Genomic DNA, 143,150 nt, shown 5'->3' on the forward strand with positions numbered 1-143,150 from the left:
GCGTGCTTTCAGAGCCAGGCCCCAGATCACCCGAATGATAGGCAAAGAATTTGAGCTGCTCTCATCACTCCCTGGCTGTTACTGCTTAGGGAACGGCACATCCTATTAAAGGGCTGACAACCGGTGCTGGCGTAAATATTGATTTTCTGAAATTGTTAGCGCGCCGAGCCTCTTCTCGAGTCAAATTTTATGCAGCTTTTCATCAAGCGAGGTGCTCGGGGCTCCCCTCCGTAAGCAGGTACCACCAAAAAATAATCCCAGTGCTTCGTGTTGCAGCTTACTGAGAACCAGAGGCAGCAGACGAATCGAGCTGCAGTGGCCTTTAAACCATCCCAGAGCCTCAGATACAGCAACTACACCTAAACTGTGTGAGGAAGATCTGACGTGTATGCAATAAGAAAGGCGCATGCATATGTAAAGCTGTATGCAAATTGCTGCCTTTTCTTCCTTGCTAGACATTTGAATTTTAATCCCGTATTGTAAAACGTTTCCTTTTAAATGGAGCCTTTCGGCTTTGGGGATAAAATGGCAAAGGTAAGAAGAAAAGTAGCTCTTAGTGGGGAAAAAAAAAAAAATGAAACACTGCAAAGTCAAATTAGGTATTAATGATCTCTTCTCATCAAACCTGACAATGTATTTGTTCTAAACATCTTGGCACAACTTCTTTTGAAGTGTAGGCCATACACAAATGGCAGTCTGCGAAACCCTGCCCAGTCAGGCAGTCCTGATTCATTGTTTCCAGCTGCTAAACAATCTCAAGTAATTTCATTATCTTAATTCTTTCACTTAAAAGTGTTGCTATAGCTTCAGAGTAATTGCCAGTGGAAATAGAAATCATTCTTTCATTACAAATGAAGCCAAGCCTTTTTACTTTGATTCTTACTGCTCAGATCAGGTAGAAGTTTGCTGTGTTTTTAGTTGCCATAACAGTGAAATATTTGTGATGAGGAAACTATTTTAGTGCACCTCATGGTCTACCAAGTCTAGGTGCTTATTTCCACGTTAGCCAAGACCTCTACCACCTAAGGTACAGCCCTAATAAAACCACTTCTTCTGCAGGTACCTGAAAGAAATGTATTTTCTGCAGCCACTGAACTGTGAGCTTCTGGATATTAGTCCAAATACTACATATTGACTGAATTTTTGCTGGAATAAAGCTCATAGGCTCTAAAACTCAGAGGTTATTAAAATGCCTTTAAAGAACCATAGAGGGCAAAAAACAAGGGCAAGCTAGAGCTGAATGATTTCTTTTGTATTACCTGTTGATAAATATTCTATTCTTTTCCCTAAGAAACCACAGGGAGTTTTGTGAGAACACAAAACCTGGCCAGGCAGCAGAGGTATAATTTTCTCCAGCAAACCTTTTCTGTGCAGGGACATCCCTTGCAGCATGCAGCAGCCACCAGCCCATGCCACCAGTGTCACCGGGAGCCCACCAATCCCTCCCAAAGCCCCAGCACAAGTGCTGGCACAGGCAAGGAGCAGGTATACCTTAAGAAACAGGCCTTGAGAAGCGCTTTCATGGAACAGCCCGAAGCAACAGACACACTTAAATGACAGTCCCATTTCAGGAGTGCCTCAGGGAGGCAAAGGCCATGCTTTGAAACAGCCCTAGCCAGGCCTTTTCAGCTCCCCAGCATGACTTTCACTGGTAACTTGGCATCATCTCCTCCTTTGAAGTCTGAAATGGTGCAAAACTGTCTGATTTGTACCCACTTTTGGTGATCTGTTTGAAATACCCTCTCACAGTACCAATGATGCTGTGTGTAGGTTAAGCTCTTATCCCAGGATACACTGGCAGGGTTATGGGGAGAAATTAGTGTCTTTGAGACTCAGAATATGCTTGTTGGTACTGTACCTAGACCGGCCCCAATATCATTGTATCCTATATAAAGACTCAGTTCAAAATACAAAGGATAGAAACTGTTTCTGAAAGTTAATATTTCTACAGTGATGTAAAATCCATAGGGACCACAAGCAAACTTCAATCCATTTCTCTCAAAATGGAGAAGTATTTCTTAGCCGTTGGCTTCTCTAACAGTTCAAAGCCTCTCCCCATACACGTTACTAATAATATTTTCACTCCACACTTGTACACATCTACGAGTGCAGTACATAGAGTGCTGGAGTCTGGTTACTGTGATGAGCCCATGGCAGGAAATCTATACCAACAGAGCAGTTAAGCCCATTGTTAGCGGGGTATTTCAGGCAAAGAGCATGCACACGCTCTTCTCACATGTACTGACCATGAAGGCTCCAGAGATCAGAAAGGAGATGATTATTGGTGCTAGATGGAGAGATGTCTGCACGGGCATCACACCTAGATGCAAACCCACAAACCAAGCCTCGCATGGGTACTTCTAAGCTCCCTCCCTTTGACATTAGTTATGACATAAAAGTTTTGTGCTGGTTAAGCATTTTGACCTGAGATTGACTTTTCCCCTCTTTTTTACTCAGATAACTTCATTTATCTGTTTATATAAAATCATTTATAATTATATTAGGACCCAACACGTTGCATGTCCTGAGTGAAAACAGCTGCCCGAGTCACCTCCATTTTACAGATTTGTGTGAGCATTGACAAAAAGAAAAATCCCTGAGTGGTGCAATTTATCAAAAGAAGCCCTGGTGCAAGTGCAATTACAGCAGAAAAACTAATTGCTCCTGATACAGCTTTCCTCGTTTCTGGAAGATTTCAGGATGTAAATGTAAAAGGCACCTTTGTGAGCATAGCTACCTCACACCATGTTTTGCCACATGGGTACAGCCCTGTGTGCCCCCACACAGGTAAAGCACTGCTAACCCCAGGCACGTCCTGTCCCGGGGGTCTGTAGGGCTTCCTGCGATCCCTCTGGGGTACAGTTTGTCTTGATTGGTACTGATATTTAAACAGAAATAAAGGCCAACAAGCAAACAAGCCCCAACCCTATTGTTGTTTGTGCCTACGGAGCCATGTGAATGACCCCAACCCGATCCCTCCCTTCCCGTCCTGCTCAGACCCAGCTTCTGCTTCCTCTCTGCGTGAGAAAGAGTGCTCCAGCACGGACAACACCCTGTCCTGCCAGGGATGGTCCCAGCAGCAAGGATGTTTCCTCACGTCTCTTCTTCCCAAGACCATGAGAAGGGGAATATGCTCCGCTAGAAGTAGTACTCAGGAGTCGACTTGAACCAGCAACCTGCAAACCAATGGAAAATGAGTGACCAGAGCCCATAGTCAGCAGACGTATGTGTTTCTCTGAATTAAGTCTACCTGTGACCTCGTCTGTTTGCTGAAAAGTGAGCCCAAGGTGATTAAATTCTTTATTAAGGCTTGGCAGTCAAACACCCCAGCTCGGTGAAGGCGTTTTGCACTCCAGCAACGCTCTTAGCGTGACAACAGCTCTACAGACTCTTCAGAGTTTTTTCCCTCTAACAGCAAAACACCCTCCTACGACCTGAGCAAACAATGCCAGTGAAAGCACAGCTCTGCTGGTATTTCTAACCACAGGCGTCTGCTAACAGCCACGGGAGGGAGGATTGCATCCTCCCACCCAACTCACAGCAACAAAAGCAGACGCTCATCTTCCAGAGAGCACGGCTCTCAGGTAGGCACTTCCCTAAAGCCTCCCTTGGCTCCCATGGGACTGATTCAGCTGGAAAACATCTGCAGAGGAATGAATCCTGCCCTTGCTTTGTCTCTGCAAGCGCAGCACATCTGTGCTTCTTGCTGCAGCTTCTCCTGCCGCCAGGTAACCAACCTCTGGCGTTTCCCGTTGTTCACACCTTTGGTGCTGTCTTCGTGCCAAACCCTGCCCCTCGGCTCTTCCCGCTGCAAGACTTCAAGCAGAGGATGAGAAAGGACTGGGAGTTTTTACCACGCTTGGCAAGCCCAAATCACGCACATCAGCTGGGGACCAACACCTTGCACGGGCTGAGGCACATGGAGACCAACACAGCCCCCTGCACAAAATAACCACGGTGGCGGACGAGTGGCACTGCTCTGATTCTGCTCCTTTGGTGACAAGCCGCATCCCAGCACTAGGATTCACTAGTTTGCAATGTTTGCAAAGATTTTTGTCCAAAAAGGTCATTTTTACCCTATCACTTTCCTGGAATCCATCGGGCTTGAAATGTAGTTTCCTTCAGTATAGCACAAGCTATGTTTGTTTATCATCCCCTTTTTCAATTAAAAAAAAAAGAAAAAGGAGAGAGAGAGAAGAAAGTCCAGGCAGTTCAAAGAGTTATTTTTTTTCAAGAGGACAGAAGTTCCATCACAATCTTTTTCTGTTCTCAGGGTGTTTTCGGTCTTCTTCTCATACAAACTGCCTGGCATCTAATAAGATGTGAGCACCTGCCGGGAGCTTTCCTTCATTCAGCATTAGTTTCTCTCTTCTTCTCCAACGCTTATTTTCACACTGCTGATAGAAATAAATTTCCCTCCACTGGACAGCAGACTAAAAAGCTATTAGGGACACAGGCACGTTCATGGAAACCTTCAGTCGATAAGAACCAATCTATTTCTCCCCACCACCTCCACTCCTTCCCGGCTGGTGTCCGGGATGGAGTGGAGGTGGTGGGGAGAAATAGAGGTCACAAAGTTTCTTACTGAGTTTTATTTGGAAAACAAGGTAGAGACAGTGAAAGGCTTGCTAAATATATATATATATATATACATATATATACATAAATAAAATAAGTTCCATGTTGAATTTATGGAAAAAATTGGGGGTTGGACCCGATGATCTCCTGAGGTCCCTTCCAACCCCTACAAATCTGTGAAAATAGGAATGGCACAGCCATGAAAAGGTAGGAAATGTGCTTTGAAGTTCTTCAGTACAAATCTCAAAGATTGAATGAATAACCATTTCCTGACATACATTTGACCTTTATACAAGCACAGGATTTCAACATCCCGATTGTCTGTAGCTGAAGTTTTCCCAGTGGATTTTCCAGCTTGCTTAGACCTATACCAACATGTAGCTACATAAATGTAATTTATACATAAATGTCTAACCTACATCTACACGAAGTTTTAGTTGACGTTGTTCATGATTGACATCCACCACCAAGAATGGATTAAATAACTTTTGGAAAGTAACAATTACATTTTTCATTTTTTATGCACTGCACCTATACTGAACTGCAAATGAAGCCAAGTGCAGAAGAAGGAAAAAATGTGTTATTTAAGAAACTTCCTTTAAAACAAATTATTTTATCTCAATCCAGACATTTACAATAGCAGGAAGCAGGATGATAGCATGTTTACAACTATATAATAGCTCCAAAACCACTAAAGCATCCTCCCACTGTATTAATAAGGGTGAAAAATAAGATCAGTCTAAAGCCTCTTGACTGATTCCACTTAAGACAAAAGATTTGGACACCTATAGTGCATGTTATTTAAAAAATTGGTTTAAGCAGCAAATATTTTATTGAACATTCCTACTTTGCTGATAAATCAATGCTCAAAATTTGGTTGGAAGGACAAACAGGTCAATTCCCATATCGTGAAAGCTCAGAAGTGGATTTTGAGGGAGATTTTCCAGCCTTAGTTTTGGGTGATACTCCCTTTTTTCCTCCTCCGTAATTTTTCTCACAGCCAGCTTCAACACCACAGGTAATAGGATACATCCTGTCCTGTACTCTCTCCCGCATAAAAGTCCCCGTACAAAGATCCCAATCACATAAAAATTTCAAAATCGCTTTAAGAACAACAATTTAAGTGCAAATGGCATGATACAGACTGGTATTAGCAACACTTGAGCTAGCTCAAAATGAACTGGCAAAGCTCAGTGGTGCAGTCCAGCATCATGCAGTGTCCCAGTTCATGTCCCCAAACTGGTAGTGATCAGCCCCACTTATGGTACTTACATGAATTCTGGATTCAAGGTTGGCTTGGAGCAGCCCAAGAGGGATGGTTGACTTTCAAGGATCAACACCTCCAAGTTTGAGAATGGACCATTCTCACTTGAAAAGTCAAGTAATGGTGACAGGAAGTCTACACGGAAAAACAAGGAGCTCCTGACAGAACCCAAACATTAAAAACAAACAAAAAAAAAGGGTACAAGAGATGGGATCAGGTCACCCAGGAGGAATATGAAGACACTGCCCAAACGTGCAGGAGTGGGGCTAGGAAAGCCAAACCCCACCTGGAGATGAATCTGACAAGGCACATGAAGGCCAACAAGAGCTTCTGTAGATACAACAGCAAAAGGGAGACCGGAGCAAACGTAGGTCTGTTGCTGAATGGGACAGGGGCCCTGGTGACAAAGGGCATGAAGAAAGCTGAGGTACGCCCAGCGAATGGCATCTCAGGGAAATGCTGGGGTGCTCCCAGGTGGGACCCGAGGGAACGGCATGGAGCTGGGACAGGGGAGGGTCAGGCTGGGGGTTAGGGAAAGGGTCTGCACCCAGAGGGTGCTCGGGCACTGGGACAGGCTCCCCAGGGCAGTGGTCACAGCACCGAGCCACCAGGAATTGTAGGCTCCCAAGATGGAACAGTGAAGCCAGGAGCAATAAGGATTTACCCTCGGTGAAGGAGGATCAGGTTATGGAACATTTAAACAAACTGGATGTATGTAAGTTCACAGGACCTGATGGGATGCATCCATGAATGCTGAGGGAACTTGTTGGTGACGTTAAAGGCCACTGATGATCCTTGAAAGATCACAGTGATCAGGCAAGGTTCCTGAAGACTGGAAGAAAGCAAACATGGCTCCTATAATAAAGAACGTCATGAAAGAGGATGCAGGAGCTACAGGCTGGGCAACCTCACCTACATTTCCAGGAAAGCGATGAGGGAAGTTATCCTGGAGGCCACTTCCGAACATTAGCAAGACAAGAAGACAACTGTGAGTAGTCGGTGTAGTTTTACAAAGGAGAAACCATGCCTGACCAACCTGGCTGCCTTCTGCAATGAAATGCTTAGTAGATAAAGGGAAAGAAGTGGATTCTGTTTATATTGACTTTCTCTAGGCTTCCATCACTGTGATGTTGTACAGATTAGACAAACGGACAGTAAGATGGATTGAAAACGGGCTGAAAAACCCAGCCCAGAGGTTTGTGATCGGTGGCATGAAGTCCAACCAGAGGCCAGTCATGAGTGGTATACCCGAGGAACTACATACAGTACTGTTTCGTGTGATGATAGTGGCCTGGATGACAGGACAGAATGCACCACCAGCAAGTTTGCAGATGACAAAAACTCAGAGGAGTGGTTGATAGACCTCATCGGTGTGCTGCCACGCAGGGGAACCTTGACAGGCTACAGAAATGAGCTAAGAGGAAAGCCATTAAGTTCAGCAAGGGAAACGCAAAGTCCTGCCCCTGGGGATGAACATTCACCAGCACAGGCTGGGGGACACCCAGCTGCTGGAAAGCAGCTTTGCAGAAAAGGACCTGGGGGGTCAACAAATTGAGACAGAATTCTTAGTAAGGTCCAGAGTCAGGATGAGAGACAACAGGCACAAACTGAAATACAACAAATAGCATTTAAACATAGTGAAGTTCTTCACTGGGAGTGTGGTTGAGCCTTGGCACAGGTTGCCCAGAGAGGTTGTAGAGTCTCCAACCTTGGAGATATTAAAAACCCACCTAGACACAGCTCCAGGTTGACTGTGCTCTGGGCAGGAGGCTGGACTAGCTGATCTCCACAGGCTCCTTTCAACATCAGCGATTGAGCAATGTTTTGAAAGCATGTACAAACTTCATAGTGTAAGGTTGTCCTTTCCCTACATATTTGTTCAGGCTGGAATAGTGGTGGACTGGCTGCTTCTAGTAATGCACAAGTCAAGAGCTTAACACACTCGTGTACTGAACACTCCTGGCTCTCAGCTGGGTCAACCTGACTCACGGCACACTCAGCTGTGGAAGAAAATCCAAGACGAGCGGAAGAAAATACAAAACTTTTAGACAAACAGGTTTATAAGATTTATTTTCCATTGCACATACATGGATTATATACAAGTTAGTAACATAAGTTACTGCTTAATTTTCTAAAAGATTGTTACAGCAAACACTTGCCATTTTAAAACATCAAGTCAGAAATCAATCTAAAAAGGTAAATATGACAATATTTTAAAAACAAAACAAATTGCACTTAGTTAGGGAGTCAAATACAGATTTGTCTATATGCTGTAACAAACTATATAGCAGGTAATATTACAGTTAGAAGTAGCTCTTGCAGTCCATTTGTACATTAATAATTCTTTTCAATTTTACTTAATTAAAAACTGGTGGATAATTCAAAGACTTTATCTTCTTCCTAGTATTCAAGATTCCTCACATGAAATGCACTAGCAACTAAGACTTTATACAATTGCTATTCAAATATAAGAACACCACCACACCTCAAAATAAGGAAAAAAACTAAAACGTATTGATTTTACATGTATCATGAGATGAGAAGTATGGAAGGTGTTCAGCAATAAAGCCCTGTCCACTACTTACATAAAAGAAGATTTAAAAAAATAATCACTGCACACAATACAAAGGGTGGGGTCATACGGTAGTTGAAGTCTCCTCTAACAGTAATATTTCTCCTTACTGTTCACAGATGAGTGTTTCCATAGCAAACCTGTTCTCAAAGTGTCGAATCTTTCGGCAATTAACAGCTTCACGCTTCTGAATTCCTGTTTGTAAACAGACAGGAGAGTGATGGATATAAGAGGCGTAATAGCTTTATAACCACTATAATAAGGTGTCACTGAAGATCAGAACTCTCTCCCCCTAACCCCTCCTCTAAGCTAAAAGCAACCTACCAAAACCCCTCTAGTGGTTCGTTTTAACCCAGATCAGTTTGCAGTCTACCTCAGTGAGTCTATGAAAGTGCTGCGTGGACAGGAAAAAGGGAACAGCAAAGCAACAAGCTGCTATAGGCAGAAAAGAGCTGAATAACCTCTTTCTAAGACAGTAGCTTTTTAAACAACACCTAAGAAACAAAGAAAGATTGAGTTTAACCAACTATTAGTCCAACCAATGCTCACTGCCAACCTATGCCCATCATTTATTACCACAAGAGCAACATACTGAATTCGTGCTGCTAAGACCTTTCCATTTCTAAACATTGTTCTATTTTGTTTTCTATATCATATACATATACATATATACATATATATATATATATATATATATATATATATATATATATATTTTTTTTTTTTACCAAAGCAATCAGGTCCAAAAATATGCCTAAAACAACTGAATTTCTTTGGTGGCCACTTGTACACCACATATCATTTTTTAGAAAGTTTGAGTAAAAAGTGAGTGAAAATTTTAAGACAATATTTGACAGTTCGTCGAAACTCTTCCAAATAACATTTTTTTTCATACGTTTTCCATGAACGAGTACCAAGAACTACAAGTTTCCTGTGAAGACAACTCTTTGGCATTTCACTGATGCAAATAGGAAGATTTATAAGGTTTATAAGGGACGTTAGTGAAAAGAACCTGCCATTCTGTGCTTGGACTACAAGGCTATGGCTCTCTCATATGAAAGGGTTTTTTTTTGCTTTTGGGGGTGGACTAAGAAAACAAGACTAAAGAAAAGCATCAATGAAAGCTTGAAGCACAGAAAACATACCCATGCATACACATAATTTTTAGGAGTTCCTAGCCCAGTGGGACCTTGAGCACTTCTACACAATAAAACCCCGTATTTCCATACCTACATGGAAAATATCAGACATACTTAAGCCCACAGAGCCAGTTACTGCAATAAGCAGCTCTTGCTTTAATAGGAGTCATTCCTTTCACTACAATCAAGCCTATTTATCGAACTCGAGTGGCAATGAACTTTCCCCCGCCACAAAGGAACACTTACCTTTCATGGCTTCTTTGCGCTGTAGTTTGTAGGTTTCCTTGCCGCGGCAGAGGCGGTAGATAAAGAATCCCAGCTGGTCCACGTTCTCGATGCGATCGGTAACAATCATCTGCTCATGAATCAGGTAGGACTGAGGCAAATACGTCCCAGCCTGTTGAACACAAGTACAGCAGCTGTGTCAAAAGGCATCCCCTCACAGTCTAAGTACACAAAGGACCACTTTGCATTGTGTTCTTTAACGCGGCTGTAATGTATTTTCTTTGAATTTTTTTTCAGAATATGTATGGAATTTTATTACAAATATGCAAACATGATTGCACTGCACTATACATAATGACTACATTCAAACCTTCCACCAATACAGACACCTTCCTCTCTCCTGTTACAGAAACGTCACTCTTCAGCAGAGTTTTCTTCCAGGAGCATCCATTATCATGGATCAAACTCCACAGTTCTCCCACAAAGTTTTTACTTAATCAACCCCAGGCTGACAGACCTCAGTGGGAACTTTTCCCAGGTAAGAGCTGTAGAAGCATGTTCTGCATCAGCGTGTTCCTGCTGATGAAATCCACCAGGTGCAGCACACCCCGGCTGCAGTCCACGGGATTTGGGAGTCCTTGAACGTTTTCACAGCACGGATCGCAGCTTAGAAGCTCAATGCAAGAAGAGATTGTCTGGGCCTGCAAGCTATTATCGGGGGGTCCCACGACTGTTTACAAAGAAAAGTATTAGAAAGTCTCTGTGATGGATGAGGTGCTTTTAGGGCAATAAATTGAAAAAGGGAAAAGCCGAGACAACACACAAAGGCTTCCCGAGCCTTTTCTAGTCTCTTCAATGTTGTTTTGCCACAGCTGAAATGACAGAAGAATCAGGCTTCATTATCCACAGCTGAAGATGCACAGATGCATCAACTGAATTCCTAATATTGCTACTGGTAAATAATAATCAACTTTTCTGAAATGTTACTTCATTTAAGAAATCCTTTCAGTGTGATTCTTATTATGTCAGTAGAAAAGGTGTTGCTTGCTTTCTAGACATAAAATGGTTAGTTATTATGGAAAGAAACCCAGCTTCTCTGGCAAAAGAGCACTATCCTTTTTATCATCAATAAACAACTTGGGATTTCCATTACTAAACACGGCCATCCTTCCAGTCCAAGCGAGACATTGAGAAGATTAAATGCTATTCTTTTCAGTAAAGAAAGGGAAGTCCATATAAAATTCACTTGAAATTACAAAAAATTTCTTCAGCATGTGCTATGAAACAAGCAGATTTTCTTCTTCAAATAAACGCTGGGGAGATTTCACGCTCCCAAATTGTCTGACTTGTTATTATTTGGTGAAAAGCTTGGTAAGCAAATCACTGCAAATCATCTTAATCCCCGCTCTCTAGAATTTCGAGAGAGAGCCCCAGGGGAGTCTCAGAGCATTGCAGCAGCTCAGACCACCCTTGGGGCTGCAGGAGGAACTCAGTGGCTGGGCTGCAGGCATCATCCTCACCCAGCTTCTACAGGAGCAACTGCCTAAGGGTGGGATCCACCACAGCCACAAATGTCATCATTTTTGAGGTGCTTTCTGCATCATAGGTGGTTAGAATTGGCCAGTTGGCTCTACAGTGGTCACTGAACAAGTATACCTGGGTTTCAGCCTTGCTCCCCAAGGAAAGGAGGCCTTTCACTCAAGCAGACTGTATCAATAAACAGAAATGTCATTCTTCAAGCTAAAATTATGACTTCTGAAAAGGCAAAACAGCCCAGAGCACCTCCATCTTCCAAAAATGCCCTTGGCATGTATTCAGACCTCATTTTAATGAGGCAACTACTTTGATTTCATAGTTGTTTTTTTTTTTTTTTTCCTGTGTGCAATAATGTGAATGCAGGACAGCGAACAGAATTTTACTTACTTTGTACATCTGCAGAGTAGTTTCCCAGATTTCAGTTACAAAACGTTTAGCCTGATTTTCTGAGACATCAAGTGCCCACAGCTTTTTGTTAGTACAATGAGAATTAAACAGATGTCTGATAAAATTAGGGCACTCACTGCTGGGGACAATGATCAGAGCAGTTTGCTTTTGCACAGATTTTCAATTAAATGCATGATGCCTGGTTATCCTGTTACTAGTAAACCAAGCGTATTTGATTTAGTACCAATGGCAAACTAGGAAAGTAACAGATTTTAACAGTGGAATTTGTGTGGACTTAAACAAACAAACAAAGAAAAGAAACAGAACGGTATACACAGAGTATACCAAAAAAACAGTTTACACAAAAAATAAATAATAATATTTTTTTAAAAAAAACAAACAAACAAGGTGACTGAGTTTTACGGACACAACTTCATCCTTATGCACAGGATAACGAATGTGTGGTTAACTAACCCATCTCAAAACAGGCATCAAAAAAGCAGCAGAGACTTGCTTGTGAAGCCATTTTATTTGTATGTAATTAATTTATATACCCAAACCACTCAGAAACAGCTAAAATGGTTCATGGGGTCCAAATTCCAAAGCCATGTTTGAAAGATGTCAGCCCAAAGATGATATTGACAATTCCAGATTTATAAAAGCTCAGTAAATACAATTTAAAACACCCTCTGCTTATCTTAGAGAAAAGTTAGCTTATCAGCCCTCTTCCCCTCCCTGAGTATTCTGGCTATCGTATGAAGAAAACAAAAGGCTGAAAACCACTGTAAACACTATTTAAATCTTCATTGAAAGCACACATATGTATGTGGAAAAAAAAAAAAAAAAAAAGTTAAGATCATTCATAACAGCTTAGTAAGAGACCCCATTAGATGATCTACTTTGGCCTCTTCAATTTCACAGGCCATTACGTTTCACCCAGTTACTACTACTGAGAGAACAGCGAGTCCCTGTGGTGGCAAGAAGCCAGCCAGCACCACAGGCCAGGCAGTGCTGTTCAATTATCAGACCCCACTGGGAAGCGATTAGGAGCTCCCATAACATCGCTCTGAAATCTCCTGTTCAGCCGCTCAGTGATTGTGGTGTCTTGGCCCGTTCCAGGGTCCTCGTTTTTAAGGATGCAAAAATCTTGTTGTGAGGGTCTGGTGCTCGTTTCCTCTTCCTGAGTATGCAGAGCCAGGAATTTGGCTATATGAAAAAGCTTTTTATTTCAAGGGGCTTTCCTAATTGTATATGCCCCAAATCCTTATCAGTCTTACAAATATCTCCCTGGAAATACACAGATCCACTGAAAATACTTTGAATGTTGCCCACACTGAAGGATTTCCCAGTGCATCTAATCTAAGTGTCTCAGCTGAACAGGCTTAATTCAGGACAAGCTTTATGGAAAGCCTAGTCGTAATGGGTTTTAAATTAATTTGTAGATTCCTCTCAAGGGGTACGCATACTCCCCATTTGCTCAATGCTGTCAACCAAATCTGTAGCATCCAAGAACAAAATCAGATTTGTTTGTCTTCCTCTGAAGGTTATAACCTAGAAGGTTACAGCCTTTTTTCTCTCTTTGCAGAGATCTCCAGCAATCAGTTAGCTTTCTAACTCATTCATCCCGTGTGAATGTCAGTCCTGGCCAAAAAAATAAGGCAAAACATTTCCTTTTCCCATTTTAAGAACAAATCACTTAGTATTTAACCGTACCTTGATGTTGATGAGCAACTCCAAGAAATTCTTTGGTGGCATAACAACTGAGGTGTTCAGAGGAATCACATAGCACTTATCCAGGCTCAGGTCAAGATAGGCAGTGAGTCTCTGGCAAGGAAATATTTATTTTAATCAAAATAAGCAGAACACTAGAAAAATCACATAAAGATGTTGCTGAACTGCTATCTCCTCATGTTTTTCTTCAAGTTACTGTTTTGTTCTCTATCAAATCTGTCCAATAAAGTCCAATTTGAGGTCAATACAGAAATAAAAAGCATTTTTGCTAACAGTTTAAATCCATTACAGGGATTTGTGCAAGGCAGCAGGCAATAAGTAGCTCAAATGCACTATAGTAATGGAATTACAAAGGTGCATCTGAACTGTGAGGGGTCACGTGCAGTATTCATTTATTCCTATTGCCTGCTTTTTATAGTAGCAGAGTCTTGCTCAAACCTCCACATTATTTTTTTTATTTTGCTATAGTGTGAAAAGGTGCTGGTAAGAACGAACTATAGGAAAAAAAAAAGACCATGTTATAAAGAATGCAACAAATAAAAAACCCTTTATTTACCAGAATACTACTGAGGTGAAGTGCTCATTTTTATTCATACCTGAATTATTATCTTTATAGCACCTGAACCGTAATATTTGTCATTATTTGATAATTAAGAGAGAGAGAGAAAAAAAAAGCCCCAGGAATAACCCTGATGAATCCTATGGTTCTGTTCACTGAGCTGTGCTTTACTGCATCTGTTCTTGCTTAAGAAAACATTATCTCAAGCTGCTGAAAGCTCTAAGGCTGCGGACATATGTAAAATACTGAGCACCACGAGACCAGTAGTCAAAATAGTACCAGGACAGCAATTGTCAGTGCAACTAATCTCATTACACAGGAGGATGTGCTCTGCCCATGGCAGATGCTCCTTGCACTGACCTTTAGAGCAAAGCATTCAAGATGCATAGTTAATTTTAACCCATTAAATAAAAAAGTAAGTTTCTAATGTTACATTGTTCCCATTCACTTCTTACAGACTGCATTTTCCTAGTTTTCCCCGTTTAGAGGTTTGCTCTAACTCTTAACAGAAGCTCACTAAATATATTCAGGAATATTTTTAAATGACATAGCTTAAGCAAGCTCTGTTTTTCTCCAAGTCTGGTTATGAATATTTGATAGATGGCACTCTTTTTGCTTGAAAAACTTAAAACTCTTAAGTGCACAAAAAAAATAGGACACTTCCCTATTCTTCTTTTTCAGCCCTGCTTAAAAAAAGCAATTCAGTGAAGCCTTCAAATGTTCACAGAAATTTAGCTTCCTGAAAGCCAGCTACAGAACATTTCATTGCTATCCCTTCCCATCAAGCTGACACAGAAAAGGACTTCTAATTGTTTTACAGCTCTGTCATTACCACCAAGAGCTGTAAGCCCATCAGCTGTCTTACCAAAAATTTATTACTGAGATTCCCACTAAAGCTGTTTCTACAAAAAAGGAAGAAGCAGCTCTGAGTGCTTCAACAGCCTGATTTGGTGCCTTTAAGAAACACAGTAGCCTGTGGTGCACAAGCAAAATTTAGCTTCTGCTAGGCTTCTTATGATATCTGGAAAATGAGGTCCCTTCCACAGGCATAGGCAGCCGGTCGTTTTCTTTCCTCTCTCCTGCTGTTTTGGGGTTTTTGAGCTCTGCTATGATGGCACCTCCGTGGGTGCTTGACCATACCCAGTGACTTCAGCCGCAATCAGCCCCTGCAAGTTGAAGTCAAAGCTAAGAAAGCCCTCTCCAAACTCCCCTCATCACCACAGCAGCTGGTCAAATTCTGGTTTGGTGGAGTTAGCACGGTGAGAAGTGTATTTTCTTTACTTTCTCATACTGAGGAAAGGAAATGGCTTGAAGATTTTTCCCGTTCTAAAAACAGAAGTGTATTTGCAAGTGGTGCTTTACATACTACCTCATGACGGTTGTATAATGCTGTACTTTGTATGCTCGGTTAATAATTGCTTCCAGCCTGCTGATGATCAAAACGTTTCTGCTGCCTCCTCCACCCTCTGCTTTCCCCCACCAAAATAATTAGGGAGTACATTTATCAGGATGACTGAGGGGGAGCGTTTTTCATGTTTCAAATGCATTCTGCTTCTCTTCAGAAGTATTTCTTACCCGATGGAAGTCATGGACGATATCAGCAGGATCACTATCAGCAAACTCAGGGACTGGCACGCTGATAAACTCCACATCTTCCTCCTCCAGGATCTGGATGTTTTGCTCAATCGTGTGGTAGCGGGCGCTCTGAGCCTCTGCCCCAGGCTCGGGTAAACTTAAGCCATCTTCAATGTACTTTATTCCACAGAAATACACACCGCCCTGCTAAAAATAGTAAACAACCCGGCAACAACAACATCAGCAGCCTTGTTAGAAGTTTAATATTCTCAAAGCGCTACGGAGAAGAAAAACTTGTCAGGCTAGATGAAATATTTTTCCTTTAATTTGATTCACACACGTAGACCAAAGTAGGAGACAGTAGCTATCTGCAACAGGACTGTGGGTAAAGCCTTCATCCTACTGAACCCAGTGGGAGTCCTTCCCTTCTTGACTTCAAGGCAAACAGGATCCCAAAAGCAGGTTCTTAACATCTAGTCTGCTTTGTACCCAGGATCTGTGGCATTATTTTTAGCAAGAGTACAAAATTCTTAAGCCTATGTGCATGCATGTTATTAATTTATGATTTAACTGCAGTTAAGAACCACAATTTAAAACACTGAACCTGGGCATCCAAATGAGATTTAGAAAGCAAATCTAACTCTGAATTTGGTCCTGCTTTGAGAAGGGGGTTGGACCAGGCGACTTCCAGAGATTCCTTCAACCTAAATCACTCTGTGATTCTATGAAGCTGTTTAGTTTTACAGGGCTTGAGAAGTTCTTAAAGTCAGCTGCTAAAATAAATTATTTTTTTGTTGTGAACGGTTTTCAAAGGCAAAAAGGTAACTGAAATAAAGAGAACCAGTTCACATCCTTCTGTCACAGCACACGCAGTAGGTCTCACCTAAGTAGAGCGTAAAATAAACTTGTAAGTTAGAGGAAGTCAAGTAACAGATTTATAGGCCAGATACTTTTTGAAATATATACCTTATTGCTCAGCATATGCACATGCCAGCAATTCAGAATTTTACATTAAAAAAACACATCTTCAGTGCAATGTTAGCTCAATTCCTGAATGTGTCCTTCAACCCAGATCTCTCTCATGACCGAGTACCACAGGTTTGAGTTAAATGGCACTTGCAATTTCAGCTTGCTGGCACATGAAAGGTAAAGAGAGTGCTAAGCCCTGATGAAACAGGAGTGAGTAACACAGCCAGCCTTCAGCGGCTCTGAGCCTGCCAATCCACCGATGTACTAAGCTGTTTGTAGCACTCCTGCTCCCTTGTACATCAGGTTAACTGGGTAGCCAAAGCGACTATAAAGGGCAATTTCAACTGGAACTTCCCAGGTTTAATCATTTTGCTTTCTACAAAGCAAAAAGGAGGGGAAAATCCTAACAATGGGGACAAGAATAAAGAATTTCTACCTCGCAATTGTGCTCGCTCACCAGTGGGCTAGAGGGATTCAAATTCTGCTGATGCTCTCACCTTTCCTGCCCTTGCGAATTTTGCAACTCAGCACAGCTTCTGCAGGAGGGAGGGTGCTCACGCCACTTGGGCAACAGCCCAGCGTGACCCAGTGACAATTCCCCCAGAAGAAAACAATATTTAACTCTCCTCTCCCATGTTCCAGGTAAACGCTCCGCTTCCCTGGCACCACTGCCTTCCCCGGGCTCCTAATGCAGCGATGCCGATAGTTAAAATATGTTTTGTCAGAGGCCTTGTCTTGTCAGGGTGGATTAGACTTGACAGAGCATGCTTAACCACACTGACTGTACTTCTCCAAAGTCCCCTGCGGGGCCTGTTTTTTGTATCCCCACGGAGGCTAGGAAGGAGGAGAGTCACTGCACTGCTCTGGTGAGCGGTCCCTTCCTTTGGATGAGCATATGTCTAGGACTCGTGGGTCAAACAAGGAGGATTTCAAGGAGTTAAGCCACCTTCAGTGCTTGGCAAGTGCTGAACGTGAGAAATAGTGGGTGAAAATCTGGGACACCGCTGGGGTTCTTATATTCAAGTCCTATATTTAGGTATAATTCGTTCTTTGTGAGGTTTTCAAAACTGTTATTCCTCTTCATTTGCCAACTTGGTCCTGCCCTCCTCTGCTGACAGAACAGGCCGTGCACTTTGCCTGTAGAAAGGCCGAAGCTTTCCAAAGATAAAAAAGAGAGCAGCAAGGCTATTTGGTTTAGACAGACGCTCCTCTTTCGAACACACGGAAAGTGGTGGAAAACACACAACGCTCTGGTAACAAAATGTACTCGGCTTACCTGGAATGCGAAGTATTTGTACAGATAGGCACCGCCCAGGATCACACCAGCCAGCATGAAGGCCAGCCCGAAGCACATGCACCAGCACCAGGCCCTCCTCTGCGCAACAGGCACGACGACATCCTCCGGCTCCTGCCACACAGACCAGAGAGAGGCCTTCAACACGGTGCTCCCAAGACACCTACCACACAGATAGCTTGCGCCCAGCGAGCACGAACACTGCAGCCATCAGAAAAGGCCCCGAGCACTTTATCACAATAGTCTGGGAATGGTTTTCCTCTGGTTTTGTGGTTTTTGAAGCATTTAAAGCAGAGCTGTTTCAGCTGAGGTCTAGGGAAACTCATACCGACAGTCGCTTTTTTAACACCATTGCCATGGACTAAATCAGCAGAGATAAGGAAAAATAAAAATAAAATCTCTCAAGACACTCAGTAACACCCCGTGAGCCATTTTAGGGACTGCAGACAGAAGTATCTGTTCTCAGGCAACCTCCGTGCACCAACAGCATGGCGAGGAAAGGTCAGATTTTTTTAGCTTGGTATATGCAATTTAAGTGAACCTGCAGAACCAACAAAAGATCAAAGGCAGTAAGAAGAGCAAAATATATCCTTCCTTACGCTGGTACATCAAGAAATAGACCTCACCACCTCTCTGCTGGCAAAACAGGAAGAATGGGAATGACAAAATGATGGTTTACGAAGTCCTGCTTAAGGAGGCTTTGTGCCTAGGACGGCGTTGGCCACACATTGCTTTCTGCTGTGCGTGTTGCACTGAAGGAAGGAGGGAACAGGCAGGATGTTTCCCCTTTGGGGCACTCGTTTGCATAACCATGCAGCCCCCACAGGCATCCGAAGCAATAAGCTGCTGCTTGCAAAATCTTTCCTCTATCAGCTGCATCACAATGCTCTTTCCTCCCCCGAGAGCTTGCATAACTCTCATCAAAAACGAACCCAAACCAAAAACAAAAAACCCCAAAACAACAACCAAGAAAAACAGCACGGTATTGCCCTAATATGATTCGAGTCACCTTCTTCCAAGCCATGATAATCCTGGGAAAATATGAGAATTCAACTAAATACAAAGCAATTCATCATCCCTTTGCAGCCAAAGGAACAACAGGGTGGTAGCACGATGACCAATGACCAGGGTGAAACCACTACAAGCAACCAACCAAAAAAACCCCAACCAGGACCGAGGAAAAGCAGGAGGGGAGTGCTTGAAAAGGGACTGATGGCTGTGATAGTCTGTGAATCTGCTGGCTCACCTGGCATTGGTTTTCTTCACTAGTTGCTAATTAAGACGATTTCCCACTCAAAAAAAGAAGTTGTAGGTGTAACCCCCCCCCAGGCTGCCATGGTCCAGTTGGGAAGGAATTCCTCTCATCTGGCCACAGCCATCAAAGCAAGGCTGACACCAAAGAAAGGCGGCCCTCCCTGCACAAACAAGGTGGGGAGAAGCAGGCACTTCCCCGGAGTGCCTCATCCCAACCATCTCCGAGCGGGATCAAAACCTTCTGGAGGTGCTTCTTTCTTTTCACTGATGACAGGGAGAGATGCCCGCTCAACGAACTAGGCACCCAATTCACTGCCAGCTAAAATTAGGCGATGTGAAACCCACCTTTGCAGCACGCTGCAATTATCTTCCCTACAGAGGTGGCGACGCAGCTCCTCTGCCAGGCAACAGTTGCCAAAACCCGATTCGGAAATATTTAGAGTCCCAGCTCCGAAGATACTCCCCAGGTTACGCTTTCTGTTACCTCGCGAAGCACCGCAGTAAATCAGATGGAGAAATCTCCATCTCTGGAGGTTTTCAAGACCCAACCTGGCCGATCTTGCTTTGGCAACCACCCTGTTTCTAAAGGGCTGCTGGCCCACAGGACCTCCAGAGCCCTTCCACAACCACGTGCCCGTGATTCATTACGAGGCGAAGCCAGAGCGGCTACAAAACAGTTGCCACGGCCTGAAAAAAAAAAAAAAGAAAAGCCAAGTAACAACTTTAAGAAGTTTTCACTTTACTAATTAGTTGAGGAATTCGGTAGAAAGCATTACAGGATTAGCAGCTGCGTGGTTTTTAACCTGGCTGCTTGTGGAGACTGAGAATAGACCGTAATACCCACGGTAAGCTAATTAACTTTCAGGTCAGGTTGGGATTCACTGCGGATTCTTCTACACATCATCTCAATTATAAATCTAAACCAAGGTAAAACAAGGATTTTTATTTTTACGATGCCCCGTGTCATTAGGTAACCATTTCCCTGGGTATTTCAATGCACAGAGGACACCCGATTGAAACTTTTTTTTAATAGCTGTCATTTAAACTGTTTTAAGTGAACATGTGAAAAATGGATAGGAAACTGGCTCTGGGACACAATGCCAAAATATTCCCTTGTGAAGAATATAAAGAGCACCTTTATTCTTTCCCGCTGGTATTATTTCCTCACTTATTCTTACTATTATTGTACCTCCAAGCAGAATTATCCATTTGTGGAACAACAACTGCCTCTTCCCTTCTTCCATCACGTTGTAAGCTCAGAAAGATTTACTAAATACACATCTGGCAAATGGTGCGGAAGGGATACAGTGCATGAACACCTCCTTGGAAATGCAGATGTGTCAAATTAAGTTTGCATAGGCCACAAAAATAATGAGAAAAAGGAAAGCAACTTTTACTCTTCTACCAAGCCAGAAGGAACCTGAAGGACAAGTTTATGAGAATTCCACCCTAAATAATTTTGCTTTGATATACAAGATGACAGATGTGTACAATAGGTGTAACAGAACTCTTTAATCCTCTACCAGAAGCTAAATTTTATCATTATTATTTTTTCAGGCATCCGTACTGGTAGGGCATTAACATCCTTTGTGTTTGCAGTTGCCCACTGCAGTGATTTGCCCACTGCCTGCCAAAAGCAGCGAGCCAAAATGAGAGCAAGATTTCAAGCCCGGTTTAACCTCTTGTTTAGACAGCGTACGAAGGTATTGCATCTCCGTACAGCGGAACCACAAGCATTAGGTAAGAGTGAAAGCAGCTGCTGTTGTTGAAGAAGAACAGAGAATTGATTTCCTCTTCTGAATTTGACAACCAAGTAAACCACCAAGCAGTTTCAAACCATCCTATGCTAAAATATTCTAAATAACCAGCTGAAGCTAAATTATACTCGTATTAGTAGCTGTCCCGTGGCTAAGCTGGCTAAGCTTTTGTACCGTTGCCATGACAGCTTAGTTTGGGCTGAACTGACCCAAAAGAACAACCCATCCGACGCTGTATCAATCTGACCCTTTGCACCGTGAGAGATGAAAGCGCGGCGGATGCCCACCCACCTTCCGGGCAGCTCAAAAAAGGAAAGAAAACACATGAACTGAAAGCAGATCCCCAGCAGCAGGGACAGTGCTGAATTAGCACCTCTCCCCACAGAGCTGGGGCTGCACTTTGATCCCTGGGAGCACCGCAGGACAAGAGGAGCCTGCAGCCTCGCTGGCTGCTTTTTCTCCAGGTCAGCTTTCCGCTGCCAGAGGTATCTGACAAAAGCCAGCTCCGTGTATTTGAGGTAAAGATTGACCTCTACCAAACACGCCTCTGCACTTTTGTTCTGGTCCTCTTCTCTCCTGCCTCGTCGCTGCCTTTTGCACTTCCAGTGTCGTGTTGAATCCTCAACCTGAAGAGGATGCCGCAGAAGTAATCTTCTCTGATGCAAAAAACGCCTTCGGAGGAACTGGATGCAAGCCCAATGCTGGCTTTTTTCCCTTGACGAGCTGATTGTTCTAATTGGAAAACATTTGATTAGCCTATTTCCCATGGACAAGACATGAAACAGAAGCATCTTCTGCCACTCGTACACTACACCCTGCAAAGTTAAAATTAAATTAATCAGCTCAGGACTTCCCAATCGGAATAGCTCCGAGCCCTGCAGGAACATTTTCTTGTAGATATAAAAGAGATAATTTAATACTTCTCATTTTCTCTGAGATTTAAAGGCGTTGGCAGGATTCCCTTTGCTCTGTAACTCTTCTTCTCACACCAAAGCCTGCTGCTTTCAGTAAGGAGGCCCTCATCAAGTGACCACGGCCGCTAATAATGTGCCGCTGCGTTGTGTCTTCTTACTGGAACTATAAAACACCAGCGAGTGGACAGATGATATCACAAACTCCTTATCAAAGCGCCTCTCGATTAAAGAGAAATCTTCACAAGAACACAGTTACAAAAATTAGCATCAACCATTCTAGAGTGGATTAAAAGAAGAAAAGTTAATAACCCTTAAACTCGCTAACGTTAGTAATTATTAAGGGGATATGGACACACATTCTCTTCTTTTCCCTTCAATTTTAATACTTCTTTTCTTTAAGTAAAATACTGAATTTCAGAGGGACCAAATTCATGTCTGAGATATCACCACAAATTTCTGCTAAGGAACTCCAATACCGAGACAGAAAATGTGTATAATTAGACTTGGTAATTACTTGGATTTTTCCCTTGTGGCTTTTTGTACACAGTCGAATATAATTGCTTTAAAATGATAAAAGTTAAGCAGTCTAAAAATTTACAAGTCTTGCGTCTAGCTCACATTAAAACGGGTAAGAAGATTATCAGACATTGTTCCTTTGCGTAAATTAAGGGTACGTCAATTTTATGATTTCAAAACTTCACAGAAATCACCTCAATATGAATGTACCTAAACCAGAAACGAAGGATGTGCTTGGATATGCTGTGGGGAGTCCTGAATATTGTGTGACCACTGTCTACCTATGCAAAAGATAATGGTCAAAGCCTAAACATAGATAAGGTAGGGAGAAAGAGAAAAAAGAAAACACCAATTTGGGGGGAAAAACCTTTCAAGTCCACCCCGGGCTCTGATCTGCAGAGAAAGCAGATGCAGATTATTGCTGAGTATTACAAATCTTACTAAAAATGGCTGGAGCATGATACACAGTCTGTAATTATGCATCTGAGAATAACATCTAATCCATACGCACACAAACACACACACATATATATACACTTTAAATTTGTGTGGGTAGAAGTGGCTGGAAACTCTTCAGAGATGTTTTCTTCAGAGGTCCTGAGCGTGCCAGCTAGCCAGATGGGCAGGAGGCAGTGGGGCAGACAGAGCAAATATTGACCAAGTGCAGCTTTTAATAGTGGAATGAAATAGAGGTGACACTAATGATAACTCCCTCCAAGTGTCTGTTAATGAAGGAAGCTAAAAAATCTTGGGGATAAAATACTGACCTAATGGCTACAGAGAAGGGATTCTGCTGCTCGAGCTTGCCTGCTCTGACTTGCAGCTCTGATGCCAGTAGAAAAGCCTCCCAAAAGACAGTCGATATAAAGTGAACTTAATTTAGAAAGAACTCTGCATTCCTCCCCTGGTATTCCTGCCTGAAGACTGCTCCAAGCCTGGTATTCTATTTATTACTTGTTGCAGATGGGAAATTAAGGCAGGCTTTTGCGAGGCTCCTCACTTAGCTGGCAGATGCTGCCAAACTGGAAGGCCATCAATACTCATCTGCCTCTCAAGCAGCAACTTTATGCTTCCTAATAAAATTAGATCGAAATTTTTAGTACAATGATCTTTTAGCTTGCGATTGGAACAGGCTCCACGTACAATGGATGCTTCAGAGATCTCGGCTGATCACAAGGAGTGACGTATCCTTTCGACGCGGATGACGAAGCCCAAAAACAAGCTACAGTGCAGTTAGTATCCGAGCACTGCAACCCTTCTGCAGCAGGGCCGCCAGTTCCTCCTCTGGCAAGATGGATGAGGACTTGTCCATCTGGCCAAAGGCTCTCTGCCTAAAGAGCTGCAAGAAAACCAGACCCTAATTCCTCTGCTGCTCACTGCCACCACGTAGCTTGGATAACCACGCAGATTAATCAAGTAGAATTATCTATCAGGCAGCTAGTGCTGTTAACCTTTACCTCTAGTCCCAATATCTGTGCATTTTCTATAAAATGTGCATCAGGAAATCCAGCAGAGTCAAGGAAATACATTCCCAGAGCTTTCACAAGTCCAAAGTCAAAGTTACTTTTTCTGTTAGTCAAACGCTCTTTCACCAAGTGATGGGAGTGTTTCCTTATAAAATGAGGTGTCTCTCAAGTGAATCATCATTTCCTGGTTCAAACATCATAACTCTTATGGAACAAACACTAATAATAAGCAGCCAACTCTTAAAAAGCTAAGGAAGAATTAGGATTTCATTACTAATGGATAAGAAACACATTGCATGTACCTGGTGAAACAAAGGTGAAGGTGGAACAGCAACAAGACGTTAAACAGGTGAGTGAAGGGAAATAAAACCAGAGAGGAAGATGGTAGAGCACGGAGAGGTCGATGTCTCTGCAGGAAGTCAAGAGAAATTACAACTGCAAAGTGAATGCAAAGGCCATGAATCAGCAGTTCACCCGCAGCGACGTGATAGAGGGACAATTACAAGCGTGTGTGTTGGAAGAGTGATCCTGCAACTCTTACCTGATGTGAGTAATCCTCGTTTTCCTAAGTGTCGCCTTCGACTTCTGAGATTAGAGATTACAGGACTTGATAGCAGCCAACAATTAAAGAGAACGGGGAAAGAGATGCAGAGGAAGAAACATGTAACTAGACTTCTGCTTTGATTAAATCCGTGGGCAGCGCTGTTACGTGTGGTTATTGTTATTGTTAGCTTTGGTCTTACATTGACTAAAAAGTGGGGGAAGGAAAAAAAAAAAGGCAACGCCCAAACCACTTTTTTTTTTTTTAATTGCTTGTGTGAGGAGGCAAAGACTTTCTCCAGGTGACTCTTGTGTACAGCGTTTTGCTATAACTTCATCCCAGGCTGTCTACAGCGATTGCACATGCACTCTATTTCACTGTTGTCTTCAAACCATGTTCCCCAGATTGTTCCTTTTGTTATGTTCACTTTTAAGACACCCCAATTTCCTTCTCTCACCACCAAATCTAGTGTTTTCAAGTCTTCCTGCAACTTCTTATCCCAGGTCTGTGCCTCCTACTGCTCTGCAAGATAAACCATTCACAGTGCTGACACGCTTGGGAAGACAGGCTAGGCTGCTTCCTTCATTTTGGGGCTTTATGTCCTCTTCTGGCCTCTTCCCCAACCCCTTGCTCCTCACCTGAAACCTCACAAAAGCACTGTGGTTCTGATACCTGCATCGCTCAGCATGTTCACTGCCTTTCAGTGTCCGCATGCTGGATTCACAATTCTGAATTCCTGTGCCACCGACAGCCAGGGAGCTGCAATCACCACAATACACAACTTCTTCCAAGCTTGGCCAGTAGAGAGGTGCTAGAAGCCAGGTATTTTTGGTGATACACACGGTAATGAGCTTACATTCTCATAAACAGGAACGAAGAACATTTGCTCTGCATTCCCTACCTATTTTTCCTCGAGCATTTTAAGAGCAGAGCAGTGTTCTGGTGTAAGCTTGCAAGGCAGACCGAAACGCACACAAGTAAGCTCGCAGAGCTATCTGGAAAGAGGTGCCTGAGGGCTGTTTATTTTGTGAAACCCCAGACCTAGGAGGTTACACGGCACATTCTTCAGCATACCTTTTGCTTTCAGAGGAGAGAAACGCTACGCCCTGTAAGGATACAGCATGCCAAACGTGGCATTTCTATAAACTGTCCGATGCTGAAAAATGTTTTGTTTCTGCACACTGCCAGAAGGAACTCGTTTCCCCACCCACATTCCTTGACTTAATTGACTCGCGTTCTACCCAACTTATAAAAACGACACAAAATAAATCTATAATTTTAAGTGAAATATTTGTCTCAACTTTATCCTGAATTAGCATCGCTGCTCGAAAACAGGAACCCAGAAGGCTCCTATTCCATTTAAAATAGATCAATACTAAATTATCTTTTTGACCTTGGCTGTTCCAGTTCCCGTCTCTTCCTTATCCTGCTCTCTTCTTATCTCTGCACATTTCTCTGCTTTTTCTCCTCTGACTGAATCTCAGACGCCAGTACGGGATGTGGATTTAACCTAGATTTCTCTCAAGACTATTTTCCCAAACGGTGATGGCTCTTTCACCCAAGAGATCTCATTAGCATGCACATATGCACCACTGAGCCTCGCAATTTAATAACTCTATTCCCAGTTCAGCCACAGATGGTATGTCAGCTCAAGCAAGCCACAGCATCGTGTCTCGGTTTCTCTCCAAAGCAGACTTTAGGGTTACAGAGCGGCTTGGGCTGGAAGAGGCCACAAGGAGTTCTCCAGGCCAACCCCTTGCTCAAGAGATGCTCACATTGACCAGGTTGCTCAGGACCCTTGTCCAGTCAGGTCGTGAAAACCTGGAAGAAACTATTGTAGGAGTCTAATGGGCTTTGCTGCAATTAAACTACCCTAAACTACCTGGCTGTGTCCCAAAATCTGCTGTCTAGCAAGGTAAAGCCACCACACCTCGCCAGGCACAGAGAGAGAAGTTCTTGCAGTCACTAACCTTGGAGAAAGCAACCCGCTGCCAGCCGTGGCAGCCTCAAAGCCACACTCCACATCCTGCTCTGCAAAGGGGACTGTGCTTCAACACGTGCAGCTGCGTGGGTTTCCAGGTAGACTGTACCTTTTATGGTAAATTAATAAGAAATCTTGATGATTAAGCAGCCAGGTGACTAAATCTGTGCACAGGGCATGCAGGGAGCAAGCCACCCCAGAAATCACTGCTTCCTCCAGTTATGAGCTCCCCAATGCATTTGTATTTCAGTTATTCCACTGTCTCTTTCTACCCTTATAAAAGAGGAAAGGGTGAGTTTGCTGAATCTTAAGAGAAAAAGAGCCACAAATTACCTACAAATTTATATTCAAGGAGCTCTAGTCCTCAAACACTTGGGTTTTATTTTTATGTATATATAAATATTACATGCTTTGTATACATTATAATGCATAATTTATTAAAAATACGTATTTGTATTCACAGACATTGTTTGAAAGGGCAACCAAAGCATCAGCTTAGTTTTTCCAAGACCCCTGTAATAACTGGTGAGCAAATACTACTTTGCCTGTTTGCTCACGGTGAGATCTGTCCGGCTGCTGTCACGCAGGAGCTGAGCCTTGCTCGGGGATGCAGCACGGATGGCTCAGACAGGAGCTGGAGGCTCTGCGCCCGCTGTGGTCCAAACCCCAGGCCATGTGATGTCTGCTGCCAAACCATTTCTGATTTTATTGCGGGCTCAATTTTATTAATTCTCTCCTTCCTTTAGTTTACCACATCTGGAAAATTAGGACAGATATCTGAGTTTTTATAAATTAGCATGCTTTTCATCTGCAGATTCAAAGTAATTTCCACCGAGGATGAAAAGCAGGACATAAATAGTACGAAAATGAATGTTGTATTATTCATATAGACCAGGAGACTAAAAGCGGATAATGCTAACCTTTGTCAGTCACTGCATAAATGGGAGGGGGAGAAAAAAAAAAAAAAAGAACCTATGCAACAGCAAACAGAACACACCACTACTTATCCCAGCAGTAGCTCTTCGGTTTGAAATAAGTCATGTCTTTAGAAGCACGGAATAAAGGACATTTTAAATGAGCAAGACTTAAAAAAAAAAATGTGAGATTTGCTTTCAAAGAGATTTCCTGAGAGTCAGACAGAACTATTTTCCTGCATGTAAGTTGTTAGGAGTCTGTAGCTAGTGGCTACTGAGCATAAAATGTGTAAAATGCTGACAAACACCCACTGCTGAAGAATTAAATGAAAACATTACTGGAGCTAAGTATATTTATCATTCTTATAACGCCCCAAATACACAAATGACCATTGGCGAACATCAAGATTTAAAAAACTGCTGGTAGAATTAAAAAAGAGGAAAACATCAGGCAAAAAGAAAAAATGATTTATTTGAGTCTATAAAAAAAAAAAAAAAAACAAGCATTAGACTAAATTTGCAGCCATAAACATTTCATTAGCATACTTAACAGGAAAAATACAAGCACACATTTTGAAATTAAACTTTTATTGAGATAGATGTTCATATGCTGGAGTAAACATTTGTTCAAATAGGAGTCTAAACCATTTGGACACCTCCCTTGAAAATATTTGATGATCCCAAGAAGGCTTTCACTGGAATGTTTGCTTTTACGGTAAAGTGCAGTTTCTCATCTTGATCCAAATCTTCAAGAACAAACAAAGTTCCTAAACCTGAGCATTTCCCACTAAATCAGAGCTTTTGGTTCCAATTGCCTGTTTAAGCAGCATTTTATACTGCTCTGCAACGTTAATGTTCAAGCTGCTTTCTTGAATCTTATCATAGAGGAGATGACTACGTCACAGCAAGACATGAGTGAACGGAAGAAAAGTATTTATGGCATCAACTACAACCATTACAGTTCAGGATAGTTTTTCTAGATGTTGTGCTACACAAAGCTCCACCTGTAAGTACAGAGTTGATCACACGACGTTATACACAAAAGAAGTTCTCCAAATAAATCTGTAAGGCAGGGTGCCTTAGCCAGGTATGTATGGATGAGTTTGTTAATCTGAAGGCAGAAACTGTACAGAACCCTGTAAAATGTTCTTGTTGTCTCCATATGTATGGATGCCAGCTCTCATTCAGACAACCAAAACCATCAATGACACAAACTCACCATGGAGCTATCACAAAGGTCTGGCAGAAAACATCCCGTTTCAAAAATTAAATACTGTTCTTTTGGGAATCGGCTGCGTTTCCAAACTAAGGCTTTGTATTTGTGCTTCATGTCGGGAAGTGACGAGAGAAAAGGAAGTGAGATACGGACCACTGGCAGAGCTTCTCCATCCCAGAGGTTCATCTCCACAACTCGAGGACAGGGAGAGAACAGGCTCTCCAACACCACTTTTTGACTTCCTAACCCCAAATCCCTAACTGAGCTTTGAAAGTGGGCGAGATTTTCAGAGGCCTTTTGAGGAAAAGAACAAATTTTAAAGATCTTGTGGTTTGTTTGTTTGCTTGAGTATTGTTCTCTCAGTTGCTGGCAAGGTCTACAAAACAGCTTTAGGAGCTGACCATCTCAAGACCACAGGGATGTTATCCCAAGAAGCTGGACTACTTCACAGACCCCCCACGTAAGAGGATGCAGGGGACAGCAGCAGCCACAAGGCTTCTTTTCTTAGGAAGAGCTCCTTGTGAACAATCCCTGCCACAAGTTTTGTTTATGCAAATTCAATTTCCTTGAATTTACGCCCGCAGTTACCCATGAAGCCAGATTGGGATCAGAATCCTGGGTACCCTTGTGCCTGGGTTTGCTTCTGAGGTCTGATGCTTTCTCATTAAAACCCTACCAAAGTCAGGGAGGAGAAATAAGGGGGGGAAAAGAAGTCAGTTTGCCAGATTTTTTTTTCTTTTTGGCCTCTTTAAAATAATCGTCTCTTAATTCATACTGTTCTGAGGGACAGCTGAAGCTGTTGGTTTAATGACCTAGTTGCATCAGGGAAAATACAGGAAAACAGAAAAGCCTTACAGGAAATTTGGCTGGAGAAAGGCTGTGAAAGGAATCAGAAAGCCCCTCCAACAAAACAGAAACCAAGACCACCAAACATCCATCTGCAGACGTGTCACAAATTGGGAAAAAACGTTTTCCTAACAGCAAAACAATAAGCAAACCAGGGAGTATATACTAATACGTACCATATATGTTCTATAGGATGTGTACTTCTATATATACGCACAAAGGTGTTAGCTTTGTAGTTGCAATAATGTTTATCAGAATCATATGAAACTGCTTATGTAAAATCCAAGGGCTTTTCTACGTGGAAAAATAGTGCTCATTAGTTGCTCAACATTATTTCCCAGGTGGGCCCTCCAATTCTGCGTTAAAAGTTCCCATTTTTGTGCACTTTAGAAAAGATTAAGCTGAACAGGAAGAGAAAAAAAAAAAAAAAAAAAAAAAGATTGAGTGAGGAGAAATAATGTTCTCATAAGGAACAAATGCAGAAAAGCTGCTACTTTGGAAGTTCTTAACATTTACACCTTCACAATCAAATCCCTCTGCAGATACAGCTATCCAAAGGTCAGCTGTGATGCGTATGTGGGAATCCACAGCTTCTGAGCACGAAGCTGTATTTAGCAAAGATGCTCCAAGCTGAGCACCCAGGAAAAAAATTCAGGTTGTCACCTACCTCCAGTGCAAGGGAGCAACTGCCCACGGGCTGCTGAGGGCCCCAAGGGCTTTGGGGAGGACCTGAGCTACTGAACACGCTCTGCAAAGATGTCTGAAGACTTCAGCAGCGCTCCAAACAAACCATCCCTGGCTCTCTATTGTAAGGAAAACATGAAAATGACATACATTGTTTGGCTGTTGGGAAACCGGGTCATAGAATAACCTATTGTATTGACAAAGAGCGAAGTGGAAAATTAAACACGGCCTGGGAACCTTGGCGAAGAGCACCCTGAATGTTGGCCAGGAGTTATAGCATGGAAGTACCATTCCCAAATTAGCAGCGGAGTTGTAACCGGTGCCTACAGTGAGCATGGAGCCCCCTTCACAACACACAACTCCTGGTTTTTAGGCTCCTTTGAAGAATATTTCAATGCATGAGACTGTTGCCTTCTGCAAAAGCTTTTTTTTTTTTTTTTTTTAAGCTGTTCCCCAGACACATCCCCTACTCTGCTTGCATCTTCCTCTCCCGACTTCCCCAGTGACATTTCCTATCAGCATGTGCATCGGAAGTTATCGGGCAGATTTTGGAAAGGTCAGAGTCTTTCTGTGCCACATCATCAATACAGTTTGGCCGCAAACCCCTGTTAACAAGCCCTAGGAAGATTATCTGCTGCAGGGTAATCCTGCAGTGGCAGAGTTTCAGTCTTCATGATACTGCACTGGGAAAAGCATCAGGACGAGACTCAAAAAATTAGCCTAAAAGCTTATTCCATGAATCCTTCTTTTCCAGGCATTTCGAACTATTTGTCCTCATTCATGAGTATCAGCTGGGTTACTAAGACCTCTTGCTCAAATCTGGAAGTTCTTAATAACAAAATTCCGAATGTGCAGTTCTGCTGATCCTCTCCCACTCTTAAGTTTTTTCCATTTACTGCAGACCAGAAAGCCTCCCAGAACCTTTTTCATAACAAAACCTTTGTAAAATGTTAATTTGGGCATTTTTCATGTTCATTCTCACGATCCAGACCCATCCATCACCCTGCAGAAACTGGGTGTCTACAGACAGAGGGGAAACCAAACGTCCCACACGGCATTTTGGAGATGTGACCTTGTTTCAATCTACCAGCACTCCCTCTTCTATATAGATCCTCAGATCACCTTCAAACCTCCCTTGGAGCTACGCATCTTCCAGCAATGAAGTAAGCGATACGAATAACACATCCATCAGATGTGGTTTATTTTTCCCTTTCCTCTGAAGAACTGCATAGGCAGTAGAAGTGCCTTGAAGAGGGGAGAAAAGCAAAAATAGTTTCTAGTCTATTTATGTTAGAGAAGGCAAAGTTCAAAGAGCCTATCTTGCACTTACACTGAAGTTCTCAAGCTTTGCAGTGGCCCTCAGTTCTTCTTTTTGTCCAAGATATGAGGATGAATTTCCAAAATTGAAGACCCAAATACCTCTACAGCTACATAACAATTTGTTTCAATACTTTTAAACCGTCATGGATTGCACAGCCTTTTCTATTAAAACTACAGATACTGTACTCAGATTTGCTTTTATTCATATTCTTAACCACACAAACACACACAAAAAAAGCTTATTCAAGAGGATTCTGCATACCGGTAGGTACAGCCTGCAGTTCTGCTAAAAAAAAAAAAAAAAAAAAAAAGAGATGGAAATATGTCAAGGAGAATGTCAAAGGCTTGATGTCCCTCCAGAGCATTGATTTGCTTTTGGAATTTTCATCTGCAGAAAGCATCCGTTCCTCGCATGCTATTTTAGGGCTGCTTTAAGCCTTGAACAGGCATGTTCATCCCCTGATAACAGTGCAAGACTCCAAAGAACTCACAAGTAGCTACTGTGAAACCGGACCGCCTTTTGACCCGGTTAATAAATGTTTGCAATTGTCATTGCTAGGCAAGGAAAGCAGTAATGATACCTGCGCAAAGTTAAGGGAGATCCCCTATCTCTTCCTCAGCTGAAACAATTTACAGCTCTGCGTTAAGGAAATTGTAGTCATATAACATGCTTCCGTCAGTATCTGGACAGGGTCAGGAGCATTTGCTCCCCAGCGTACAATTAGCCAGCTGTATTTTGTTTGTTTAGCAGTTGGAACAACAAACCCAAATTGGTAGGCGATCTGGAAACAAAATCATCCAGGGCAGAGCTGAATTCCAAGGTAATACGAAAAAAAAACCCTTCATTTTCAGAAACTTGTCATCTTTGCCTTGCTTACATACCACTCAGGATCGAACTGGCTGCCAAACACAGAGTCTGGAAGGGACTCCACAGCTCAGGCTGGACTTGGGAAACCGATTACCTTCTACAGGATGGCTCTCCTGCTGCAGGCACACAGATCACCTAACAGATTTCCCATAATTGCAGGGAATTTGAGTGATTACATTGTCTCTTTAGTTGCGGCACACCGCTGCTCACTCTTCTAAGGACTTAAATGTTTTAGTCCGAGTTTTATAAATGCAGCATGAGTTTTATAAATGCAGTATGTTTAGTAGAAGTGTGGGATTTAACCATTTTTTGTACCCAGGAAGATGTCACCACATAAGATATCTTGTGATGTCCCTTTTGGCTTTGAAATGACACGGATTCCGCAGGCAAAGAAAGCAGCCCTATAAAATCATGGCAAGCCCTACACAGGGGCATATCATCATGCTAAAACACAAACACACACAGAAAAAAACCTACAGACAGTGTCTTCCCAGGCAGAATTTCATTGCAAAGATTTAGGGACTTAACAAACGCTCCTTCTTTTTGCAGATCCAACCCAGTATCTGGGAGGCCCGATGCAGGAACAGCTTCTGAAAACAAACCCAGACAGCGAGGCACGCTGTTTACATGCGGCTAGCCATTTTTTCAAGTTTTCACTCTCTTTTCAAAGAGCTGAGAGCACATCACAGCACTGCTCATTAAAAACTACCTTTGATTATGGGGAGCAGCGAGAACCACAAGCAGAGACCTTTGCCTTCCCTGCAGTTTCTGCACTTCAAAAAACTTGAGCAGCGCTCGCAGCTCCGCTCTTTGTTGCTGCTTGGCGATGCAGGGGGGGAAGGCGACGGCGTTTCCAGAGTTTGGGGGCTGGTTTTTTGGGGGAAGGCGACGGCGTTTCCAGAGTTTGGGCGCTGGTTTTTGGGGCAGGGGGAGGCAGCTCTTTGTTCCTGTGCTGAAACCAGCCCCAGGCTGACCCTCTGGAGCAGGTCGCCTGCAGGATTTGGCCCTGCCACCAAAGGGGGATAAGGTGAGCACCAGCAAAGAGGCAGCTTAGGGGGATTTTGGGGACCCTGAAGCCCACAGAAGGGCTCCCCAGCCCGTTTTGGGGACACGGCTCAAGCGGGATAGGGGGCTCGGAGACAGGGGGGCTTCACACACAGCCAGACGGGACACCACAAAAAGGAGGCGAAAAGCCTTTTAAAAGCCAGCTTGGCCGCGAGCCAAGCGATGACGGGCTTAGAAGGAAATAAACAAGAAAAGAAAAAGAAAAAAAGAACACCACCAACCACCCCAAAGTAAGGAGAAGCGGGGCTTTAAAAGCTCGCTCTCCTGTCAGCCATTTTAGAAGCGTGAGCTGAGGGGAGAGGGAGGGGGGGCGCGGAGCACACACCCGTGCAGCTCCCTCCCTCCCGGCCCGTCCGCGTTTTATGGCTGCAGGAAAAATGCTGAAAAAAGCCTCAAATCCTTCCCAAATGCTGGTGGTGGTGGTGTCCTCCGCAGGGCAGCACCTCGCCCGCAAAGTGACCGAGCAGGGCGGGGGGGGAGAGGAGAGCTGAAGGTGCCTGCGGAGCCGAGCCCCCGGCTTTGGCGGTGCCCCGCCGGGCTCACCTTGGCAGGGTCCGGCGGCAGGATCAGCACCTGGCTGTTCTCCTCCTCCTTCTTGGCCGCCTCCTTCTGCGCCAACGCCGAGTTGAACGACACCTTCACCATGGCGGCGGGGAGAGCTGGGCTGAGCTGAGCTGAGCTGGGCTGAGCTGAGGGAGGGAGGGAGGGCGAGCGCGGGGGGCGGCGGAGCTGCGAGGGAGGGCTGCCTCCTGCCTTGGCGGCCCCCCGACCCTCGCTGCCTCCTCGCCGAGACTGCTGCCCCCTTCCCCAGTCCCCTTGGCAGGCGGCACCGCAGGAGGAGGAGGAGGAGGAGAAGGCGGGACGAGGAGGGGCCGGAGCCTGCTAGGGAGGGTGGGGAGAGGGCGGCTGCCGGCGCGGTATGGGGCAGGGTCGGTGCCCTGAGTCGCGGCGGCCTGGTCTACCCAAGCCCCCGGCCGCTGCTTTGAATTGCATCCTTTGAAATGCATCTTTATTTTTAAAGGGGTAGCGATAGGGGAAAAAAGGTGAAAACCACCCTTGTTGCATCTCTCAGGAGCGGCGAGCTGCCTGGAAAAGCACAGAGGAAAAGCACAAAAGTGAACATCTGTGGTGGGTGTAAGATGTCAAGGGAGGATCACACAGCCCCGGGCAGGGTGGTGTGCAGGAGAGCTGTGCAAGGCACGCAGTCATGTTGTGAATATTGCTATCATCCGAGGAGGATTTTATTTTAGTGACTCACCTGGGCAGAGAGTAATGTTTCTGTCACTCTCAGGGAGGTACCTGGCAAGCGAAATGCAACCCTTGTGCACAGCGGGCACCTCACTGCTGACTTCAGCAAAATCTGGCCTTTCTAGGACGGGAGATGGCACCAGGACTGAATTGTCCTTATGCTGTCTGCCTGGTCATCTGCGTCCTTTCAAATTTTTCACTTAAAATGGCTGATGGAAAATCTGGCTTCACCTGGCTCATTCTATTATCCTAAAGTATCTTCACCCAAAGGTCTATGGATAATTTAAGGAACATGTTTGCACTCGGGGCTGCAAATTGCCTCAGGTTTTCCAAGAATTCAGTCTAACTATGTTAAAATTCAACAGAGATTAACCGAATCCTTTGCAGATATTTCACAGAAGTGTAAAAAGTCATAGCTGCACAAAAAGAACAGAATACAGAGCTTTCCCTGGGCCCTTTCCAAAAATGTTTGGTGTGATCCTGGGGATTTACCCAGCTTTAGTAGTAACTTTCCTAAAAAGTATTTGAGCATTCTACGTGGAAATCATAAAATACTGTAATAAGGCTATCATAAACTACAGTATGCCAGGTCACTACTATGATTTTTCTTTTGGTAAATTGGACTTTATTGTCCCACTCCCACATTCAGAAGTGCATTGGCAACACCACTGGTCCCATTTCATTGGGAATTCTTGCAGGCATGATGTGTATTCAGGACAATATTTAGCATGCATTCTGAGTTTTGCTTTGCTTTGTTCTTAATGACGTCTTCAGATATTCCTCACAAGAAGATGAGTATGCAAAAGACAGTTGAGGGCAAAGGCATGACATTTTATTACCTTTGTCAAAGTATATCTAATACCCTGGGCAGCATACGCTCTTATCTTTTGGGATCAAACACTCTCTGTCTGCTTCTTGAATCATGCTTACAGATGGTGGCTTACCACAGGTAGATAAGAGCACCCTTATGGTGTAGCCACTCCTGACCTTTTGATTAGTAAGAATTTAGGATATTTGGGGACCTTTCTATTAGAGAACAGAGTAAGAATAAAGCAACACGAAAACCTGTCTGCTTACTTTCAGGCTATGCTGTGCTCCTACGTGCTTGCTTTCAGGCTGTGGTTTCACATGCAGCTGAGTTGATTGGACGGCTCCGTTCCTCTGAAATGAAATCTTACCCCATCTTCCTCCTCTTGCCCTTCATGTTCCCCCACACAATACCCTTTACGCCCACCTCCTTCCACCACTAATCTGCCAGTGTCTGTGCTGCACATATGTATGACCCATGCACCAGCCAATTCAACTCTCCAATCCAGCAGAAAACTATCTGAGTTTTTCTGGGTTATTTTTCTGCTGAGTTGGTGAGTTATGTCAGTTCAGAGAGATATGTGGACCAGCAGCAGAGTAAACACTGGGACTGTGAGGCCAAGAACAGCAAGGGAGAGGGATTTGGGGATGGACGCCTCGGCACTTTTGCAGAGGTAAAAGTATTAGTGACAGAAGTATGAGAAATTAGAGCTTTTATCTGAGATAAAAGTGTTATGTCAGCCTATTGAGTCTCTCAAAACCACAGCCTTGTTTTTTTCTCAGGCAAGTATGTGCATCTCAATTTATATGCAGACGACTTTCTCCTTCTCCCCCACATTGCTGCCCCTTCTCTCTCACCGACAAGGCTTTAGTTCTTCAGTCCCCTGCCCCATCATTTATCAGATCTCAGGAACCCCCTGTGGGGCAGATGACCTACACTGTTTAGATCTGTGTGCTTGTGTCCTTGGGCAGAGGTTTTCCATTGTTTCAGCTGTCACTACAAAGAGGGCATTTAATTGATCCCCTGTTTACCCCCAGTGGAAAGTGGCTATTACCTCCATCAGGGCTGGGAGTTGCTTTCTCTTTCAGATACCTCTCTTAAAAAGCCATGATGCTCCAAGCCTTACTTCTGCTTGCCCATCTACAATTCAAAATCAGCCTACGTGCCATCTCTCATACTAAGATCCTAAGTTTTTAATTCCTGTATTAGATAATCTGTGGATCAAAACACGTAAAACTGTGGGCCTTTTGAATAACTATATTCCAACAAAGGACACTGTTTTGAGATGAGGAAAATGTAGTTGTTTCTAAGGTTTGTTTTAAAAATATTCTGATTGTAACAACGTGGAAGGTTCCATATGGTGTCATGGTATTTTTTGTTTCTTCCACTCCTTGTTTCTCAATATCTGCATTACATTTTGATATGGTTATGTCTTATTTCTCTTTTCCCTCAACTGCTCTTCCCAGTTTTATGTCTCTCTCTATCTACCTCTGTCTAGCTATATATATAATTCTTATTTATATAATAAAAAAGGGATATATAATAAATGAGGGTGGGGGAAAGGCAGACAACCAAAAGTTGTTTCTATGACAGACATGTCTTCAGCTTGCTTTCTTAGTCAGAAGTTGAAATCCATCTACACTTTTTCAAGGCTTTTTTGCTGTCTGGCCCATCCTTCCTTCCACCTCCCATTCTTTTCACAGCCCCCTCAGCCCCAACTGAGAGTCTCATCTGCCAGCTTCGTACCCAAATGCCCCCTCAAAACCTTCCTGTTCATCCTTCCCTTTTGCAGGAGCCCTGAATTCATTCAACAAGGACTTGTCCTAGGAACAGACTTTAGCTTAGATACACAAGTCTACTACACAGGTGAGAACTTGCATATTTCACTGACAAAACCCTCTACTGAAAAAGTCACTTTTATCAGCAAAATATATATGTGTATTTTGCTGTTACTTTATGCATTGATCTGGCCAATTTTTTTCCAAGTTCTTTGTTTTGGCTAGATGGGAGCATATAGCCACGGCAGCATTTTTTTTAGCTTTGTCCTTCATTAAATCTGCTACCATCTGCAAATCTACCTTCCTTATAACAACTCAAAAGGATAACATAAAACCAGTGTAAATGCCTGATGGCTAAAGCAGAAGGGAAAAAGTGGTATTATTTGTATATATAGGATAAGATAGGAAAGAAAACATATCCAGATGAATTTAAGCCTGTTTGTCAACCCTTATATTCTTTTTTTTTTTTTTTTAATATCCCAGTGCACACTAACATCAGCAAACCAAATGGCATATAAATCTTTGCCATTCTTTAGGTCGCAGATAGTTGGGAATGGAAACTGTTGGTGTTCTCAAATATTTTGGGAGCCCAACCTCTACAGCAGACTCCCCGGTTTTTCTTAGCCTCCAGACAGTATTGTAATCTACATCTTAAAAATAACACGATTTTCACAATCTGTCTAAAATGCAGCCGCAACTACGACGCATGAAATAAGCTTGACAAATCTATTGCAACTCGTCTTGTGCCTTCCGGCACCTCAGTCATCCCTGCTGTGAATAAAGCCAATTAGAGTGCGTAAGTGGCAGCGCAGCACTGAATTATGCCCTAATCCAGCAAGCTGCTTTGCATGGCCAGCTTCTGCACCCACGTGGAACCCCAGGGCCCACCGAGACACGGCGGCTCGCCTGGCTGGGTCTGTAGTTTGTCTGGAGGAAAATCTCCATATGCAACATGCAGCATTTTACCTGCATGTACAGTACTCTTAATTCCAAAGAATCATTTGCAACGTAAGCCAGATCCTCCCTCACTTGAAGTCAAGGGAAGGACTCATGATTTTCTCTTAAAGCTGGTCCCATCCTCAGGTTCAATACAAATGCTCTGACTTCAATCCTACCTGGGTGTCATCTGTTAAGTGCTAGACTGCACAAAGGCAACCTTTATATTAATTTATCTACATTTTATTTGCTCATTAAGCATCGATGATTTGGCCAGTATTACAGAAGACTCAAATTAAAGACTATTGCTGCCTCAGGGATTTTATAATCTAAATCAAGTAAAGAAAAAAAAATTAGGAAGCTAAGGACACAGAATAACTTGAAGTCTCACTCACTTTTCCCTTAAACTCTTCTTTTTCTCTCATTTCTCGTCACAGAGATAAAACTTGGGTGCAAGCCCTTGTCCTCTAGTATCCTGGTAGCTGCTATCCCCTCCTTCCCATCCCCACAAATGCCATTTTGTACATTAAACATATGCTGCAAACATATTTTGATTTTTAGGATTTATTGAGCTGCTCCTTTTTGCTTTGTCTATTAGCACCTAAGACTGCCTAAACGGTCAGGTGCAGATATTTAATTTAGCACAGGACACCTGCATTGGGAGGTTAAAAGATGAATTCAGCTTGCTCCATTACAAGATATCCTAACATAAAGTGTCATAGTCTCCAATTTCTGTTTGGGCCTCAGGACTTTTTTGTACCTGTCGTTTGTCTCCCTTTCTGCTGCATCAAGCACAAGCTTCCTCGCTTGGCCTTCCAGGCTGGTGCCTGGCCCTGTCCGTATTAGCTGTTAGATCTTGTGGCCAGTCCTACAGACTATTGCTGGTGCAAACTTTGTTTGGTCCTGCGTCATGGAAGGAATTGTCCTGTCCATCAGAAGCTGTGATGTTGCTGAATACACATGTCCACAGCCCAACCAGGAATCACATCTGGGGCAGGTGGATCTCCACAGAGTTGTAAAGTTTCCTTTATCTCATGCTTTCCAGCCAGATCACCAGGATCTTGATCGTTTGCACTTAATGCTCTACCTTCTCTCTTCCTCAGGGTGAATAGTGTCTGTGCAGAGAAGACAAAGCCAAGCCAGAAGCACTGCACCTACTGGATGGACCCACGCTGTGACACCCCACTGTGACTGGTTCTCTCCAGTCCTGTGGCTAAGAATACAGCCTCCCACACACTGACATGCAGGTAAACTAAGCAACTAAGCTGAGAGATCTGCTGATGTGAAATGATAGCTCTCTCACTTCACTAGTCCAATTCTCATATACTAAATTTGTCAACTTTTCCAACTTTTCCACTAGCCAAGGTCTCTCTCTCTCTCTCTCTCTTTTTTTTTTTTTTTTTCCTCTGAAGCTTTTGTTGCTTCTGTCGATTTTCAGAGTTTTTCGAAGCTTACCAGCATTTGGCAAAAAGGTAAGGAACTGACCTTTCCAGCCTGATGCTGTAAGATTAATTCTACCCAGCAACTGTTGGTTTTTCGGATAAACTTCTGCAAAGCTGCATGAGTTACACAATAGAAAGCGTGAAATGCTCTATCCTGTTTAAACAGGTTTCAATGGGGTTGGCATGCAACCCTGCTCACCGAACAGCAAGTTTTGCATCTTGTACTGTAGGGTTAATGTCCCTGCTAGCCCTTCTGCCACACCTAAGGCACACTTTCTTCCTAAACAGCAGGAGTCAGAGGCTGCACCCCAACATGCCTGTTTGAAGCATCACCCATTACCTTCAGGTGAAGTTTCAGGTTGCACGGAATTTCGGACAGCTGCATGTGTCTGCCACAGCAGCACCCCCATTGCTTATGGTGAGTCAGCCATTGTGTGGTCATAAGTAAACTGTATCAAAGAGAAAAATGCTGTATTTTTAATTTTTATTTATTTATTTTCTCCATTACTGCCCTTGCTTAGTGGAAGAGCCCTGAGCCGTTCAGCCACACGATTCCCTAGATTTGCCTCCAGGGAAGCAGCCAGCGCTGGCTGGTGGGGGAGGAAGGGGAAGGAGCAGTGAAAGGGCTCCTTGTAGGCAGCAGCCCACAGCCACTTTGCTTCAGATGTAACACGAAACCTCACTCTCAATGTCACAGCCACGGACATTGTCAGCCGGGGTAATGAAGATGGCTGGGAGGGGGTGGGGGGTGTTAAAATGGCCCAAATGCTGAGATCTGTGTTCATCAGTTCTCTTTCTCCTTTATTTTCCTAACACACAGGGCATCCTGGAAAGACAGAAGGAGCAGCAACATAAATTTAGAGGGGCTGAGAAACAAAATTGGTAACAGAGGGTGGGATCCATCACTTGTACCATAGCAGGATCCAGAGGTATCCCTACTTGTGCGTTTGAGACAAAATACATTTTTAAGATGCTTGGACATTTAATGACATTTCTACTCAATTTACAGACTCACAGAATAGCTCACTCTGTCTTTTGTTTTCTTTAAAACATCCATAAATTCGATAAGATCACCTGGCTTAATAAAAACAAGGAAAGATTTTCCCAGGAATGCTGCATCATGAGGGAGGTTTCTTTTGTGATACGGTAATTCTAGGAAAGCAGAGCAGTAGGTGAGGGGTCCTTGCCTCTGACTTCTTGGCATCATATAGCACAAATTTTCTGGTATTGCTTACAATCTCAAAAAAAAAAAAAAAAAAAAAAAAAAGACAAAAGAAAAAAAGAGAAGTTGAAGCCATGGGTTGTAATGGCAGCAAAATTTGGAGTTGGCTGCAGCATACTGCTTGTTAAATGCTGTTGTCCCTGGGCCAAAGCGGGTTAGGTATCTGGCAATAATTTATACCTGTTTTAAAACTTCCTTCAAGAAAATTTACTAAATGACTGCCTTCTCAAATCCTAAATGGATTTGTGGAAAAATGTTTACTCCCCAGAAAGCCTCATTTCTTGGCTTATTATAGACAAAAATCAATAACATGCAGTCTCTCAACAAGGTTTTTCTCTTCAGGATTATTTAAAGCTATAGAGCTAACAAACAGTTTCCTTTATATTTCTGAGGTTGGTTAGTGGGGTAGTGCTATGATTATGAGGATGAAACCCTGAAGAAGCCGAAAGTAACTTTAGAAATATTTCCTAGTTTCTCAGGAAATCCCTGTGGTCGGTTGTTACGAAATTCTCTGCATCCAACATAATGCAGCATTGGCTGGACCAGCACGGGGTAAAACAACCTGTGGCATGGTGACTACCTACTTGCTATTTGTTCAGGATGGTGCAGACACTGCAACGGGGAAATAAATTATACAAGAAAAAATAAATATAACGGTAATTTCGAAGGAAACGCCAAGATTTAGAGAGAAAACAGTAGTCTTAGTGTAGGAAAGATCCTCAGCTCTCTCCTCTGGGAAAGTTTAGACAAAAAAATAATAATAATCTGTCTTCCTGCCTGTGACTTCATTCTCCAGTTACTGAAGTAAAAAGCAATATTCCCATTGACTGAAGCTGTGCAATTATGTGTCTTGACTGCCTTCGAGATAAATCATCAATCTTCACTCTGCTAAAATAGGAACTTACAATCCCCTTTCAAGATTATTAACATTTATATACCAAGAAATACCTGGCCTTTTTTCTGGAAGCACCAGGGAAGACTACAAAGGTTTTGGACAAAATGTATCACGCAAATGATTTGACAAGAAGCCATCATCAGTCAAAGGCACGGGTCAATGATTTTACATATGTACCTCGCCAGCAGCTAGTTTTCCTTCGGTCTTAATAATTCATAGCACAAAATAAATTAGATTCCTAAATAATACTGCCCCTTCTAAATGGAAACAATTTTAAAAATAGGTTAAAACGTTAAACTTTATGAACAATGGATTGCTAGGTATGGATTTTACATGGAAACATAATATTTAACTGGTAAAGCTGAGGCCTCTTGTATATTGGTGAATGTCTGTAGCGGCATGCAGCTTGTCACAGAAGCAAGATCCTAATATGAAAATAGTGGATCATTTCCGTTGCCTTTTCTCGAGTAAGACTGCCATTTGCTTTCAATAAAAGATTGTCTGAGTGAAGACAATAGAAGCAGGTCCCGTATTTGAGAAGCAAGAACAAACACAAGCAAATAGGAACCAGGAATGAAGGAGAAGGAGCCAAAAACAAATAAACCGGAGAAAAAAGAGCAAGAGAAATAGGCGGTTTAATGAGACCGGGAGTGTGGAGATTAAGTCAATTTTCATGCTAGTTTTAAAGCCAAATTATAAAGAAAGCAACAACTCTTATATAAAAAAAAATAATGGGTAGACATGTTTTGGCACAGCATGCTTTCCTCAGTACACATGGGGGCTATCAACTTGTTTTGTTTTGTTTTAGAAGGCCTAAAGAGATGCTCTTAAGTGTGAAAGCATCTTGGAATAAATCACATTATAATTTTTGCTAAACTGTGTTTTCTCCTCTGTTTTGTGTTACGAGCTGAGTTTGTGAGCCCTGCACGCAGCCTCATGATGCCTCTGGCTTCTCTGAAGCAGTAACTTCTGAATACAGTTTCTGGAGTTGCAGGGAATGTTCGTGGCGTGAGTGGGCAGAACTTTGTTGATTTGGGTAAACATTTAATAATGCAGAAGGATGTAGAAAAGGGTGCAGAGCCTTTTCCATTTGTTTATCAGAGCTGCAGTCTGAGGTACTTTTGTAACTGTATACTGAATCAAAAATCCATTAAGGATACGTATTAACACCTTCCAAGATAACAGTGCTCATTCATCCTCTCCCCCAGTCCTTTCAATAGAGCTGAACACATCCACGCTGCATAATTCCTCTCCTAGACAGAAAGAAAACATAACAGTGGGAGGGGAATGGGTGCGAACTCAGCCCTGAGGTAAGGAGGGAAGGAGATGGGGAGAGCCTGAACCAGAAAGAAAAACAGAGCACAAAATCCTTAGCACAGAATGAAGTCCTTAGCATAGGGCAAGTAGGGTAAACTGAGCCACGAAGAGGAAAAATTAGAGGAAGACAAATTCCTTGCAGGAGGTGGAAGGGTAATGGCAAGGGAGAATGGTTTGTACAGAGAGCTGTTGGCATGAGGAAAGAATTAAGATCCTAGCAGAAAAATTGGGGTATGCTGGTGTGTGTGCGTCTGTGGATGATGGGAGGTGGAGGGTCATGGTGCCTGCTTAAAACAGGGAGCAGGTGAAGAGGATGCTGAGCTACCAGGAAGGTCATAAAATAATGACTGTAATGTCTGAAGTTTGAAAGATGGGGCTGAGGGATATGGGGAACCCTGAAACTGAAATGGAAGCTGTCACACTGAGAGCTTTTTTTGTGTGCAATATGAAAGATGGCTTTAAAAATAACAAATCCTACAGATTGGTAGGGTGAAGTTGAAGACAAAAAGGGCTTCAAGTTAAGCTGGGTATTTGCAGGAAGCAGCTCCTCTGAGATCCCTTTGCTTTGTCATCAATTCTGCCCCACTGCCTCCAGGTGACGAGGGACCGCTAGAGCCCTCTGTGGTAATCAAAGGGCTCTTCAGTCTCCGTGTAGGAACAGCTTTCAGGCAGACCCTTGTGGACCATGGTTAACCCTGACCACTTCCACAGCCACCACAAACACGAATTTGCCTCCTGGCTGCCCATTTCCTGTGGGGAGTGACGTGTTACTTTGGGAACGCACGCTCTGAAACAACCCCATTTTTTTTTCCCTTTCTGGCTGAGATCAAAGCTGGATGGGGCGAGGGAAATGGACCTTTACAGAAGTGCAGTGTTTTGCCTGTCTTGTGACGAGGCGTGCACACAGCTCTGAGCCTGTGCAGCCTCAGTCCACAAAGCAGGATGTGTCAGTGAATTCCCTCCAACTGCTTTTATTGTATCCTTTCCTATCCAAATTCCTGCTCGGTACCCATTAGCTCGATGCTGAGTGGCTCTGCGGTAAATGAAGCATTTTGCATTTCCAACTTGGGAAGTGGCAGAAAATACACAGGTTTTCTACTCAGAAAAACATTAACCTTGCAAAGGAAGGAAGGACATTCTGAGCAATCCTTTCAAAATGTCTTCGGGCAGAGAGCTGCACCCATTTTTGTCCCTTCGCATTTCTCCCCTGAGAGCTGGAAGCCAGCCTTGACCCATGGGGACCCCTTTTAGCCCCTAACTATTAAATCTGGCTGGCCTCTTCCCTCTCAGTTTCCTTGGAATGCCACACTGGCAATCACAAGTTTATTGCCCATTTAGTGCGAATAAAGGCAAAAACCAGTTGTCGTGGCCATGCTCACGAACCAAAGGCGATGTGTTAAGTGCAGAAGAAATGACAAAAGTCCACATGGCACATACAGAGTGCACAAACTTTTTGACTGTCCCCGACGGATCACCTTGAAGCAATTTCCTCATGTAAATTAGCTTCCCTTGAAATATCCCGCAGAAAACAGCAGCCTGCTGCGGGGAAACTGGAATACATAGCAGAGATGAAGAGTAGTTATTGAAAATAAAACTGAAAGGAACTGACCTGTAGGTGAATATTAGGGACAGGAAAGATGCGGTTGTTGAAAGAGGTTATAAATGAACTGTCTGTAGGAAGGAAATTTGTTGGTCTCTTTTTTTTTTTTTTTTTTTCAGTAGTGCAAGTGGGTTTATAAAAAGCAGAGTTTAAACTGCTCGGAGTGTTATTTTACAATTGCAATGTGAATATGTAATATCATAGTATCCAGAATGGTTCTGTAGTAGCAGACAGACAGAAATGAGGGAAAAAATGACCCTGGGGTAAGAAAAATAAATGTGAATCATAAAAAAGTACCCTCAATGTGTTTGCCAGAAAGTCCCATTAGCTGGGCCCTAAAGCTAAGGGATCTTTTTTGCCCTACATATCCATTATCTTTAGTAACAGGCAATATGTGCATTACTATGGGCTTCATGGTGTGTTCTCCTCTGTTCTTCCCCTTTTCCATCCTCCCCACCACTGTGGTCCTTCACCTGTCCAGATGGAGACCTGCTGGTGCACGGTGCGGGTCCTTCTTTCCCCATACACCTGAATTTCCTTGCAAAGGAAACTAGGATGCTGGAAGGAGAAATATGGGACATTGGAACCCAGTGAGACACAATGTGCATTTTGGGAACTCAAAACTCCCCTGTCCCCCAGTATTGGAAGCACCCAGAGGGTACAGCTGATAACAGCTTTCGATAATTAAGGATTAAACTGTGTTTCTTACTGCCCTCCTCTGTAAAACAGGAATACTACTTTGCAGCAAAGCAGGGGATTCTGACAACATCAGCTCTTTTTGTGATCAGGCGAGTGCACTGAGAGAATGATTATTTCTCCAGAAGCATTTGATTTGTGAGCTGCTTCAAAATCATCAACAAAAGGCTGTGTTCATATAGATAATCCAGACACCTAAATGTTAAATGGCTGCTGTTACAATTAAAAGTGCAAAGGAAGCCAATGGGAAATTGGTAGGTGAATGGTTGAGACTTCTGTTACCTAAAACATGTAATTTGTTATAACAAAACAAAACACGGTGAACTGAATCAAGACCATCTGCCCACGGTAATCATAAGTATATATTCATAGCATTGCATCTTTTGAGTAATAACCATAGATAAACAATTTGAAAGAAAGATAATGCCATCAAATTACAGGTTTTTGTGTGAGCAGAAAAAGTCTCAGTCAGGAGTGGGCCTCCAGATACTTTGATGATATAAAAAATAGCAATAAGGAAAGGGAATGAAAAGGCATTGAGGACTAAACAGCAGGTTTTGACATGTTTAAAACTGTTGACTAATATACGTCTATGACTAAGAAAAGGAATATATTCACATCTCAATTACTCAAGTTTTGCCCTTTTTAAGCACTATTTTATTATTTTTACTCTTCTGCCACAGGCTTTTATTAAAAGCAGAACAAACAATGATCAAAATATGCACTGGAATGTTTTCCTTTATGGAAAAAAAAAAAAAAAAAAGCATCTTTCTCAAATGACAGTGTTTGAATTTTTATGTAAAATGCATTCTGAGCTAATCCTCTCTTACACAGGCTTGTTCCTGCACTGAGATGACAGGCTTTTAAATCTGCCAAAGCCGAGTTCAGGCCTTTCTTCCCAGATCTGCAGTGCTCCTGCAATACTTGCCGACGTCATTGCTACCTAGGGGAGCATAAGGAGGCTACCTTGGTTTATGGGTGAGCTGTGGGGACGGGAGATGCTGACAGCTGGGCCTTAAAAGCGAAGGAGGAACTGATGCTAAAACCATCTTTAAATGAACAAAACGGATAAGCAAGAATTGCAGATAATTAGTCAGACTTTAAAGGAGTTTCTTTATGTACTGTAAACCTCACAAGTTCACATGAGCTGTATCCATGTTAGCAACTGCAAGATATTAAGGCTGTGCCTATACTAGCAAATTAAATATGGTCATGATCCCACTGAGGCCCCCTGTGCTGGAACAACCCATACCCATTCTCTTGCACTCTTTTCTCTCCCAAAACAGGGTAGTTGCTTCCCATCTGCTCGTTGCAATTGGTCCCTGACTGATTTCCACACAGCATCCAGGAACTGTATGGGAAAAGGTTGCACGCCTAGGTCAAGCATCACAAGATCCTTCTGGCAGGATCCCATGTCAGGGATCTTTCTTCCAGTTTAATAGCCTGGATGCTCAAATTCCAGTTCCAAAGGACATTCACTGCTTACTTCAGCAGCATAGGGAGCACGGTGCATTCGTCTAGTAACATGAATAAATGTGTTGAAGCCGACAGAATAACTCATAATAATGAAATTACAATGCTATTACATTCTATTATATATGTAAAACTACAGCGTGATTAATTATTACAACATCCGTCTCTGCATTCTCATATGTATTTGCTCTGCGAAGCCACAGACCTCTGAACACTCGAGAAGATCTGGCGAATATTTATATGCGTAGAGTTGCTTGCATACTTAAGGGATTGACATACTGCTGCCAAGACAGAGACAGTAAAAGCCACCAGCAGCGCACATAAAAACACGTACTTTATTTCTTCTGGCAACTGAAATGTATATTAGATTTCTGTTAGCACTTGTCCTGATGAGAAAGTCAGTACTACACTCAGTTTTGGGAAGGTGAGGCCCTCACCACAAGATAAGAGATTGTTTTGTTGCAAGTAGCTAGAAGACCACCCAAAGTTCAAAACTAGCACAGTTTTACTGTGTTTTTCCCCAAAAAAAGCCTTTTAATTCACCCACTGGAATAGTATCTTTTATCATTTTAGTGATAGACATACAGTCCATCCATCACATACCTGCTAACACCTAACCAATGTGTGGTTAAGTAAAAGACACAGAAAACTATGGGAAATAAAATATTCCCTTTTCAAATCCAAATGGTAAGTTTCTCTTAATACATATGCTCTTAAAATTAATCCCTCTGTCCATAGGTATCAGCCCTCTCCTCCTGGTCACGTAGGATCAGGTTCTGTATCACAGAACTGTAGAAAAGGAAGCAAAGCAAGAGAGCAGGCAAGAGCGGGAGACAAAATTAGTATTTAATTTTTACTCTCATAAGTAAATAACCATTTCCATATGGCACACAGCAAATGAAACCTGTTTTCCGACTCATTTTCATCTCATGGTGAGATCCTCTGGTGGTGCCAACTCTGACTGAAGCTTCTTAGGAGGTTAGGGCATGTAATATTGCTTTCCTGTGTAGACTCTTTCATGACTAACATGGCTTGGCTTGATGCTATAAAATTCCTTCTGTGTAAGGCTGTAGCCTTTCCCTGTGCTATATGCAAGTGTCTGTTTTCATGAAGTGCATAGGGACCTAGTAGCTTTGAAGCCACTAGCCCTAAGAGAAACTGGGATGAAAATGGGCAGGAGATATTTGCAAAGCAAAGCCAGACAGACACAAGCGCACACATCCACCCAGCGCACGACTGCGTCACCGTAATTACCATCAAAGCTAAAAATAAATAAACACAAAAGTATGATTTCACTGCACAACGTCCTCCTTAACTGTAAACGTTCAGCCGGGCTGGAAACCGAGTTAACCACATTTTAATGATAAGCACATCTGAAGTCTCCTGCTGCAGGCCTCAGGCAGGCGCGTTCTCAGAGAGCAGGCTGTGCACCAGGCACTGCAGGCAGCCACAGCAAGTCGCCCTCCAGCCTGCGTGCACCACCCTGTGCACAGCTAGGTCCTGAAACGGGGTGCAGAGGCCATGCACGCTGTGGCACAGCTGTAGAGGAGCAAAAAATATGGAGCCACCACCCCGCATGAAAACACAGAAGCTCTGTTGTGCCACCAGTGACCTAGAGCTGCTTCCTGCACCCTCAGCAAGAGACCCGGGATGCCTCCTCCTCAGAAATCCCTCTTTACGTTACTGAAATGCATGCACTTCCCAACTTCTGGCACAAAGCATCCTCTTTGCAGACCTTGACAGCCAAGAAACACATAAGTCGAGTGACTTTGTGAGGAATAAACTGGAGCCTGGAGCTCCTGTGGCTTCGCTATGTGCTCAACAGTAGCTCCGCAGCAGATGCTGTTGGTAGGAGCCCAGCGAATATACTGCTCAGAGGAGCTTTCGCTGAGGGAAACGGACTTCAGTGTGAAGGGAGTTGGCACGCTCATGTTGTGCGTGTGTGGGAGAGGAGGAAAGGCTCCCCCGCCTCCACCACAGCTTCTACAGCACCACAGCGGGTCTCAAGGGCCCTGAGGGGGTCCTGTCATGGGTTTCAAGGGCCCTGAGGGGATCCTGCTGTGGGTCTCAAGGGCGTTGAGGGGATCCTGTCATGGATCTCAAGGGTCCTGGCAGGATCCTCTTGTGGGTCTCAAGGGTCATGAGAGGATCCTGTTGTGAGTTTCAAGGGCTCTGAGGGGATCCTGTTGTGGGTCACAAGGGCCCTGCTGGGATCCTGTCATAACTTTCAAGGGCCCTGAGGGGATCCTGCTGTGGGTCTCAAGGGCCCTAAGGGGATCCTGCTGTGGGTCTCAAGGGCCCTGAGGGGATCCTGTCATGAGTTTCAAGGGCTCTGAGGGGATCCTGTCCCAGGTTCAGAGGCAGGGAGGGTTGTTTTTCTGTCTGAGGAATGTGGATGGCTTTGTAGATTGCAGTTGCTCCGAGTGTGCTGCTCCTCAGGGGCAAAAGAGCTCTCCTTTCTTCCTGACTGTCGGCCAAGTGAAATCACTTTTGTTTGGGGAACAGGGAAGGGCCGGACCCGTGACCTGTGAAACTGATCCGTGAATCTCAGGGCTTATAAATGCCAGCAGAGACAGGCTGGGCCTGTTGTGAGAGCCACTTGTAAAAACTGCGACCTGACAGCGAGCAAAATGTCAGCTCCTCTTAACAAAGGGATCGCTAGGAATCGCTGCTGAAGGAGAGGAAGTCCTGAAGCAGGCATTCTGTCATTGAAGTGACATTCTTTCCTCCTGAAAGCAGGCCCCGGCACAGCATTTCCTCCCATTGTTGCCTAGCATCTGGATTACTGCAGCTCCCTCCAGGGGGCTGGCGTTACAGATTCTCCAAAAGCTTCGAGCACGTAATTAGATTGCTCCCTTAGCAAGCAGAAATTTCCCAGAGGGGAAGCACATTGCGCCGCTGGCCTACACCATGCCCAAGCTGCCAGCAAGAGCCGGGAACAAAGCTGGTGCTTCAGACCACGAGGACCTTGCAAATCCCTTTGGCCCACAGTCTGTAGCAGAAAAGTTTGGCGGGGCTCTGCCGCAGCAGTTGCGTGCCTTCGGATATTGTGCTTCGGATAGAGAAGTCCAAGAGGATTTGGGCTGCAGTTTGGCAGCAAGAGGAGCCAACCCAGCAGCTCACCATCGCCAACGGGCTCTGATCCTGCTTGCTGATGGACCTCCTGCCCCTTTCATGGATTTGGCCCAGTGTGGTGCTCATCTGACCAAGCCAAGGGATCGAGCAAGCCACCTGAGCTCCTAAGGGCAGCAAACCACTCACTTTTCCACTGGCTTTTCTTTTCTTTTCTGATGGGGTTAGAAGACAAACTGGCCACTCACTAACTAAATGCCGGATGGTGCAGGGGAAGCATTAACGACATGTGGCTGTGGGGGAGGAAGTGCAGAGGGAAAAAAGATGAACAGCCCCCTGCCAGCAGCAGCAAGCTGTTAAATTGTGTTCAGCATCACATGAAACCCCACCCTTGGGCCTCATTCATTGCCAAGTCTTTTTTCTGTTTTTTTTTTTTTTTTTTTTTTTTTTTTTTTGGTATCACAAAACCCTGCAGTGGATGATATCTCATCTATTTTGGGAATTGGTGCGCAGTTCAGCCAGATTTATTTTACAGGAGGTATGGATGATGGCAACCCACTGGGCAGATCACAGCCCAAACTGTACCTTAGGGTACGATTCCAACACAGCATAAGCTGCTCTAAATTTGGGCTGCTGCTGCCTGATTCCCCTCCCTCCTCACACACATTTCTTCCTTCCCTGCACATTTTGGCCTCGTGTCTTGCATGACACTGGTGCCAGAACAACCAGAAGATGAACCAAGCTCAGGGAGCTGATCTAGCTAGAAATCTCACTTGTCAGAAAGTGCTTTGTTTCCTCAGGAGTCTGTTTTCTGGATTGGACCGCTGCACAAGTCCATCTCATGCACGGGAAGGGGCAAGAACATTTAGCTGATGGCATAAACAAGGAGAAAAGCTACTTTGCCTTTTTAACTAACTTCTCTGTGATTTTATTTTATTTTTACTATTTGTGTTAGACATGTTTTTAAGCTTAGGCACCAGAACAAAAAGGGAAGACTCACAGCGGGACTCGGGCTGCGTGCATTATCTGTAGGCAGGTACCCAAGGACTGTGATTCATGGGCTTGATTTAGGCATCTCTCTCCTCTTCCAGGAACAGGGAGACTTAGGCAGTGGTGCATCTTTTTCCTAGCAACAAAACCTCTGAATAAGGGAGAGCAGCATCTGCTGAAACCAGCCAGCATGAAATGAGAAGGCAAAGACGAGAGCCGAGATTCTTCCTCTTCCCAGAATTAGACTTTATGGGAGACTGGAACATATTTTGATGCCTTCTTCCATTCATTCGCTTCTAGATTTAGGTAACTAGCTCTTGCCCTGGGGAACAAATGTGGCCTCCAAGGAGAAAGTGGCTTTTTTATCTATTATATAAATATGTAGTGGCTTGTTATCCACACAAAAAATACAATTTTAAAAATTGGGGGTTCTATCTGGGTCCTCCCCAGAGGGATACTGTTCAAACCTGAAGCTCCCTTCTTCTCAAAGCTCCTTGTTCAGGAGCTAAGAGGCCATGCAGCACGAGCCTTCCCTCCTGCAGCAGCGCCCACTGGGCAAAAAAGCACGGAAGAATCAGCCAGCCAACAAGACCCCGAGCAACAACAGGAGCCTCAACTTTGGATCTTAATTATAGAGGTGCTCCCCTGCGAGATGGAGGTCTCAGGCGCCAGGCCTTGATTCCAGCATAGATTGCATTTTTTATTCAGGGCCTCCTTAAAGGAAAACACATACGCAAATCCTGGGGCAAGGCTATAGGGAAGGTATTAATTCTCCTTGCTCACTAATTCCTTTGATTTTTCAAAAACACGAGGCATTTGCACGGTTGCTAATAACACTCTGGAAATGCCCCACAGCTCCGAGCAGGATCCAGAATGAACACTTTGTTATCCTAGGAAAAATAGATGTGTATTTTCACTGTAGTCATAACAAAGGAGGCTTCAAGCGTTCCTCCACATGCCAGTTGGGTTGTTTTTCTTATCAGAGATATTCATCTCCCTGCAGCCTGTAACATCTTTCTGTGTTCATATGTGATGCATTCTGACAGCTTCTTTACAGTTAAAATTTGGTATTTCAAGAAATCCGCTCACAGCCTGGCTTTGAATATAGCACGTGAAGTTCCTCGAGCTTCCGCATCACTTTCCATTTTATTTTCAGCAAACTCTGGTTAGCATATTCCTGCAGAAGTGTGAAACTTCAAATTGGAAAGGACTTGTTTCAATTCTCCTTCTGTCAATAGAAGTTTGTCATCTCTCCAGAAGATAGAAGCAATCGGGTTTGATGGAGGGCCAGATTCCCTTGCCACATACTGTTACTTTTGGAAAATCAGTGCCTGTCAGGTGTTTGGAAGTGAGCACGTGATGTTGTTATTCCACCAGGACGTAGGATGGCCAGAGGTCAGTCTGAAACTGGGGGCACTGCATGGCTCCTGCAGCAAACACACCTCTGATATTCAGATGTTGAAACAAACCACAGCTTTTTGTTTTGATAAAAACAAGCCTTGAGGTAATCAGGCATGTGGCATTAACAGCAAATACTTGGTTGAGGACTGCAACAAACAGACACTAAAATCATGTGAAAAAGCAAAACAAAAGTCTCTCTGCAAAAATTTTTAAGATAAGGGCAGAATTTTCAATGCCCAAAGCCCATTTCTAACTGCTTATGTCAGAATATGCTTTCTGTATCATGTCCTTGCATAAATAATCTTATAAACCTGAATCGAATCCTTCTCTTAATTACAATACTCTGTAGTGTTAGGTTACCACGTATAAAGACGCTTTTCCCTCTTTCAAATTCTGCATTTCTTGACAAAACCAAAGGCAAGTGCAAATTCACAAGACAGGAGTTTGATGTGGATCCCCAGTGAGCAAGGGTCACCTTTGCAAGGCATCTGATAGATGAAGAGAGAGAAGGAGAAATCCCACGCTGTGGATGTGCGACTGGGATGGGATAGCATTTTCACAGAGACATAAGCAAGGTTGTTTACGAAATACCTATTTTTTGTGAAAAAATAAAATTTTAAAATGGTATTCTAAGATTGGTAGTTTGAATTAACAGAAAAGGGGACTCTAAGTCTCTAAAACAACAGTGGGCACGTGGCTATATCTGCAGCGTAGAGCTAGAAGACTCCACAGTACGTTTCTCGCTTACCTTTTCTTTGCTTGAGGGTCTGGAGGAATGTCTCGTGCTTGTCTTTTGGCCTGAGTTTATTTCCCATGAAACCAGGGAGTGGAGAAGTGGGTGAGGCAAGAGGAGAAGTTGGTGCACACCCAAAAGACCTGTGTCTAGACTTGGGACCACGGTGGAAGCGCTTCTGGGTTCTGCAGTTTAAGACGTACCCCGTGAGATTCCTTGACTTAAAGCTGCATGTAATAAAACATTTTAGTCGGTGCTGGCAGGGAGAGTACGGTATATTGCTACCTACAGAAAGGCTTCAATCTGCCAGATGCTGTGCGTTCAGGCTACAGGCTACCAAAGAGCTTAAATACCTAATTAATGATGAGCAAGGAGTCCAAAGCCTGAAGCTAAACACAGGGACAGGTAGGCTACTGAGCTGAGGGCAGAGTGCTCGGCACTTCATCAGGTCAACTCTTGGCAAAATTGAGCCCTTGTTTCTTCAAGTATCACAACACTTCATTTGTCTTCGAGGCCTGAATTTGGAAGGGAAGGTGGCCGTTGAATTTGGGAGTGAAGGTGGCTGTTATCCCAAGGGGTATGACTCAGGCACTGAGCAACCAGAACGAGATCAGAGAGGAGGGAGAATCAGCAGCACAAGGGGTTCTGTGGGGGAAGAGGCAGACGACTGAGCAAGACGTCTGTCTGGGGTGAGCTTCGTGGCACGCTGCCTGCCAATGCGTGTAACTCGCTGCTACGCCGTCCTTTTCGTTGCCAAGCTGACTGCCAGATAATCTCAGGGTGATGAAATGCAATTTGCGAAGCACCTGGGGACGGGAATTATGTGGGAGCCCAGCCCAGCCACCTTCCCTCCTATTGCAAGGAATATATTCCTAGGGGGGGCAGCAGGGAAGGTGAGGGAGGAGGAAAGGAATTTTGTGAGGTTAAGAGAAACAGCAACACGTGAGTTGTTCTCCTCTCATGACACTCTCCAGGGCCTGGAAAAATGCAACAGATGGTGCCAGTTGCTTTTCATGTCTTCTATTCCGCAGTGAATTTTGCATATATGCTTTATGTGCCCGAGTTCACGCCTGCAAAGCGGCTCTTAATGAAGCACTTCCCAGCACTGGCATTGCCATATAATGAAATTCTGACAAGCAGCTTGCGTCTGAACAAGCCCCTGTGCCCTTACGAGGCACGGGAGACAATTCCTGGCACAAGGAGCTTAGATTAAACAGGCAAAAGAAAACACCCCCCCAAAACAAACAAACAAACAAAACACAAAACAAAAAAACAATAACAAGGCTTCAAAATGTCCTGGATGTCAGTGCTACAATTATTTTAATTACACATAAACTCTTGGCAGATTATTTTCATTGACTGCCACCTACCTAGCACGGGGTGACACGATACAACTGCGTGGCTTTTAATGACCTCACGTCGAAAGTGTGCTGTAGTTTGAGCTGAAAAGGAGCCATGACACGAGGAAACGTGAACTGCAGTTAGGATTTACCTGCTGGGGAGAGGTTTGGTGTGAATTTGAGGTGCACTCTCTGCGTCTGCATTGGGAATGCTGCTGTTTTTGTGAGCAGGTGAGGTGAATCTGTAAAGCCACTAAGGAAGAATGACTTCAGCGTGCTGTCTGCATTTCTGGATGCTCAGCACTACGGAAATAACTCCTCACGCGGCCCCACCAACAACGCATCCACAGACATGATAAACCTGCCAGCATTTAAAAGAAGAGCGGGCTTGCTTTCTGAACGCTACGTTGTGGTCCAGATACATGCCAGAGTCCTGAAGTAGAGGGCCCTGTGGCTGTCTTCACGCAGTGACTGTAACAGCCTTTCCCAGGGTTAGGAGCTTCGCGCTCTCCCCTCGCCTCACGTGGCACCAGCACTGTCAGCAGTCAGGCAGATTTCAGGATCTCCCCTGGGATCCTGCTCGGTTGCTCAGTCCAAGTCACCCCGTAATTGCTTTTGGAATAGTTTGTCGTGCTGTTTCCTCAGCTGCCAATAAAAGCTTGCCTCACTTCTCCCAAGACTCATCTTTCACGAGGAATTTTACCTCTTCCCAGCTCCAACTGCTAGGAGGAAAACCACTTTTTTTTTTTTTTCCCCCCCTTTATTTCTGCTCTTGTAGCTTTCTAAATAAATCTTAATTTTATCCTCAGCCAAGAACTCGGTGCTCACAGCTAATTTAAACCAGATCCCGCTGTTTCTGGCTGCTGCTCTGCTCTTTCTGCACCTCCTGGGCTGGAGCTGGTGTCAGCTGCAGGTATTTAAAAGCCGTCTGGAAGTTGTGTTCCTGTGAACCAGGTGAAACTTCGAGCAGCACCTTGGAGATCAGCAGACAAACTCAGGCAGTTAAAAGACAGGTGACCTAGTCTGAATGGGAAGAGGTGACAGCTTCGATCTTTAGCAGGCAATGGGGCACAAGAAAGGGATGAGGGAGGTGTGGGAAGAGTTCATCAGAAGCAAATTACCACTCCTGTCAGCCTCATTGGAATTCGCCACGTGGGAGAGCGGGGACTCTGCTGTCATCACTGCCCTTGGATTTATTTATTTTTTTTAAGGGAAGTAAACAACTGTAAATTTCAGCCTAGAGAAGCTTGTGTAAGTGTCCCAGTAGTGTTTGGTAAACATGTTAAGGCAGGAGCCACAAGGAAAGTCAGATTTTTTTTTTTTTCCAAATAAACAAGTTTAACTTAATGAAAACTCGACATTCATATGTGTTGGGGGGTTATCCCAGGAGGCTCATTATCCCTAATTAGATTATTTATGAAGTAGCTGTGTTAACTTCAGCTTGGTGAGGGAGAAGCTCTCATATTTAATTGCCCCCAAATTTCTTTTTTTTTTTTTTTTTTTTTTTCCTGGGAACGCTTGGCAGGACTGTGAACATCTCTAGTGGCCAAGCTGTCAAGCAAGCTTTCCCTTTTCAAATGACATTTTCTCTCCCCCCGCGCTATCCAGGGCCAGTTCTGATTCTCTCTCCCGCTCGACACCTCCTCCTTCCCGGGCAGTAGTGGCCCCAGGAAGCCCTCCGGCACACCGAAAGCCGCGACTGCTTTCTGCCTGGGTGCCTTCCTGTCCTGAGGGCTCCGTGCCGAGATTTCCACCAGCAGAAATCAGTGTAACTCGGGTTTAATATAGCACAAAGCAGGGCTAATTTTGTTCGGGAACAGTCTGGAACGGCGTACCAAACGCTGGTTTTGGCCATATGTATGAGTGTTTCACACTCCTTCCACAAAAAAATAAGCTTTGGCTCATAACGCCATCTATTTATACCTCATTTTTAGCCTATTTTTGAATTACACTGGCTAAGCAAAAGCACTTTTTTTTTTTTTTTTCCCCTCTTATCTCACCAGTCTAAAATCGCTATCCAACCCCAAAGAGAGCAGGGAAGTAAAGATTTCTTTTTAAATAGCAGTAAGAAAGGGATGGTTTATCAGAGGCATTTAAAAATATTAATGATGTAAACAGCTTGACAAATAAGGGATGAACATTCTCTTTTCCACAGGCCAAAGTACAGCGGTGGCATCCTCCCAAACAGCGCTCAGGATGTTTAATTTCTATTTTAGTTTACATTTCACAGAAAGGATTGTATTTTTACGTTATCTAGGGGAAGTGGATTTGTGAGTATTTGTTCTGTCCTTGCTCTCGCTTGCCCTGCTGCGTTTATATCTGTGTTGTTTTATTACACGTGGTCAGACACCTGAGAGCCTTCAGGAGTTGCGCATCTCATGGAGGCAGCAGCTTCCATTAGTATTTCAAGGTGTGGCACACCACACGCCAACTGAGCACTTGGTGTTTGGTGTCTGGAGTATGTAAACAAGATGACAAACGGAGAGCACTGGAGCCTGGAAAATGCGCAGGCTGAAACACACACCTGAGTTGGGCTCTGCACAGCTCGACTTCTGAGGTACGGTGATCCTCCAGTCCGTGAATAATGAGGGGTTAAATCCCGGCAGTATCCTGCAACCAGAAGAATCAGAGGCGTGAATTTCACTTAACTAGGAACAAGGGAAGCATCCCTCTTGCCCTGGCTACCCTGAAGCCAATTGCTTCAACGAGCTTGAGCTCGTCAGACAGACAAGTCCACGAGAACAGTGAAGCTCTTCCACTGAACTCCTTCCCACCCGATTCGCTCTGCACTCTGTCATGTAAAGAGGAACGAGACAAAATGCATGGCTGGAGACAGATGGGGAAGGCTGCACTTTTCAGCACTGACCCGCAGTCATACTGAAATAGCCGAAACATCAAACCGCACTCTGATGGCGTGGTTTCACCAGCTGAGGCTGGGTGACCTGCCATTTTCACGGACAACACCCTCTTCCTCCCACCCCTTCTGCTCCTGGCTGCGTGCCCACGAGCAGCTTTCACTCCCTCACCCAGCAGGAAACAAACCCAACGACGACAACAGCAAAATTCATTTTTTGGGGGGCTTGTAATGGAGTCCAAGGGGCTCGTGGAAGCATATGACAAGCACCAAGGAGGATCCTAAGGGAGACTGAAAATCTGCGGCTGGAGAGGAGCCAGCAGCATCTCTGCTTCTCAGGGCTGGTGAACCATCAGATCAGCTCAGCTGCTCATGGGTCTGTACCTGTAGAAATCAGTTTGCTCTGCAGATCGTCATTAAAGGTCCATTCTGGAAGAAGACTCAAGTTAAGCAGATAAAAAAGCACTATTTTTGCTGGTGCTAACTGCTTCTTAATCATATATTCAATATACCGTTGAAAAGACCGTCTGAAATCACAGAGCTCTGAAATGTCCAATAAACTCGCTGTGCATGGAAAGATGCATTCGTGGCCACACAACATAAAATCTTCTCAGACGACTGAAGAAAATGAGGGAACAATGCTTAGTTATTCAGGAAAGGCATACGCTTTAAAGGAGCAGGGCTGGCTCAAAACCAACACAATTATGAAAAAAAGTTTACTCAGGGGAAAGAAGGCCAAAAGCACTGAAGAACTGAGGAAACAGAGGAACCAGCACGGGGGAAACAGAGGCTCTCTTGTTTTGGATGGCTGTTTCAGAAGCCTATTCAGCAAATCATCCACTTCAACCAGCGGGCCCACGGGGCAAATTTGGGGTTCAAGCCCATTTCACCCAGCCTTCCCCTTTGTCCTGAAGGACACAGCCTGAATGCCTTTCTGTGTCTCAGCACAGGGAGGCATTCCCTGATGCCTCTGCTCTCAGCCTGTCCTCCCACGTAGAGGCAGGAGCTCCAGTTCAGCCTTTGCCTGGGAACCTGCGTTTCACAGCCACTGCTGCATCCACAGGGCAAGGACTGGGGAAGGAAAGGGACACCAGAAAACTGCCAGACGTCCGTGCTGCCTCGAGGAGGTCAGCGGTCTGGGGAGAAGGATCTGCTCCAGTGAAAGCCTGGTGGCATGGGTGGGCAGGAGAAGAGCTGCTGTCAAAAGAAGTCAAAAACCCAAAGCAACAGGTTCCTGGGCACCAGGACGGAGAGGGAAAATCAGCTTGCAGGAGCCTCCTTGGCCTGTCAAGTTCTGGCATCCAATTAATGCTGCCAGCTTTAGCTCTAGGGAAACTATTCTTAAGGCCCTGAAATGTATTAGAGCTCCTTCAGGTCTAAATCATTCAGGTGCCAAAGTGAATGTGAGAAAGGAAATGATTTAGCAGAAGGATTGCTTTATTTTCTGGAGCTGCTATTTCCTTCTGTTTCTGCACCCGTACAGACGCTCTAACAAATCAGTGAAGTGGATGCACAACCAGACAGCACCACTGATTATATCCTTCCGTGAACAAAATCATTGAAATACTGGGAAAAAAAAAAAAAAAAAAGAAAAAAGAAAAATTTATTTAAAGAGTGGAACTATTTGGTGAGATTTTATCTATGTAGTTTAAGGAGAATTCCCAAACTATCTGCAATCAGGACTCTGAGGGTTGTTGTACATTGTAAATGAATTTTAAATAACTCTTGTTGGCAGAGTTATCTTCTTCTCAGGGTTGCCAAATCTCATTACTTTATCACGAATCTCATAATGCCGAATCGTTTATTCAAACCGCAATTTGAAGAACCGTTGATTAATGAGTTTCTTGCCTTTCATTTTTTTTTTCTTAATAAGTGTAAATTTCTCAGGGACATACTTATTACAGAAGGTAAAAAAGGATATTCAGAGTAAATACCAGAACAGCCAGAGATGTTATCGTTCGCCTAGTGCTTTCTCTCATCAAGGGAGAAGGGAATCTCTGTTTGCTGGCGGGTTTTGCAGCTGCCTGCTGGCAACAGAAGAATGTGGAGCCTGGGGACTCCGTGCTCTTCTGTGGAAGTGCTTACCCCTGCTACAAACCCTGGCCCCGGGCTCGTTTTCACTCCCTCAGCTGCCCTCAACCTCCCGTCTCCATGTCTTCCCATTACCAAAAGTTTCACAAACGTCAAAAATTCCACTGGCTTCACTTGCGACCCCACCCAGAGCTAGCGGCCTGTTGACAGCACCAGCCCCGATGCAGCAACATTGAAAGACACAAATGCCAAACAGTATTTTTTAATTAAAGCTCAGCTGCCGGCAGGACCGAGGGCAGGATTTGCATGTTCGCTGCCCCACTGTCCGATGACAGCACGTAGGCTTGGGTAATGGAGGCGGAGGTGCCGTTAGCCTCCCTGGGGAGGTCGTGTCTCCTCTAGGTTGTGCTTATGGGACAGAAGGCCTAGGTACGAGGTGCTCTTGGCTCTGTTCTACGTAAAGCTTGGGGTGTTGTTACATGTGCAGTGTCAGGGACTTAACTGTTCCCTTTGCATAGAGCACCTAAGGGATCTTCAGACATCAAGCCCCTCAGACACTGAGGCAAAAACGCTAAGCCGCAAGCCCTTCCTTCGCCGTTCGCTTTCTAAACCTTTAGAGCACATCTAAATCTCAGTTAGGAGGCTTTCCTGTGGAAACCCTGGACCCCAAAACGCCTCCAGCAGAGCCCCAGCTCCAGCAGAGGGCGCCCCCACACAGCCGCCACCCCCCTCCCCTCAGGGGAGCCATCGCTCCCCTCAGCCCCTTCCCGCCTCCCCTCCCCGCTGGGGCGCATGCGCCCTGCGCAGCTCCCCCCCCCTCCCCGCCTCCGGCAGCGTAATGGCGGCGGCGGCACCTCCCTCCCCGCGGGGCCGCCTTGCGCATGCGCCCTGCGCTCCTCCTCCTCCCCCCCCTCCGCCGCCGGCAGCGTAATGGCGGCGGCCGCCGCGGCGGTGGCGGGCGGCGGGGAGCGGAGCAGCACCCGGGAGCGGCTGCTGGCGGCGCTGGAGGACCTGGAGCTCTTGGCCAGGTACCGTGACCTGCCCCCGCTGCTGCCTGCTATGGGTGTGGGGACGTGGGAGGGAGCGGGGGGCGCGGGGGGCGCGGGGGGCTCGGGGTAGGCGTGTGTTCGTGCCCCCTCCCCCTCCGTTTTTTTTATTTTTCAATGCAAATCACGCTAAAGTCATAATTCGCGGTTTAAGCTTTTCTGGTCATTGCCAAGGCAGTGGTAAAGGTGATTTCGGTGCTCAGGTGGCGGTCCCGACTGCTATGAGGCCACGCTGCTAGCCCCAGCCAAGCTGGCCACCATGTTGTGTGTCCCGGCTGGCAGCGTAATTAAAACGGCTCCTTAATTACCTTCCTGCTCCCAACAAGAGCAGGAGCTTCCGAAAACTTTCCGAGGGAGCATCCCGTGCTGTCTGTGGGGCTGCCTCGCTCCCCACGGCCACCACAGGTGCCCTAAGGAAACCATGCTGCAGAGTTGCTACTGTGTTTCTAGTTAAGTTCATAATTAATTTCTAGTTATTCCAAGTTTTAGATTTTCTTGTGACGTGTGGGTTGCTGGAGAATGTCTAATCTCCTTGGAAAAAAACATGTGCTCTTTATCACAACGTTATTTTTTTCCATCTTGGTTCTACTATAATGAAGCTATAGCGAATCCAGAGCATCCCTTAGCAGTGTTTTAGGCAATCCTACTGTTGATCACCAGTGTCACAGCCCCATAGAGCTAAACAATTTTGGTGTTTAGACCAAGATACTGTTCACAGCTTTACTGGCAAGGTATTTTTTCAGACTTTTTGGAAAGTACCTGTTGTCATTTTAAGGTTATGACTCCACTACTATATTAGTCATATCTTTCTTGAGCTGCTTGCTCCTGCCCAAGCAGAGGGTCGGTGCTGTTCCAAAGGCTCTACTTTGGATAAATAAGTACTCCTGCACAGTGCTGTACTTCTGTCCATAGCCTTAGAAATCAAACACATTTGCCAAATTGATAGCAAAATGCCTTTTTGCAGCATGGTTTTGTTTATTGAATCCCCTTTGAGGTTCTCGATGGCTCTTCATAACAGTAAATGGGTACCATGAAGCAAGATCAAGAAGTTTGTTTGAGAAGCACTTCTCACCTAGCCCTAGGTTATTGCCAGTTTTTCAGTGTTTGTGTCTGTTTGATACACAGCCAATGTACCATTGTGGAAATACCTGTTTTTATAGAAGCAGTTTCACAACAAACCTAAAATGTATGAAAGCACAGACTTAACTGCTGTAAACCCAAGTGTGATATTTGCTCTGCAGTAAAAGTGGAGGAAAAACGGAGAACAAAAATAATGTTGACAAATTAAACTTTCGTGCCCTCTTGCAACAAAGGCAGTAAAAGTAGGATATGAATGCATTTTTTGTGCTGTTTTTTTTCAGCTTCTGCTTGTGTTTTATGCAGTTTGGCAAGGACTTAGCACGTTTTGAGTACAAATATACAACTACTGCATGAGCTCAAAGAACAAAAAAGAGAACGTTTTCCAGTCAGGAAACTATTCACAGAATTACTTTTAGTTGCAAAATCCCTGCCGTCACCACAATATAAAACTGTAAAATACTCAAGTACACTAATGCTTTTATAATGATATAGATACTTTGATAATATGGGGATGTGATTTACAAATAATGGCTTAGAAAATTGCATAAACACACAGTTTTGCTTTCAGGGAACTGATTGAAATTTTGGCAATTTCAAGAAACCAGAAACTTCCACAACCAGGAGAAGAGAGCCAGGTAAACTGACTTTATTAATTGTAGTTCTTTGTGTGGGTGAGCACTATGATTTACTTCTTTTTTTCCATTTTTTACTTTCTCCCTTTGTCCATGCTAGTACTCAGGCCAATAGTGATGTTGAGGCCCTACTAAAAAAGTTCTTGGTCCTCATGTTGGTGTTTGTTTGTTCATTTGTTGTGTGCTTCCTAGGTTGTTTCTGCAAAAAGAGCAAGAAATTCAGTTTCATTTTTCATGCAAACAGAAATATTCTTGTGGATGTCAGTTGTTCTTTACAGCACGATTGAGAGTATGTTGTTACTTGAGCTAATTAAAAGTTGTACAAAACTCTTGTCTAATAGATCCTGGAGCTGCTGATTCAGAGAGATGGAGAGTTTCAAGAGCTAATGAAGTTGGCAGTTGACCAGGGGAAAATCCATCACGAAATGCAGCTTTTAGAAAAGGTGGTAGAAAAGAGGGATAATGATATTCAGCAGCTGCAGAAGCAACTGAAAGAAGCAGAGCATATTCTGGTAAGTTCTTAATGATGTGTTTGCTTTTGAGCGCCTGCGTGGTGAAAAAGATGGTTCTGGAGAAGGCTGTGTTGTGTTAGTTTGAGAAGATTTAAATATTTAAAACTTTGTGAGAGCTTTAGTGTTGTTATTTTTTTTTCTTTCAGTAGTCAAATACTGTCTAGTTATCATGGTATTCAGTTTAGTTTTATAATGGTAATTTGCTTCCAAACCTACTTTATGCCTGTTTATTTTGAAAATGTTCCTTGAGTAGTTTCTCTCTCAAAATGCAATTAAATGCAACAGTTTATTCACAGAGCTGACTTCATGTAGAAATATGCAAATGAAAGATGTATTTAAGTTTTGGTTATTTCTTTTTTTCCCTACAACTAGGCAACAGCTGTTTATCAAGCAAAGGAAAAGCTGAAATCAATTGAAAAGGCAAGAAAAGGTGAGTATCCATAATACACAAACACAGATGTAAAGGAAGTTGCTAGTGAGCTCAAGTTATTTTTTTTAATATTGTCACCACAGATTTCAGATGTTTTGTCTATAAAACAAATTTCCACTTCATTATGAACCTGTAAACCATTTCAACAGAATAAAGGCAGAATGTGTTTTTCAGAAATGAATTATTTTCTGTGTCAAACGTATCTTAATATTAGACTTGAATTCAAGTTTCTTGATGCCCTTCTTGGACTGATAGTGGTGTATCTGCTTGTGTAAGCATCTTACCAAAGGCAAATTGCCTCAGTCCAAATACTTAAATAAGGGAAATGATTAGTGTGTGCTTGTATTTTGTACAATAACATTGTATATGAAAGACTGATCAGATGGTGATACTGGTTGGTATTTGTATCAATTACTGCTACTCTGTGGCTCTTGCCAAGCTAGACTGAGTTCTAGTCTCCTTTACAGTATCTTTTATCATTTTTGTCATTTTTCTTCTAAAAAATCAAGGATTTTCATAAAGATTTAGTTACCTGTAATATAGATGCATTTGTTAAGTAAGGTCTGCTACACGTATAATCTACAATTATCAAAAAAAGAAATTTTAATTACTACAGAAAGTTTCATAACAGAAGTGCTGAATTGCACCATGAAAGAGGTTAGTTTGTGTTTTTTCACTGGGTTGGAGAGCAGTCAGTTGGCATGGAAAGCGTACTGAACTCGTGGCTGAAAAGTCAGTTCACTGCAACTCTCGTTCTTGTGTAGCCCATGCACTCTTAGCAGCCATTGCATTCGAAGAACACTCTTGATGTTTGGCAAAATGACACTTCCAATGTTTTCAATATGACAGTATCCAATGTTCTGAAATAACTGAAGAGTGCAGTCTCTTAAAAAATACAGTGACTTTCTTTGCCTTCTTCCAGGTGCCATTTCATCTGAAGAAATAATTAAATATGCCCATAGGATCAGTGCTAGCAATGCTGTTTGTGCCCCGCTCACATGGGTACCAGGTAAATAACGTTTATTTCTGATAATTTTTTTTAATAACAAAGCATGGTTGGTATTTGACCTTACAGTGTTTTTAACATAATGCAATTTCTCACCACTGTATCTATTTTTTACAGAGGATGTTAGTAATCAGTGGAGACAGAAGTAGGGCTTTCATTGTGTTAGGTAATATTATGTAAGCTTTGGAATGCACCCACCCTGTCTAAAATGTTGTTTTTTCAATACTTGTCACAGAATTATAGGATAGTTTGGGTTGGAAAGGATGTTAAAGACCACCTAATTCCACCCACCACTGCCATAGGGACAGTAGGTGGGGACACCACCTTCTAGACCAGGTTGCCCAAAGCCCCATCCAGCCTGTCCTTGAACACCTCCAGGGATGGGGCATCCACAGCTTCTCTGGGCAACTTGTTCAGTGCCTCACCATCCTCTGAGTGAAGAATTTCTTAGAACCAATGTAAATCTCCAGTGTTCCAGTTTAAAATCATTAACTGTTGTCCTATCACTATATGTCCTTGTAAAAGTCACTCTCCATCTTTCTTAAAAGCTCACTGTAAGTACTGGAAGGCTGCCAGAAGGTCTCCCTAGAGACCGTCTCTTCTCTAGGCAAAACATCCCCAGCTCTCTCAGCTTTTCTTCATAGGAGAGATGCTGCAGCCCTCTGATTTTTTCTGTGGCCCTCCTCTAGGCATGCTCTAACAGGTCCCTGTTGTGTTTTTTATGTTGAGTGTCCCCAGAGCTGAACGAAGCACTCCGGGTGGAGTTTCTCAAGAGCAGAGCAGAGAGGGAGAATCACCTCCCTCACCCTGCTGGCCATGCTGCTTTTGATGCAGCCCAGGATACAGTTGGCTTCCTGGGCTGCAAGTGCTCACTGAAAAATTGGATGTGAGCTGACAGCCAAGAGCACCCTACAGTTCTCCTCAGGGCTGCTGTCAATCTGTTCATCCCCTGTCCTTGTTATTTAGCTGTCAAGTAGCAGAGACACCAAAGTGATCTTCTAAATGTGGATTATTTTTTAAAATGTACTTTAAATTCTTAAATCCTTGTTCATTGCCAGGTGCCAGTGAACAAGGAAAGTCTTGTATTTTAACAGAATATGGGTGATGCTCGTTGCTGATTCAACCTGAGTACTTTTTTTTTTTTTTTTTTTTAATCAGGAAACTAGGCATTGAAGAGAGAAAAATAACGTGAGCAAGGCAATTATTAATTTTTTTTTTTTTCTTTTCAAGGGGACCCACGTAGGCCCTATCCTACAGATCTAGAAATGAGGAGTGGCCTCTTGGGTCAGATGAACAACCCATCCACTAATGGGGTTAATGGACACTTACCAGGGGATGCCCTTGCAGCTGGCAGACTGCCAGGTAAGGAAAAAAAGGCTTCTCTTATATTAATGTCAGAACAAACGTTACTTAGCAGTGGCAAATCAGAGTTAAAATAACAAAAATTATGGCCAACGTTGTTCTGTAGCAGTGAAGGGCTAGTCAATGGAGTTAACAGAAGTTACATCATCTTATTTCATGCTAAATCATACTGCAGACACTAGAGCTAAGTCAATATAAACAAAACTCGGTGTTCTTTCAAGTCTCTTGCTCTAGGTTGCTGTAAACTAAATGATATCAAATCACATCAAAAAGAAGTGTTTCCGAAGCAACCTTGTCTTAGCGATGACAATAAAATTGTGAAAGCTGTATTCAGAAGACAGGAGGTTTATTGTCATCCCCTGGTTTCCTTTAATTTACACTCTGCATAGCAAGAATGGTTAGAATTTCTGGATTGAAAAGCCATTGGCAAGGACTGCTGGTGAGGCAGTGCCCTGGGTGTAGGAATTAAGATTTGATTTGTTAATTGCTTAGGGCATTGCCTAGGGCATTTTCAGTGACTTTGGTGGGATTCATTCATTTATGTGATAATATAATTTAATGGTAAATGACAGTAGCTTAATGAAGAATTCAGTAGTTCTGTTGCTTTGCAGCGTTAAGTTACAAGGGGTAGACTAAATTGTGGAAAAATTCTTAGTTTGGATTCGGAGGAGATGTGTAACAGTTCTTACTGTCTGATAAGCCTGTTGCAGGTGTTATGAAAAGCTTGTTTTCAAAAATTACACAAAAAATACTAAAAAACCAAAAACAAAACAACAAACAAACAAAAAACCCCACAAACAACAGAAATGCCTATATTGCAACTCCACTGGAGAAACAATAAACTTGGGAGTTTATGTTTCCAGTCACCTAATCCTCATGTCACCTCTTAGAAAGTCAGTTGAAGTTCTGCATCATCTCCCTTTCTAAATCCCTGGCCCTGGATACAATAGGGAAATCTGTAGGATTCAAGTCAGTGAACTGAGGAGAAGGAACAGGGCCCTGAAGTCTCCTCACAGTAACCCGTCAGGGAAGTGCTGGAGATGGGTCTGTGGTCAGAGGTGTCAAGATTGTGTCTTGTAGCATGCTGTAATTTGGACGTTTCCCTAAATTTTAGCAGAGCCCATTTTGGCTGGCTCCTCTGTGTTATGTCAGACTTGCTCTTTTTGTTTGAGTGTCGTCTCTGTTAGAACTGAAAGCTCACTCCTTTGGGCTTCTTCTTGAGAGGCTGGAAAAAGTGGGATTTGAACTCAAGGAAAGGAGTTGATTGAATCTGGGTCTCCTGTGTCAGGGGAAATCCTCTAATTACCAGACTGTCAGGTAAGAGGGAAAAACCTCAATTTAAAAGAAAGAGACTGACACAGCATTTTGTGTAGGGATCCTGAATCTGCTGGTGTGTGGCGGGCGTGTCCTGAGAAGACTAAATTCCATAATTAGCACTTTCAGAGACTTCTACAGAGAAATGCCCAGTTGCTGAGTCCTTAATGAGCCTGTGAGCCAGCCACTGGGCTGCTGGGTATCCTCACAACTCCGAGGCTGTTCAGTACACACTTTTGACCAGGTTTAGTGATACTTCAATTCTGGTGCTGAAAACATGGCCAGAGGATGTAAACCCTCAGTTTACTGTCTCAGCTGGTATAAGTGAAGTTGGCTAATGTCACAGCTGGGTTAAAACCACCTGGTGCCACTGTCAGTCTTCCTAAAGCAGGCAGAGAACTGGCATATAGTCTGTGTTGTGGCCTTACATCTGGTGGTAAGTCAGATTTGTGCGGTGAGATAATGCAGGCATGCACACATTTTGTACTAGGGGACTGTGGTTGTAGCACCAGACGTGGAATCTCAGGTGTCTGGAGGCTTCAAGGTCAGAAGCCACTCTTGTGTGCAAAGTAAGTTTACTGTATGCGACCTCCTGCCTTGGCACGGCCCTCCCTTTCTGTCCTGAAAGTCTCGTTTGGGTGGGTTTTTGTTCAGTTTTGACTCTAATCATCTGTAATTCCTTCTGTAAGGAAGAGCTACCTGCTTTCTTCCATGGGATAGAGTTTAGCTATGTTGACTGGCAGTGAGAGGAGCTGAAACACAGCAGTAGGAGCGTTGAATAAAAGGAAGGGAGCAGAAATAGCATACTGATGCATGCTGTGGCTTTGAAGAGGGAGGTATTTGGGGTGCGAGGAAGGGAGAGATTAAGAAAGCGTTGCAGGGGGAGGGATTCCCTTTACATTCGTGAGGAGTACAGGATAAGGAGGGCTTTGGAAGTAGGAGATGAGAAGAAATAGATTTGAAAGAAGTCAGACAACTGAGGTTGTGCTGGCTGGGGTGCCATGGGGCATTCCTCACTGACTGGCCCTGGTTTTGTTATAGGACTGTCTTCTCCTTGGTGCACCATATTTGCTGTTGGAAAAAGAATAACCAAAGGTGTTTGACCCAAATTCAGGCAAAACCTTTAAGTCTAAATTTCTGTGATCTGCCTTACTTTTTTTTTTTTATTTAATATTTTCATCTATTTTTGCATACTGACAGGGTGGCCATTTTCATTACTGCTGGTGCTTGTGCCTGTTAAGTCAGCTCTTATAGAGCTTTTCATCTTCAAAGCACCGTTTGAATATTACTGTTTTGATGTGGAGTGATGAGAGATTGAGCCACTTACAAAAATGGGCCACTCTGGCAGAAAAGGCTTTTACGGAGATAGAATGGCTCCACCATGAGATATTTTCCAGGTGTTACTTGAGTGTTTCAACTGTCCAAAAATCAGTCATGTTTTTAAGATTTAATTTTAATTTTACACTGGAGTTCTGTTTTTGATTTGTAGACGTACAAAGCTGATATTTGATTATATTTGATTGACTTTGCCCCTTGTTTCCAGACGTGCTTGCTCCTCAGTATCCTTGGCAGTCAAGCGATATGTCGATGAACATGCTACCTCCTAATCACAGTAATGACTTCATGTTGGAGCCTCCAGGACACAATAAAGAGAACGAAGATGATGTAGAAGTTATGTCAACAGACTCCTCGAGCAGCAGCAGTGACTCAGACTAGGTGCAGAGGGACAGTATCCCTACTAGACCTTTCCTGTGGTGAAGGTAGGTTGGATGCTGTTAGTCACAGACTGCAATACCCTTCAGTTTTGCTGGCAGTCCCGTGCAAGGAGAAGATGCAGCTGGCTCAAAAAAGGAAGGGTGACTGATCTAAAACCACGAACTTGAGATTTTTTTCCCCCATTAGATGCTCAAGTAAAATGGGAGCTTTCTGCTGGAGGAGTGATGTCAAATTTCCAGTGATTATGTAAATGTGTGAATGTGTATGTATGCAAGAGATGGGCACATGTATATAAATATTTACTATATGTTAGGTGATAAAAGTTCCTGGGAAAAAAGGTGTAAGGGGAATCCCCTTGTATGTTTGTTAGTAACTTCACTCTTTTGATGATAGCCTTTTCTACGGCACAAAAATGAGGCATAAAATTTGTAATTTTAATATCTTTTTTGTTACTGCTGAAATCCATGTTCTTGATCGTCTACTGTGTTCTGAGAACAAAAACACGGCAGCAAGGTGCAAAAAAAAGTTTGTAATTATTGTAATATATAATGAATGGTTTGTCATAAATAAACTCACCTTTGATGCTACTTTGTTGCATTTTGCTAACTTTGATCTCAGATGTGGTAACTTCATTAGTCAGCACATTTTGTGCCAGCATTTTTTTGATTTCTGATTGAGTTTCAGAAGTTTGTACTCCATTTTCCCCTTTGCAAAGTGCCGCGTCAGTATTAGAAGCAGCTGAGCAGTCAGCAGCTGAAAGCCTCTTTTCCAGCTGAGCTTATTGAGTACACACCTAAAAGTGTGGATCCTGAGGCAGTGATGTGACATGCCAGTTTGCAAGACCTCACTGATACTGTGGTTGGGCATCCTGGAGATGGTGTATTGGGTTTATATGGTAAGGTTTTGGTAGTGGAGGGCCTCAGGGGTGGCCTTTGTGAGAAGAATCAAGCAGGAGGTGCTCCAGGCAGGCAGCAGCAGTTCCCCTGCGGCCTGTGGAGAGGCCCCTGGTGGAGCAGGCTGTCCCCCTGCAGCCCATGGGTCCCACATGGAGCAGATCTCCACGCTGCAGCCCCCACATGGGTGGAGGAGCCCCCGGTGGAGCAGGTGGATGTGGCCTGGAGGAGGCTGTGGCCCATGGAGAGCCCCCGCAGGAGCAGGCCCCGGGCCGGAGCTGCAGCCTGTGGAGAGGAGCCCACACAGGAGCAGGGGGCTGTGGGGGGGAGCTGCTGAGTCTGTTTTGCCTGAGATGGTAATTGTTGAGTGATCTCCCTGTCCTTAACTCAACCCTTGAGCCCTTTCCATCGTATTTTCTCCCCCCTTTCCCTTTGCAGCAGGTGAGTGAGAGAGCGGTAGTGGTGGAACCGTGCTGCCCAGCTGAGTAAAACCACCACAGATGATGTGCTTTGGGGCACGCTGCAGGTTCAGCTACTTTCAATTTGAAGTACTCACAGATTCTTTATTCTTGTCACCTATAATTTTTTTGCAGTTCTTAGAAGCTATTTTGTTTCCCTCAGCTGTACTTCCTGTCTCAGCTATAGCGTTCTTTCATCTTTCCAGAGTCACTTCCCTTGGCTTTCCTTTCCTTGTTCTGTTTTGCTTAGGGAGTCATGATGACAGCCACTTTTATTTTTCTGATTTTATCAGAAAGTTACTTATGCAAACTGTTGCTCGTGCCAGTTAGAGGTTTCTCCCCTGCAACAAGGCTACCAGATGCACAGATGAGAATTATCTCTTACTTTTTTTATACTACTTGCAGGAAATTCTGGTAATCAAGTCTGTTCTTATTTGTTTAGGCAGTCTTCAGTGATGTCAGTAATGCTACCAGACAACTGACATATGTACAAGTCCCATGGGGATGTAGAAATGAAAACGACCTCTTCAGTTAGGTTCAGTCACATAACATTGGACAGTGTTTTTTGTTTTAAAAGGGAGATGGGGGAATTTGGTTTTGTCTTAGCTACTCCTTTTGAAAATATTTTCAATTTCTAAGATTGCACCTCTATTTTGCAGTCTAAAGTGATGCATATACATAGATATTTTGACTTTTATGCCAGTTTCATCTTTTTCCTCTTTGGTGTTTACTCCTCCCATGTCTCTATAGGGTAACTATTTCCCCTTTAATATATGTTAATCCAAATGTGCTTGGCCTTCCTTAATTACCCTAATTAACCTTGCTTATCCCCATTCTACCTCAAATTTTTTCTTAAACGTGCATGATCAAAATCATACATAATATTGCTGCTTTATACTGTGGAATTAATGTTTTCTTCTAAAGGCACCTCCTTTAACACGTTACAGCACAGCCACAGCTCACCATCTTCTTTAGAAGCAGTTTTTTCTTGGAATGAAATTCAAATAGAAATAATTAATACTTGTGGGAAGTGTTGTATACAGTCAACCCGAAAAGTCTGATATGTCCATATGTGATTTGCTAACTGAAATACTGTGAAGTTAGATGATTGTTTGCAGATACAAATAAGAAGGAACAGAAGCAAGACTCTCAAGAAATGACTACACGTTTTCCTGGGTTGTTTATTAAAGGATTAAATGGGACCAGTGAGTTACATTTAAGAAGTAGGTAAGAAGTCAGCTCTTCCCACTGGCCACTTCAGTACATAAAATGAGACTTGTCTGTTAGATTGCATCCTAGATAAACAGTTTCATTGCATCAGTGCTCCAAACTATGTACTTACTCTTCAGCAGCATTTTTCTGGAAGGTGGGTAACTAATGCCACAGCTCAGGTGAATTCTGTCTATGACAAGCAATGTAACAAACCTCAAAGGTTTAATTGGCATGTTGTTACTCACTTGCTTAAATATACCAAAAATCTAATTAAACCTAGAATTTAATTGAAAGGAGGAAGTCTGAAGAGCTAGAAAGACCAAGCATCAAATTTTTGGGTGTGTGGGAGGGTGTGTGGTGCGGGAAGGACAGATGCAAAATGCATTCAGAACGAGGCAAGTCGGGGATTGTTGACAACTGATTGTGGTAATGTGCTGTCATTTAATCAGGCCGCTTAGCAAGGATACAGTAATTGACATATGGAGATGTTATCTGTCCTAATTTCAGAAACTTCTTGCCTGTTTACAACACATGGAGTGAATATAGTCATTAACTGTAACAAAATATTTTTTGCAATACAAACGATTTTACAGTGACCTGTGTTTTCCCATCAGGACTTAGATACCTTTTAAAATTTAAAACAGCACTAAATTGTTTGAATTACTATTTTTTTTTCCATTATTCTTTGGGACAGATGGGCTGGACATCTGTCGACTCTTCCTACAGCCTCTTTGTTGACAGCTGAATAGAATAATTTTCAGTGTACATTAAGTTGCTTTTGGGAAGAAAATCTCCGCTTTTGAATTCAACATAAAAAATGTTCTGTACAAAGATAGGGCTGTGAAGAAAGTTTCACTGATATCTTCCATTTCAAAACTGCTTTTTAACCACAGCTACTTTCTTAGCTTCACGATGTATCTGTTGGAAGGGAAGTTGCCCATAGTTAATGCTTTGAATTCAACACAGGAGCCTTGCAATCATCATCAGCACCCTTATACTTTGTATCACTCTGCCTGTTTCACAGGGGAAAAACTTTCTTAAGTGGAGATGGCTCTGTAAAGTAAGGAAAAGCTTCAAGCATGCAATCTCATTTCCTTTAAGAATTGACGAGTCAATTCACAATTTCAGACAATTTTAATCTTCCAATATTGTGTTTATTTAAAAGAAATTAAATGCATCTCAGATCATTTTTACAATGAGTATATTTAAAGGAAAAAATGGTCTAAAAGAACCCTAAAGAGAAAAAGATGAAAGCAATTCTGATTTTTTATTTGTAGTCCATCCTTACCCTAAAATTAATGGCTGAAATCCTAATGACCAGATAGAAAGGAATCAAATTGTGTTAGATGGTAGAAAAATAACATTCAAATTCATTGGTTTTGTGTGTGTATGTACATATGTCCCTTCATTCTCTACCAATTTAATCATCTGTTCATATCATACTGAAAATTAAGAATTCTATCAAACTGCAGTAGCTGTAAAGAATGACACCCAACCGTGCTGCATAATAGCAACAACCTTCTTCAGCAAAGAAGTGCACCTGTCTGACGTAGTTACAGCTATAAATGAGATTAGTTTTCACAGTGTTAGTTACATCAGCCTGGCAGAACACTGTAGGCACCTCTCCAGTAAGGTGTTAAGTTCTATGGGCAGAAGTGAACATCAACCACAGATATCTTTAACGCTTCTGCAGATGAATTCTCATGTCACTGAGGTTGCCAACAGCCCTCTGTGATGAAAGGCGGTGGCAGGAAGGGTCAGAGAATCTTCATTCCCTACCAGCCAGGGCAACTTTTTTGTGTTTATAATACTGTGCTTTTCAACTGTCTGCATGAAAACAAGGTATTCTCTGGAAAATGGGATTTTTCTTCAGTATGGATGTTGACAGTATGTTAACTGAAGTCAGGAAACAAGGCCAAATTTAGAAATTGGTCCAAGATTTATAATGAGAGGAAAGCAGCGCGATGTACCACGCAGCTTTACGCAGAAAGCAGGACAGTGGCTTAAATCACCTTCATTTAGGCACGATGCTGTAACCGTTCCCAAGCTTCTCCAAAGGGTTTGGGTGACTTCCAAAGGGCTATCCATCTCCATGAAGACGTACCAGACAAAACATGATGACTTTTATAGAAAATAAAGCATTAATCATTAACAATGTTTGTTGAATTGCGCTCCCTCAAGGAATGACGACAGGGGTGGATGGGCTGGAATGCTGGGCCGTTTTTGGGTTTACTAAGGGTGCCGTTTTCACCTGGGTGATGCTAGTGTGGTAAAGATGAAGCAGCTCCGTCCTACGCCAGCTGGTGGCTGCCCGTGTACCCCTGCAGGTGACCCAGCTCCTCGCTGAAAGGGTTGTAGCCCTGCTCCCTCAAGCACCGCAGCGCCCAGAACAGCTGCTCCGCGGGGGGGAACTCATCCCACTTCACCCATTCCCATCCTGTAGAAAAAAAAAATAATAAAAAAAATAAAAATAATAAAAAAAAAAAAATAAATGAGCAAAAGGGAAGGGATGCAGGGAGGGAGGGGTGTGCACCCCCAGCGCGCCAACTCGCGGTGGCCACGCCCACTCCGCACGCCCACGCCCACTCAGAGTAGCCACGCCCACCCCGCGTGGCCACGCCCCCTATATAAAGCCCCGCCCCCGCCCCTCTCACCCTCATTCTTGTCCGGCTCGCTGTTGCGCGGCTCCGCCCCCGGCTCCGCCTCCCCCTTCATCAGCACGGTGACGTAGTGGTAGCCGGCGGCCGGGCAGGCGGCGTTGACGGCGGAGGCGAAGCGCAGGTTGCGCAGGCGCAGCGCCGCCTCCTCCCGCGCCTCGCGGGCGGCGCACTCGGCCAGGCTCTCCCTGAGGGGGGAACCGGGGAGGGGAGCCGTGAAGATGGCGGCGGCGGCTCCCTCATGAAGGGGCCGTGCCCGTGCCCGCCCTCCGCCGGCTCCCCGCCGCCCCCTACCCGAACTCGAGGTGGCCGCCGGGCAGCTGGTACATGCCGCCGCCCAGCCGGCCCTTCCTCTTGCCCAGCAGCACGCAGCCGGGGTGCGCCGGGCTGGTGATCACCACCCCGACGCCGACGCCCGGCCGCGGGGGTTGAGCCGCGTCGCCCATGGGAGCAGTGAGGGGAGGGGGGGAGAAGATGGCGACCTTCCTCCTCCTCCTCTTCCTCCTCCTCCTCTACCACCTCCTCCTCCTGGGTGCACGCATGCGCTCCCCCACATGGAGGGGCGAAGCTCCCTGAGGCGGAGCCTGCTCACGGCCACCCCTCGGCTTCCTCCTCCTCACGGATCAAGGACGGGGAGTTGAGGAGCAAAAAACGCTTAAAAAGCTTCCCAGGCAGGCAAACAGGGGCTTTCCTAAAACAAACGTGAAAATCCCACGTGCATACACATCCACCTACTACAATCAGTGCCAAATATTCTCCAATTCAAGATCTGGACGAAATGAAGTGGCTTGATACATGAGCCCATGGTTTCAACTGGACGAGAGTCAATTAGAAATTGTTTAAAACAAAATTACTACCATAGCTAGGCAGAATAACAGTTCCTTACTAATAAAATTGAAGAAGAAATCAAAATCTGTTCATGCAAACACTTTTACCTTCGTTTTCCCTTTTTTTTCTTCCAGAAAGACTATACAGCATATAAGAAAAAAATATGTATTTATTTAACTTATCTATTTAACTTATGTTTCTTACAAACAACTGCAATATTCACCAGGCTAAGATTTCCCCCTTCACCAGCCTATTTATCACATCAAGGATATGAAGTACTTTATCTTTGCAGGACTTCAACATATATACATACATATATACATATATACACATATATATATATATTTTTTTTTTGGTAAGGTTTTGAAATTCATTTCTATAGATACATTTTTATTTATTTATGAAGGTCATGCAGCCAAATTGACTGAAAATTGGTCACTACTTTTAGTGGGATTTGTTTAGTTGCCAGAACTGGATCAGTCTGGCATCAAGCGAGTCCCCGTGTTGGCATGCTGGAAATGTCAGGAGTATGTGGCTGGGTTGTCCTAGAAGTAAGGCTGCCCTTTAACAGCAGTTGGCTCTTTTATTTAGCTGTAATATTTGTTTAGCCCACACACTGAATGACAGGCATTAGTACATTAATAGTAATAATTAAAAAACTGGGCAAAGTCCCAAGCTAAGTGGCTTTGTAAACTAAGCTCATTCATTTATATCTTGTCTTCCAGTACAACTTGAGTGTTTTATTCTCCAGGTTAAATGTCAGTCAGCTATGTCATTTGCGTGTTGACAAGATGATAATCTTAAAAAAAAAGACTCCTCCATTAAGCTCATTCTGTTAGAGTATATTAAAACACCAGCACTACATCAACAAGAATCAAAACAGTATTTGTGTCAAATGTCAACCATTTTCATGTATCTTACTCCAAGCACCATTTACGAATGAGTTTGAGGATGGCCCACTACCATTCTGCTCATACCATTTAGCCTATAAAAAAATACTTGTATGTTTCTTATGCTTGTTGGAATGGTAGCAGGATGCCATTTCTTATAAATATTTTATTATATGTGTAACATATATAAAACCAAAACAAAACAAAATCAACACAGAATCACAGAGTGATTTAGGTTGGAAGGGACTTTAAAGATCATCTAGTTCTGATTGCCCTGGCCCAGATGCAGCACCTTGCACTTGGCCTTGTTGAACCTCGAGGTTCACACAGGCCCATCTCTCAAGCCTTCCCAGGTCCCTCTGGATGGCATCCCGTCCCTCCAGCATGTCGACCACACCACTCAGCTTGGCGCCATCAGGAAATGTGCTGAAGGTGCACTCGATCCCACTGTCCATGTCACTGACAAAGATGTTAAACAGCACCAGTCCCAGTACTGACCCCTGAGGAACACCACTCGTCACTGATCTCCAGCTGGACATTGAGACGTTGACTGCAATTCTTCAAGTGCAACCATCCAGCCAATTCCTTCCCCACAGAGTGGTCCATCCATCAAATCCACGTCTCCAATTTAGAGACAAGGATGTTGTGTGGGACAGTGTCAAAAGTCCTTATAAACATCTGTAGTATTTGTCATTGTCCTTATAAACAATTGGATTATTTGTCAGTGAGCTAAGATTTCCCACTTCCCTCTAGCAGTCTATTGATCACAGGGAGGACATGTCCTTTCCTTTGCAGGGCTTCAAAACAGATTTTTTTGGGGGAATTTTTGGAAATAGAAACAAACAAACAAACAAACAAACAAAAACAACTGGGGTTTTACACAGATCGTGCAAGAAGTATAGAACGGTACTTATAAGTGTGATGGTGAACGGACATCCACTGTATAAAAGAGGTGAGAACAAACCAAGAATAAGAAAGTCAAAATGCATCTTCTACCTTACATAATATGTAGAAAAGCTTGCAAGACTATGATTTACATGCTCTTGCAATCTTGTTTATTAATACTTCACCTGACAGTACTTCTGTGCACTATATAGCTAAAACTGTATTTAAACCAGCATGGGTCTGCGCTACTATTGAAAGAGGCACCTGGTTTTCAGGCCCAAGCACGTGTTCCGTGTTCCTCATACTGGTACTGTTAGGGAAGTGGCTGTGCAGTGAATCGGATGAGTGAACTAATCTGGCTGCCAAAAAAATCCCATTTTGGTGAAATTGTTTTTCAGCATGCTTTGGGCAGCACAAGGAGGGGATAGAATAGAGTAGATCAGATTAAACATAGCAGGAAGCCAAACCTAACTCAGCAAACTGTGAAAAAAAAAAAAAAAAAAAAAAAAAAAGACTATTATTTAACAGGATTGGTTCCCTGATATGATTTACAGCTCAGGTACATGAATGATTGAATTGGCACAGAGAGTTCGAGCAGCTGGGAACAAGAATGATGGAACTAACCATGTTAGTGACAGGCAAGATTTATGTCGGATTGAAATGACTATGCAGCCGTTCCTTAAGAGTGCACATACAGAAACCGAGTCAGAAAAGCACACACTGTACAGAACAGAAATCATCCATCTTCCTGAGACTCTCACGCGTGCGGTTCCCTAGCTGTGGAATTTACTATATGTTCACATTCGCTTAGCAGAAGTATGACCTGGAAGGCAGAGGGATTATGTTTAAAAGTTTTACATTGCAAAGCTGGCACTGAGCAGCTGGGTGGAATGTAACAGCAGTGCCTTACATCAGAGTCCTCCCAGCAGGCTGAAACATAAGCTTGAAAGATGTGTGAAGTCTCCCTCACTTGCGTTCAAGTAGATAGTTGTTATCCTGAAATTATATATATTATACATAATTAAAATGTAACGTGGTTAACTGTTTCATCACTAGTACTGTATCAGAAATATTTCAGTGTTTATTCCATAATCTTGACATCTCATCACACTTCTACTGAATTGTCATCTTTTAGCCTTAGATAAATCATCCCTTACTGTCATGCTGCACCTTGATAGAAATTAGCACCAAAACTTAGGAAATATTTGGTACCTTCTTTTTAAGTTGAAACATAACTAAGCTCCTATCACATGCAAATCATAAAATCCTGTACTTTATATGGGTGAACAATTGCCTGATGGATCTGGCCCAAAGGGTTATAGTAAATGGGGTTATGTCAGGCCAGCAGCCAGTCACCGGTGAGCCTCCTCAGGGCTCCATTCTGGTGCCAGTTCTCTTCAATGTTTTTATAAATGACTCGGGTGCAGGACTGGAATGCATACTAAGCAAGTTCGCAGATGATACTAAATTAGGAGGAGCTGCTGACTCCCTGAGGGTAGAGAGGCCTTGCAGAGAACTTGGCAAATCAGCGGGCTGGGCAATCACCAGCCACATGAAGGTTAACAAGCGCTGGGTTCTGCAGCTGGGACGGGACAACCCTGGGTGCCACAGGGTAAGGAGGGCACAAAGCTGTCAGTGCCCAAAGGAGCGGCTGAGGTCCCTGGGTTTGCTCAGCCCCGAGCAGAGCAGGCTGAGGGGAGGCCTCATGGCGGCCTGCAGCTCCCTCACGAGGGGAGCGGAGGGGCAGGCGCTGAGCTCTGCTCTCTGGGGACAGCGACAGGACCCGAGGGAACGGCATGGAGCTGGGACAGGGCAGGGTCAGGCTGGGGGTTAGGGAAAGGGTCTGCACCCAGAGGGTGGGCAGGCACTGGGACAGGCTCCCCAGGGCAGTGGTCATGGCACTGAGCCTGCTGGAGTTCCAGAAGTGTTTGGACAGTGCTCTCAGACACAGGGTCTGATTTTTGGGTGGTTCTGTGTGGAGCCAGGAGTTGGACTCAATGATCCTTGTGGGTCCCTTCCAACTTGGGATATTCTGTGGTTCTGGGGTATTACTGTGCAGAGAGTTGGCTCCCACCTAATACAGCAGCGAGAGCAGTCCTTTAATTTGGGAACTTGAATGAGTCTCCTGGAGACTTACTTTGATCTGCTATTGCAGAGTGATAGGATGAGAGGCAGTGAGAGTAGTAGAGCACCACAGCAGGTTGTTCAGAGAGGCTGCACAATCTCTGACCTTGGAGATACCGAAAACTCGACTGGACACAGCCATGAGTGATCTGCTTGAAGTTGGCCCTGCTTTAAGCAAGGAGTGCCATGAGGGGAGTGGAAGGGGTTGGAGCAGATGGCCATTCCAACCTAAATTATTGTGTAATTCTACTCTGGCAACAGATAAGATTTCTTCTGAAAAACTTACGTACTCAGTACTTGCAAAAATACAGAAAATCAGGAAAAGGTCTGCACTTTTGGATTTAAATAATGATTTCACCTGTCAGAACTGGGAGGTAGTTTTGCCTCACAGATGAAAAATCGGGACTATGCCCTTGCCATGCTCAGTATAAGCAGGTGCATTTAACTCACCTTCAGAAGTGAGTATTCAGTCAAAAAAAACTCCTCACACAGTCTGTAAAGCTGAGAAGTGATCTAATAACCTATAATCAGCTGCCTCCAAGAGATGGTGATGATGAGAGAGTACCTGATATCCATGTTTATTAGAATTTCATGATCGGCGTTTTTCCTTTTTTTTCCCCCAAGCTTGCTATCTTAAAAACATGAAATTGCACGAAAGACACACATTATAGTAAACGGGTTGCAAAGCTTTATACTTGAAAGTGCCCATGCCAATGTTACCTATATGTTTAATTTCTTGTATATGGGAGTCCAAAAGTAAAATAGTAGCTGCTGTGGGCAAAACAAGCAGAGAAACCAAATGGAATTTGTTGTTGTTGCCTTTTCCATTTAGATTCAATCATTAAATTGTCCTGATTCAACAAGCATAAATGTTTCTACCATGGTTATAAGTTGAGTTTTGCACGAAGCTGGCAATCTTTTCTTGGGTTATTGTGCAATAAGTGCTTTGGAGATTTTAGATAAAACAGGATTCTCCACTAGAGTCTAGTTCTACATCAGTAAAGCAATCCTTGCTCTTTGCTCTCGCAGAAGAGAACCCAGATCCTTCCAAGATATATCAGAACACTTTATTATTCCTGTCATTACTTGTGTAAAACATGACAGAGTAGCTGACAGGTGTCATTTGCTATTTCATAGTTCGTCATGCAAGTTGGTAAGCCAAGATGCACTTCCACTTGTAAAAAATTGTCTTTTGACTCTGAAATCCACTCTTTTTTCCCCCTTATACATATGTGACAGACAGCAATACTAGTCATAACTCTAGATTTCTGACAATACATCTAGTCTGCTTCAATTTACTTTGTTATAATTTGAGATTTTAATTTCCATGATATTAGTTCTCTGCAATAGCAAATATGCTCTCATATTGATAATTACAATTAATTGCTTGTCAAATAAATTTTCCTTTCCGTATACTACAGATCTGATACTTTGTATGTCTCTGTCTAGAACTTCCTAAAGTCAAACAAATGCATTTCAATTGTAATCATGGAAAATGAAAGAAGATTGGTGAGAAAGCAGGTTTTGCTTAAACTCTGTCACAAAACATACAAACACACACACACACAAAAACCACACAACAACCAACCAACCAGCCAAAAAAAAAATAAAAATAGAGAGTTTACTTAGCATGAACTCAATACCCTAATGAATGTTGACCCTGAGCTATGTATCTCTGATCTGGAGATGTTCAGAACTTAGGATTCATGCCTGAAGGTGTAGTCAGTGCATTATTATGGTAAAGCTTCATGTTTAATGCTGCAATGTTTATCTAGATTTCACTGCAGAAGGAGAAATGAACTTGATCTGCCTTCCAGAGCTTATGGAAGTGGAAGAAAATGAAAGATGGGCTGACTTAGAGGGGTTGCTGGTTAGGTACCATGTGGCCTGATTTCCTGTCCAGGCTTTGTCTCTAAGCCTGGTCTCTTCTTTTTTGCACAGCTGTAGAATAGATAATGCCAGAGAACGTCTTTCTTAGGAAATCTTGGGGAAAAAACAGGCAAGGGTTCACAGTATCTGTACGGTGCCGCTGGCCTGTCAGACTAGTTTGTGATTTGGTGGAATGACCAGCAAGGAAGCTATGAAGAATACTGAGTAAGGAAAAGAAATAAAGACTGCTTTCCTGCAGCTGAAATACTGGAATTTCCACAAACAATCCCACTTCTAAAGAATTTCCAAATGAAGAAGGGAAATTTTGCAAAAGTTAGCCTGCTTTATCTTTGCCTATGCCCTGATTTTACCTTTATTACAAATTTATGATCTGGATAAATCTCCCCAATCCTGGCCTCACATTAAGCTCCAAGCAATGGCTCTTCATTACATTTTCATATCAGGATTTATGAGAGCTTTAAGGATTCCTACTTTACCTAGTTCCTTATTGTACAGACAAGGAACAGAAAATCCTTGCTTTTAATATTGTACTTCAGAAAGGGCCTGCCTGAGCAAAAGGAGTTTATTCCTATAACCTTCACTGACTGCCATAAACTAACTCCTGTACTTTTTTGAAAAACATAATATTGTTTTCTGTATTAATGCTGGAATTATCATTTATATCTGGCTGCATTAAGAGTACTCTTTTCATTAAGATATTCTGTCAGCCCCAAAGTGGTCACAGTCTTCACAATGATTTATAGAGAATAATGGTGTGCATGTGTAAAAAAAAGTGTTTTACTGTTTTAATTGCTTGCTTTACTGTTTTAATTTCTTTGCTCTGGTGTAGAAAGACGAGATTGAGCCATCAGAACTAGTGTAGGTGGTGAGACAAGTCTGCTTTATTTGTAGCTCTGCTATTAACTTTTTAAGTGACCTTGGGCAACTTGGAAGCTGGCAAAGATGGATTATGCTCCAGCTTCTATAAATCTCCTGTGTGTATTCAGTGCCAGGACAGACTGAGACAGAAGAATATAAAAATGTCCATTAGTTCAAAACAAAAATCTATCAAGGGCAGTAGCTGGTGGTCCAAAGTAGATCTCTGAAAGAATAGATAAGAAAACGTGCCTGGGCTTTTGACTGCTCTTCTACAGCTATTTTCAGCTCCGTGACTTCTCAGTGCAAAGGTGGCTTCTGTGTATTTAGTAACGTTTTACTTATTTATTTTCTCTGAATTTATAAAGACCCCTCAAGCCCATGTGAACTTCCATCATTTGCAGTATCCATGGCAAGGTGCTGCATAGCTTAACTAAACACTGTGTGAAGAATCACTTTTGCAAGCAAAACCCTTTTGCTGCATTAACCCTCTGCTGCTTAATGCTCATACCCTCCTCTTTAGAAAATTGCACCCATCCAGAGCTAAGACTGTGTACAAATGCCTGTTGCGAGCACAGGTGACCATGTCAGAACCCTTTGCAGGAGATACACTGGAGCACCTTCAGGGAAGGACATGGGATTGCCTTTCTGTGTGACAGTTGTTGGAAGGACAGATGGAATATCCTGCTCATACTGAAGATGGCTGCAGTGAATAATTTCATGTTGTTAGATGCTCCTGAGGTTCCCTTTAGGAATTTGTCCAGAGTTATCCCTAACAGTAATCCTGCAGGCCAGCAACACATAGAGTTAACTGGCTGCAAGACATGCTATGGAAAGCACTGTAGACACCTCTGAAGAATTTTTCTTTGCTTCAGGTCAGGTTTTTCCCTGTGACCTTGGCTAGTCAAGCAGCTAAAGATGTTTGCTGACCTACTGCTTGGCCTGGCTGTAGCCAAGATCGTTATCTTTTCTTGTTTCTCTAAGAAAGAAAAGAAATGGTGAATATGTCATTTCCAAGAATTGTCTTTTTATGTTATTTATTTTTTTTGAGTTGCACAGCTCCAGATCACCTTGTACTGACTGTCTGAGCCAGATGATGGCATCACTGATCAGAAAGCAGAAACAGAAATTTGTGATTTTTTACAACAAATCCCAGTTAGGCCAGTTCTCACAGCTGACAATGAAATCTGGCAGTGCAACATCCAAATTATTAAAGCTCTCCGTACAGCTGTTTTTCAGACTGTACCAATGACAGTAGATGCCATATGCTTCCCAGAAGTCCTTTAACAATGCAAGAAAATGTAACATTTCTTCTTTTGATGCATAAGATAAAAACCTTCAAACAGCATAACTGGAAGACGTCATTGGTAGTGAGAAGAAGATATGGTAGGAATTGTACTGTGATGGTCTCACAGTTCTTCTCAAAGGCAAGAATGAATTATAAGCCCAGAGAGATTTGTCCAAATTTCTTGCAGTAGCAAGCAACTGAGTCAGGGTGTAAGTACGGTTTCACAGAATCACAGAATAGTTAAAGTTGAAAGTGACCTCTGGAGGCCACCTGCTCCAACCCCTGCTCAAGCAGCACCACCTACAGCAGGTTGCTTAGGACCATGTCCAGGTGGTTTTTGAAGATCTCCAAGGAGGGAGACCAGCAGGTCTCCAACTTGTCTTGGCAACCTGTTCTAGCACTCCACCACCCATATTGTAATGAAATGCTTTGTGGTGTTCAGAGAGAACCTCCTGTCTTCCAGTTTGTGCCCATTGCCTCTTCTGCCCTGGCACTGGGCACCCCTGAACAGAGCCTGGCTGTGGCCTCTTTGCCCCCTCCCTGTGGGGATTCACAGCCCTGGGTGAGATCCCCCTGAGCCTCCTCTTCTCCAGGCTGAGCAGTCCCAGCCCTCCTGGCCTCTGCTCACGGGAGAGGTGCTCTAGTCTCTTTATCATCTTGGTGGCCCTACAAAGAACCCTTTCCAGTATGTCCAGGCCTCTCTTGCACTGTGGAACCCAGAACCAGACACTACTTCAGGTGTGGCCTCACCAGTGCTGAGCTAAAAGGAAGGATCACCTCACTCAGCCTGCTCTGTTGACCAGTACTGGTCTCTGAACTGTAGCTTTGGGCTTCTCGGTTTCAGGTTTTAAGTTTTGCCAAACCCCATTACATTGTCTCTGTAAACTTTGTTGCATGCTCTTCTTCCCCTTTCTGTGGGGAGGGTCATTTCAGAAAGTCTCCCAGAGTTGTAAGATTTCCTGATGTTTAATATAGGGAAATATATGACACACAAGAAATGGCCTGTGACAGATACCAGAATTAAAGTTGTGTTTTTGCAGTAGAAAGTTCCACTAACCTTGCATATTTGAAAGTGATTGTGCAGGCATAACAGTGGGGGGTATGTTAAGTAGATAAGGGGACAGTGGAAGGTCTCACTGTCCCAAAATAAGGAGGATGGCTAAGAAAAACAAGACAAGCAGTTGCAGAATCAGCAAAACAAACAAACAAACCAACCAACCAACCAAACAACTGTTGCTTCTCACACAGAGCCACAGGCAAGCCTGTTTTTTGGTTATTTTGGTGGTGAAAGGACACTAAGTACTTTTTCCCTTGGTAAAGGCAAGTCATTTGCCAAGGAAATGTCTCAGATTTTGTTCACTGTTTTGAAAAACTTTGGATGGCGTATCAAAATTTTGTAGCTCCTTACAGGTTCAATGACATGCTCATGCCTTGAATGTCTGAACATAAGAGGTGCAGACCTCAGCGCTCTGGGGAGTTCACCACAATGCTAACAGATAACAGTAACACTATATGCAGACAGCAGAGGACCAGAAGCTATTGCTACTCTGTCTTTTGCAATACTTGCCTAAATAAAAACTATTATTGTGCACTTTCAGTTTCAGAAGAAAAAATGCAACCTGTCTGGTTAGTGGGTAATTCCAGTTACAAAACTCATAGCATTCATTCATACAGAAGTCATAGCATTCCCTGAGATAAGATTTAGCTTTGGCATTCACAATGCATGGAAATAACTGCATTTTTCCTTATTACTGTCCTTTACTGTTAACAGAGGACATTTCTCACTTTGGTTTCCTGGAATTAATGTTTTCTTAAACATTAATTTTATTTCCTAAGAAATGTTTTCCCTTAAAGAAGAAGTTTTGTCTCCCTGTGACTCACAAGGTTTATTCACTGGGTTCTGCAGAGGGTTCTGTCTCCATCAAAAGCTTGTTAGTAAAATAATCCAAGGACAGTAAACATATACAAGCAAATTTGTAAAAGCACAGACCCAGCTGTAAGCTGCACGAGGCAGAAATTAATTTGGTGTCAGGTACAAAGTCTGGAATGCTAGGGAATTAAAGACGGGTTTCAAAATAAAAATGTGTAAATACTGAGTCACAGAATCATTAAGGTTAGAAAAGCCCTCCAAGATCACAAGATCCAACCATCCCCTACCACCAGTGTCACCCACTAAACCATGTCCCCAGGCACCATGTCCCACCTCTCCTTGAATACCCCCAGGGACGGTGACTCCACCACCTCCCTGGGCAACCCATCCCAGAGCCTGACTGCTCTTTCTGAGCAGAAATGTCTCCTCATTGCCAACCTGAACCTCCCCTGGCACAACTTGAGGCCATTCCCTCTAGTCCTGTCACTGGTTACCTGCAAGAAGAGACTGACCCCCAGCTCCCTACAATTTCATTTCAGGTAGGTCTTCAATTTAATAATTGGTGTATTTGATGTATTGCATGAAGACACCATCAAATAAGGAAAAAATATCTTCAGATAGAATAACCATAATAATGATTATTTTGAACTGTAGCAGGAAAATCCTGCTACCCCACAGCAGGTCTCTGGGAAGGTGCATACTGCAGAAGGTCGCTGCAGTTGTGCCTGCCAAGGTGAAGGGAAGCACGTTGCCATTTTGGCATGAGCACAGAGCAGAGGACTGTGTTTAAACATCTGTGTTTTGGGCCATGCTTGGTGCCCGATATGCTTGGGAAGGTGGGTGACTGAGGGGAGTTTTGGTGTGCTGAGGGCTGCCCAGAGCATGGTGGATCTGCAGACTGCTGTAGATGGCTTGGCTTCTTCTCACAGGTAACCAGTGATAGGACCAGAGGGAATGGCCTCAAGTTGTGCCAGGAGAGGTTCAGGTTAGCAATGAGGAGACATTTCTGCTCAGAAAGAGCAGTCAGGCACTGGGACGGGTTGCCCAGGGAGGTGGTGGAGTCACCGTCCCTGGGGGTGTTCAAGGAGAGGTTGGACGTGGTGCTTGGGGACATGGTTTGGTAGGTGATGGTGGTGGTAGGGGGATGGTTAGAGCAGGACATCTTGGAGGGCTTTTCCAACTTTAAAGGTTCTGTGGTTCTGTGAGGAGGTCAGGATGCGGGGTGGGAATTATAACCCTTTTTAACGATCCCTGTGGGAAAACAAACAAACAAATAACCAAACATAAACTATATTTATTTATTTTTTAAATCCTTGGTGAAGGGAAGGTCTGGGAACGAGGGCTAGAAACCTCATCCTCTCTCAGTCCACCCCGCCAGGCGGCAGCACCGCCATTTCCCCGTCCCCTTCCCCCCCGCGGGCCATGGAGCCCCGCCTCCCGCCCTCCCCGCGCGGTCGCCATGGAGGGCCCGGGAGCCTCCTTCCGCCTCCTCCCCGGCCCGCGGGCGGCGCATGCGCGCTGCGGGGCTCCGGGGGAGGGGGGGGCAGCTGAGGGCGAGGGGGCTCCGCCATGGCGGCCTCCATCATCCGCAGCCGGGCGGCGGCCGGGCTGAGGGGCAGCGGGCTCCGCGCCACCCTGGGCACCGCCACGGCCAAGGTAGCGGCTGGAGGGCACGGGGACGGGAGGGCGGCAGCCGGGCCCTGGGGTGGCTCTGTGGCGGCTCTGTGGCGGGGCTGGCTGCCCGCGCGTCCCCTCAGACTCAGAGGCTCCTTCTCGTTCTCCACAGGGTTTTTCCTCCCCCTCTTGGTTGCTTTTTCTTCCCTCCCCTGGGCTTTGTTTTCCTCAGGTTTTTGGGTAAATCGCTTGGGAAATTGCCTTCCCTGCTCGGGCGGTGCCGGGGTGACCCCTCAGCTTCCTCTAAACGCCGTGTCAGCGAGCCGCCTGCTTTTATAACCCCTTAACAAACAAACAAACAAACAAACGAAAAAAAACCAACCACGGTAAGCCCCGCGGGACCTGCTTCTCCTTGCTCACCCCGAGGAAGGTCGCCCCGAGCTCCCCTCTCGTGTTACGCCGCCAGCGCCTCGCCCTCGGGTTGCCTGCCAAGGGAAGGAGCTGCCTGGGAGCTGCAGCAATCCTCGGGGTTTAGGCTTAGGCTGCCCCCAAATGCCACAGGGAGGTCCTCCTGGCGTCTGTGGGTCTGCTGAAAACCCAGTTTTCACGACCCAGGCTGTTCGAAACGCCCAGATGCACACCTATTGACGTGGTGCTTCTGCCAACGCTACTTACTAACCAATCAAAACCAAAATTTTGCCTGAACCTAAGTAATTTTTCAAGGCTTTTCACCTTGAACCTGTCAGTTATGTACATAAATTGCAAATTTGCTGCGCTATGTGCATAAAGTTAAGGTTTTCTCCTGTATTGAAACATACAAAATGCTGCCAGTGTTTTTGACTTCTGTGGTTGCAAGCTTTTTTGTTATGAAGTACAATTACTTTACAAGCTACTCTTTGGAAATCTGTGTCTTCTGGAACTGTATGAGTAGCTCTTTTAAAAATGCATTTCTTATGTAGTACTGCTTCTGATGTTTTAACCATCAAAATCTGGTTTCTCCCAGGACTGTGTTATAGACAGTAAGTAGTCAGAAGTTCTTGGGGGTCCTGTACATCAGCTGTTCAAAAATTCAGGCTCACTCCACATTGGGATTTCCTGGACTGTATATTAGGCCAGTTGTCTTTTACCTAGCATTTGAAAAGTTGGTTATCTTTTAGCAAACCTCTGACTGGGGGTTGTTGTTTGTATCTAACTGGTTGTGCCTAGTTTTCTCTGTTTCACGATAATCATATGAAGGCAGAATAGCCTGTAGCAAATTTAATTTGCTATTTTCAACTGCTAAAGTTGGTGTTTCCAATGCCCCTCCTACCCAGGGCTTAGTCTTTAGTTTGGCAGAAGGAGATAGTTAACCGAAATTGTAGAATAAACCTATTCTGCATGCTTTTCTCTGTTCTCTTATGCTTCCAGACTTGCTTAGGGTTCTTTTCCCTGCAGATATATTCCTTAAAATACTTAATGCCTTATAGCATTAAGTTCACATTTTTAACCCTGCCAACCCTTGCCACAGCTAGCAACCTCCCCAGCTCTTCCCCATTGTCCCCAATAAAACCCCTCAAGACTCTGCAACAGGCCTCACACGAATGGTTAATATGGAAGATAACATACAAGAAGTATAGGATTAAGCGGTCAGTTGTTTACATTGATACACTTAACTGTACTTGTTTAATACGTTGACTTTTTTTTAAACCTAAGCAGCAGCTTTTCGTAATACAGTCATGTTCTTTGTTTTATTTTTGTTCTTTGTTTTGTTTTTTCTTTTTCTTTTTTTTTCTTTCAGATTCTTGGTGGAGGTCCGGGAATACTCAATAATCATGGCTTTCAGGTGCAACAGCAGCAACAGAGGAAGCTGTCACTACATGAATACTTGAGCATGGGACTGTTGCAGGAGGCTGGTATTTCTGTTCCACATGGAGTAGTTGCCCGGACACCGGATGAAGCTTACAAAATAGCAAAAGAAATAGGTATAACATTAAAGAGAACGCATACAATATAGGCATGGGATTGATACAAGGTGTAACTACTTTTTCTGTCTTTCCTGGTAAGACATTTCTTGGAGTTGTGAATACAGCTTCTCTTCAAGAGACAGCCTTTCCTATGGAGCAACTTTCTTGCAGATATGAGACTTCAGAGCTGATGTTTTCCTAATATAAAATTTTCTAAAGTTTAAGTGCATAAGCACACAGTGAAATCACTTTAGTGTCAGTTTTAATGATGCTCTGTGCATAGAGACTGGTTTATGAAGCTGAACTGTGTCCCCGAAACTGCAATGGGGAATTTTCTAACCCTACTTTAGGTGAAGGCTATGGACGTGTATTTCAGTCACCATCATAAATGCCGAAGATATTTTGCCTGAAACTTGTGAGTCTTGTTTGGAAGGAATGTATTAGTTTAGATTCATACAACCACCTAGGCTTCTTTTGAGTAACAGACTGTGCAAATCCCAAATTTATTTTCGCTCTCAAGTCAGGTTAGAGGGAATCTTCTGTGAAGAGCTTCGTAGTTGGATATAGATGAGGCTTTTGTAGTCCAAAATCTCCTATAAAGCTGAAGATGCAATGGACATTTACTACATTTTAGGCTGCAGAAAGGTTAAATCCTATTCCTTTGAGGATATGCTCTTCTGTCAGGGTGCAGCTACTTCACGTGGGAGGGGAGGACTTTGGCGGCTTGTAGTTAGTGCTGAATTCCTGGCTTGTTGATGGAAAAGCATCCAATCTCCTTTGCTTTTGCAGTAAAAATGTAGTGTTTAATTTAGTTATAATGTAGAAGTCTGCTATCATTTGCAGCATCAACGTTACCTTTTTATTTTAAGTAAGTTTAGAGGTTCACCCCCCAAATATATTAAGTTTTTATACCGTTTTAATAGAGGATGTTACTTTTTTGTCATATTCTACTCCTATATGCAAGTGCCTAAACCTCTTTTCACCTCCAAGTGGATACATTTGTACTGAGTGATTCCTGAGGTTACATGTTTTGTTAGATTCGTTTCTGTTTCATGTATAGATTTAATGCAAGAAATAACATCTGAAAAAAAGATATTTTCCTAGAGCAAGTTGTGCTGCTTTACATAGAGAGGAATTAGAAAGCTTCAGATCTGGTGTCCCAGAAATGAAAGTATTTTCTGCCTGTCATCTGTCTTGTTCCTTGTCGAGAGGAACTGATACACAATTGTGACTTTATCCTCATGAAGGAAACATCTTAAAACAATTCCTTTCCAGCTATTTTGAGAATTGTTTAAATCCCAGTCCCTCAACTTCAGTGAGAACTGAGCCTTTGGAGTCACCTAAACTTCACAAGTAGGGCATAACCCTCTGCTTACGTTAGTACCTGCACAGAAGTCCTGCTACCGGCAAATAAGACGACCTTTGCCTGAGTTTTTTGACAGCTGGCGAGCTCACAGGTCAGGATTCTTTTATTTTGCTCCTTGTTCAGGGAGGAAACGTGTAGCCAAGTAGGTATGTCTGTAGTTAATTGCTAGTTTATAGCTCAGGCTCGCCCACGTGGCTTCCCAGGTATGCCTGTTATCTGGCATCTGTGACTCTGCAGTTCCTTAGGGGTCAGGAGAATAAGGTTGTGAAGTGTATCAGGTAGCACCACTTAATAAACAAGAATTAAGGAATTCAGAGCTGCTGGTTGTCAGTCGTGTACTTCCTTTAAGCTGGTGTATGTTCAGCACTGTGGCTTTGTTTGGTAAGGGAGATAAGAGAGGGAAGACTTCCCAAAACAGGGAAGACTGAAGAAGCTTGGGTTTTTGGGTCTTTCCTCAGGCATTGTCCAGAGCTCATTCTGAATGTGGCAGACTATCCTTTGCTCCAGTGTTTTGGTTTTCTGTGTTATTGTAGCCATTTCCCTCTGCCTTTCACTTAGTATGTACTTAAAAACCCCTAAATCTCTGGAATGAAAAAACTCACTTTTTTGTCCACCTGTTCATTGTTTGTTTTTGTTGTGTAAGAGTTGTCCTGGTAGATAGGGGATTCTTTTTTGCTTCTCTTTGTGTGTCAAACTTTTTTCAAGTGTTTGTCTAACCCATTACAGAGATAGAGCGAGCGGTGTCACCAGCTGTCTTTCTGGTGCAGATCCATGCGCTCCTGATAACCTTTAGTCAGAAATCTGCTCTCTGTCAACTTCAGCTTGGCTCTGGATTTGTTTCCTTTTGCAGATGCCTCACTCCAATTAGAAATGGGTGACTTCTAATGGTAATTAGAGTTATTTCTACCCATTTAGAGCATAACAAATGCTTTTTATTAAGAGATTATCCTAATTTGTCTGTGCGTATAGCTAAATCAGTCGTATGAATACAGCCAAACTTTAACCATCCCAGGGGTTATTGTCACTGCAAGATAACTAGAATCAAGCTGAGGCATACTACCCTACACTAATGTTGCCATTTGTTGTAGAGCTGAGTAAGAGGAGCACGTCATACATCTTTAAATAACAAAAATAATGGATTTGTTAGAATTTTATTCTAAGCTATACTTAGCTTGAGGTCCGAAGTGAGCTGAAATGGTCTGGAAGGAAGAAAGGTTGTTTGTTTATCCTCCTTCTGCCCAGCTTTCCTTGTACTGAATGTTTTTTTTTTTTTTTTTTTCTGATGAAGACCAAAGTGTCCTAAATAGAGCAAATTGTTTACCCATATGTGAGGTAATTCTAAAACGTAAGTGGAATAAAATAGAGGATTTGAGATTTGTTGTTTTCTTCCCTATGACAGTTTCCTAATATCCTTAAAGGAAACTGAGATGAAATTGGATGCTGTGGGCAACTTTTAAACAATGACGCCAGATCACTTAATGGTTTGAATTTTAAGGAAACTAAAAATCAATTTTTGTCGCTATTTTTCAAAATTTGATTTCTTTGCTGCAGGTGTTGAATTTCTTAAAGTGCTTTTTCAACTCAGATTTTTGTTCTGGCTGGACTCTGCAACTGATTATTCCTTCTCTTTTTTTAGAATGCTTTTTGTTGTGTCATAGGAAAGTTGGACACTACTAAAGCATTGCTTTGCATGTAGCTTTTTCTTCTTTTTTTTTTTTTTTCTCTCTGTGGAGAGACAAATGACATTTCTTTGATTAATACATGTTTCTTTTCAGAGCTTTAAGTTCTTTTCAATATTTATATTTTATTTTGCTGGCTGTTGCTTAAACCTACAAAAAGTAATGCGTAAATGTGGGTAGATCTATAGATAATTCTTTTGATCCCAGGCTCTGTTTAATCAGAAACTAAAATCTAATAAAAATAATGTGTTTTAGTTTGTCTGTAGAGTCTGAAGCTCCAGAGAGTTATTCCTACGCTGTAGGACATGGATGATGCTCTTAGATGGAAAACTTGTACAGAAATCCTCCAGGTGTTCAAATACAACAGCTCTAGTGGTCAGATTTGGTAAGAGTGCTAAGCAGTTTTCTCGATTAGGATCCTAGTTACCTGGTCAAAGTCTGTAGATAACCAGCAGTTGTTGTCTAGAAACCAATATTTTCTCGCTTTTTGGCATCCAAAGCTTATGTTTTCACAGAATCACAGAATCACAGAATTTTCTAGGTTGGAAGAGACCTCAAGGTCATCGAGTCCAACCTCCAACCTAACGCTAACAGCCCTCCACTAAACCATATCCCTAAGCTCTCATCCTTTGCTTTCTTCTGTAGCACTTCACTCCTTTAAAGTTCCTATATTGGAGCATGCTGTTGGTAATACTTGAGTGATTCAACTAACTCATCTAACCAGCAGGTTCAGATTTTGACTGCTGTATTTTAATTGCTTAAATTAAGCTACTGCCAAGCCTGTCTTGCAAGTTGATGAAAAACTTGATGCAGTCGATTAATGTCAGGATCCGTTTGTGTAGAAAATAATTTGTAATAGGTGTGAAACATCTTGTTTGCTCTCCTGACTTAGCAAGAGTTGGCACATAATTATTTCGATAATCAGACTTTTGCTTGCAGTGATTCTTCTAACTTGAACGTTTCCAAAGCTAAAAAATAAAAATTTTGAAGTTGTGTTGTAAGCAGCTATGCTTATTAACAAACCATGGTATAATTTGAAGAGATTCTCTGCATGTGTGGGCAGAGTTAGGTTTGGCGTACTGTTTATGAGACTTCACTGTTAATAACACATTATTGGTTACAAGCCTATCTTCTCCTTCCCTAATTCCAGTAAATACAACACGATTGTCTAAACTTAGAATTTTTATTATACCCATGCAACAAGAAGGGATTGCTTTGCATTATAAATGGAGAAAGATTTAGCCTGGAACTAAAAACTTTTAAATACAGAGTTGCTGAGGCAAAGATTTGAATCCCTTTCTTTCCCAGGGTAAGTTTGCAGTTGAGAACTTGATTGTCACTTGTGTTATTAGCCTATCACTGCCTCTTACTGTTTTCCCTGTTTTGTCAGAACACATTAAGCGTGTGTAATCGTGGAGGTGTTCATGATGAGTGGAAAGCAGTGCTGCCACCATGGTGAACATTGGGCACAGAGAAGTGGCAGTGAGAATGATTTGACAAAAGTGAGAATGGAAACCTGTAAAGCAGAACGTTTTCATTCAGGTTGTGTGCCCTAATCATCAGACTTTCTTCTTGCGCAGGAAACTTCCAAGATAACAACAAGCCTTTCTTGCCTCTTAATAAGCTGTATCATAAGATTGTGTTGTACTTAGATCATCAGCGCATGTGTGTGTGGAGACAGGGACCTTTCACCCAGCTGGAAAGCGTAGGTGGTGGAATCAGAAGTTACTCCTTCCAATCAATAAATATCATTATTTCTAGAAATAAAGATCAGGAAGTTTCCTGGTCGTGTCACTCTTTGTCACTGTCTGGTTAATAAACCGTTGTTGAAGATGTCCTGAACAGATGCTGGCTCTGTTTTTCTGATTTCAGGCACCTGCTCTTCTAATTGGTGTCTACTCTAATTATTGTAAACATTTCCTGACTGTTTCCTGCTTACTTACGTATGGTTTTAGTGCTAACTGCCATTAATACAGAAACGCAGCTCTTACCAAGCACCAGTTCTGGGTTTTGCACGTCGCTGCCATAGCTTGCTCACCTCCACAGCTTGCTTCTCTGAGACCCTGGCTGTACTGAAGGTTTGTTGGTTTGTTCCAGCGCCCTGCATGCTCAGCAGTCCTCTGCTGTGGCAGAACCTGTGGTAGTGCTGCAGCTGCAACACTACAGATGAGGTCTGTGACCAAACATTTCCGTCCTCGGTAGTTTTAGGGCCGCTTTAAATAGGAGCTGTAGGAAAACCATGTTCACTGAACAACGGACTTCTTGCATGGGTCAGGTTAAGGTTTTCTCAGGACATGTTATCTGTGCTTTTGTTTTAGAAACATCTGTGAAACTTAATTGCCTGTGAACATAACTGGTCAAATAACCCTTGACGTTTTGTGTTGATGCAATCAAGCAGCTAGTTTGCTTGCAGTGGTGTAGGAAAACAAATTACAAATAATGAATATGCTGCTCGTGTAATGCCACAAATTGTTGCACGCACTCCTTGAAGGATAGTCCAATGACAGCTTTATTCTGACCACAGTTGATGGTGAAAAGGTTCAAGTTGTTTCTTGCAGGCTTTTTTCAGGTGTCTTTGTGTGTTGCCATTCATACTAAAACTCTTGTAAGAAATACCCCTTGGGAGCAGGCCAGTGGTGCTCCTGTGTATCTTCTGTATGTACTGTAGCCCAGTGTTTTGCCTCGTATGGTGCCAAAAGAACATGCTATTTAGGGAGATTGTGAGGCTATTCTGCAGTCTGTGCTCTTCAGTTTTCCCCAGCATCCTTAATTGTTGTCTTCAGAATATTTGAGGGAACATCTCTGCTGGCTGCTTTTGGAATCTCATTCTGCCTTCGTGTCTACTGGCAGGCTTCACTGTCTTCTGTGTAAGAAACTCTTTTTTCTTGCATCTTTTTAAAATTGACTTCCTTTGGTAGGTGGCATTTGTTTTCAGCTGGCAGTGGGTGTGATACAAAATATTTATATATTTGTAGATGCTTTTTCTTTCTCTGTTCCTCACCAGGTATGGCTAAGGACAGTAATCACGTTCCCGCCTTGTTCTCCTTTCCTAGGTTTAAAAAATGCCAAACTCTATCAGTTTCTTCTTGTAAGGGAAGCTCTTTGTTTCAGTGATCATCCTATTAACCAGTCTTTACAATTGAAAATTACTTTTATGATCCTGCCTAGAGCTAAATATAATGTTCCACTTGAGGTCTTATCAGAGCTTTAGTTGGCATTTAGTTCTGACTTGTTCAGATTCTGGTCATCATTGCTAGGATGTAATTACTACAAAGAGGGTGCCTGTGAGTAAATTTCACTTCACAGCGAAAGTTTTGCCCCCCTGTTTTTTTTTTACTACCACTCAGAAATCATACTTGTCCAGATTTTGTTTCTATAGGTTTGTTTCTACAAGGGTAAACGGTGTTCAAATAGAACTTTTTAAGCTAGTGTATGGCTTTAATTTATCCATGAAGCAACTACGATCTTGTACGTGATGCATAACGTTTCTTAAAGCAAGCTAGCTTTGTACTTAAAGTCCTTGCATAAAGGTTGGTCTCATGAATAAAAAATGCCAATATCTTGTTTCACATGCCCTCTATAAAGCACTACTTGATTGCCAGTACTCAGTAGTTATAACAAAAAGTTGTCTTCAGGAGCAGAATTAGATAACAGACCATGATAAATCAACGTACGCTTGCATGTTTATAAACTTCATGCTTCTTGTGCCAGAGAGCCTCATATCAGTTGTTAAATTCAGAGACCAGAGTCTCTGAAAAGACCAGAGTGGCTCAGCTAACTGTGGCATGAAAGAAGATGAGATGTGCCACACAAATGTGAATGGGGAAGCTCTTGCATCCTGCAGTCTAGCTGCATTCTGCAGTGTATTCCGTGTGATTGGAGTTAAATAATATCTCACACGGGGCTTTGTTTTTCTTCCTTTATCATCTTAAATTGCTTGATGATTTTTTTTTTTTTGTCTTTCAATGACACTGCAGAATATCCCAGTTGATCATGATTCTATTTGCAGATTTTACTTTTTTAAACCCAAATGCATAGCCTGCCTTACCTACAGGAATATTTTGGAGAGGAATTTTAAAACAGTTTAAGGCAACTAAAAGACCTTGGCTGCTCTGAGAAAAATAGTGGCTTTGCTTAGGCCTTTGACTTCTGCAGGGCACTCAAGCTTATGCAGCAATGCTCTGCTAAATGGAAGCCATGGTGCACCTGCGAGTTAACTTGGGTAAGTGCCATAGTTGCGTAACATTGCTGAGAAGGTGATGGTTATAGACATAAGGTATTTATACTTAATTGAGGAAAATATTGGATTATGATTCCTCAGATGTTTGATGTCATCTCGTTAATGGTCTGGGAGATACTAACCATTTCTTACTGAGGGCTTAATCATTTGGGATTCAAACATATTAAAAAAAATCAAAATACTCAAAGAGGAAGGGTATTTTTTGAATACTAACTCACCAAGGTTTGTTCACAGAACAGCGTAAAGCTGCAATTTATGGGTTTTTGGAAGAACCTTTGTGAGTTATGTTCCAGTCTTTGAATTCACGTTTGTGTTTTGGAGGAAGGGATAAAATGAAAGCAGCCTTTATTATTCTAACTGGGACAATTCATTTTAGTAGTTGCAGATGACAAATTTTGGGTTTTCTTTCATTCCAGGTTCAAAGGATCTTGTGGTCAAAGCACAGGTTTTAGCTGGTGGTAGAGGAAAAGGAACTTTTGAAGGTGGCCTCAAAGGTGGAGTGAAAATAGTTTTTTCGTAAGTTCTTTCTAAACTTTCTAAATTATCCAACCAAGTGGAAAAACTTCACTTTCACATAATGAATTGAACCTGTTGCCTAGTTTAAAATTGTTTTAATGATTAACCTTAAAAATAATAGAAATTAGGTAAGATTTTCTTAATGCTACTTCTGTTTTGCCAAGAGTTTTTGTCACATTCTGAGCTTCTTTTATTCTAGCCCAGAAGAAGCAAAAGATATCTCCTCCAAAATGATTGGTAAGAAGCTGTTTACCAAGCAGACAGGAGAGAAGGGTAGGATATGCAATCAAGTATTTATCTGTGAGCGCAGATATCCCAGGAGAGAATACTACTTTGCAATAACAATGGAAAGGTCATTTCAAGTGAGTAATATTAGAAATAGAAGTCAACTAATTGAATTGTTATAGATATGTTTTAAAAAAAAAAAAAAAAAAAGTTGGCTGTACCGGTTGCTTGCATTTGAAAATCAGAAAAATACTTGAGCTAAATTACATTTCATAGTATGTCTAGCTATATAGTTGTCTTAGTGTTTTATATGCTTTAAAAATGTTATGCTACGATTTAAATTTAAATTATAATGGAGGAGTATTGGCAGCCTCATCTGAAGTTCAAAGTCACATGGTTGAAGGGGAGGTGGGTGGAACAAAGGGTCCTTTTCATTTTGGTTTTAAAATTTGCACTTATCTACCAGAGTTTAATTTAAAGATACAGCTGTGCATGTACACCTACATGCTATTTAAGGGTGTTGGGAACAAGATAAGTAAAAGTGTTTTGGAAGAGCCAATAGTTCTGGATAAATTAAGCATCTGTATTCACCAGTGTATTAAGATTCTTAGGGATGCACAGGTGGGTCCCTCAATTTTGAGAGTGGTGGTAGCTTTCGTATTCCATTACTCTTCAAGAACTGGTAAGAAAGTTGGGGATTTGAGGTCTGTCTTCACAGCTTTCAGGATGATGAAAACTGTAGTCTCCTCAGCTTTCCCTTTCTGTATGTTTGGATATGTAGTTTTTTTAGGCTACAATACAAACCCAGTTACTGAGCTCTGTCAATGTATCACCTGACAGACTAGTGTTCCATTTAAGAAGAACAGAACATGAATTGCTAAATAAAAAAGCCAGGTTAAAGCAGGGAACAGTTATTTCTGAAGCTCTGTGAACTGAGTTTGGTCTATCCAGATGCTTAAGAGTTTGTGGAAGCATGGATCTTGGTCATTTGAGGAGTACATCTGGTTTGAGTATGAAATAACTTTCTGTGGAGGAAACTAGTCATATTTTTCTTGAAAAATTTGAAGTTTAGTATTGTATTTGTTCCCGCCTCTTCATTTGTAGTGTTTCTTACAATAAAGTATCTCTTGTGTTTGGGTTTTAGGACAGTTAGGTGACCTGAACACCTACATTCTGTTGTACTGTACAAAAGTTTGGAAGATCCAAAACATTACAGTATGCCTCCCAGACTCACCACAAGGTGGCATTAAAATACTGCAAATGTCTGGATTTTGTAATTGTAAAATGTTGTACTACCCAAAGAAACATCCTTATGGAAATAAGAAAAAAATACTGTAACTGATTTAAGCAGTTTTGGGAGAGAATTCAAATGTATTTTCCTGACTTGCTCTTGCGTTTAAAAAAAAAAAAAAATCTTACTGGATTATGTTGAGCATAATTATGTGGATTATTGTTTTTTGGTAGGGATGTTCTTTGTTTTTACTGTTGACTTTTTAAGTCTTCCTTTTGGAAGTACTTCTAATTGCTGTAACTAATATAGAAAGCTGATGAGGAGGAACTAGCTTTCAGAAAGGTTGACTAGCACATGGCATAGTATTTGATATTACTACAAACCCCTTTGTTTAAAATGGGTAAGAAAGCTTTTAAGGTAATTGAAAGTGGAATATGATGTCTCAGGCATTATTTAGCAATAGGGGCAAGACTTCTTATGTCCCAGAACTGTTCGCTTTGGTCAGTTGGTCAGTTCTGTGGAATGCTGTTATTTTTGTGAAGTGTTTGTAGCTTCCTGACTGTTCAGGATACGAATATCCAGAGGTACTCTTTGTGCTGAACCTTGCTGTTTGATGTAGGATAACTCACTGTCTGCATGTTTGCTTTTGGAAGGATGGTGATGGGAGGGGAGTAGCGTGGTTATTAAGTACGTTCTCTGAACCAGCATCTTGTTTTCAGTAATTAACTGTCAGCTGATAGAAGGCTTTTTAGTGTTTAAGACCTGTGCTAATAGGCAATGCTTCCGTAATACACCAGCTGTCATAACACATGCATGGATGGCGATAAGGGAAGTTAGTTGACATTATATGACTGTGTCTTTGGAGTAAACAGGAGGACTGTTCCCACAGGCAGTGATTTCTAGGTGTCGTGGTAGTGAGTCCTTGATGTTTTCCTTGAGATTCAGCAGAGAAAACAAACAAAACAACAACAACAAAGCAGAGAAGCTTCTACAAATATTACCAATTTCATTTTCTTAGTTTCTTGTGTTATTGAATGATTGAGTACTGTTTTCTCAGAGCTCCTTGACTAATTTTCATCGATGGCTATCATTACTGAGCTCTCTGATCCTACTGAACAGGAATAGTTTACTGTAATTTATCACTAGATTCTGCAGCTCTAGATTTGTCCTTGGAGTATGCGAGGCACTCGTTCATTCTACCATTCGATGTGTGTTTGTGTAGGGGTGAGTGGAGAAGGGGGAGATAAGGCTGTTCTTTGGTGACAACCTAGAACATAAAATGCATGTAATTACTAAGTTGAATCTTTCTATTAAAATTTAGTATGTCTATGCTAATTGCTCAGTTGCTATGGTATATAAAAAAAAAAAGTTTTCCATGTTAAAAGAAATGGGGCTCAAGACACACCTTACAATTTAGAAAGTATTATTAAAAGTTGTTTATATAGACGTACTGAATAGGAAAGATAGTAGCATTCTTTTCAGTAAAAGCATGCAAGTAAAATGCCCAAATCCAAATATTCCCAGCTAACAACAGGGTTTCATTGTTGTACAGTACATTATGTGAAGAACTAACTTTCAATTGTGTGGTATAAAATTATTTACGCTTTTTTTTTTTTTTTTCCTTTTCTAGGGTCCTGTGCTGATAGGCAGTTCTCAGGGTGGCGTTAATATTGAAGATGTTGCTGCAGAGAATCCTGATGCGATAATTAAGGAACCCATTGATATAGTAGAAGGCATAAAAAAGGAGCAAGCTGTTAGGGTAATTGTTAATGTGGAAAAGTACACATTAGCGAGGATGGGAGTGTTGTTTCTAAATCTTATGAAGTGTACATGTGTTCAGCCTGCTGAGTTGTCTTAAACCATTTTGAAACAGATTTGAAGGAGTTATTTAAGTATTTTCAGTTTGATAGTCAATGTAAATCCAACTCCGCATGGCAGTGCTTTATATAGCTGTGTAAAAGCATAAAGTGACAACTTTTTACTGGCTCTTTTAGGATAAGTGCAGTGTTTTATATCAAAACTAATCTTCAAACCTGAGATTTGCTTCTTTCCTGGATGACAGGAGAGGTTCTATATCTACATATTCAGTTGATACTGAAATAATAGTTAGTGGGAGATTCCTAGTTTGTAACTGTAAATCAAAAAATCAACATCAGTTAGCTGATAACCAATCTTTTACTTTCAGCTAGCCCAAAAAATGGGATTTCCTCCTAATCTAGTGGATGAAGCGGCTGAAAACATGATCAAATTATATAATCTCTTTCTGAAATATGATGCTACCATGATAGAAATCAATCCTATGGTGGAAGATGCATCAGGAGTTGGTAATGTTTCTTTTATTTCATATTCTTCTTGTAACAGCTTGGCATTTTTGTAAATCTGAGTTAGTTTGCGATGAGGTTTCAGCTAAAACTGCAGATGTATACAGCAGGAGGTCTGGGCATTTACGTGGTGTGTTGAAAAGTAAGTTTAATAAAATATAAATCTGAGAATCTAAGCAGAGTACACAGCTGTTTTTCATTGCTCTGTATAATTGCAAGTCTGATGTAACATGCTTTAACATGTCTGTGTAGCATTTGAGGTATTATTCTAGCAGTAATGACGTGAAATGAGTTTCTTTTTAACTGTTTTTTCCCTTCAGTGATGTGTATGGATGCCAAGATAAACTTTGACAGTAATTCAGCCTATCGTCAGAAGAAAATCTTTGATATGCAAGACTGGACACAGGAAGATCAAAGAGACAGGGATGCTGCAAAAGCAGATCTCAACTACATAGGATTGGATGGAAACATAGGCTGTTTAGGTAGGTTCTGTTTAATGAATTTTAGATGATTTAGTGGATTTATAAAGTGACTTCCTAAATGTTATTTTTATTTTCTTATAGTCAACGGTGCTGGTTTAGCTATGGCCACGATGGATATAATTAAACTTCACGGTGGGACTCCAGCAAACTTCCTTGATGTTGGTGGTGGTGCTACGGTGCAGCAAGTGACAGAAGCCTTTAAGCTTATTACCTCTGATAAAAAGGTGAGGGAAGACTTGAATAATAAGGGACTATAGAGGGGCAAAATAGGCTATGCTTTGAAATACGATTCTTAGTGCATGTTTTGCAGAAAGCACGTTTTTGTAAGCATAAAATTAAAAAGGGAAGAAAATTGAGGTGTTAGCTAAATCTTGGTGCAAATGGAGAACGTTTCTAAACCCGTTTAAGTCTTTTTCTCCTTTTTTTAAAAATAATTTAGCTTAGTACTGACTAGGCAGTTTTGTGTCCTCTGGTTGAAATTACAGCTGTATTTGAATCTTTCCAGAGATTCTATGAGTGTCAAACTGCCCACGCCTGCTGTTTAAACAGAAACCAGTATTCAGATGGATTTCCATTTTTTCTCTTTTGTGCTAGTTTTGCAGCTGTTTGCACATAGTTTTAGAGATAAATATTCTTTGTGCTGTGCACAAACAAATTTCTAAAGTACTAATTCTATATAGCGTAAGATAAAATAACTTCGTAATAGAGTTGGAGGGGCCAAGAAGATAATTTATCCCATCTGAAGTTTCTCAGAGGTGTTTGAACATGATTAAGAAAATAAATTGGTTGAAACCAGAGAAGGAACTTTGCTGTCCTAGAAGGACGGTGTGAAGACTGACTTGATACTCTACATGGGGTTGATTCTATGGGAACTGGATGGCAGTTTAGGACTTCAAACAAAAAAAGTATGGAACAGCAATGAAAAGAAAAACACCTAAGAACGAGGTAACAAGAAAAGGTGGGAGTGCATTGCGGGCCCTAGTGTGCTACTCTTGCACCAGAATTTAATGTACCACTTGATCCTCCTTGAAAAAGGCCAGAAACAGAGAATTGTTTTACAGAAGAGCTCAGCCTCTTTCCCTTTGGAAAGATTATTGATGAAATGTAGTGTCTGACACACTCTCCTAGAGCGTTCTGGCTTAGCCTGTTTTCAGCAAACTGAGGAAAAAGTGAGGAACATAGGCACGGAGCATCTGAGTTAAGGAGAAAGAAAAGGAGGAGAAACTAGAAAGAGCTGGGTGGGGGGAATGTTGATCAGGGAGTTCTTGCAATGACAATTTTCTGCTGATGCATAGACAAAGGCTTTCCAAATCCACTTATTAATATCTTTTCATTCCAGCCTTCCTTGAGCTGCTTGCTGTTTAAGTTAAGAAAAAAAAAAACAGAGGTAGCTGGGGAATTCCTGTTTCCCACTGGTGGTGTGGAGTGCAGCCTGGCTGGGTCCTGTTCAGGGAGTGTTGGGACAGCCTTCTGGGGTTCCAGTCTAGGTTACTTCAGCCCAGTTAGTTGGAGGAACAAGAACAATGTCACGCAGATGAGCTAGTCTGATTGAAAGATAATGAGAACACAACTACTGTGTATTACGAGCTGCACGTTAATGTTTTCTTAAGTTTCTTCTGTCCTCCAAGGCTGTCTTCTGATCGTTTTTTCTTTTCCATCTTTCACCATGGACTGCAATCTTTTCAGCACTTCTTTCTGCTACTTAAGTAGGAAAAGTCTTTCACTTAACTCAGGCTTAGTCCTTCTGAATAAAATACGCTTCAGATATCCACCTCTATATGGGCTAGCTTTTAGGTAAACTGTATAAACAGTGCATGATTTTTAAAAGCTTTTTGTGTTGTTCAGTGTGGTTTCTTCAGTACACTGAGGTATTAGTGGGAGAAACGCATGTGAATTGAAACTATTTTGTTTGATTTGCTCGAAGAAAAATGTCCCTCCTTATCAATCATGCTCTGAAGTCGTGCTCAGAATATTCTGAAATAACGTGTGGTGATAAGTTTATACAGAAAATATGTCTTCTCAAGTAAGGGAACCAGCTGTTGCCCGCAAACTTGTGCTGGATTGAAGGACAACATGAAAATTTCCTGGGTTAGGGATTTTTGAAATAGCATTTTCCTGAAATAACTGTATTTCCTGAAGTAAAGTTTGCGACTATAGAACCGTGCTTTTGTTGCCAATGTTCTCCAGAACACAAACACTCCCTTTCTTGAGCTGAGTCCCTTACTACACTTACAGAGCTTGAATTTTCCTTCGGTTGAAAGGCTGTGAGTGGTGCTTTCAGTTGAAATGCTTCTGGCCATTTTTAATACGAGTATTGTTACTGATTCTGCAGGTACTGGCTATTCTGGTAAATATTTTTGGTGGCATTATGCGATGCGATGTGATAGCACAAGGTATTGTTATGGCAGTGAAGGATTTGGACCTAAAAATACCGATTGTGGTACGATTGCAAGGTGAGTGTGTTTCAGTACACGGTAAACATCTTTCTGTCTGTATTGCCAAACGTTCTTGAGCTTCTCTATTTCTTAGCAAGTATATATTGTTTAGTAAGCTGAAGGCTATGGAAAAATAAGAATTTAGATGATGAGGATTGGCTAGTTAATAAAAAGAGATTTCTCACTTTTCTAACTTCTAAAGTAGTTGTCTTCTAGATTTATCTACTAGCTTACTTTTGGAACAGGTTTTTTAAAAAATATGAGCATGCTCTGGAAATAGTAGTGCACTATTCAGTAAGAGATGCATTTTATCTGTTTCTTAAGGTACACGAGTTGATGATGCCAAAGCTTTAATAACAGCAAGTGGCCTCAAAATCCTTGCTTGTGATGACTTGGATGAAGCTGCTAAAATGGTAAGAGAGCTGGTGTGAATATCCTTTTCAGTATCTGTTAGGTACTATTAAAAGGTTCAAAGTCCTTTTGGCGAACTAAAGGTAGCCTAGGCTAAATCAGTGCCAGTTATTATCAGGGCTGCAAGCAAATGTTTTACAAATCAGTAAAGGCAGATTTTGGAAGAACACCTGTGATGTCAGGAGCTATTATGCCCCCATTTTTTTTTTTTGTATTTGGTCTTTTTTTCCTGAAAAGCAGGTTTAAGGAAAAGAAAAGGTTTGAAAAATAAGACAGGTAAATGGCCATGTCAGTCACCTTCCTTGGCAGGGAAATGGCAAAGAGATTAGCTTTATTAATTGAAATGAAATTCTTAAATTCAGGTAGCTGAAAAATGTAACACTTCATTTGATAGAGCACTGTATTTCAATATGTGTGATTAAAACCAAACATAGTTGATCGCCCTGTTGTTTCATAAAGTAATTAGATGCTCAGACAGGTTGATTATGATTTTTGCTTCTTGGGGTTGAAGCTCCTGAAGATTGGGATTGTTTGGAGTAAGAACTTGCTGAACCTGACATTGCAGCCCTCTGTTTTATGGGATAGTGTTGAGTCCTGCTTGGTTACAAAGCTTTGATTTGCGTCTTGGAAATCCTCCCTAGGAGTACTTAAGGGTTCTTAAACTGCATTTCATCTATGTAATGTATTTTTTTTTTAAAAGCTGACTATGTTCTGTTAGTTGAAAAATAGAGCCATGCAAATGTTGGACTTAGTTTTGTAACCTTAAATCACCTGTGCCTGGAGAAGCACTTTTTGCGAGGGTTCCATTTGTTTGTGCTTATTGTCCTTGGGTAATTCCTTAAACAGATTTAAGGAAGGTGATGCAATGGGTGGGATAAACAAATGTATGAGGATGGGTCAGTGCAATAAGCTGAGCATTCAAAGCAGTAACTGTAACCAATGATGCTAAAAGTTGTGAATAAATACATTTTTTTCCACCTAAATATTCACTGGCTGTGTGTAAATGATTCTGGCCAACTAGGATTTTAGATGAGTTTGAAGTTAGGTAACGTGGACAAGAAAAAATACTACAAATGTGTAGCAACAGTGAAGATGAAGAATCTTAATCTTCAAAAAACAAGGGGGTGTAATTGCTAGGCAGGAATTAATTCACAGAGGTTATGCAAGAGAAGTTTAGGCTCCATAGGGTGTCAAAATATGATCCAGAAATGCCTGCAACAAAAACATACAGGAGGAAAAGCCTCTGGATACATAAAATCTCTTGTGAGTGGGATGCCAGTGCTCTCCCTTCCCCCTTCCAATCCAAAAGAAGGTGGTATGTAAAATTTAAAACTTTAAATGCTACTTTAAAAGTAGTGTTTTAGTATGATATTTATTTGGTTGTAAATAAGAGCCAGACATTGTTTAATCACGATATCTTTTCCAAGAGATTTGACTGATCTTTCAATTAAAAGTGGTTAAGAAACACTAGGCTAAATCAGTTTGCACACAATATTTAGGCTGTTGTCTGGCACTGCTTAATTCAAAGAGATTTGTTCCAACTCATTCAAGGTAGAAATGTTTTGAAATTAAATCTTTGTTTTCTTTTTCAGGTGGTGAAACTCTCTGAAATCGTAACCTTAGCAAAACAAGCTCAGGTGGATGTTAAATTTCAGTTGCCGATTTGATCTGAGAAATGTCATGCCAGTGTCTAGTATGTTCTCTGAAATACTGTGTTCTGTGGGATATTTTTCTTTTTTTTTTTTGTGTGGAGGTTTTGATTGTTCGACAGGCGCACAAACTGAAGTACCTGGTCTTTGATGTTAACATTCAGAGTGGGCAGAGTTCTTGTAAAAGCGTGTATTGCTGATATTTAGTCCTTCTTAGCTGTTCTCAAACCTCCAGCTTCTGCTGCAGAATGTCACTTGCAACATACTTTTGCATTGTCCAAAGTAAAGCTTCTGGTTGAAAGATAATAATTATGAATAAATTCTGAAGTTACTTTTCTTGTAAATTTGTATTAGCCTTGGTTAAAAATAAATATGACTAGATTATCTAGTTGTCCATGCGGAGAAATGTATTGAAACGGTATTTTATATTGGAGACAGTTGTACTTAGTGGTGTAACGGACTTGAGCAAACAAATCATTATTTATGAACAGGTGCATTTGAGCTTGATCAGAAACATTTTTAGAAGTGCTTCACTGAAGTGGCTGGTTACTCTTCTGGACAACGTGTTTAATCACTACAAAGTATACTGTAGCACTTAGATTTTCACGATTTCGGGTCTTTACAAAACAAAAAAAAGCATTGTGTAGTTTTATATATGAACAAGCATTTACCAAATTTCAAGGAGATGAAATATATAGAGAATTAGAATGTTTATTGTACATTGCTGATAAAATTGTACATGAATAAAATGTCTCCCAAAACTTATACTGTCTTTTTCTTTTTTTCCTCCTTTTGATCAGTTGCATAAACCCATGGATTAGACCATGATTTAAAGGTAGCAAGGTTAAAAGCTTTTAGAAATAAATTTATAATAGCACATGCTCTTTTTTTTTTTTTTTTTTTTACCTTGAAACTGTATTATGTGTTAAAAATGTGAACTTATGTGGAAGTAGTTTTTGTCACCTTAAAATGCTGTTGATTTTGGCATTGTGTACAGCTTGAAACTTGTCTGGTGATACATTTACTGCTTATTGAATATTGAGTTTGGAAACTGTTACTCATTGTTTGTATTTTTTTTTTAGACTGTTGTTGTTTAAACAACATTTTCTTGACTAAGGACGGTGTTTTTATCAGGAAATAATGAACTTGTTTACCGTGAGATTTCAAAATGGCAAACCCTTTATAAAGCAGGTGGAGAAACTCTTTACCAAGTCCTGCAGTGACAGGACAAGAGCAGTTGTTTTAAAGTGAAGGAGGGTAGGTTTAGACTGAATATGAGGAAGAAACTCTTTACTATGAGAATGGTGAGACATTGGAACAGTTTGGCCAGAGAAGCTGTTGGTGTCCTATCGTCAGAAGTGTTTAGAGTTGGATTGGATGGGGCTTTGAGCAACCTGGTCTAGTGGGAGGTGTCCCTGCTCATGGCAGGGGGATTGGAATTAGATGGTTTTACAAGGTCCCTTCCAACCCAAACCATTCTGTGATTCCTTCTCTGATAATTCTCTGATAAGCATGAACTAAAGACTTAAAAGGGATATGTGAAAAGTGGAGAAATTTACAATCGTACCTGAATTTTGAGGTAGGGCAATATGAAACCTGTGTATTTCAGTAGCTTTTTGGCAATAGTAAAGAAAATTAGCAGAAGTTAAGTTCATTCTGAATTTAAACTAGATTATTTTCAGTGCTAGTTGGTCACTCCCAACAGATACTGTGCGCTCTCAATCCTGCATGCTAAACTGGCCTTGTAGGTATGCATAGGGTTGCTTTTATTCAATGGCCTTGAATGGATTTGTAGAGAATTAGTTTGAATAGACTTCTTAATTGCTGAATAATTTTGAGACTAATTCATTTATAGTGTGTAGGTTTGCTTCTAGCCTTATAAAATGCATGTGGAATTACAGTGTTCCAGCTTCGTTAGGAGATGGGCTTTTTAAAAACCATACCTCTAGCCTATGTTTTTCTGTGAATTAGTGGGAGGAACAATAAAACACAAGTGTCTCGGTGTTGCCAAAAATGAGAAATGGAAATGGCCTTTTAGTATAAATACTGTGCTAGAATGGAGATAAAACTATATCTTGCTGTTAGTCTAAATTCGCCTTTTGCTCTGTTTGAACTGTTAAATGTAGTTGAATAGGGAAGAGGAAGCCAAGGGAAAATCAATTCTGTCTATGAGAGGAATGTAAGACACAGAAATGCTCAATAATGTATTCACAAATAATGAACTTGTCAGAAAGTGGTGTTTTGCCACTGGAGGCTTTTTTTTTTTTTTTAATTATCCTTTGAAAAAGGATGAATATGTGCAGGACACAGGGTGACAGCACACAGGTTGCTGACCGGAGCATTCAGACTGTACCGAATCACTCTTAACACTAAAAGAGCAAAGTATAGAGTGAAAGATAGTTGATTTTAGGAAGGTCAGCAGTATTTATAGCTTTTGTAATCCAAATACTTCCAAACTGTTGTTTCTAAAGGGAAATTCTGCTCTTTCCGATGTTTAATATCATGGCAGATGTGGGGTGGGAGGCAGGGAAGGAGCTTGGACATGAAGGACCATGAGCAGCGTGGTGCACAGAGATGACAGGCCTGCCTCTTTCCAAAGATAGGGGTCTGGAAACATTTATTATTTCATATGGTGATGAAACAGAATTAGTGATCGATCTCTGTGAAGTATCTTAAGACTGAATAGTCATATGGAGATTAGTTTAATTAACAAGGTGCTATGGGACCTTCCAATTATTGGTATGTATTGATTGTTCTTCAGACTGGCTCACCTGAATCAAACAAAGTATGTTGCAACCAAGACCTCTTAATGTTTGGCATGTAGCTGATAACTTTAAGGCTTTAGGAACTACCTGAATCATGTTAAAGCCTTATAAACAACCTCTTCCTTTTAATTTATTAAGATGTTAAGAATCAAAGATGCAAGAATGGATGCTTACTAAAATTATGCAGCCAGAAGCAAAGTTTATAACAAAGCAAACAAAACGTGGAAAATGTGTAAATAACTTCTTACAATTAAAGAGTTTAAAATTTCAGAAATTTTAATGCTATCTTTTTTTTTTTTTTTTTTTTTTTTTAAAAAAAAGTGTAACCACTGCCAACCTTGGGATTCAGAAATGATTTGTTCCTCTTTTCCATGACTATCTCAGTATTAGACTTAGGAATCTGTAATAGCTTCATACGGGGTATGTGCCTGAAGACAGCTGTGGAGGAAATTAAATCTTAATCTGTAAGTATTCAAAAAGATTGAGTCTCGTATGTTGTTTAAGTTAATGTATCAAACTGGTTTCTGTTTAATGTATGAAACCAATTTCTGCTGTGATAATTCAGTGAAACAAGTGACTTTCATGGAAAAACGGGCAGTAGGGTTCTAAGTATCGTTAATGTAGGCACCACTGGTTGACGTACTCAGATTTGGTTAAAACAATCGTCAGAGATCCAATGCTGAGTAGTTTGAGAGAAAAGTAGAAAATGAAGCACCGAGGAAGCTGGGAATAAAGCTGTATTTTGGATTGCTAACAGGCCTGATGCACACCGTGTGGGGAAGGTAAGCTTAGCATCCCCTCGGGGAAACTCCTTGCAGCAGGGAGAAAAACTCCTGTATCATCAAGGTGAACCTGTAAAACTTGGGCAGATAAAAGAATAGCCCTGGATTTAATGCAAACTAAAAAAATGTGTTTAAAAATAATATAATTACAAGGTTCAAACTGATACAAAGGGGAATGAATGAAGCTATAGCTCACTTTCAAGTATTGCAGGGGCTGTAGGTAGAAGGCAGTGAATTTATGTTATTTGGGAGCAGGGAAGCTGTGTCTGTAGCAAGGCGTGCTTCTAAAGACACAGTGTCAGCTGCCTGATGAACCTCTTGCCTGACAAAGGCTATCATAGCACCACGGGTCGTAACTTTAACATTGCTATAACCCAATCCTGGGAAGCTGCAGTGTGTAAGAAAACTGCACCAGCCAGTGTTCAGTACAAGATGTGTCGGAAGGTTTTCATCTTGTGGAGTAAGTTAGGGGAGAGAAGAAAGCTCAGCCTCCCCAGCGAGCAGGCTGGAGCCAAGGGAAAGGAGAAGACAGCAGCTATCTGCTCTTCCCAAGCTCTTGGCAGCCTTTTGAATTTTGAAATATCAAGCACCTGAGGAAGGAAGATAAGAGTGCTTATTACTGTTGCTAGATTTAATTTGAAGCTCTGCTGTACCAGCCAGGCTGGGAAATCATCAGCCTCGGTGGTGTGTACTTGGTGCAAAACTATTTCAGCTGAACTACCACTTCTGTGTGGATTTCAGTACCAGTACAATTCAGTTACTGCTGTTCTACGTAACAGGTACTGTATGGGGGATGTAAAAGGTTTGCTTAATATGTGATGCCTGGGAAAGAAAGGTATCTGGATAAGCAATAGTGATGCCTTGCAAATGCACTGTCCCAGTCACCGGTGATTTGGGGCTTGGAGTCTTGGGAGTTGGAGGTGAATACGGCTGAAGCAAATCTTCAAAACCAGTAGTGGCTGGACCCTGAATCCCTGTTCTTTAACAGATTGGGTGCATTTCTTTCCATTTTTGAGGTGAATAGCTTAAACATCTTACAAGCTAAGCTCCATTTTTTCAGTCAATTGAAATAATTATTTTTGTAAGATCCTAATTAAGCAATCCTTGAACCGTAACAGAAGTTTTTCAAGTATGTGCTAAAGTGCAAGAAAACTAATGAAGGATCTATACACACAGGTGTTCACCATCCACTTGGTTTGTGTTTTTTTCCCCCTACATTCAAAACCAGTGGCAACAGCTACTTCCATAACGAGGGAATGAGGAGGCAATGAAGTGTTTTTCCCATGGAGAATGGGGAACAGGATTAAAGTCACCCAGGCGTGTTGGATGATATAAAGCCAGTAAACATTTTTGCTGAAAAAAATAAAACTTTGAAGAAAAACCTTACTGAGAATTGATTTCTTGATGAAGCGTGCTTTTTCTTTGCAAGAGATCTGTCACTTTTGGCTCAAACCTCTGCATCTAGGTCTAACTGAGCTAAGGATAGATTCCCAGATCGTGTTTGTTCCCATGTTGGGAGCTTTTTTATTTCAGTTCAGTCTTGAGTACCTCTGATCAAACAGCTTCTGCAGCAGGCAGGGTGGTCACAGGCTGCTCACGACTGAAGCTGTAGGGTATGTGGGGGTTGTAATGATGCAGGGAAGCCTCTAGACCTTGGGGGGTCAACTCCACTTTCAGATAGTTGGATGCATGTGGAAGAAAATACTTTCCAATCACATTTGCTAGTTACTTTTTTATTTAAGAGAAGGTTTACTCTGAGCAATTTTGCAACATCTCAGTAATGCTCTTGACTCTTTTCTGATAAGACTTTAATTAAAAATATTTTTCTTATGTGACATATTCAGTCTGGCTCAAGGCTTTCTGATAGAATTTTGACCAAAAAAAAAAAAAAAAAAAAAGAACACCTGAATGCAAATTTGACACAAAAGATACGAGAAACTCTACAGAAATAGGGAATTCTGCCTGAACAATTCTGCCTGGGATAGCTTATTCCTAATAAGAAGTTGGGGTCTCTTGTGACTGCAGGGCAGATATCTGCAATGCTGCCTTTTTATTCACAGGCAGCAATTAGCTCCTTGGCTCTAGGACAGCTGAACTCCATGGAGCAGTACGAGAGCCCAGGTGCTGCGAATTAAGGCCTCTATGGTTCCTGGTAATTCGAGTTTCCTTAATGGAAATACAGGAATATATGTGTATATATTTTCTTCTCTCTCTCTTCTGAAAGTGCATCAACTACTGCACCACAGTAAAACGATCTTCATTGCTTGGTCTCCATCTGCACTGAAGTTCAAAAATGCTGTGAGGGGCCTTATCTGTGCTCCCATTTCTTACAGCTTGTCTTCTCTTCTAGCTTTTGCTGCTGCTTCACCTTGTCACCAGTGTGTCGTCTTCTGTCCCTTGCTATGGTCGCTGATTTCTGCTAATATCTGACCTTTCCAGCACAAAGCAATGCCAAATCTTTCAATGCCAAATCTTGTCACCGAAAAGAACCCCCCAGCAGGTACTGGATGTGAGCTGACCTTGTAGGCCCAGGTCTGCTCACCAAAGCCCAGTGGGTGACCAGCGTTCGTGGTCCTCTCAGAGCTGGGTGCTGGAAGGCCCCAAGAAGCTTTGGGAACAGTTTCCAGTCTTTGCTGGCTGCCTTTCCTTCTTCTCTGAACTAATCGTGTAACTTGGTCAGGGGAATAGTCAGTACACTCCTAATGTTTTCCTTATATTAACTTTCATTTATCATTATCCCAAAGGTAGGTAAACCTTGCTGTCATCACAGGCCTGCTGCAGCTTGGAGTAGCTCTGTGACCAGTGTCTGTAGTGATGGGACATCATCACCTCTTGATGCCTGTGGTTTCCTTTCCTCCTTCTTCATGGGACGTGGTCCGTAAAACACTAAGTCACTTAGAGCAAATTCATTGCAGAGAAAATGGATTTAAAGCAGCTCAGGTGCTTGGTGCTCTTGGAAGAAAACAAATACAGCACAGCACTATGTCCAGCTTCTTATCTGATACCTTGACGCTACTATTCTTCAAAAAAGGAAAAACGTCCCTATTTCCACCTATCCACTTGGAAAAATACACCCCTGACTTTTTAGCCATGTATTATTATTTTCTGTTGTTCATTCCTTGCGTCTAGAACAGCTTACTGGTATGCTCTGTATGTTCAAAGCCAGCTATTTTCCTTTGCTTGCCATTTTCCTTTGAATCCCCCTCTGCCGCCTCTTTGGAGCTTGCCTGGATGTATCCACTCTGTAGCTTTGCTGATTGTTTTCCCTCACAGCTGTCTCTGAGTCTGCTACGAGTAATGCCATAACCCTGCTTTTCTAACCAACATTTGATATTTAGAGAATCCTTTCCTACGTATTCTTTAGGCAGTACTAAATTTATTGTCCTGACTGTCTTGTCAGAGAGGGGGACAGAGGGTGAGTGCCTGTGTGGGTGCCCCACTCTTGAGCATGACCTATGTGTGTCTGAATTTTGAAAATCTAGGTGGCTTAGTGTGGCTGGAGTGCATTCTCTCTCCTTTTCCATATTCTTGACCTCACTATCGCATATTAATTTCCTTTATCTGTGATGAAGGATGATGTGACATGGGCAACAGTAGGAGCAAGGTTGGAAAACCTTTTCCCCAGTCCCTTTCTTTTATTTTTTTCTGCTCCCTTCACCTTCCCATATTTAGCATTCATCCTTGCAAGCTCAAACACCTCGTAGCCTCCCTCTATTTATTTATCAACCTCCTCCTTGTCCTTTCTTAAAGGTAAAGCTAAAACCATCACACGCCTTTGGTTCTGAAGCGCTGACCTGCCTCGAGAGGGGAGCAAGCTTGGACCTCACCAGACTCCTTTCAGCTCTGTTATTCTGTGATCAACCACAGTGAGGAACGGGTGGTGAGGCAGTGGAAGAGTTCCCGTAACTTTTTATTAATAAAAACTCTTTATTAATTCCCTTCATTAATAACTCTCACCAGCTTTTATTTACATTTGGCTGACTGACTTTCACTTCTGTGCATCACCATTGGGACACTGAGAGCCACCTTGTTTATTTTGAACAGGAGATTTTGGCTGCTTTTGATGCCTTGTTGGGAAGGGTGTATTTCCCATCAGGCTTACTGGAGAATCTTGGCCTCTCTCTTCAAACACCTGAACCTGGGCCAAGCTCTCTCACCTGAAGGCTCAGGGCCCCTGAGGACCCAGAAGAGTATCTCCAAGAGTGAGGAATATTGGATTTATTCAGTCCTGGCTTTCTTCTCCTACCATCCCTTAGCTCCTTTCTTTATGGGGAATGTTCTTAGCTGGTGGGGTGGATTTGTTCCTGTCCTCTGGATGCAGCCTGTAGCAAAGGTGAGTCTCCATGCTCCTGAGGCTGAGATGCTCCTGAGAAGCCTCCTGATGAAATTGCATTTGTTGCATCCTGAACGAGTTTTGTTTTCTGTGACTGGCATCACTGGAGAGAGCTTGGCCTCCACACTTTTGTATGTGCTCATAACTGAAGGTCAGTGACAGGTTTATGTTGACCCTTCCTTGGGCCACCTTCATCTGGGGCCACCTGGCCACCCGTTTGGGCCACCTTCCTCTGTGTCTTGAAGAAAGCTGGTTGGAGCAGTCCAAAACACAGAAAGGCAGTGATCTAGCAAGTAATCACTAAGGGGTCCTCTGTCTGCTTTGGTTGAGCAGAGTGGATGTACATTGGGTCTTCTCTCCCAAAGCACATCCCTCCTTGTTCGAAATGCCTCCTTGCTCCTTGCTGCCAGGGCAGTTCGCTGCCTCCACAAATTCTCACCCTCTTTGACAGCAAAAATTAAATTCCTTCAAGTTCCCTGAGACTGCTGCTCTCAGAAACGCCATGTGCACTCCCTATTTACAGAGGGTTTAAAGGGGGTGGAGAACTATTTTGACAAAGAAAATAATGCAGGAACTATGAAGGAGAGCAGGCTGGAACTGAAGCTACAGAGGAACCTCAGCTGGATGAACCTTTGATTTAGTTCCAGCCTACCTGGGTTGCACTGTCTGAATGTTTTACTGAAATCTGTCTTGATTTCTCAGCTCACGTTGCTCTTCTGCCCTTCACTGTGGGGAGCTGTGATGCTGTCTGTGTTGCATTGCCCTGTATTCCCCGTTTGCTGTCTCACTGATTCATGCATTCATTTTCTTTCACTGTCATTTCCTGTCCTCTTCTAATTTGCATGTGTCTATATGTGATCATTCTGAGGAACTTTACCCTTTTCAGGAGGATCAGGGAGTGCAGAAATTGGTGACTAATTGGCAGAGACTCAGCCAAGTCTGGAGCTTTCTAGCGGCTGGTGCATGGCAATGGTTCCTTGGAATAAGCAGAACTGTCTTCTTGTCTGGATGCAGCCTGAGAAGTTAACAAAGCACTTGACAGATGGAAAGCAGGCTGCAGAGAAGGGTTTTGACAGTCCAAGTCCTACATCTGCATCATCAGACTGCTGGGAAGGTGGCTGTCCTGCTTGTCCTGTGTGTCAGGATTCTGTGAGTCCTGCTCTTGAATGTCCCATGCGTCCTGCATGCCAGAGTAAAGCCACAAGCAGCACTGTGGGGGACGCTCTGGAATTAGAAATTGATCCTAAAGAAATGAACTGGGCTGAGATGTAACAGTCTCTGTCCCCAAGATGAGAGCTGTGCTGAGATGATTCTATGTGACTCAAAACTAGGCCCTGTCCAGATGATTTTTTTAATCTGTTAGCAAATAGAGATACTCAAACTGATTAGGGTCAGAAGCAGTGAAGTTTTGGCACTTGTCTTCATCTTTTTTTTTTTTTTTTTTTTTTTCTATACATATATCTGAAATAATTTTATTTAGGACTGACCTTTTGGTCTCTCTCTTCTAAAGTCAGATTTTTTTTTCAGAAAATTCCTCTTCTTGTTATTATGCATTTGACCCTCCTGCACAGATGTTCACATGCACACGCTGAGCAAATGGCCTATCTTCAGGAGAGAGAGTGAAAATAAACCCAAGTTCCTGCAGGTGACAGGCAGCAGCGTTGAACAACCAGAGACATAGCTTGTCCCCTGCTTTGCAGTGTCTGAACAGCGGGAAAACATAAAAACAAAACAACAAAAAAAGGCATCACACAGCTATGCTTTCTGCAGGGAAAGTTCCCTATAGCACACCCAGACCTTTGTGCACATGTACATGCCATGAACTGCCTGTGGGACTTTTTTCCTGCTTGGAGGCTGATGACTGGCATGGGGTGTCCCATGTCCATGCTGTTATACCCTCCTGGCCTCCAAAGTGGAAGGGACGTGGCCGATTGATATTTCAGCTGCAGGGTCGTAAGGATCAGTCTAAAGTGCAGAACAGACAGAGGGATTCCCGAGGGAGATGGCAGCTGTACTCTTCTGTCATCTGAAGGACTTGGTGGTGCACTTGAGGGAGCTATTCACCTTCCCAAGGAAGGAAGTGAGGAGAAGGAATATCCACTAGCCACTAGGAAAAAAAAAAAAGGTTAAAAAAATTAAAATCATTTGTTTTACAGAAAACCAGTGCTATTAAACTCTACGAATAGAACCGTGTGCAGCACATGAAGCAAAGCCCTGCTATAGGTAGATTTTCTTTTGCTTTGTGGTGGAGTTAATATCAGAGTGAGCCTAAATGTTTTTGAGTTAAAATATATTCACTGTAGAGTTTGGAAGCTGTGTGGGCTTTTCACACAGAACTGTAATGCACGTAGCTGCCTATACCTGCAAGTAAAAGCTGTGCTGGGAGGGGGAAGGTAAGTTCAGTTGCATGCTATGAAATGCTGGGAATGCTACCCAGATACTGAAGAGGTGCCTGCTCCTTACGGGGAGCAGGGAGATCCTGCCAGGAGCAGGAATAAGCCCTGCAGCCCCTCTAGGTGGAGATGTGATGCACTTGGATGCTCAGGAGACACCACAGGGGCTTGGCACAAATGCCCTCAAAATGACAATTGAATATGCTAGTATTTAACACCTCTTTTGAGGTGTCCATGGGATCTCCTTTGGCTTCAAACCCCATCAAGCATCTTTGTTGCGATGATGGAAGGATGAAGACTGGGAATCAAAACCCACAGAGGCACGTGTGAGCAAGCACGCTGGAGTTGTGCTCCACTGGTCTGGAAAAACAGAGCAAAAAGGTTGGTTCCCTGAAGAACTAACTGCGCCGTTTTCCAGACAAAAAGTCTTTTCTCTGCTGTCAGTGACAGCTTCTATTTAGGAGGATCCTGTTTTGTAGCTGCAAATGAAAAGAGCTGCATGGCAGCCAGCCAGCAGCACAGCTACTTAATTTACCAATGAAAACTTTGAGGAAACGGGGAAAGTTTGCTAGAAAGCAGCTCTGTGAAACAGCCAGGTGGACTATGTGCCCTTTTTGTGCAACATAAACTCCAAGAAAAAAAAAAAAGAAAGATGCACAGCGATATATTCTAGGCACTCAGGTTTACCAAACCATGCAAGATTTGGCTGCTGGAGTGACTAAGGCAGGCAGAACACCTCTGCATTTACCTCAGTCCCTCCTCCCCTGAGTGCCTTTGTCCAAGACCACCTTGGGCCACCTTGACATTAAGGCAGACAGGCTCTTGCCCTGTGTTTAAGGGTACACTGGAGCATTGCCAAGGAAATATATAGATAAAAGGTGATTTCCTGAACGTTTCCCCCTGGGATGCATCTCACTGCCTGGAGAACGAGTGAACGTCTCCCTCCAGCAGCTCTTTAGTGGCTTGGTGTAACTACATGAAGGTACCAGAGCCAGCTACACGCTTACAATTGCATCCCTGTGAGAAAATCACCTGGGAAATGAAACCTCTAAGATCACTGCTTTGCTGTGAGCTCAGAGAGCACATCAGTGGGACGCTTCTATCCAAGCAACGAGGAAGAGGTCATTTCGTTTTGACGGTGGTCCTTGCTGCTAGACCACAGTTCCTTTTGAATATTCTCTTTATAAAAAAAAAAGCCACCTGTCAGCTTTATGGATTTTATAATGGAACTTTTCATTGGAACAATAATCACGATGTGACCCCAAGGACATGCATCTCACTTGGCAACTTTCCTTAGGCAAATGCTCGTGGGACACTGCATATCCTCCCAACCTACCTCAGCTGGTAGAGAGTAATTCTGATTATTATTACTATTTTTCTTTTTTTCCAGTGCTAGCCTTGTGTATTGTTCCATTACTGGTTATTTTGGAAGATCCAGGAGACCTATGTTTGTGCTCCACCTTCTTGCACAGCCGCCCATGCCCTGCATCCCCCAAGGACTCCAGCTGTCCCCTCTTCACCTGCAGCAGTACCCGGTGATTTCTCTAAAATTTCGGTATTGCCTTTGGCATTTCTAGCCTCAGATTCGGCAACACAAGGAAAATCAAAATTTATGGCAACGTTAAATTAATTAAGCTTATTGTCAAATTAATGACACAAAGAATAGTGTGCTTGGTGCATTATTCATTTGCATGTTTTATTCAGTAAAACTCTATTTTTAATGCACTTGGTGTTACTGGAAGATTTTGAACTTGCTCTGCTAGAGTTTCATGGAAACCTTTGGCACACAGGGTTTCTGGGGTCTTGTACATAAAGTGAATGCAATTTTCACTCAAGTGCTAAAAGATTCACAATTAGCAGAAGTGAGAAATCTCCAGTTTCTCGGAAAGAAAAAGATTGTCAAACACCAGGGGTCAAATTCCCATGCGGTTAAATAAATTCATTTTAATTCATCACCTTTCCCTTTGTCACTCACTCGTTTCCTAGAACTCCTGCTCTTTTCCCCACCACCGGTTTTCTTCCAGTGCCTCTCACCTCCTGGAGGTTTTCCGAAGGGTCTCGGCGCTGAAGGCTCGCTGCACCGCCGGGGCACATCTCCGTTACCTGTGCAGCCCTGCTCCTGGCTTCCTACCACACCGCAGGAGGTCATCATCTATGAATAATGCAACAAAATGTTACGTGGCATGAAGCTAGGACTGAGAGGCTTTGTCTTCCTTCAGGTCGATTTTTTTTTTTTTCTTTCAGTGCATCCAAGCAATGGCTGAATAAATGGTTCAAAGAGCTGCGGCTCCTCCATTCCAAGGAGACTTTGTATTCTGGTCTGAAAGAAAAAAAAAATGAAATTATGGGCACAATAAAGCAATGCATGCCTTAGAAAGAGGCTGTGGGAATGTAGCTTGTCTTGGAGAAAGGAAGGAAATTAATGAAAACTGAAGCCACGGCGCAGAGGCAGCATTATTAAGAAGGAAGGCACAAGGAAAGAGTAGTTAGGAAACATGCAGCTATTGCTGCAACATAGCACAAGGGAGAAGGAGAGATCAAATGAGCATATTAGGTGCTTCCTTTCTTAATTTCTGTTTTTATTAAAGCTTATTGTTGATACAAGAACGGGGTAGAGCTTCAACAAAAAAACAGCTGCTGGATGACAGCACTGAGTTTCACCTTATTGCTCAAGCTTAATGCCTTGCCTGGTGCAATGTGCTGAGATGCAATCAAAGTAGCAAAGCCTCCTGCTTTCTAAATCCCTCTGCTCAGAGGAAGAGCCCCGGGAGCTCAGTCTGTGTGGAAAAGCACCCACCCCAACTCCTCACAATCGCTATATTTCCCTTTGAGAATTGCCTGTGTGTGAACATTCATATCAGTTTTTCCAGATACCATCTCAGCTTGACAGCAGGAAAAAAAAAAATCACTCGTTTAACACTGTTAGAAATATTCTGATGCCTTGCTATTAAAACTGAAGAGTTTTGAGGCAGACCTGCATGTCCAGCCTTTATGGGCATGGTGGAGATCCTTCCTACACCTTGTTCAAGCTGCAGCATTGCTCTTGCAATGTTGTTCTTCTGCCTTCAACCTGCTTCCTCCTCTGGGGCTTGTGCTCACATGTTTTGGGCCATTTGTGTCTGTGAAGAAGTGCAAAGGTGCTGAAGATGGTCCAACAAGGATTTAGGTCTGAGCTTGCATCAGATGTTGGGTTTGCCAGAGCTGGAGAAGGGCTCTTTGCAGCATTGCATCTCCATGTGAGTGCTCACATATGGAGCCTTGTGGATCCAGGACAAGAAGACATCGTGTTCACCTCTGCTTTTCATCTTTTTCTCCCTTTCTTCCCTCCTCTACCTCTTTTTAACACTAGCACCCACTCACATTCAGCAAAGTCTTCCCATTTACAAAGTCATTATACTGGCAGCTAGAAATAATGACTAAAACCTACATTTATTTTTTAATGCAGCAAGAACCCACTCACTCAGGAGGGCTAAAGGTAATCTTATAGACTGGCTTCCTTATTTTCCTTTGAAGCAGAGTTTTTTCTAGTTCTCAGCTACTTTAAGAGTTTGTCTCTTCTGTACTGGCATCCTTTAGTGTGAGGGTTGGTAGACCCTGCCAACATGTTTGAAGCCAGAAGCCCAGGGAGCATCTTTAGCTGCAAAAAATAAAACTGTTCCTGTGACTGAAGAAAGGTGCAAAAAGCGGACTTTCATGGTGTGATGTTCAAGTGTGGCCCAGAACAGAGCTGCTTGCTCCAGGAGATGAAATCTCAAGGCTAAGCAATATCTATCCAGTGAGGGAGGGAGAGCTGAGTGCCTCAAAATTGGATCAGCATCCTCCATCAGACTGAGTGAGGAAATGAGAAAAAAACAAGGGTACTCCTGAAATACCTGTCTACCTGCTTCCTTGGGATTTATACATTCTTCTTGGTATGCACAAGTTATGGCTGTCTCCTCTTCAGAAGAGAGTGAAAAAAGATTGAATTCTTCTTAGTAACTTATTTGCAGTCTTGCCCAGGGAATAGCAGACCTGGTTTCTAAGTCCTCTCTAAGCTGAAAAGGCTTGAACCTGTGTTTCATCCTCCTCATTTTTGCTAAGACTTGCAGACAACAATTTTGGAAAAAAAAATAACCCACTTGAGGCCAGTCATTTACCCTGTGGAAAAGGCTGGCTGTAAAGTCTGCCTTATGTGCTTGATGCACAGCTATAAAGAGGAGGTCTTTGCCTTAAGAGCAGCAGCTTGGCTGTGGGTATTACGAGGAAGTGGTGGAGCAACATGCTGAGCACAGTCTGAGCACTCCTGCTCTGAGCACTACTTACACAAAAATTTAGCCATTAAAAGGCAAGATGAATGTGGCCAATGTAGTGCCCAGTGCTTCTCAGCACCTTGTGCTCGAGTGTTTACACGACCATACCTTCAAAATAGTGACATGTTACAGAATGACAACTCAAAAGGAGGATGAAATTGGCTTTGCTTTACAGTGTTGGCTCACCAACCCATTACACAGGGTGATATTTTTCATTTACTAGCTGTAACATGGCTTGTTTTATAATGCAGAGCTTCAGATACCAACCCTACCAAAAACCACATACAGCATGGAGTGGTCAGAAGAGCCATGTTGCACCTCTAGAATACAGGTATTTAATTTTGGACGAAGGGCCCGGCAGTGTGGGTGGCTCATACCAGGTCCACACGTTCATCCCTCAGCATGGCTTCAGCAGGAGGTGAGGGACCTCAGCACCTTCTGGATCCAGTCTGGAGATGAGGCTCTTGTAGCAAAAATTGCTCTGCATTTTGCACTCTGTTGCAGTAGTGTCCCCACAAGAAACTCCCAAATGACCACGGCTTGTGGTCATGAATTATACAACTCCCTGCTTTCACACCAGGACTCTACAGCAGGTTTTCTGAAGCCATGGAAATCCAAGGCTGACAGCTGAAAGCAACTCTCCTGTGCCTCTTTTATTGCAAGCCCAGGAAGAGAGGCCATGTTATGTACTCAATTGCGCGGTTGGGCTCAATAAATCGATGCTTTTAGATGTAAAGATCATACAATGGCATCGGAGGATGCTGTTGAGTAATTAATTTTCTGAATAATAAGGCATCACTGAAAGCATTCAGAAGTCTACATGGTAACTCTGGATGGGTGCTTTGAGAGAGATTTGCAACAATAATCATAAATATCAGCACCATTTCAGGGAGGCGGGCAGCGGGGGAGTGCCAATTGACAAGCTCTGGGTTTGTTTTTGCAATGTTTACCTTATTTGTTTGGCATGCCAGGCTGAAATTCAAAAATCAATCAGCAGGCTGTAATGGACGTATTTTCATTATGGCTCAAGGAGCCTCCAGAGTCTTTCACTCATGAATTATTCACACAAATGGCTGGACAAATAAGTGATCTAAACAGCCCCAGTGCTTCCTTGGAGAGCTGGATCCTCACCCTGCCTCCACCACAGATACAACACATAGATATTCATCAGCTGAGCCTTGCCCCGCTCTCATGCTCCTTGTTTTCTGGATTGCTGAACCGTGACTCAGAGCCTGCACTCTAAGAGCTGAGACTTTGGTCAGTGGGAGATGTACTTTTTTGGACTTGTGCATGCAAAAATAAATAAATAAATAAATAATAATTTAATACCAGCTACTCAAAGATCCTGCCCTGGGTCTCCCAACCTGAGGACTCAGAATTAGTACACGTGCCTCAGCAACTTCTCTTGTTGCTTCTCCTCCCTCCGGTGAAATGAGAAAAACTCCCTTGACATGAAGGGGCTTTATGGAAGGAAATTCTTGTGATAATGATGGGACCAGACCAACATTTTGGTGGCCAGAGAAGGGTTTAAATACTACACCACAAGTCAAGGGTTGAACTCTGAGCAACAAGAAGAGAACAACATGTTGACATACTGCTCATGAGCTGAGCACCATCCAGGGTGTACAGTGAGCAAGGCCAGTGTCTTAAGGCAAAAAATAAAAATAAAACATACAATTATTTGGTTAAATCCTAGCAAAACATGGGTAAACTGAAGGGGAAAAATGCAACCTGCACAAAGCTGCCTCTGCTATGTTATTAGGCCAAATTTCCCCAGGACGCTGTTGCACATTTCCTGGCTGTTCTCACTCAAGGTGTTTGAGTAAATGAAGAACACCCTGAAATTAGTTTCTAGTTTTATTTACTTTGTGTTGACTTTGACTGTGTTCTTATGACTACAAACAGGATGATGTGTGAATGTGTGTGTCTTTTTTTTTTTTTTTTTTTTTTTTTATCTGATAGGATTTTTTCCCCTTGAAGTTTAGAGATTTTTTTTTTTTTTTAAACACACTGCATATTTCTTCACCTTGTTGACTTTTGTTACTCTTTCCTTTTTCCAGTCACCATGACAGCACAAGGCTAAATCCTACTGAATTACTGTTTTCTTAATATTTTGCAGCAAGGCTCTTAAAATTTCCAAATGAGAAAATGAAAAAGGAAAAGAGCTCATGGCTTCCATCTACCATAAAGCTTCACGCTAAAATTGCTTCTCTATAAAGCTACATCATGTTAAAACTTTCTCTGGAACATTGCTTAAGAGAGGAGGAGAAAATAGACTGATTTTACAGAGCATCTTTAAGGGAAAGGAAAAAAGAAAAAAGAAAAAAAAAAACAAACACAAAACACAGCCACAAAAGACAGATATTATTGCAGCCAGACTTGAAAATTTGACCCTGAGTAAGGATAAAGTGAAAGAGTCCCCAGGATCCTGTAACCCAGCCTTATTTTTTCATTATTTTGAAATTGTTGTTTTGTAGTACATGCTGTCATTATCAGACTACTTCAGAAATTTCAGTTTTTCTTTCTATTTTTAATACATTTTTTTAACATTACCAGACAAGCATAAAGAATACTAAAAAAAATAAATGTGGAGCACTTCAAGAGTATGTTTCACTTCGCTGAGAAAGAAATAACCTGGCTTTAACCCATCATGTTGGGAACATTTTGGGAATTATAGCCAGCAGAAGAGTGGGAAACTCATTGATGATCATCACGACAAAAGGACTTTGGGAAAGGATGGCAAGCCTCAATAGCAGCGCTCCCATCATACTGATGAAATTTTGGGAGAAATAGGAACTGTTGACAGACCTGCTATGGAAAGTCCTTCCTGCAGGAAGTTTCTTTACACTGGAACTTTGTGACTATGAAGAAATAACTGCTCCTGAGCTCCCCAGAGGGCTGACAGTCAGTACTGTCTCTTGATGTCAGCAGAAAACTGGAAGGTGTAACTACCATTGCCTGAGAAGCCAGACCTGTACTGGAATCCCAGGTATCATTCTGGAATCAACACTGTTGCAAAAGCATGACAGAAAAAAAAAGCTATCAGAAAAAAAGATTTCAGAAAAGAGACTTCCTCATGGGGTTTCCACTTCACTAACAGCCAGGGAACTCTGTCACCAGACCAAATTCAGGGGCAGACTGGACTTTCTACACAACCCACATTTAAGATGGACTTTCCTAATGTAAATCTAACACTAATCCAGAAGAACAGAGAGCAAGGCAACTAAGAAAACACAAGACCTCTATCTTTTTCCAATTTTCTGTTTCCTGCAGTTGGTTGCTACTTGAAAGTATGCATCCAAATGAGTTTTATAGTCTAAACTAGCATGCCTCAAACTTTTTACAAGCCTAACACCCTTTCCACTGCAGCTGCCTTCGCAGGATAACCCCGCTACACCCTTTCCACTTTTAGCTGCTGGCAGCAGCTCAGTTCCTCCAAGTGCGGTAGGAGAGAGAGTGCCTGCATTGCTCTGTGGGCCCCAACTCAGATGTTTGTTTGCATCCTTCCCAAAATCTGCTCGAGTGTCATTTCTGCAATCCCTGGCATAGCAGAGCATGGTGCAGCCATCTCTTACAGCCCAAGCACGGAGACAGATACAGTAAAATGGGAGAAGTCATTCAAAGTGTGATTTTTAAAAAACTGTTCTGGCTGCTCGAAAAGATCTCTGTAGAAATCTTTTTGAGAAAAGACTGCATCAGCTTCCCTCAGGCCACCCATGGCATATGTGAGCCAGACCAGCTAGTTTGTTTTCTGTTATTTCTTTTTGAAGGTTTTGCACCAGCAGCATTCACGAAGGTGCTCATCCATTTCAGATCAACTAAAAGCAATTCAGAAGCTACTTTGCTGTTTAGGAATCATTAATTTAATTTGCGTCTCATTTAAAACACATATTTACTCCCCAGTGGATCTAAGTTAAGCAAGTATAATGAAGCTTGAAGTAGAAGAGCAGCATGAAGCCCACAGCAAAGTCATATCAATTTTGTAGAATCATCTTTTTTTTTTTTTTTTTTTTTTTTTTTTTTTTTGTCAAAGGAGATAGTGTTCAAATAAGGGCAAATCAGGACATCTGCACTAGTTTTTCTCTTTTAAAAGCTGTTTCTTACTGAAATGCAGTTCACCTTTCTTTTTAGGAAGGCCAGAACTGCAGATCTTTAAGCAGTGCTGTATAAGACAAAGTACCTGTGCTTCCCAGAGGAACCTAGAGGTAGGTCTCAGCCACTTGACAGAGTTTGAAGCACTGCCTAGGGCTTTCAATCCCTTGGCCCTTTTGTTAGTCAGGGAACTTGTACTGCAGGTTGACCTGACCCTTGGAAATATGTTCAAAGTGCTGAGAGCTCCAGGTCCTCTGCCTTGACCTGGCTTAATTAGCTTCATCCACTGCCCTCCAGTTCTCTATTTGCACAGGAAAATTGTGGAAATTTGCAAGCCCAGTGCCTAGCAAGAGTTGCTATTCTGAGCTGATTGGGGATGAATTTCCTTCATCCTGTGCCTCACAGCCATGTGAGTTGAGCAGAGGTATTGCTAGGAACTATGCACAGGATCATAGGTGATGCAGGCTGTAAGGAACTTCAGGACATCCTAGTCCAGCTCTGTGTAAGTGCAGACAAGCACTCAGGGCAGCAGCAATGGGTTTTCATTAGCTGTTTCCATTGCACAAGTTGGGTTTACTGCCTGTGACATGCTAGAGGGGCTGACTTTAAAGCACAATACTCCCATCAGAGCTGTAAGAAATGTCTCGAGCTGGCCATAAAGAACTGAAACAGCTGTGATAATTAGTTACTCTCGAAAATTATGTGCATCTCTACAGCGAAACTAGTAACCTCTGAGTTACTAGAGAAAAAATGCTTCAGGTTGTGTCAGATCTTTCATTTGTCTTACTCCCACATAAAATGCTCAGAGGTGGAGGGTAAATGAAGACGACTTTGTCTTCCCAGGTACAGGTTGGATGGTAGCTGTGAGAACTCACAGCTGATTTGATTCTGGACCCTGAATGCTTCATGAATCATATATTTGAAGTCCTGGATTCTCGCAAATCTTGCAGGAAGATGTAGCTTTGGGAATATATTGTCACGAATGGTGCATAATAATAATAACTAATAAGTAGTTTTGGTGTATGATGTTGTTTCTAGCTGGTGATCTACCCCTCATCACGACCCTAACACATCTATGTAATGAGGTCGTGGAACATATGAACCGTGTCAATTCTGCAAATAACTTACAAAATCCTATGCACACTTCTGCTATATTTCACTCAGCAGGGAGCATTCCTGGTCTGATTAACCTGAGGCAAGCACTGTTATCTCTGAGGCCATTGTACTATTCTTTATTGGGAATTTTCCATTATAGGTAGGATTTTTTTTTTTTTTTTTTTTTTTTTTTAGCAAAAGAAAAGAATTATTTTTCTTTCTTTTCCCTGTAACCTTTTCAGAGAGCAAAACTACATCCTTATCTATACAGTTCCTTGCCATAAATCATCACCAAGAGTTATTTTTCCAAAGGATGTTACATTTGGAAAAAAAAAAAAAGAAAACAAGACACCCCATGTAAGACAATTCCACACTTTTTTTGATCTATCAGCTTTGAAAAAGAAAACCTGCCAACACGTAATTCACCCTTTTCATCACATTTGGTGAAGTCCAATAATTCAAGTGATTCAAGCAAAGATGCTTTATCCTTTTGATTCAGAAGAACTGTCTCCAGTTCAAGTACTGACATGCTCCTTCTCATGGTACCTGGTTGGGTTTTCGCTGTCGTTGGTAATCTATGAAATAATACCACAGGACAAACACTGTGATTTGGTGAGTGGGTGGGTAAATCCTCTCTGAAGCTGATCGCAGCTGTTACCCTGTGAGTTTACCTTGCTGCGCAGAACAGCTCGTCCTGGGTTTGTGCTTAGTTGATGTCCTGTCGTGCTGGCCATGGCCCTTTCTGCTTCTGGAAAGATGACAGCAAAATAGCACTCTTGCAGCAAGGCCATGACAGTCTTATGGACCATTTTAAAATTCTGGAAGTGGTTATTGAGGTGTTTAGGGCAAAGATAAACATGTATACATTCCTTGTGTGGACCAAGTTAGTCCATCTGTTGGTTCCTAACCTCTGGAAAATCCCTGGTGCCCCTGTGTGCCCTCCGTGGCCTGCTGTCTGCAGGCCAGGTCACAAGCCCTGCTCTCAGGTGCACCTGAAGAAGGCCCCATACTCCTCTCATGAGCTCTTTGAAGAGCATGGAAAGAAGGTATTATACTTCATTAGTGGTGCTTCATGGTATGGATGTGAGGGAATGCAGAATGGTCTTGCTTTCAGGCCAGTTAGAGAGAGGAGAGCAGAGGGGCTGAGGCTGCTTTCTTGGCTGCTTAGTCTGGAGAACCAGTAGGCCAGAGAAAGTAGAGAAAGCTGAAGGTGAGAAGGACAAGAGACATCCATGATTTTAGCTTTGTTAGCTAAATGGATCTGGACATAATTGACAGTAAAAGTGTGTCATTGTACCATTAGCTGCATCAAACACATATAATGTCCTTATACAACAAACTCATGAGAGAGAAGACATCGCATACATTTCCCTTTGACAAGCATTTTTATATATATATGAAATTCTTCAGAAGGAGACTTCCTGAATAGATGTACAATATTGCAATGAATGGAGAAGTGATGGAGCATTTCAGAACTCATCTGCATTGCTGACGAGTGACCTTCTTTGTTAGTTGGTTTAATAAGACTGACAAACGACAAGATTTTGTGCTGCTTCCCTACTGATAAATGCCTGAGAAAAATGTCAGCGGTTGATGCATAGTGGCAAAATGTATTCGTCTTCTTCATAAGCCTTGAGCTGCCAGTATTTTTCGTGCATAGCTTGCAAGAACACATTTGATTAAGTGTTCCAAAAGGCACAAACTGCTATATTAGTTTCCTTTTCATGAACATTGAAGCTCAGCAATAAGCACAAATAATCAAACTGCCCCTTGAAAGACAGGCACTACTAGGGCCAAATAAGGGATGTCTGACTACAAGAATAAAAAGAAAAGTATGAAAAGATGAAATTTATAACACACATTGTAACCAGCCTCCTTGGATGGGTCCTCTTCAGTTTTCATTGCAAAAAGCTTTATTCTAACCAGAGGCTGTAATTTTTCCACATTTGGGCTTTTTTCCTTTTTTTTCCCCCCTGAGAACAGAACACCCAGAAAACACATTTTTTTTTTTTTCCTATTTAAAGACTTTGTGTGTGTGTGTTCCTGCCAGTGGAAATCTGTTTGAAGTTAACTGAAGACTTCTGTGAAAGTTCAGGTTCATGACTTTATCATTTACCTCATGTGGCCGTCCCTGCTGGATTCCTGGCTCCATTACCCAAGGTGTTAGTTAAAATTGAAGGAGGTCAAAGTAGTTTTCCCAGATTATAAAATAAAAATTATGAGCAGCTCATGAAACATTCTGGCTTTGTAATTTCCTTGTAACTGCATTCATCTGAGCAGGTGCCTTCCTCTCCCCTCACCATGATATTTCGTGGTACCTCAAAGAGGAGAGCAACAGAAGCAGGATCCATCCTTTCAGGCAGGTCCCTTGTGCAGCAACCCTCTGCTGTCCATGTACAAAACAGATTATAACAAAATACTGTTAACAAAGGGGTGGGAAAAGCCCCACAGGTCTCTCCTGCTTTAGCATTTATAGCAAAGGGCACTAGGAATGAACCTGCCAAGTCATATTCAGGCGATTTGAACTCTGCTTCTACCTGGCAGGCTGTCTCCCTGCTATTTTGAGGCAGGTCAGATCTTCCTAGGAGTATTTATGTGGCAGTAATCATTATGCAATTCAGGAAAAAAAAAGCTCAAAAAAAAGCATTGTGATATTTCAGATATGGTAGGGGATTTCATCTTGTGTTAAATGTAAAATATGCAGCTATTTAAACAAGCTGATAGTTTTTTCAATTTCACATGCAACTACTTTTTGTAAACTGTGTATTATACAAGTCAGTTCTTTGATTTTATTTCCATGCCTCATTAAGGTTTTCAGACTTCAGTCCTAATAAGGACTGTGTTATTCTTTGAAATGATGTAAGAAAATACTCATCTCTTGCTGAGGAACTAGGAAAGAAAATAAACCATTTTCCTGTTTTCCTAGTTTGAATAGACATTTAATTAATGTGACATGCCTTGGCAAAATCTAATTAATACATCATCTCTTCTACAACTAAAATTAATGGAAAGTTTATGACTGCTGAGCTGCAGAAGGCACTGATTTTTTTTTTTTTCCTGTCTTCTTACTCTATTTCATCCAACCGTCCATCATTATTTTCTCATTGAAAGAGGGAATCTATTTCTGATGATTCAATTTTAATATGCACTGACAGAAAATTCCCTCCCATCTTCATTGCTCCATCAAGCTTCCAATTTTGAACATTTCTATTATGACTTGTAGCCTCGGTTATAAAATTAGGGAGAGTCTATGCCTGGAAAATCTCCAAGGAACTCTTTGCTTTTGAGAGGTGCCTGCGTGGAAGTGATAACCCCACACCTGCTTCTCCCAGTCCTTGGGCTTGCAGCAGCATGGGTTGGGGAGGGCAGACCTCTGTGAGCAGGACTTATTCCTCTGACTATGAGGAAACGTTTCTTCAGAATATGAGGAAACGTTTCTTTACGGTGAGGGTAACAGAGCACTGGGACAGGTTGTCCATTGCTTTTAATGAGGTGGCAGGAATGTGGGGGGAAATCCTAAGGGGCTGAGGCCCCTGTCTCAGACTTCATGGGATGGTAGAAAAAGTCAAATTTCTCTGAACTTGTGATATTCCATTTATATATATATATATATTTAATATCAGTTCTGGGATATCTGGGCATTACGGTCAAAAACTGTGGAAAGTTTCCTCCCCTCTCACCTTGGCATCATTCCACCTCTAGTTTCTGAGAGCCTCATCTTTGGCAGGGAAAGGAAGGAGGAGGGGAGGCAAGAGGCAAGCCTGAGAACAAAGGAAATTGGAGAGGCACCTGGTGATAGAAATCAATGAGTATCAGATAGGAGGGGAATGAAAGGGGGAGGAAAAGAAGGGAATAAGGACTTGCAATCATTAAAAAAAGAATCAGAAACAGAAAGTAGGGATAAGAAAAATATTAACTACATAAGTACGCTGAGGACGAGTGTAGCTTTTCTTATTATAACAATTCTATTTCACGCTGACAATTCTTTGTAGTGAATTTGTTGGATTGTTTCCAGATAATAGCTCCTAATCTGTCAGCAGAGTTTTTATGAAAGCCTGTGCTATTCCTGCCCCTTTTAAAGACTGCAATTTGCTCCACTGAAGATCTGGATTGTCCTCTGAAGAACCCCATGCCTTTCCATTAGCGTTCTGATTAAGGAGACTTAAGCTAGCTGGAATGAATTTGCACCTTAGTTATGCTCATCATGAAAGAAGGAAAATAAGGCTGACAATTGGTGAATTCTCTGACTTCGGGTTTAGGATCTTTTGTAGCTGGCATGAAACATCATTTCATGTGTTCCTCTACAAGCATCGGGTTGAGTGTTTCAGGCAGTTTCATTCATTAGCTGATGTAAATCATGATCAAACTGTCCTCCTGGAAGTGGTGTAGCTTGCTGTTACATTTAGCTTTACTGCCCCACAGGGCAATTAGAGTACCTCATGCAATGTGGGACTTTGGAAAATTCAATATTGGTTTCATATTTCCTTTCTGGCTCTCATGGCTGTCAAAACAGAGCACTCGTGTGCTCTGGCTCCTGTGGCATGTCAACTTTTTTATTTTAATTTTTGCACAATTTTATATATGCATAACATTTCTTAGTTCCTGGTTCCCAGAATGTGAAACATACAACATAGGGAGAAGCAGAATTATTAGCACAGCAAGAGTGAGGGAAAGGTCTGTTACTCTTCAAAGTGTGCAGAGTTAGATGATGGGTGAATTGAATGCTCATCAGCTCCATGGCCAGGTTTCTGCAATCCCGCAGGCTATAGGCATATGGATGGGGTTGTGGGCATAGTAATCGTATTTGCTGCCACTCTCACCCTCCCTCCAGCATCAGGGATGTGCTATCCTAACCCATCTCAGGGTGGCATGAGATCTCACACCCATGGCAATACAGAAATTTAGCTTAGGAAAGTGCTAATGAAGAGCCTATTTCTTCCTACAAATGTGACCTACAAACTAGAAGTGGCTGAGAAAAAACAGCAGTGGTGAGATGGAGGAGAAGAGGAGGTGAAAGCCAACAGAGAAATGTGAGCATGAGGAGAACCAGGACAGGGAGAGGAGGAAAATGGTCTCTTCTGCATACCAGGGGTGAGGGATTTCCCTGCCTCCTCTTCTCTGTGTGTGGGAAGTTTGTAACTTTGCACATCCTGCCTGAGTTTTGCTGTTCCCCACAGCTGTCCCTTAGTGACCAAAGTAACTGATTCAAGGGGCTCAATTAAACCTTACCAGAGCTCCTTTGCACTGTGTTCTCCCCAGTCTACTTGGGATGGGGCATAACAATTCTGTTCTAACTGAAACCAGGACAATAACCTTCAGCATCGCAGATAGAAATAAGCCTTCATACTGTCATGCCTGGTGAAGACCATGGCTATGGTTAGACTACTACAGTACCCTCACTTCTGCAATATTGTGTGGCAGACAGGACAAGCTAATGACCCATAAAGATAGGGGTAAGCCCACTCAGTTCACAGAAAAAAATGGAAGGTGCAACAGGGTCACTTTCAGGTCTGTGTGACTGAAGGTTGAAGCAGTTCAGGAGTCAGGCATTCATGCATGGGTTCAAGCTGTCTGACAGCTATCACATGGGAGAAGACCTTCTCCAACCCTTTTTGCTCAGCGCTCACAAGATGTCTGTGATCATCAAGCTGTGCCTTTCATGTTATCAGATAAATGAGCACTTGGGTAACAGCAGAGGGGTTGCTACACATCTGCACAAAGAGAAAACCTTTGAGATCCTATTGGTACACAAATTATTCATTTCTTTTTCAGTTCAGACTGTCTCCAGTTTCTGTTAATCAGGCATACCATGGACTGGACTATAAAGAGGAATGGGCACCAGCGCTTCCCTGTGCTTAGAGGCGCACAAGGATGTTGTGTCCCCTTCCTCCCACTCCCTGAAACCAGCTTCTCCAGAAAATCAGCAATATGAGAGGGCAAAACACCATATTTGAAGGCATGAGAAGGCATTTTGGTCTGTTCTCCCACGTGCCTGGTGACAGGACGAGGGGGAATGGGCTTAAGTTGCGCCAGGGGAGTTTTAGGTTAGATGTTAAGAAGAACTTCTTTACCGAAAGGGTTGTTAGACATTGGAACAGGCTGCCCAGGGAAGTGGTGGAGTCACCATCCCTGGAAGTCTTTAAAAGACATTTAGATGTAGAGCTTAGGGATATGATTTAGTGGGGACTGTTAGTGTTAGGTCAGAGGTTGGACTCGATGATCTTGAGGTCTCTTCCAACCTAGAAATTCTGTGATTCTGTGATTCTGTGAGATGTACAAAACTAAAGGCACTCTGAGCTGTTTCTAAGGCATTTGGTTTAGATTCTACACTTTTACATTAATAACGGGTGCTGGAGCATTGGCCCAACCAGTAAAGGACACAACCGGCACCCATGCCCTGACACTACCGCAGGTAAATCTAACTATCCCATACGGGCAGTGCCAAAGGCAGGGGGCTATAATGGACAAGGAATTTTTCATGATGTTATGCAATTTCATAGAGAACCTAATATCGTCTACTTATTGCAGAGGTACCATCTGTCTGCCAGGCTTCAGGTGGGTTTGAGCTACCTGTGGAAATGACTACTGGATGGTAGGTGACCTGGTATTTCAGCAGCGTATCTGTTATCTCTTACTAGACTAACATTTTGGAGAAACACGCCAAAGTTTGGAACATCTCCTCTACAAGCAGATATTTAGCTTAATGATCTTGTTCTGTACCCACGCACAGTGACCTCCCCATTTGTGTTAGGAGAGATCCAACACTCAAGGCTGAGCTGTAACAGGGTGAGCTGTGTCTCCATGGGCTGAAACATCAAGAAGAGGCTCTGATTCTACTTCTGTGCTGTTGAGAAGAAGGAGGGAAGTGACTTGAAGATTTCTTCCTTCCAGTCATGAAGAAAGATTTCTTCCTTCCAGGCTTGGTACTTGCTGCTGCAGAAATCCTTGCTCCTAGGTTTGCATGAGGAAAGCACCAAGTGATAACATGGCCAGGGTAAATTCCCCTCCACTGCTGCTCCCAGCCTGATGCTGTTTTTTATTGCTGACAGTTTACTCCCTGCAAGAAAACTACCTTTCTCAAATGACCCCTCATTCCTGAAAGTGTGTCTGTATTTCTACCAAACTCCTAAAAGAGAAATGCTTTCCTGGCTAAGTGTAGTGAATGGCAGTAATTGCTTTCTTTCAGTTTACCTCAGTTCTCAGGATTAAGATTAATAAAACACTGGCTCTTAGCAAAGGCACTTAAATAAAGGATGGATACTTCAAGTTCAGCCTGCTATATTGATTAGATAGCTCCATTTATTTCCCCCTCTTCACTGAAATAGGTTGAGGCTGTTGCATTGTGTAGGCAACTAATGTCAGCTGTGCTTGAGATGAAGGGGTTTTGACTCAAATGCCATTGAGAATAAATTTAAAGTATTGTTATCTAGACATCACAAAAGGGAATAAAAGCTGAAGTGTAAGCCCCAGAATAATACATACAGATAGCTGCCAGACGTGGAGTGAAGAAAGGCTGGATTTCTCATAAATCACATCTGACTTGTATTCAGCCTAGCCCCATGCCACAACAGGCTGGAAGCAGGAGGAAAATGCAGGTGACAGGACTGCTAAAACCACCAGAAACGAGGAGCAAATGCCACAGTGGATGTGACAGAGCTCCTGACTGGATGAAAGGAATTGGTTCTGCAAAGCAATTAGGAGCTCGTAAGGAGCAAATGACAAGGATAGGACAGTGAGGAAGATGATAGAGCAGCACATAGCATTGGAAATAGTACCAGGATCTGGCCTCCCATGCTGTGACACATTTTTGTTGGCACAAACCTAGACTCTTCCTGATTGTTTCTCTTGCTGTATAATTTTCAGCAGTAACTGAAGATGTGTTTTCACCACTTTATCCATTTCTACCTCAGGGATTAGGGGGCAGCTGAAGTTGTTCCTCTACTTCTCTGACCTTCTGTGACTTTCACACTTTTTTTTAAGAAACTTGTCTATTTTCCAGATCTCAGTAGCATCCATATTCTGAGGACACCACGTGCATGCCGTGAGAGATTTATATACATGCTCTCTATCATCTCATGTCATCAACTCACAAGTGAAATGGCCTGGGTGGAAGAAAGCAGATACAAGCATGACTCTACTCTGAATAACTGTTTGAATGTCCTTTGCTCAATTGAGTAGCTTAAATTGATTGTTAAAAACCTGGCATGAAAGGGTTTGCTGGCATAAAAAGGCTTGCTGACATTTCTGTTAAAGAGCATGCTATGGATTGCGGTGTAGATAACATTTTATTTCAAGTTTACTCACCCAGTAAATGGTACAAATTGCTCCGTCCTGTGAAGGATTCACCACTGAACACTTCATTCAAAAACAAAACAAAGCAAAACAAAACAAACAAAACCTAATCTTAACACTTTTTTTTTTTTTTTTTTTTTTTTTCCGTCTCCAAATCTGGATTTCACATATACCAAAACCATAGGTTATTTCTTGGGGAGTTGCAGGGGAAAAGCAGAAACATTGCAGCATGGGGTGTACCATATCGAAACCATGTAAAATAGTTCACAGCCTTCCTCACTGAGGGTTAGAGGAGGGAAGGAAACAAGTTCTAACACAACTAAATACTGTAATTAGGGTATTTGACGCTTTCACTCAAATTTTATCATGATCTTTTATGTGAACACATTTATCTATGAACATGTAAATATTTGTGTAGGAAAAGTTTTTGGTCTGCAAAAGATTTTTTTTTTCTCACCAATAGTGTCTAATTCCTTATAGCAGGTGATGTTTTGGCTTATTCTTTTTATCCTCTTTTAAGAGGGATGTTTGAGAAAACAGAACATAATATACATGATGCTTTAAGACCTCTCACAGCTCTGCGCTGCTCCAGGGGTACAGTGAGAGCTCGGTCAGTGCTAGCCTCTTCGTGCTGGAGAAGTGCAGAGCAGGCAGGTTCTGCTGGAGACGACACCCAGAGGAACGAGGGGGAGGTTTTGCTTACCCTGAAGTCATTAATTACTGTCGGCCTGCATCGATCCACTGAACTACTTTTTACATCACAAAATAATTGTGCATCTCCTAATCGGAAGACATTCAGAACTGTCAGGGCTGGGAGCAGGTGTGAAAACTACATCTCATGCAGAACTCGTTTAATGACACGGATGTTGGTAGTTGCTGTCATATTGCCAGCAATTTGCTCTCCCCCTTTCTTGTACCTGCAGCAGGAAGGCATTTTGCTGGCTCACTTCCCACCCGATACTTGGATAGAGTCACAGGGTGAAAAAGAAGCAGAACTGCACCTGAAACTTTTTGTTATTTTGAAATCCTGGGTGCTTCAGCAACCATTTGCATCCAGGGGCACTGCTGGAAGTAGTGAGGGGAGAGGGACCAATGAACTTTCTCTTCTCAGTGTCATATCTGGTGTTTCCCACATTTTTAGCTTAAGATTTTATGATTGAAAGAAATCGGGCACATTTAGGAAAGAAGCAGCATGCACACAAGACTTTTCCAAAGATGTCTGTCCACTGTTTTAAGGGTGACAGAAGTGGGGAACTTCCCATGCCAAGAAAGGGCTCGATGCAGAAGCCAGCGGGCACAGGCTCCTGCTAACACGTGCAACCTGTCAGCTCCTTCCCCTCCTTCCAGCGATTGCTGGTGCTTTTTCTAGCTGAACGACAGCTGATGCCTGAAAGGAGAGGGATGAGCCGTGTCACATTTCTGTCACTGCTGCCTGCACGAAGAACCGAACGCCTCTCTCTGTGCTGCGTGACAGTTGTGCCAAGGGGTGCTGGGCATCGTGCTGTCTGGAGATGCAGAGCAGGGATAAAAGTGGAGACGGTGAAGAGCAAGAAGAAGAGGGAACAGTATTAGTTCAATGGGAAAGTCTGGGCCTGGGAATTGGCTGCCAATTGCCAGCTGGCAGGATGGTGCTTTCTGTCATAACCCATGCACCCCAGCAAAGAGTTATTAAAAATGACTGAAACTAGACACTGGGGACACATACCAGGTTGTTTTCTATCTCATTAAATGCCACAGCATATATATGGTTATGTTCTCGTGAAAAATTTGAGAGGGAAGCATTTTGTTTATTCAGAGGGTTTGTGTCTGGGCTTGGTATCTAATTTTTTTCCTGGAGACAAAAGAGCACAGCAGGAAAGCACCAAGGATGAAATGTTACTGTGTTACAGTAAAAATAATTTAAACCAGAGGCTAACTGCGTTGGAGAAGATTTCATAATGTCGTCCCACTTTGCTGCTGTTATTTGTTGCTGTCTTTGTCACTACTCTTTATAGCACAGACTCACTTGGAGTAGGTATGACCTTTTTCTACCTAAATGATCCACAAAACAGACATATTTGAAATACAGAACACAGATGCAGTCCCGTGTGTGGCTTCAGCAAGCCCAGCACTGGTGCAGAGCTTCGATATGGCCAGTCCATGGCCAGGACAGGTGTTTGCTCTCCTGCTCTGCACAACGCCCCACTGCTTATCCATCCTTGTTGCACTACCAAGCAAGTGCTTGGTTTTGGGCAGTGCAGGTAAACTGTTTTCTGTGATCAAAACTATATGCCTTGACTGTATTTATAACAACAGAAATTATCCTTTACCTAGTATCCAGTTCTGTTTGTTTTCTCTGACACTGAAAAATCATAGAAAGTGTTCAGGAGTGTCCTTTATGGCTTTAGGGTGAAAGTGATTGCTTCTATTAGTAGATTCTGAGAAGCCTGAAGTTTCACAACATCCTACCTGCCAGACAAAATTTAGGAAGTATGCATAATACACAGGCAAGGTGACATTGTTAAAGCCTGCGTTGATGTGAAAAACAAGAAAAAAAAAAGGTGTTTTTGACTGGATATATCGTAGATATCATAAGGCACTTTCTGCATGAACTATGGGAACGACATACCCACTATGCATGGACAGAGTGGGCAGAAAACACCAGACCAAAGAGAGAGGTAGTGCGTGAAAGCATTTCCTTCCCCTGTTTTTCCTAAATTTAAAGCTCTCCTCACTATGCTGGCCAGCCAGGTGGTGAAAATGTTATTGTCCCCCTCAGTCAGATGGATCCCATTTATTTGTAGCAGCCCTTGGTAGTTAGCAGATAGGTGCCTCCAGCCCCAGGAGCAGGCAGTTTCCCACTGCTATCACTTGCTGCTTCCTCCTTGTGCTTTTGAAGAGCTCAGGCCCAGCTATTTTGAGTGCTTTTATGGACATAACTCCTGGTACACTCATCTGCTCATGGTGATTGAACCTAGTCTGCAGTGCCTGATCTGCAGGTGGAGCAGGAGCCATCTTAATGGGGGAATTCATGGACTTCCAGCCTCTCCCATGCAGTGAATCTCCATTTCCCAACCTGACAGGCCCAGGCACTGCCTGCATCTCCTTTGTTACAGCTGGGGGTTTGAGCTCCTGTATCAGCAGGCTCTCTGGGATGATGCAGTCAGTCTGCTTCTCATCCTCTCTAATGCTGTCCGTGCTGTGGACCTTCCTGCATCCCTGTTGACACAGACTCTCCACCCTCACACAGCTGCTGCTGAGGAGGAGCCCATCACCCCCAGCTCCAGCCCTCAGCGTGAGGTCCCTGTAGGTATCCTTCCCTGGCAGTAGACACCCTCAGGAAATAAATAGTTATCATTTTCTTTCCCCCTAGTCCCCTGCGTCACTTACTTTTATTGTCAAAGTTTTCCCCATTGTTTGCAACGCCTGTCTGAAAAGCCTGGGCTGTCTGATTTTATCATTTAGATATCCTACCCCAGAACATAATACCTATTAACCATGTCTTCCTTTCTGTTATTATTGACACTGTTCCATTTCATCTATCAACACATCAACAGTACGAGTGGGCTTTTATAATTCCAGACATTTCACTCTTCCCTTCCATTACCAGTTTTATGGAATAGATTACATTTATGTCCATAAAAAGGCAAATTCAATTACTCTAAACTGTTTTCCATAACATCAGTGTACAAGCTATCAACTTTTCCTTAATACTTTGTGTCTTGATGAGCGGTTTCAGTCTCTTGATTTTATTCTGAGTACTCTTTGGACCCACTTCTCTTGCTGTTAACAAAAATGCAGTACCCATGGGATGGCTTCAGCCAGTTTGTGTGGCAGAAGGCTTGTTCCACTTTCAGCCAACAAGAGTTTCTTGCAGGTTTCAGTTAGGCAGCAACAAATGTAATTCTTAGTAGAGCCTGTGCTTCTAAATCTGCAAAAGCAAAAAGGGAAGAGGAAGCACTTATATATATATATATACACACACAATTTTTTTCCCCCTTATTTGAATATATCTTCCTTATCCTGAAAAAGTAGCCTTACCTTACCTAGGCATCTTCAAGCAGTCTGAACTTGAAGAATGAGACAATCAGGATAAACCAGGTTGAAATCCTGAAGGACAAGATAGGTAACTTTTTTTCTTTGCAGAAAGAGGTAAAGAAGATAATAGAAAATGACCTGGAAGGGAAGGTATTTAAAAGCACAGTTGAATGTAATGACAATTTCAGTTATATGTGTGTAGAGCTGCTTCTTCCCCTTTCCAGTGGAAGGCTTCAGCAGAGGTCTTGAGCAACTTTGCAGAGGGAGAAAAGCAAAGGTAATAATGTAATTGCTTTTTTGTTTTATTTATTTATTTTTTATTTTTTTTTTTAATGTGGACATGATATGCATGTCTTATAGGATCCTTGATAGCTTTCTTTTATGGGAGGCTACTTCTTCAAAGTATGTTTTGAAGGAACTGTTATCTTCAAGGGTAAGTGTGATTCACCCAGCCCTCAGCTAGCTGATAAAGTGCTATGATGATTTATAACTTCATAAAGGTGGGATAATTTGATATAGAAAGCAGTCAAGTGTGATTACAAGTGGTGTGGGGTAGCTAGCAGGGCTGACTTTGAAAAACTCATCTGTATGTGGGGAAAGCTGTTTTTTTATTTTTTTTTATTTTGTATTTTGTTTATTTTGTTGCTACAATACAGATCACAGTATGGAGAGTTGTGAATATTTGGAGTTCAGCCTGAGCTTGTATTACAGCTGATGTGGGAGGAACAACAACTCTTACCTGTTGCTGGAAAATTGCAGCTTGTAATAAAGGGCTGAAAAATGTAATCTGGACAAAAAGGGGTCAATTTCACAGGCTTTTAGTTTTGAACTCTGCTAATTCTTATTTTTAGTTTTAAAGCTCTGAAGGTTAAACATATACTTGCTTTATTCTTAATGTTCAACAAAACATTAATTATCCTTTTTGTCGAGTAATTATTTAAGTTACAATAAAACGTAGTGTCTCTTTATCCTATTGATATATATATTTCTATTTATATATATATAACGCTATCTTTCAAAAATATATCCTCTTTTTAAAAGATATTTGAAAATCTTAGAAAAACATCCATCAGTATTTTCTGTACCTTTGAGCATTGGTTCTTACATGTACCTCCAGCAGCCACTTCCACGCTCCTGCCCAAGTGACTAGTTGCTATTCTTTGGAGATTGTTTTTTGCTGTACAATTCAGTAGTTTCAATGCCAGACGCCACATAATCTATCACTGTGACAGCAGAGGTGCAAAATATGGTTGTGACAAGTCTTTAGGTGTGGATTAAACTTTGAACATGTTCCTGAATAGTATTGAATTCGGCACCTGGTTAGGTACGTGGCTGAATCTGAACTTCGGCATATACTCAAGTGCTTTCCTGAATTAAAGTCTCAATTGACCTCAGAGGAATAGTTTCAAATGATGTGAAGTTAACAGATTCTTCTAGACCTTGTAATACATATGCATATTTTTGGAAAGCTCTGGAGGCATCACTGTGTATTCATAGCTAACATATGTCATGGTATAGAAGTCGTTATAGGTTTTCTTCCCAAAATGGGGTTTGGAAAATGCCCAAATCTCTTGACGATAACACACCTGAATCTCAAAGCTCCAACTGCGACTGATTCATCAGTGTAGAGCTAAACACAAACTTTTGCCTGGCATTTAAAATTTACCTAATCATTTTCTAGGAATAAAAGGATTATTTTTTACTGCAGTAATGAGGCAAGCTAAATGATACAGTAAGCAATTACTAACAGTTTATTTCACCTTCTAAAGAAGAAGTGTAGCACTCTTGTATGCTTCAGGAATATAATTAAAGCAGAAAACTTTATTTTCTCTCGCTTCCCTAGATTTTAATTACTGCTAGAACCTGATTACTTGAAGAAGCCGTAGAGCCATAAGGATATTAAGGGAAAAAATGCACTGTTGATGTGTGAGTTGTAAATGTGCTTGCCTTCCACCTTGCTGACAGATGTCGGACATAAATGTTAGCATGAGTCTGGTCATCTCTTGAACACGTTGAAGCAGTTCCCAGCTGCCACTCCACCTGGGGTAATGGACCACTTCTATGTGCAGCTGTCCGGGTGAACAGTTTTAATGTCTTTTTGGAACTGTTATCTTTTACTTCACTGAATCAAGGGATATAATCACCGACTTTCTAACTAGCTGTGTAGCAAGTGAAAATTACAGTAATCATTTGTATATTTTAAGTGACGTTCTCAAGAGTTAAGCCAATTCCACGTCTGATCCCCACACATTACCTGGGAGACGCTGTAACATTATCTAGGGCAAGAAAGAAAGCTGGTAAGAGTGCTGACTGCTATTTTGATGTTCTCTCTGGTTGCAATTCCAGGCAGAGCACATCCAGGTGAAAACATTTCCAAAGAAGGTCAATTCTCCAGCAATAGCTACACTGACAGTATTCACAGAACTTGACATACCCAGCACCACCAAGCATTAATATTACACATCATGACTCCAGCCTGGAGTCCCAGGGACTTGATCTGCTTGCTGTAGACAATTTCCCAGCACATTATTTTCCTCTGAATTTTGAATCACCATTGAAGTAAGAAGTTTACCTTTCATAGGTTTAGTAATTATGAATGTTGTTTGTGCTCTGTAGTGTGTCTGTGCGTTGCAACTGCTAATCAAACCCTGTTGTGTACCACAAAGATGTCAGCCACATTTGAAATCTGCATACCTCAAGGGTTTTTATATTGTTTTGTCTTATATGTCTAATTACTTTAATGAGGGAAGTGTTTGGTGTTTGTATGTGTACGTGCTAATGCAGTAAAGCAATTTTCTCTCTCTGTAATTTCCCCAGCCTGCTTTTTGGCATTGCATGTTGTTTCAAGTGCATTGCAAGATAAACAACTTTTGTCATAAAATGTTACTAGGTACTGTAAAGGGCTTCAGAGCTAGAAATGCAAGATCCATTTCTTCTATTAAGTGCCACGGTTACAACAAAGAGCCTCCTTGCTTACAACTTCTTGTTATCAATTCAATAAAATTACACCATTATTGACAGTGTTTGCATGTTTTATGGATTTCTTTTGACCTAAATAAGCCACGGTTACCTTTATTATTTAATCATAAATTGGAGTTTTAATCCCTTCCAGTCATTTCTCTTTGGAAAGGAAAGATGTTCGTAACTCCATGTGGTGAAGAGTGACTGGCATGTGATGTTACACACCACGATTATTTATTTTTCTTGAAAACAAGCAGGAGGTGGTGTGTCCATACCTCGGTACATACAGTGTTGCTAGGCTACTGCTGTGCTGCCTGACAGACGCGGGCAGCACAATGCAGCCGTGATGATCAACCTCACCTGCGTCATCAGCATGCGTGGCCCTTTCTTTTGGGTGCATGGCTGAGGTGACGCAACTCTCAGGGCTTAGAACAACAACAAAGGGATGGCTGGACAACAAATTTCATCCAGAAAAGTCTTTTTCCTTTACAAATAACAAAAATAAAAATTAGGTACAAAATCAGGACTCTTCACTGTATCACCAAACCACCCGGCAAAGCACAAAAGCCACTGAAACTTTCCAACCAAGAGGAACCTGGGCAATATATTGTTGCCTGAATCTAAATCCACACGGCCCCTGTTGCCCAGCCTGAAGCAGCCGTTGCTGGTGGTGTCTTTGGGTGTCACTGAGACTCTCTGGTGGCCCCAAGCCCATGGGATGGGGCCATGCGTGGCTCTGGTCCAGCTGCTCATCCACCACGGGATGTCCAGAGGTTTCCCTCCTCCCAGCTAAGCAGCTCCAGCCCATTACCTGTCCTAGTGCTCCAAGTGCAATAAGCCATGCGTGGAGCTCTAATTTCCCCCAGACACCCTCCAAAAATACTTGCACAGAGCTGCTATAGGCTTGCTATATCATTTAAATGCTACTTCAGTGCTGGAAGCCTTGCTTTGCTGGTTGTAGCCCCGCATGATTCTGGAGGCAGCGTTTATACCATTTAGAGTGAAAGGAGAACTGAACTTGGAGCAGCCTAGTGTGTCCCTTCTGAAACAGGAGCAGGAAGACTGCTGTTGACCATGCTGTAAAAGACCCTAATTGAACAGATTTCAAGCTGTGAAATCTACTTGTAGCTTGCTTGGTGTTGGCTGACAGCACGTGTTTGAGCATACAATCTAATTAACGCGGTACTTGAGAATTTGCCAGACACGGTCATTTGAACTCTTTTTTTTTTTTTTTTTTTTCTATTTTTTTTCTATTACTATTTCTGAGAGGTCTCATTAGCAAGTTTAAATCCTCAAGGAAAGCATCCCAGCTGCCTTCATGTGGTCTTAGTCACTAATAATGCCAACTGAAGATAGCAGTAACAGTAAGTAATTTCATTGCAAAGGGCAGAGACTCCTCTCTATTTAATGTCTTTAATCCAATCTAGGGAAGAATACAGTTTTTCTGACCTTTTTAAAGCCACAAGTCTGACTTTTAGGGGCTTTGGATGTTACCAAAAACCACTACTTAGATGGTGTTTAGCCCACTTTAAGCATCATCATGTGCAAACCTGCCCAAGTAGTGATATCAGCCCACAGCTGCTGGGGTTATTTCTGAAGTGATAAACCAGAGGGTGAGCAACTGAGTACTCCCCATGCAAGACAAAGGCACTTGTTACTTTCTAGAGCATTTCTAGATATATCCACATCCAAGGTAGGCTAAAGACTTGAACTTTCTTCCACCTTGTCTTGAATATGGCAGCAGAGTTACCAGCCACATGCACACATTTCCAAAGCTGTTATTCATTCTTCTACAACATCTGGGCTAGATTAAACTGGTGGGATAACAGTCCAGTACACATAGGACTCAACAGAGCCATGGCTTGAACCACAGCTCTCTACTCACATGTCTACTTTATATTAGGTACGTCTATTTTTATTTATTTATTTATTTTTAGTGCCAAGGGGAATAAAGGCATACTGCCATATGGCTCTGGGCACTTAACTTCAGCTGATGTTCTTCATGATGGAAGTGTTCAGCAAAGGGAAAGGTCTATTTTAGGCCTGGAGCCTCATCTTTTCTTCTTTCTTTTATGTCACTATTTTTGGGACTATCCAACTAAGGTGGCTTGAGGACTTCATTTAAAAAAAAATCCTTGAGTATTTTAGCTTATGTGACTGTCCTTGCACTCTCTGAAAGAGAGGCAGCAGCTGAGAGCATCTCTGAGCTGTACAAACATCCCTGGAGACATGGCCCACAGTTTCTGATTTCCTTAAAGAACACAGTTTTGGGGCACATCTGAGTGCTCCTAACATGCTTCCCATCTGGCTGCACCTGTGTAAAGTCCCTTCCAAATGCATTTCTAAGATTCCTAACAGCCAACACCACTGGATTTTCAGATCACACAGAAATTATCTACATTTCCTTTGTCAGCTTCCCCAAACCCTTGCTGGACTGAGACTAACTTACTTGTTTCCATTCCCCATGTGCCCAAAATACAGGTGCACGAAGACAACTGGCTCTCCAGACCAAAGAGAACATTTAGTGCTTTTGGTGTGTTATCAGCCAAGACACCCGCAAAACAGCAGCAGAACCAGCAAAAAGCTCTTTAATTCCATTTTCTGTCTCTATTTGTACAATGAAGAACATATTTTTAATAATTTAATATACAATATAGAAAATATAAGAGCACTGCACATGTGTAGGTCGAACATACTTAACCTACATCTGAAAATCTCTTAAAGTGGAAGATATAAACAGGAAAAAATGTGTAACTTTGGCTCTCAGTAGATGCTCTGAATGTTTGATGAACTGTCTAGGTTACTTCATTACCCTTTGGATGTGATATTTCAGCTTCATCAGTCACTTTGGAAAGGGATCTGAGGATAAAGCTGCAGGATCTGCCATTGTAACAACACCATGTCTTTTTCTGTTGCAAAAGGGATTTGTCAGTGAAAGAGTAGACACTTGTGATTAAGCTGGTAAGCTTTGGCTTAAGACCTTGGACTCTATTTCAGTTCTGCTGGACTGTTATATATTTATAACATCTGTTACATATTTATAACTTCAGGAACATTACCAGATTTTTGGGTCCGTGTCCTCTATTCATACACTAGATGTCCTTCCACTGTGGCTCTGTCTGTTTTATCTAACTGAAGTTTCCCTCATGTTTGTATTTCAGTAGGTTTCACAGAGGTCTCTCCTCTTGGCAGGGACTTTTAAGCATCCCTGTACAGAGCAACAATAAAATGGAAGTGAGCCATGAACAAGGGAAGAGAAGTGATGAAGCTGAAGTATGTGTTCAACACAAAGCACTGGGCAAAAGCATGCTATATATCATAACAGCCTCTCAACTTCTGTTGTCTGTCTAGCTGTCTCTCAGATTTGCATCCCTGTGGATAATTTCTTAATCCTAAAAAGCACCTGAATGATTAAAAACAAACTAATTTGCATGCTTGTCTACACATGTCTTCAGGAAGGGAGATTCATGAATAAACTCCACGTACCAGTGCATACTCCAGAGTAAGAATAAACCCATCTAAGTTAGGGAAAAACAGACAAAGTTTTACCTCATAATTGCCCTGTTCACTCTGAGGCTTTGCAGACAAAACTAGCCAGCCACACATCGCAGTGATGTGGCAGCACAGGGCTCGTGGGGACTCTGAAATAACACGTGGTGATACCAGCTGCCCCATACAACCACTCCTGGTGGCAATGTCATTGTTTGCAGCCATGCTAGCTGGTTTCAAGACTTTGTCCTGCAGAAATACCCAAATCCCAGTATGTAATGGCTTACTGATGTCTGCAAGGAGGCTCCATGGTGACCAGTGTTCTGAGTGTAGGTCCCCCATTTTGTCTATAAATCACACCACATTTGGCCAAATGTCCTAAGGGTCTCAGCAAGCCCTATACTAAAAAAAGAGTATCAGGAGGAGACCCATTCTCACTGGACCCTTTGTGCCACCCCTGTGCAGAGCTGTCTTTGATAGGCACCATCCTTAAAGCAAGACTGTTCATAAATGAATCTTTCTGGGTAGCTTCAAGAGCTACCCAGAGAGATAAATAGCTGAATAAAAGGTTGGTT

The 143,150-nt window shown here is 42.5% G+C and overlaps 4 protein-coding genes across 5 annotated transcripts; 2 read left to right on the top strand and 2 right to left on the bottom strand.

The window, feature by feature from the left end:
* Positions 1 to 7,895: 7,895 nt before the first annotated feature.
* Positions 7,896 to 33,975, bottom strand: ITM2B (integral membrane protein 2B). Of its 2 annotated transcripts, none has more exons than XM_082768799.1 (6): positions 33,715 to 33,975; positions 17,812 to 17,943; positions 15,567 to 15,770; positions 13,415 to 13,525; positions 9,800 to 9,950; positions 7,896 to 8,609 (listed from the first exon to the last, which is right to left on the bottom strand). In XM_082768799.1, exons 1-6 carry the CDS (start codon positions 33,814 to 33,816, stop codon positions 8,521 to 8,523), a joined length of 789 nt encoding a protein of 262 aa, XP_082624925.1. In that variant the 5' UTR covers positions 33,817 to 33,975; the 3' UTR covers positions 7,896 to 8,520. The 2 variants fall into 2 exon arrangements, with proteins under 2 accessions (XP_082624925.1, XP_082624924.1); XM_082768798.1 differs by having other exon boundaries at positions 15,567 to 15,773; positions 33,715 to 33,971.
* Positions 33,976 to 59,933: 25,958 nt separating this feature from the next.
* MED4 (mediator complex subunit 4) lies at positions 59,934 to 68,719 on the top strand. Its single transcript, XM_082751973.1, has 7 exons — positions 59,934 to 60,035; positions 61,702 to 61,768; positions 62,107 to 62,277; positions 62,650 to 62,707; positions 63,630 to 63,716; positions 64,944 to 65,075; positions 67,933 to 68,719. Exons 1-7 carry the CDS (start codon positions 59,938 to 59,940, stop codon positions 68,103 to 68,105), a joined length of 786 nt encoding a protein of 261 aa, XP_082608099.1. The 5' UTR covers positions 59,934 to 59,937; the 3' UTR covers positions 68,106 to 68,719.
* A 3,095-nt stretch (positions 68,720 to 71,814) lies between these two features.
* NUDT15 (nudix hydrolase 15) lies at positions 71,815 to 73,820 on the bottom strand. Its single transcript, XM_082756742.1, has 4 exons — positions 73,620 to 73,820; positions 73,323 to 73,513; positions 72,920 to 73,105; positions 71,815 to 72,789 (listed from the first exon to the last, which is right to left on the bottom strand). Exons 1-3 carry the CDS (start codon positions 73,769 to 73,771, stop codon positions 72,960 to 72,962), a joined length of 489 nt encoding a protein of 162 aa, XP_082612868.1. The 5' UTR covers positions 73,772 to 73,820; the 3' UTR covers positions 71,815 to 72,789; positions 72,920 to 72,959.
* Positions 73,821 to 85,463: 11,643 nt separating this feature from the next.
* On the top strand, positions 85,464 to 104,832 carry SUCLA2 (succinate-CoA ligase ADP-forming subunit beta). Its single transcript, XM_082752020.1, has 11 exons — positions 85,464 to 85,611; positions 87,347 to 87,530; positions 95,214 to 95,313; positions 95,513 to 95,675; positions 98,400 to 98,528; positions 98,955 to 99,093; positions 99,411 to 99,572; positions 99,654 to 99,796; positions 101,905 to 102,025; positions 102,332 to 102,420; positions 104,011 to 104,832. Exons 1-11 carry the CDS (start codon positions 85,525 to 85,527, stop codon positions 104,083 to 104,085), a joined length of 1,392 nt encoding a protein of 463 aa, XP_082608146.1. The 5' UTR covers positions 85,464 to 85,524; the 3' UTR covers positions 104,086 to 104,832.
* Positions 104,833 to 143,150: the final 38,318 nt, after the last annotated feature.

The sequence above is a fragment of the Aythya marila genome, assembly GCF_965140915.1.
Source record: "Aythya marila genome assembly, chromosome: 1".
Taxonomy (NCBI): Eukaryota; Metazoa; Chordata; class Aves; order Anseriformes; family Anatidae; genus Aythya; species Aythya marila.

What these genes read in the sequence shown, in the direction of transcription:
- ITM2B (XM_082768798.1), bottom strand. Translation starts at nt 33,816, where the DNA reads ATGGTGAAGGTGTCGTTCAACTCGGCGTTGGCGCAGAAGGAGGCGGCC. An exon ending in ACAAATACTTCGCATTCCAG is followed by an intron (nt 15,774 to 17,811) that starts GTAAGCCGAGTA and finishes TACTATTTTTAG; the next exon opens with CAGGGCGGTGTGTATTTCTG. An exon ending in GCGCAAAGAAGCCATGAAAG is followed by an intron (nt 8,610 to 9,799) that starts GTAAGTGTTCCT and finishes GTTTACAAACAG; the next exon opens with GAATTCAGAAGCGTGAAGCT.
- MED4 (XM_082751973.1), top strand. Translation starts at nt 59,938, where the DNA reads ATGGCGGCGGCCGCCGCGGCGGTGGCGGGCGGCGGGGAGCGGAGCAGC. An exon ending in AATTGAAAAGGCAAGAAAAG is followed by an intron (nt 62,708 to 63,629) that starts GTGAGTATCCAT and finishes GCCTTCTTCCAG; the next exon opens with GTGCCATTTCATCTGAAGAA. An exon ending in TGCAGCTGGCAGACTGCCAG is followed by an intron (nt 65,076 to 67,932) that starts GTAAGGAAAAAA and finishes CCTTGTTTCCAG; the next exon opens with ACGTGCTTGCTCCTCAGTAT.
- NUDT15 (XM_082756742.1), bottom strand. Translation starts at nt 73,771, where the DNA reads ATGGGCGACGCGGCTCAACCCCCGCGGCCGGGCGTCGGCGTCGGGGTG. An exon ending in GGCGGCCACCTCGAGTTCGG is followed by an intron (nt 73,514 to 73,619) that starts GTAGGGGGCGGC and finishes TTCCCCCCTCAG; the next exon opens with GGAGAGCCTGGCCGAGTGCG. An exon ending in CGAGCCGGACAAGAATGAGG is followed by an intron (nt 73,106 to 73,322) that starts GTGAGAGGGGCG and finishes TTTTTTCTACAG; the next exon opens with GATGGGAATGGGTGAAGTGG.
- SUCLA2 (XM_082752020.1), top strand. Translation starts at nt 85,525, where the DNA reads ATGGCGGCCTCCATCATCCGCAGCCGGGCGGCGGCCGGGCTGAGGGGC. An exon ending in GGAGTGAAAATAGTTTTTTC is followed by an intron (nt 95,314 to 95,512) that starts GTAAGTTCTTTC and finishes CTTTTATTCTAG; the next exon opens with CCCAGAAGAAGCAAAAGATA. An exon ending in GGAAGATGCATCAGGAGTTG is followed by an intron (nt 99,094 to 99,410) that starts GTAATGTTTCTT and finishes TTTTCCCTTCAG; the next exon opens with TGATGTGTATGGATGCCAAG.